The sequence below is a fragment of the Zootoca vivipara genome, chromosome 2, assembly GCF_965207765.1.
Source record: "Zootoca vivipara chromosome 2, rZooViv2.hap1.1, whole genome shotgun sequence".
Taxonomy (NCBI): Eukaryota; Metazoa; Chordata; class Lepidosauria; order Squamata; family Lacertidae; genus Zootoca; species Zootoca vivipara.
The window spans coordinates 108,862,648-109,004,615 of NC_142584.1; the positions used below are offsets into that span (position 1 = coordinate 108,862,648).

The following is a 141,968-nucleotide window of genomic DNA, read 5'->3' on the forward strand; positions in this document are numbered from 1 at the left end:
CAGAAATGTGAAGAACCGAATTTAAGATTGGAAAAATTATGAACGGAGGGAACAAAAACCAGTTGGTTCTTCCACCTAAACCCCTGAGCGTTGGCTGTGCAAATAAAACGTTTTACTCCAGCTATGCCAATCAATATCCCTCAGTCAAGGGATTTGCATTTCTGTGTCGCCTCCGCTTTTCATGGAATCATAGAATCATAGAGTTGGAAGAGACCACAAGGGCCATCCAGTCCAACCCCCTGCCAAGCAGGAAACACCATCAAAGCATTCCTGACAGATGGCTGTCAAGCCTCTGCTTAAAGACCTCCAAAGAAGGAGACTCCACCACACTCCTTGGCAGCAAATTCCACTGCCGAACAGCTCTTACTGTCAGGAAGTTCTTCCTAATGTTTAGGTGGAATTTTCTTTCTTGTAGTTTGAATCCGTTGCTCCGTGTCCGCTTCTCTGGAGCAGCAAAAAACAATCTTTCTCCCTCCTCTATATGACATCCTTTTATATATTTGAACCGGCAGTTCTGTCGAAGCTCCCTTGCTGAAATAGCTTTCTAAGCACATTCAAAGTGTTGGTGCTGACCTTTAAAGCCCTAAACGGTCTCGGTCCTGTATACCTGAAGCAGCGTCTCCACCCCCATTGTTCAGCCTGGACACTGAGGTCCAGCGCTGAGGGCCTTCTGGCGGTTCCCTCACTGCGAGAAGCAAAGCTTCAGGGAACCAGGCAGAGGGCCTTCTCGGTAGTGGCACCCGCCCTGTGGAACGCCCTTCCATCGGAGGTCAAGGAGATAAACAACTACCTGACATTTAGAAAACACCTAAAGGCAGCCCTGTTTAGGGAAGTTTTTAATCTGTGATATTTTAATGTATTTTGCTATTTGTTGGAAGCCGCCCAGAGTGGCGGGGGAAACCCAGCCAGATGGGCGGGGTAATAATAATAATAATAATAATAATAATAATAATAATAATAATGGCATCGTGCCAACCCAGTTTCTTAACAGAACTGATGGGGTGTACTTAGAAATGCCTAAGTGTCTAAGTATCTAATATCTCAATACCTACCTGCACCTTTGTAGTGATCCAGGGGTGGGGCTAGCTGGCCCACGGGGGCAGGGCTAGCTGCCCGCATGGCAAGTGTCCCTAGCTGCATGCCACCTGCACTGCGAGCGTTGGGAGGGGTGCTGCTAGCCACCTGTGTAACGAGCGTCGGGGGGGGGCACCACTAGCAGCCTGTGGCAGCATCAACCCTAGTGGCCTGCCGCCCATGCAGCGAGTGTCCGGGGGCGCCACTTGCACAACAAGCAAGGGGTGGTGGCACAGCGATGTCACCCGCCCTCGCTGCTGACACCCGGTGCGTACCGTATCCCCCGCACCCGCCTTTCTCTGCCAGGGCAGTTATCCATGGAAAAACAAAGGAAACCCTTTGTTTTCTTCCGGGGAGTTCCTACAGGCCTCTCCCTCCATTGAGACAACGATTCAGAAATGTGGAAGGATAACATCGTGCTGTTGCATTTCCACAGTTCTCTTAATCCATCCTGGACAGGGCTTTGCTTCTTTTTCTTTCTTTCTTTTTTGCAAGGCACTACTTTATGCAGTGGGTTAAACCACAGGGTGTAGGGCCTTACCTTCCAAGTCCCGGACTGCAGAATCCGGGACCGGCAGCTGTGTGACACCGGAAGTTGCGTCGACGTAACTTCCGGTGTCGCTTTGCCCTTCTATGCACACCAAAAATGGCAGCCGCCAGCTTCAAAAGTAGCTTCTACGCATGACCGGAAGTGCGTTGACGCAACTTCCGGTGCTGCCCCGCCCATCTATGGGCACCAAAAATGGCCGCCGCCAACACCGGAAGTCGCGTCTATGCACTTTTTTGTGCCCATAGAAGGGCAAATCAGGGGGGGAAATGGCCGCCAGAGAAAATAACGGAGAAAAACGGGAGACGGAGTGATACGGGGGACCACCGGGGAAAGGTAAGTAAAAACAGGGTTTCCCGGGGGAAACGGGGTACTTGGCAACTATGCGTAGGGCCTGCCAATCAGAAGGTCGACAGTTCGAATCCCCACGACGAGGTGAGCTCCCATTGCTCGGTCCCAGCTCCTGCCAACAGAGCAGTTCAAAAGCACTTCAAAGTGCAAGTAGATAAATAGGTACTGCTCCGGTGGGAAGGTAAACGGCATTTCCATGTGCTGCTCTGGTTTGCCAGACGCGGCTTAGTCATGCTGGCCACAGCTGTACGCCGGCTCCCTCGGCCAATAAAGCAAGATGAGCGCCGCAACCCCAGAGCCGTCCGCGACTGGACCTAATGGTCAGGGGTCCCTTTACCTTTTTACTTTATGCAGTTATAGATTAACACATCCAGTTTGTGGCCACAGTCTACATCTGAGATGTTGGTTAACTTCAGCTTCAAAGGGTCTTTCTTCCTCCTTTTCTTTTCAGAGTCTCTAAGGTCCACTGATGGGCTTTGAAATCACAATCTCCTGACACTTACTACCAATACTCTATTAAGCACACTTTGGCCACTTCCAGGCTGCTGCTATTTTGCAGGTGTGATTAAGGGCATGAGACAGGTGGTTCAAGGCCACAGGCCCATCTAGTCCAGCTGATTTCTTCCCACTGATTTCGTAGCAGTACAGGACATGTGACCTATGGCTAAGTCTGGCATGCGCCTATTATCAACAGAACAACAACTCCTACCTCTATAGACACAAGAAAAGCCTTCTGGAATAAGCCAAAGGCCCCTCTCCATTAGCACGTACTGTCCCCATGAGGACAAGGTGCATACTATAATTTTTTAAAATTGCTTTTATTATTTATATGCTGCCCATCTGACTGGGTTGCCTCAGCCACTCTGGGCAGCTTCCAGCAAAATTTAAAAACACCACAAAACATCAAACATTAATAATTTCCCAATTAGGGGACCGCCAAAAGACCCTTGGAGCTGGAGCTCAGTGTCTGGGTTGAATAACAGGGGTGGAGATGCTCTTCAAGTATACTGGGATGAGGCCATTTAAGGCTTTGAAAGTCAGGACCAACACTTTGAATCCTGCTCGGAAACATACTGGGAACTAGTGTTATGTGATTCCGGCAGTCGCTCCCAGCAGTCACTTGTCTGGCAGCCGCATTCTAGATTAATTGTAGTTTCCAAGTCACTTGGTAAATCTACCAAAGATAAAGAATGAAAAAGAAGGGATTAAGGGGTTTTCTCTGGATGACAAAGGGCATGTGTGCTGTGTCCCGTCGATGTGTTGGTGGTGGCACTCGCCATTCTTATGATAGGAAATGCTTTGCCAGGGACACACACACACACACACACACACACACACACACACACACACACTGGAAAGTTCAAGGAGGGTGAGTTCCCAGGGTGGGGAGGAATGTTGTAGGGTATGTTTGATGCAGATGGTGACAGCAGTCATGAAATTAAAAGACGCCTGCTTCTTGGGAGAAAAACAATGACAAACCTAGACAGCATCTTAAAAAGCAGAGACATCACCTTGCTGACAAAGGTCCGTATAGTTAAAGCTATGGTTTCCCCAGTAGTGATGTATGGAAGCGAGAGCTGGATCATAAGGAAGGCTGATTGCTGAGGAGTTGATGCTTTTGAATTATGGTGCCGAAGGAGACTCTTGAGAGTCCCATGGACTGCAAGAAGATCAAACCTATCCATTCTGAAGGAAATCAGCCCTGAGTGCTCACTGGAAGGACAGATCCTGAAGCTGAGGCCCCAATACTTTGGCCACCTCATGAGAAGAGAAGACTCCCTGGAAAAGACCCCGATGTTGGGAAAGATGGAGGGCACAAGGAGAAGGGGATGAGATGGTTGGGCAGTGTTCTCGAAGCTACGAACATGAGTTTGACCAAACTGCAGGAGGCAGTGTAAAACAGGAGTGCCTGGCGTGCTATGGTCCATGGAGTCACGAAGAGTCGGACACGACTGAACGACTAAACAACAACAGCAATGTTTGATGTGTAACTTCAAGTTTAGCTTTGCAAATACATACGGGGGGTTGCCCTCCAGTTTTAACTCACAGATTCTGGAGAGATCATTGTTCCAGATATTATCTCAGCTGTGGGTTGTCGCTGCTTGTTTTTGTTTGTGGTGTTGTTCCAGCAATGATGTAACCGAGCCCAGGTTGTCACAATTGCTCCCCTTGATGCAACTGGGTGAATGTTTCTAGAAACAATGCCTGCCCTCCGAAAGGCCTTTGTTCTGGCTGGGGAGTATCACCTGTGGCTAAGAGAAGTTTTTACAATGGCTTAACAGGTGACTCACCGGTGTTCCCCGCCTGCCTGCTGAAAGGCCTTGACAGGAACGACAGCACGGTAGGCCACCCCCTGAACAAGAATTATAATCTTCGTTATAATTTCAATGGCCGAATCCACTTCAGGAGTAGAGGTGTGTCGCTTGAGGCAAAGTGGAATATGGCACCCCCTTGCCATTGCCTGCCCTGTCTCCCTTGCCTTTTCCTGAGACAGGGTAGCCCCGACACTCTGGAGGGAGCAAAAAGGAGGCCAGAGAGGAGCAGGTGGTGGTGGTGATTGGCATGTTACGGGGGCCGCCGATTCTGCCATGGTTTCCAGCTGTCCCAGCCTGCCGCCTGAGGCAATTGTCTCACCAAGGCTAGGGGGCGGCGGGGGGAGGAGGCCATGAGGTCTCCAGACCATTGTGTTGTAGAAGGTGGGGGTATTTATCCTTCCTGTCAAGGAGCTGACAAGGCAAGCCGGCTGTTCGCAGGTCAGAGAAAGAGAGGGGAACACTTGGTTGACTTGCAGCTAGTTTCTTTATTAAGGGAATCAGGACAAAGAACACACAGGGACTTCTAAAGAGTAATCGTGCCTTAATGAAGCAGTTCTTTGGGCTGACGTGTAGCTCCTCTTCCACTCCCTAGCCCTTTGTGTCCGGCCCCTCCCTCTGTGCTCTTCTTCTAGACAGCAAGCTCCAAGGGATTCGCTCTGTGTCTGCCTGACCCTGGCAACATGCAATAAATGCCTCGTTCTTGGAGTAGAGGGGGCCAGCAAGCTGTCAGCGGAGAAGCTGTCAGAGTGGTTCTGCAGGCTTTCCCTCCTCAGTGCCTGCTGCATCCAAACTAGAAACCCCTTCATGCTGTCTTGTCTTTTCACTATCCCCCAAGAGCCCTGCTTCTACCACTTCCCAGCTCGTCCCCTCCTCTGAGGTGTGGCCAGTGTCCCATCACCAATCCCCAGGCTCGAAATCCTTCTCCTCTGCACCTTGGGGGGGGGGGGGCTTGGTTGGGCAGATTCCACCTCTCTTCCTCATCCAGCCAGTCCCTGACACTTCCAGGCTTGAAGTCTAAGTCTCTCAGCGGCTAAAAGGGCATGCAGAGTCCGCTTTCATTGTCCTCCCTCTAATCCCCGTACTACAGGAATATAAAAGCACATAAACACCTGCGAAGATCAAAGATTTCACCAACACAAAATTGATTCAGATAACAACACCAGACCAGAAAGTCATATATTGCACAAAGGTAAATAATAATAATAATAATAATAATAATAATAATAATAATAATAATAATAATAATTTATTATTTATACCCCGCTCATCTGGCCAGGTTCCCCCAGCCACTCTGGGCGGCTTCCAACAAAACAGTAAAATACAGAAATCCATCAAACATTAAAAGCTTCCCTAAACAGGGCTGCCTTGAGATGCCTTCTAACCCACACTTCTTGTTCTGCCTACTTTTGCCCCTGGTCCAGCCTACCGTGTGGCCTTTAGAAAAGTGCCCAGAAGCGAATGCATCTGAACAAGGGCTGAAAAAGGCTCCTCACCTCTACGAAATATACCTTTTTGCTCCCGAGAGTTGAGTTCTGAGTCAAAGAAACCTGGTTCTGCAAGCTTACTATGGGCACCTGCTGTGCACAGCACTGATTGTCCATTAACTGTGATGCCACCATGACCGTCTCTCCCTCACCACCACCCCCACTACGCTTGGAATGGGCTTGCACTTGGAAAAATTAAATGTACACCTGATGCTTTTAAAAACACAAACAGCCTGCCTGAAACAAAACAAAGGGGCCAAGACTGACAGGTGAACCAGTGTTTGATTCATATCTGCCGTTTCAGCTGTCAAGCCAGAACAGAAGAAGACTGCTCGGATCAGGAACTCACAAGGAATGTGCCCCAAGAATGCATTAGAGATGCCTTGGGAATGCAATTTTTTTTTGGGGGGGGGGGAAGCACAGAAACTGAATCACAGGTCTGCTCAATGGGAATAAACATTAGAACCTTAGGGTTCTTCTGAATCAGGCCAACAACCACCTCGTCCAAAAACCTGCTCTCACAGTGACCAAACAAAAGCACACACCCCACTTGTGATTCGCAGCAGAAAGAAATGGCAAGTCGTCGCTGGTGTTTCTCATTCCGTGTTCAATCCTTGCGGCTCCAAAAGGGGTGGGGTGGGGAGATCAGGGGCACGTCTAGACTGCCATTATTTTTTGGTGGTTTCAATCACGTATTTCAGGCTTCAGAGTTATAGTTAATCAGAAGGCCTCGCACAAGCCCTCTTGCCTCCAAAATTTTACCCCCTTTTTTTTGCAGACAGGTGGGGAAGTGTACTGGAAAGAGTTGGAACAAAATTCCTTCCAGTAGCACCTTAGAGACCAACTAAATTTGCCATTGGTATGAGCTTTCGTGTGCATACCCGAAAGCTCATACCAATGACAAACTTAGTTGGTCTCTAAGGTGCTACTGGAAGGAATTTTTTTTATTTTGTTTCAACTACGGCAGACCAACACGGCTAAAGGTAAAGGTAAAGGGGCCCCTGACCATCAGGTCCAGTCGTGTCCGACTCTGGGGTTGCGGCGCTCATGTCACTCTATAGGCCGAGGGAGCCGGCGTTTGTCCGCAGACAGCTTCCAGGTCATGTGGCCAGCATGAGAAAGCTGCTTCTGGCGAACCAGAGCAGCGCACGGAAATGCTGTTTACTTTCCTGCCGGAGCGGTCCCTATTTATCTACTTGCACTTTGATGTGCTTTCGAACTGCTAGGTGGGCAGGACTGGGACCGAGCAACGGGAGCTCACCCCGTTGCAGGGATTCGAACCACCGACCTTCTGATCAGCAAGCCCTAGACTCTGTGGTTTAACCCACAGCGCCACCTGGGTCTACCTACCTGTAACTGGAAAGAGTTGGATAACACTTGCCTTAAGAATATTTCAACAAAAACTGATGTTGATAGATTGGACTCCACAATGCTGAGACTGGATAATCCTTCACCAAGGCTAGAGAAATTGCTACTTTATTGAGGACGGAAAACACTCTGTGTAGCTCAACAATCTTATGGGCACACTATGGAGTTTGCTTTACAGATTTTCTGAAATGTATCTGAAGTACAGTACTCACTTTATGATAAAACTATCTTCTTCTGCCATCTAGTGGCAGATCGTAGGGTATGCTCAATTTCTTTATGCCTCAAGGCAGCGAACAACCTATTTCAGTACAGTCGTACCGTGGATCTTGAATGCTTTGCGACTCAAACGTTTCAGCTCCTGAACAATCAAAAACCGGAAGTGAGTGTTCCTGTTTTCGAACGATTTTCAGAAGCCGAACATCTGGCACGGCTTCTGATTGAGTGCAGGAAGCTCCTGCAGCCAATCGGAAGCCACACCTTGGTTGTCGAACTTTTTCAGAAGTCGAACAGATTTCCGGAATGGATTCCGTTCGACAGCCAAGGTATGACTGTACCGGCTTCAAGACACATCCACTTGGCTTTGACATGGGCCAGTCTATAGCACACCCTAAGCTATATCAGAGAGTGCATTCCATGTGTAACTTCACACTGGCAGTACCATAGAGATGTGTGCACAGAGTGCGAGCACTCCACTAACTACAAGAATTTTCAGTGCTATGTGAGTGGAGGTAGCAGTCATTCCAATGAGACTCTGTTAGGCACGATGCAGTCTTCTTCAAGTTTCACTTGGGACTGATGGCAAGAAGGAAATTGGAATGTGTGAAGCCTCTGTCTCTGGGAACATAAGTTCCAGTTGGGTTCCTTGGTAGGTGGAAAACAGAAATGCAGAGAAGTAGGCAGTTTTTACATTAACCTGGAGATTTGTTTTAAGTGGTGAACCTAGTTAGCATTTTTAGGGAATGGAACGGACCAAAGTTCAGTTCTCATCATGGACTGGTTGGACACGGTGGAGGAACCTGCTATCCGTTCTGCTCAGGCACCACCACCGCAAATTGCAGAAAGACAGCAGCGAGGGGTCCAGCCAGGATGAGAGCCAGTCTGAGATGTTTGGCTGCTGTAAGTGAATCATCCCAACACTGCCCCTGCCAAGCTGCCAATGCCCCTCTGCAGATCTGGGGCCCTGCCCCACCTCCTCCCTGCCCCCGTCATTGTGCCCACAATAAAACAATGGACAGGGCGGTGATGCAATGACCACTGTTTATATAGCGAACTCTTCTGCGTTTGCAATTGTTTAAGATAAAAACCAATTTGGGAAATAAACTACTTTTGATATTTTGATGGACCTTTATTGTTTGTTTACAGATAGTTGCCTTGGTGGCATTATCTTGTGTCAGCTACAGGATGGTGGCAGGAAAGGTGCTGTGGGCACAGCAGCGAGGGTAGGAGGGCTGTGTCAGCAATGGGAGAAGCCATGGTGGGGTCAGGAAGAGGGTGGGGGGTGGATCCAGAGGTGAATGGCTTCCCCTCGCCTCATGCACAGGCTGTCCCTTGGCCAGGATCATCAGGAGCCAAAGTTTGGCCTAACTCCTCAGCCCAAGCATATTGTCTTTTGCATAAATGCTGAAGTGTCATCAGCCAGCTACTGCCGCTTCTTTGCTTATCTGCTGCCGTGCCTCTTTAGCTTCCATGTTATCCTTGTTGGGTCTGCCAAGAGAATCTGCATGCTTTTGGCTTTATCTCCTTTTAGACGAAACAGAAGCCTCCCTGAACCACTTTCCTTTGTCGTATCTCTTTCTGTATGTCTGAGCCACTGAAGCCATACAGTTGGGGAATTAGCTCAAATGGTAGAGCGCTCGCTTAGCATGCGAGAGGTAGCGGGATCGATGCCCGCATTCTCCAGGCCAGCTTCTGCTCCTTTTTGCTTTTGCTGAACCTAGAGCAGCGCCTTTTCAGCTCACGTTCTCCACAGCATTTCAGGTCCCTGCTTCCTTTCTTGGGATATCGTGGGGTCTGGGCAGCCAGGGGATTTAACTCAAACCAAAGAGCAGTTGTACCTTGGGTCTCACCTGTACTCAGGATACTGTGAGGTGGTTCTCCTGGGCAGCTGTGGAATTAGCTCAAATGGTAGAGCGCTCGCTTAGCATGCGAGAGGTAGCGGGATCGATGCCCGCATTCTCCAGTCAAGACTCTTAATTTCTCCCTTTTGCCGTGCATAGAGCAAAGCATCTTCAGGTCATATTCTGTACAGCAGGGGTGGCCACCTCCCAAGAGACTCTGATCTACTCACAGAGTTTAAAACTGGGAGTGATCTACCCCCTTGTGGGGGGGGGGTTCAGGTCAAAGCTGTTGAGTTTTTTTAAGGAAGGGAAGCCCTGTTTTGGGGGGGTTAGGTCAAACTTGTTGAGCTTCTTTTAGGAGGGAGGGAGGCCCAATTTTGTTTAGGGCTTCAGGTCATAGTTCAACTTTTTTTAGGGAGGAGGAAAATTTTGGGTGACCTTTTTTTTAGGGGTGCCAGTGACCTACCAGTGATCTACCACAGACATCCAGTGATCTACTGGTAGATCACAATCTACCCATGGGCGTAGGCAGGGGGGCAGGAGGGGGCAGCTGCCCCCCCCTAGAAGCAAAAAAATTAATGTATTTTACAGACCATAACCAGCACTTTTCCCCTCCAAAAACTGAAGTGGAAAGGGCTTTGCTTTAGCAAGAGCAGCTAATTCTCCGCTTGCTGGGAGGGGGGGGACACAGCAGTAACAAAAATACATCAAATAAATAAAGCAAAGTGGCTACCAGTAGTTAAGCAGTTAAGACAATGGAGCATATATCCCCAGGCAAGATTCGATAGCTGACCATTTCACCCTATTGTTCTTAAGTGGGAGTTGTTAATGAGCATTCAGGAGCATTAAGAGTTCTATTGGCGATTTAATGAGGGTGCAGACTCAGAGGATTCAATTTGAATAAGGTGGCTCTGCAAGGCTAAAAAGAAGTGAATAAGAAAGGGGGGGCTGTAGCTTTGACAGACACAGTGATGTTTATAAAAAGCATTGGTGTTCCAGTCTGCCCCTCCTCCTGCATCTGTATACTGTAAATCAGGGGTGGCCACCTCCCAAGAGACTCTGATCTACTCATAGTTTAAAACTGGGGGTGATCTACCCCCTTTTGGGGGGTTCAGGTCAAAGCTGTTGAGTTTTTTTAAAAGGAAGGGAAGCCCTGTTTTGGGGGGTTTAGGTCAAACTTGTTGAGCTTCTTTTAGGAGGGAGGGAGGCCCATTTTTGTTTAGGGCTTCAGGTCATAGTTCAACTTTTTTGAGGGAGGAGGAAAATTTTGGGTGAGCTTTTTTTAGGGGTGCCAGTGACCTACCAGTGATCTACCACAGACATCCAGTGATCTACTGGTAGATCACAATCTACCTGTTGGACGTGCCTGCTGTAAATCAAGCAGAGAGAAAGCTGCTTACAAGGCTCCTGTACATGCAGCGTTCCAGCATCACAGCGTCACCCAGAGGCACCCACAAATATGAGTTATCCCTCTCTCTATTTCTTCCTTCCTTCCCTCCCTCTTCCATCCTTAAAAAAATACGGGGGGGGGGGGCAGATAAGCCCCACATAGAAAGCCCATCAACATGGGGGGATGACTCTTTCAAATACGGTATTTACCAGTAATTGGGGGGGGGGAGGCACCTAGGCCTCTAGGTGCTATGCCTAGGAGTAGGACAATTCAAGAAAGCAGAACGATGCATATGGTATGGTAATATATCAATAGAATCGTAGAATTGTAGTCGGAAGGGACCACAAGGGTCATCTAGTCCAACCCGCTGCAATGCAGGATTTTTTTCCTAAGGTGGGGCTTGAACCATGGTTCAAATATTATGCTGATATGCAGCAACGCCTCGGAGCCGTCGTGCCTGCGGCCATGCCTTGCCTCGCCCTCGCCCGCCCTGCCACCCCCTCTCGCCTGCCCGACCCTCCCGTCCTCTTGCTGCAGAGTTCCAGCATCACAGCGTCATCCAGAGACACCCACAAATATGAGTTATCTCTCTCTCTATTTCTTCCTTCCTTCCCTCCCTCTTCCATCCTTAATAAAATACGGGGGGGCAGATAAGCCCCACATAGAAAGCCCATCAACATGGGGGGATGACTCTTTCAAATACGGTATTTACCAGTAATTGGGGGGGGGAGGCACCTAGGCCTCTAGGAGTTGGCTGCTATGCCTAGGAGTAGGACAATTCAAGAAAGCAGAACGATGCATATGGTATGGTAATATATCAATAGAATCGTAGAATTGTAGTCGGAAGGGACCACAAGGGTCATCTAGTCCAACCCGCTGCAATGCAGGATTTTTTTCCTAAGGTGGGGCTTGAACCATGGTTCAAATATTATGCTGATATGCAGCAACGCCTCGGAGCCGTCGTGGCTGCGGCCGTGTCTTGCCTCGCCCTTGCCCGCCCTGCCACCCCCTCTCGCCTGCCCGACCCTCCTGTCCTCTCCAGCCAAGCAGGGTAGCCGCCAACGCTACCAGCCCCAGAAGCACAAGGTGGCCGCTGCTGCCACCGCCACGATGTCATCAGGCCTGTTGGCCCTTTAGCCACGCCCACTTTGTGGCCCCTCCCCTTCTGTGCCTTGGCCCCGCCCCTGAACGAGCATGGCTTGCCCCCCCCCCTAGTTTTGATCCTGGCTACGCCCCTGAATCTACCTGTTGGACGTGCCTGCTGTACAGAAACTGGCCTGTGCCCACTTTCAGGGATATTGCAAAGCTGGACAGCCAGGGAATTAGCTCAGACAGAAGAACAGCCTCATCTTGTATCTTGTGCTGTGGGCTGGCTCTGCTGGACAGCTGAGGAATTAGCCCAAGTGGTAGAGCACTCGCTTGGCATGCGAGAGGTAGGAGGATCGAATCCTGAATTCCCCAACTGAGCCTCGGCCCTGTTCCTTTTCCAGCCTCCTTTGGTTGTTTTCTGCATGCTTGCAGACGTGGCCGAATAAAACAAACTGCATCCGGGAAGGAAAAAAACTTGGCAAGCTTTATTGAGCCACAAGCAGATAAGGTGAACCCCACAGATCAGGCCAGACCCTGGCAGAAATGTAGAGCACAACTGCAGCTAACAAATAGTGGACCTGTTACTGTCTTTTATTCAGTTAAAAGGAAACCCGAGCTGGGGTGATCTTCTGTCGTTCTACCCAGTTGCTAAGCAGCTGAGCCCATTTTGCACCGGAGGCATCTAAATGCAACCAGAACTATTATTTAGTTCTGCACCCTGAGTGGCCGCTGTCATTGCACCCACAAACTGCTTAAAAATCAAGCCTTATCCTACACTTTGGGGTGCAGTCCTTGGCCACCACTACTCCAATGGCCAAAGATCACCGAAGAATTGATGCTTTTGAATTCTGGTGCTGGAGGAGACTCTTGGGAGTCCCACGGACTGCAAGAAGATCAAACCTATCCATCCTGAAGGAAATCAGCCCTGAGTGCTCACTGGAAGGACAGATCGTGAAGCTGAGGCTGCAATACTTTGGACACCTCATGAGAAGAGAAGAATCCTTGTAAAAGACCCTGATGTTGGGAAAGATGGAGGGCACAAGGAGAAGGGGACGACAGAGAACGAGATGGTTGGACAGTGTTCTCGAAGCTACGAACATGAGTTTGACCAAACTGCGGGAGGCAGTGGAAGACAGGAGTGCCTGGCGTGCTCTGGTCCATGGGGGTCACGAAGAGTCAGACATGACTAAACAACTAAACAACAGCAGCAACGTTTGATGTGTAACTTCCAAGTTTAGCTTTGCAAATGCATACGGGGGGTTGCCCTCCAGTTTTAACTCACAGATTCTGGAGAGATCATTGTTTCAGATATTATCTCAGCTGTGGGTTGTCACTGCTTGCTTTTGTTTGTTTGTGGTGTTGTTCCAGCATTGATGTAACCGAGCCCAGGTTGTCACAATTAGGGGCAGGGCATCTAAGTTCTGTCTCCTTCTTGGGGATACTTTTGGATGGTGTTCTGCTGGGCAATCAGCTCAAATGGTGAAGTGCTCGTTTTACATGCAAGAGGCAGCAGGAACCTATGTGTTCGTTTTCCAACCAATCTTCCACTCTTTTCCTTTTGCCTACAAAACCTCTCTGGGTCACTTTTCCTGGATCCATTTCTAAAGTCTGCTCCCTCCTATTTATTTATTTATTTATTTGCAGTGGTACCTCAGGTTAAGTACTTAATTGGGTCCAGAAGTCTGTACTTAACCTGAAGCGTTCTTAACCTGAAGTGAACTTTCCCGTTGAAAGTAATGGAAAGTGGATTAATCCGTTCCAGGCGATGAAAAACAGCCCCTAAAACAGCAATTTACCACGCATTTTACTGTCTAACGAGACCATTGATCCATATAATGAAGGCAATAATCAATGTACTGTACTATAAAATAAATAAGACAGTATTATAGATGAAAAAAATTAATATTCACAGTGGTACCTCGGGTTAAGTACTTAATTGGTTCCGGGGTGCCATTTGCACCCAGGAACCCAAGCGCCAATACCGCGCGTGTGCGAAGCGCCGATAGAGCACTTTTGTGCATGGGCGAAGCACGCAGATCGCTTCTGCGGATGCGTGTGTGGCGGAACCCGGAAGAATACACTTCCGGGTCCGCGGAGTACTTAACCTGAAAGTACTCAACCTGAAGCGTACTTAACCCGAGATATGACTGTATTTATTTCATATTACCTATTAGTTACTGTCAGGGTTGTTGTGACTACTCCTGAGTAACGACCTTCCACATGCTTGTCTTTCAGAAGTTTTTATTAGTGCACATTATTTACAGTGTAGCGAGCTGCTGGTTTCATGTCTCCTCATTCCGAATCAGAATCCGGCACTGCCCCCTTCCGCGATTTGGACCAACATAAAAGCCTCGGGAACCTCCTCCCTTTTCTCCTCCTCCTAAATTCCGGTGTCGGGGGGGGGGGGAAGGGTCATAGCTGCCAAGTTATCCCTTTTTTACAGGGATTTTCCCTTATGCTGAATAGGCTTCCTCGCGAGAAAAGCGAAAACTTGGCAGCTATGGGAAGGGTCTGCGGTCTGCCTGATTCCTGTCCTCTCTTTCCCTCTCCCTCTCTTCCTGCCTGTGGAGCAGGGGCTCTTGGATGTTGCCAGAGGTCTGGCACTCCCTTTCCGTCTCCTGACTTTCCCCATCCGACCCTTTGCTTTCCTGACTGCTGGGAGATGGGCTGCTTCTGATGAGGGGGGGGTGTTCTCTATAAGCCCTGCCCCTTACAGTTACCATACAATTTCAGCACTATACATAACATATATTTAGGTAAAGGTAAAGGGGCCCCTGACCATCTGGGGTTGCGGCGCTCATCTCGCTATATAGGCTGAGGGAGCCGGCGTTTGTCTGCAGACAGCTTCCGGGTCATGTGGCCAGCATGACAAAGCTGCTTCTGGCAAACCAGAGCAGCGCACAGAAACGCCGTTTACCTTCCCGCCGAAGCGGTACCTATTTATCTACTTGCACTTTGACATGCTTTCGAACTGCTAAGTTGGCAGGAGCTGGGACCGAGCAACGGGAGCTCACCCCGTTGCAGGGATTCGAACCGCCGACCTTCTGATCAGCAAGCCCTAGACTCTGTGGTTTAACCCACAGCGCCACCTGGGTCCCTGATAGCATATATTTATACAGCATTAAATATTTAAAAACTTCCCTTCAGATGGTGGGAGGGTGTTCCACAGGGTGGACGCCACTACCAAGAAGGCCCTCTGTCCGGTTCCCTGTAACCTCACTTCTTGCAGGGAGAGAACTGCTAGATCTCAGTGTCTGTGCTAAACAATGGGAGTGGAGACGCTCCTTCAGGTATACAGGACGGAGGCCATTTAGAGCTTTAAAGGTCAGCACCAACACTTAGAATTGTGCTCGGAAACGTACTGGGAGCCAATGCAGATCTCTCAGGACCGGTGTTATATGGTCCGGGCAGCCACTCCCAGTCAACGGTCTAGCTGCCACATTCTGGATTAATTGCAGTTTCCAGGTCTCCTTAAAGGTAGCCCCATGTAGACGTCACTGCAGTAGTCCAAGCGGGTAATAACTAGAGCATGAACCACACTGACGAGACAGACTGCGGGCAGGTAGGGTCTCAGCCTGCGTACCAGATGGCCGTCTCCTGTGCCCAGAGGGGGGGTGTTGCGAGGGGCAGCGGATTTGAGGGCTTGGTTCAAACCCAGTCCTGCTTGGGGATAGGGGCCCTCGTGGGGACCCCCTTTGCAGGCATAGAATCATATAATCATATAGTTGGGAGAGACCACAAGGGCCATCCAGTCCAACCCCCTGCCAAGCAGGAAACACCATCAAAGCATTCCTGACAGATGGCTGTCAAGCCTCCGCTTAAAGACCCCCCAAAAGGAGACTCCACCACTCTCCTTGGTAGCAAATTCCACTGTCGAACAGCTCTTACTGTCAGGAAGTTCTTCCTAATGGAAGCTTCTTTCTTGTAGTTTGAATCCATTGCTCCGGGTCCGCTTCTCTGGAGCAGCAGAAAACAACCTTTCTCCCTCCTCCATATGAAATCCTTGAATGCCGTTCCTCGTAAGGCATTGTTTCCAGGCCTTTGACCATTTTGGTTGCCCTCCTCTGGACACGTTCCAGCTTGTCAGTATCCTTCTTGAACTGAGGTGCCCAGAACTGGACACAGTATTTCAGGTGAGGTCTGACCAGAGCGGAATACAGTGGTACTATTACTTCCCTTGATCTAGATGCTATACAGAATTGCAGCCCAGAATTGCATTGGCTTTTTTAGCTGCTGCATCACACTGTTGACTCATGTCAAGTTTGTGGTCTACCAAGACTCCTAGATCCTTTTCACATGTACTGCTCTCAAGCCAGGTGTCACCCATCCTGTATTTGTGCCTTTCATTTTTTGTTTTGCCCAAGTGTAGTACTTTACATTTCTCCTTGTTAAAATTCATCTTGTTTGCTTTGGCCCAGTTGTCTAATCTGTTAAGGTCATTTTGAAGTGTGATCCTGTCCTCTGGGGTATTAGCCACCCCTCCCAATTTGGTGTCATCTGCAAACTTGCTCAGGATGCCCTCAAGCCCATCATCCAAGTCATTGATAAAGATGTTGAATAAGACTGGGCCCAAGACAGAACCCTGTGGCACCCCCACTAGTCACTTCTCTCCAGGATGAGGAGGAGCCATTGATGAGCACCTTGTGGGTTCAGTCAGTCAGCCAGTTACAAATCCACTGAATGGTAGCATTGTTTAGCTCGCATTTTACCAGTTTCTTTACAAGAATATCATGGGGCACCTTGTCAAAGGCCTTGCTGAAATCAAGATAGGCTATATCCACAGCATTCCCTTCATCTACCAGGCTTGTAATTCTGTCAAAAAATGAGATCAGATTAGTCTGACATGACCTATTTTTCAGAAACCCATGCTGACTTTTAGTGATCACAGCATTGCTTTCTAGGTGCTCACAGACCGTTTGCTTACTGGTCTGCTCTAGAATCTTCCCTGGTATTGATGTCAGCAGGGCCGGTGCGTGTATTTAAGCAACTAGGCGGTTGCCTAGGGCGCCGAAATGGAGCTGGTGTGTCTCCCCGCTCGCAAATGCTCTCTCTGCCGCCGCTTTTGCTCCTGCTGCTGTTTGCTGCTGCAGAGGCACTTCCCTGCAGGGCACAGTGAAGCACTGCCTTGCAGGGCAAAGAGAGCCGACGAGGCACTGGCTGCTGCTGCAACTCTGCTCCCGGTCCCCTTTTTGCCTCTTTAACCCCATCGGGGCTTCCCACTGGCTGGCTCCGAAATGGTGGATTTGCCAAGGCTGGAAGAGTTGGGTGGCGGAGGCACGGACAGCCCAGCCCTGATGGGGTTAAAGAGACGCGCTTGCTGGGAAAGAGAGAGGTGGGCGTGGCTGTGAGAAACTGCTGCTGCTGCCTCTCCTGCTTGAGAGGCGGAGGTGGGGACTGTTAGGATTTCATAGTAGATTCTGTTCCACCTTAAACAGGAACAGGCTTGGAAGAGGATGTTGAATATGTCACATGATGTATACTTCTGTTTGTTGTACTATTGTAATGTTAGTTCTCTTGCTTTTGCTTTGCTGATGGAGACAGACACGATTGGTCTATCTTCTGAGATGCTTTAGAATAAACGCTTGAAAATATGCAAGGACTTCTCTCCGAGTCTGCTTTCTTGCTGCTGCAAAATCACGCTGACCGCTGGAATGGACTCTGCAGATAACGTGTCCAGACTCCAAGGAGCCTGGATCATGTTACAGCTGGCTACCGGAGGCAGAAGACACCCGGCAGAGGCTTGGGGGGGGGGGGCTTGGTGGCCCAGGTCTTCTGCAGTTATGCTAACAGGGTCGAGCTGGAGAGGTGTGTAAGGGGTGGGGGCTCTTCTCTCACCCCAAGGAAAGAGGGGTAGGAGGGTGGTTGAGTGCTCTTGGTTTGCTTTATTTATGAGTCCTGTGTAGCAGAGGGGAGCTGGCACTGGAATTTTGTGAATCGGTTAAAATCTCAATTTTATATTAATTGTTAAAGTAAAGCCTCCTTGCTGGCTGCTTTTCGTTGATCACTCCATTGTAACACCAGCGGGTTTGGAATGCACACCTATTGTCTTATCTGATCTCCCCCAATTGAGAGTGTCAATTGAAAGTGTAAACCCAGATTAGCATAGCGCCTTTGAAGTCCGGAGCTGAATACAGTCTTAAGAGTCCCGTCTGTTATTCATAAAATGTATAAGGTCCTTTTCCCTGTCCCCTTTTGATGACAGGACGGAGGAAATAACAATTAAATGTTGGAGTGTTCTGACCTTTTGTTTGAATGATTTAAAAAGTGGTTTCCTTTAACAAGATCTACCATTTGAAGTGTATTCGACAGGATGCAAGGCTGTTTTCCAATCCAAACCTGATAGTGACTTTTCTCTTTTATTTTCTCCCCCCCCCCCTTTCCCCATGCTTCTCTCTCTTTCCCCACTCCTCCTCCCCCCAAATTCCTTTTAGGATTTTCAGTTTTCGCCTCACTCCCCCCCCCCTCACGGTGTTTCCCTCTCAAACTTGGTCCTCCTTTTCTTCTATCCCCCCCATCCTCATTGCATCCTTCTTCTCTCTGCCCCCCTTTGCCACTCTCTCTCTCTCTCACACACACACACACAGAGAGAGAGACTTTGCTTGTCCCCCTCCCCCCTCCATGTCAGAACTGGTGCTTGAATCAGTTCTTCTTTCTGCTCTGCTACAATATAAACCTACCCCTCACATTCTTGAGCACTGTTCTTTCATTCACCCTCCTTTTTTGCTTGCTTCTGTTCTATAGCTGCAATATCAGCTCTCTCCCCCTTCAATACATACTTCAATACAATAAATCTCTTGCTGGTTGGTGCTGATTCAAAGTCCCTTGGAGGGCACCAGGTTGACAAAGGCTGCTTTACACAGCTGTGACAGTATTAATGCAACAGGATTTTAAAAATAAAAGGGGGGAGGTTTACAACTCAGTGGTAGAACACATGCTTTGTACACAGAAAGTCCCAGGTTCAGTCAATGACACAGAATCATAGATGGCACGACTATAGAATCATAGAGTTGGAAGGGGCCCTGCAGACATCTAGTCCAACCCCCTGCAATGCAGGAATTCAGAGACCACTCAGATAACTTTTTTGGAAAATGTGGATCTTGAATTGAAGTTGTGCCCTGCAAAGTAACACTTACCGTACATCTTGCATTACTAGTCTTTCCAGTCTGAATTTGTAATACCGGTAGCACCCCTTATTTTGTTTTTTCTTATATCTGCCTCTCATAACAGCTTGCCATGCAGCTGATGAAATGGTTCATGAAAGCCACAGTCTTGTGGTACTTTAATGACTACCAGTGCATGTATAGATTTGCTTCTCTAAAATTTTTTGTTTATGATTTTTGTTTTAGGTAATTTATTTTTGTATAAGTACAGTAGTTCTTAACTTTTTTGTTTCTCACATTGAGGAGCTTGTTTTGAAGCTGAAAAGCAGGCTATAAAACAATTAAAAGTAAGAAAAACCTCAGGTGTGAAAATACCCAAAGTTGACACTGACAGTGCAGTACCAGTAGCTGCACTCAGGTCAGTAAGTTTTCCCAGTTTTTTGAGGTAAAATTAGGTGCCTCGGCTTATATTCGGGTCGGCTTATACTCACGTATATACGGTATGTATAAAGTATGTGGCGAATGTAAAGCCACCCCCTTTGCAGGTTTCCCTGTGCCTATTTTTATTCAGAACAACAGATACGTACATGGTATGCGGCGAATGTAATGCCACCCCTCACAAATAATTGCATTTTAGGATTATCATTTTTAAAAAAATAGCTTTTCTTTATATATACACTGCCTCCCTATTTAGGATGCATTTAAAGGAAGCTTCCCTTGGGGGAAAGCAAAGTATAAATATTTCTATATGAACATTATTAGTAATGTGTGTGTCTAATAATAATCACAGCAGACACACTTACATACATGATTGAAGGAAGCTTTACTCCCCTCAGGAGGGGGAAGATAGGTTTCTATTTAATATATTCCTATTTATTAGCTGCTCTTGTGTGCATCTGTAGTAATAATTATAACAGACACATACATGCTGTGTATTTAGGGCACATTTGAAGGAAGCTCATCTCATGAGAGGGGGAAACAGGCTTCTATTTTATATACTATATTTATTAGCCACTATTATTATTATTATTATTATTATTATTATTATTATTAGTCATAACTAACATACTGTCTCTCAATTCAGGACATATTTGAATGAAGTTTTTCCTCCCCTCAGGAGGGTGGAAAAGAGAGATGTCCAAGTTACATATTCCTATATTTTAAGCCATTATTATTATTAATTATAATATATGCTGCTAAAACTGTGTTCTGTTTGAGAAAATAAATCAGAAATTGTTTTATGACTTGTTTTCACAATTTTTAAAAAATAAACCAACAATTTCAAATTCTGTGCTTTTCATTCTGTGTTCAAACATCTGTGTTTGAAATATGATTGGCTTGGGGGGGGGGGCGCCAGAAGGTGATCTCGCCAAGGGTGCAAAAAACCCTAGCACCGGCCCTGCCCGTTCCTTCTTCTGATCAGAAGAGTGGGGAAAGGGCTGATGGGAGGGTGGGAACTCCTCCCAATGGTTGCATTGCAAGATACTTTTTGCAGGGCAGAGATGAAGCCAGCCTTGTGGGTTGGGGGAGCTGAAGGCAGCCTGTTCAGGAGCACTTTCGATGGGGGTAACATCCCTAGGGTGCTTGCTTGCTGCCCGGCCCGGAAAACAGAATTGTGGCACTCAAAACCAAAGTTATACACAGAACAGAGCACGTTCAACTTCTGAAGAAAGTTCCAAAACTGGAACACTCATTTCTGAGTTCGAAGTGTTCAGGTTCCAAGTACTAGGTACAGGTAGGTAGCCGTGTTGGTCTGACGTAGTCGAAACAAAATAAAGAAATTCCTTCCAGTAGCACCTTAGAGACCAACTAAGTTTGTCATTGGTATGAGCTTTCATGTGCATGCACACTTCTTCAGATACACTGAACATCCTGACATCAGGAATCACAAGACAGAGAAACCAGTAGGAGAGCACTTCAATCTCCCAGGACATTCTATACAAGATCTCAAAGTAGCTGTCTTATTACAAAAGAATTTCAGAAATAGACTGGAAAGAGAAGTTGCTGAATTGCAACTTATTACCAAACTTAAAACCACGGAGAGACCTGGTCTGAATAGAGATATTGGATTCTTATCTCATTCTAGCCATCTCACCCATTGCTTTTTCCTGTAATACCAACCGCAGACGTTAACAGTCATCAACAGGTTTACCACACCTATCAGCCAATCACCCATTCCCACCACCCTTCTGAGTAATACCCCTCCCCACCCTCTCACTATATATAAGGCTCTGGTGACTTCTGTTTCAGTGTATCTGAAGAAGTGTGCATGCACACGAAAGCTCAGACCAATGACAAACTTAGTTGGTCTCGAAAGTGCTACTGGAAGGAATTTTTTTATTTAGGTTCCAAGTAGTTTGAGAACTAAGCTGTTCGAAAACTGACATACCACTGTATTTATTTTTCCCAATTTGAACTGTATTGATCCCCTCCCCCGGTGGTGATTTTATTGAGTCAAAATTTGAGTACCCCCTAAACGTTTTTGTTTTTTTTTAAAGAAAAAAAAGCACTAAGTTATACCATAACATTACATATCAATGGAAAGATTAATGAAGAATGTAATGCAAGAACTTTTATGAAGGATTATTTATTAAAACAGTAGTCATAAAGAAGAAATGTGAAACAAACAAGGGAAAAATAGATATACAGGTAGAATTGCCGCGTTGGCGCTTTGTGATAAACAAGTGGGTTTTGCATTGCAGTTTGGGTACTTGGTCTCTAAAAGGTTCAGCACCACTACCCTAGGAGCATGTCCAGTTTCAAAGGTGGAGGGAGGCTTTCCATCCTGAGTGCCCAGAGGTGGCTCCTGCCTTGGGGCAACTGGTGGATATGGAGGAAATTGACCCCTAGCACTCTCGGTTTCAGACTTGCCTGAACCTCCTTCCACATTATACTCATCCATATTGTTTCTCCCCTGTGTCATTTTGGGGATAGCCTTCTACACGCACTTGTGTCACCGTGCCCCGGGGGACCGGCACATTTCTTTGAGATGCTCTCGTAGGGCCCCTTCTTCCCTGTGACCTCTTCCTTCCTCATGCAAGACATGCAGTTGGGAACAGAGCCTTTCCTCGTTATGCCACTAAATACCCATTTTATTTTTCCTATCACCAAATATATCTATGCACACTATATCTATAAATCAAAATAATAGATGAGGGTTTCAAGATTACCTTGGGCATATAAGTAGGTGCTTTCAGTCTTTCTGTGTCTTCATGGTTCCATTATTGCAATTATAACAGTGGGAGTTATGCTGCTGTTCCTATAATACTAATCTAACTCTGCTTCCAAAGCAACACCACCAGTCTCAGCTCCACTTTGTGCAACTCTCCATTCCCAGACACAAACATTTCCAACTCCCTCCACCAAACGCCAAAACCAGCTCACTCTCAGTTAATCCTCATTCAGAAGCAACACTCCAGACTCACACACTCCCCCCTATCAAAAAGTACATTAAATATTATATTATGCTTACTACTGTGAAATGTTACCATCATTACTTTAAAAACATGTCTAGACAATGTTACATACAAACAACAGAAGCTCAAATACACTGCATGCATTTAAGACTGATTTCCTGTTATTGATGTGAAAGAGTCAACTCAGAGAGAAAGAGGTTCTACACATTAAAAAGTGTTCCATAATAACCAAAGCAGAATCTACACTCCTTCTATTTAAACCATTTCTTAGCTTTGAGTTAATTCATGGCTTGTAGTTTCCACTCTAACAGCTCTTACCCCTCAGTCTTTGGATGGTTTGTAAGACTTCCACTTCAACTGAACCTCTGTCCACTTCCCTAGGACTTATACTGTTTCTCCACAGTATGATTTTGTTGATGTTTTGTAAGAACTCCACTCTGACTGAAGCTCTTTCCACACTCCATGCATTTAAATGGTTTCACCCCATGTGACTCCGTTGATGGATTCTAAGGTGTCCACTGTGACTGAAGCTCTTTCCACACTCCATGCATTTAAATGCTTTCTCCCCCGTGTGAGTCCGTTGATGTATTCTAAGGTGTCCACTCTGACTGAAGCTCTTTCCACACTCCATGCATTGAAATGGTTTCTCTCCCGTGTGAGTCCGTTGATGAATTCTAAGGTGTCCACTCTGACTGAAGCACTTTCCACAGTCCATGCATTTAAATGGTTTCTCCCCCGTGTGAGTCCGTTGATGAAATCTAAGGTGTCCACTCTCACTGTAGCTCTTTCCACACTCCATGCATTGAAATGCTTTCTCCCCCGTGTGAGTCCGTTGATGTATTCTAAGGTTTCCACTCTGACTGAAGCACTTTCCACAGTCCATGCATTTAAATGGTTTCTCCCCCGTGTGAGTCCGTTGATGAAATCTAAGGTTTCCACTCTGACTGAAGCTCTTTCCACACTCCATGCATTTAAATGGTTTCTCCCCCGTGTGAGTCCGTTGATGAATTCTAAGTTTTCCACTGTCAGTGAAGCTCTTTCCACACTCCATGCATTTAAATGGTTTCTCCCCCGTGTGAGTCCGTTGATGTTTTCTAAGATCTCCACTCTGACTGAAGCTCTTTCCACACTCCATGCATTTAAATGGTTTCTCCCCCATGTGAATCTGATGATGTAAATTCAGGTGTCCACTCTGACTGAAGCTCTTTCCACACTCCATGCATTTAAATGGTTTCTCCCCGGTGTGACTCCGTTGATGAATTCTAAGGTGTCCACTCTGATTGAAGCTCTTTCCACAATCCATGCATTCAAATGGTTTCTCCCCCGTGTGAGTCCGTTGATGAATTCTAAGTTTTCCACTGTCAGTGAAGTTCTTTCCCCACTCCATACTTTCAAGTGGTTTATCCTCTCTCCCTTCACACTCCATGTAATTAAATACTTCATCATTCCCATTGGACATGGCCCACCAGAATTTTGACAGCCTTCTCCAATTTTTTTTCCAACCAGGGGTGGCGGAGAGAAAATCCTATTTGTTTTCTAGGAAGAGAACAAAATAATATTACACATATCAATTAGCACCTGCTCTTATTTAAACATCTTGTACATTATCTCCTGCCCTCCCTATGTTGCAAATTTTTAGGAAAGGCAAATGAAATAATGTTAAATAATGGTAATGCATCATCAGCCTTTCCTAACCCTTAATCAACGTTAATGAAGCAGCATTATCTTAGAATACGGTTGAACTGTGGGGTTTACTTTTTATAAAAAGTGGTTTCCCACAGGAAAGGGAACCTGCCCACTATTTATCAGGGTCCTAAGTTCATCATGAACTTCTTCATCCTCTGCACAATAATCCTCCACCGCTGCTGAGTGTGGGCACATTGGATTTATAGCGTTAGGGTATAAAAAAAATTAAAATAAAATAGAAAACTTCCTTCCAGTAGCTCCTTAGAGACCAACTAAGTTTGTCATTGGTATGAGCTTCTGTGTGCATGCACACTTCTTCAGACACACTGAAACAGAAGTCACCAGACCCTGTTTAGGGAAGCTTTTAATGTTTGATGGATTTCTGTATTTTAGTGTTTTGTTGGAAGCCGCCCAGAGTGGCTGGGGGAACCCGGCCAGATGGGCGGGGTATAAATAATAAATTATTATTATATTATTATTATTACTAATATATAATGGGAGGGTGGGAAGGGGTATTACTCAGAAGGGTGGTGGGAATGGGTGATTGGCTGATAGGTGTCGTAAAGCTGTTGACAACCACAGATTGTTCTAGATACCAATCATAATCCCTGGGAAATTTCTCAAGAACCCTTAAGATCCAGTTTCACCAACTCCCAAATAACAGCCCTGGAGCAGCCTTTCTCAACCTTGGGTCCCCACATGTTGTGGGACTACAATTCCCATCATTCCTAGCCACCAGGGCCAGTGATCAGTGTTTATGGAAGTTGCAGTCCAAGAACATCTGGGGATCCAAGGTTGAGAAATGCTGCCCTAGAGGAACCTTCTGTTCTGAGGTGAGGCATCTCTGACCCTCCAGTTGTGGTTGGACACAAAGTAAAGGTAAAGGGACCCCTGACCATTAGGTCCAGTTGTGGACGACTCTGGGGTTGCACCGCTCATCTCGCTTTACTGGCCAAGGGAGCCAGCGTACAGCTTCCGGGTTATGTGGCCAGCATGACTTAGCCGCTTCTGGCACACCAGAGCAGCGCACATAAATGCCGTTTACCTTCCCACCGGAGTGGTACCTATTTATCTACTTAGAATCATAGAGTTGGAAGACACTTTCCCCTTCTTGCACTTTGCCCCTTGATGTGCTTTCGAGCTGCTACATTGGCAGGAGCAGAGACCGTGCAACGGGAGCTCACCCTGTTATGGGGATTCGAACTGCTGACCTTCTGATTGGCAACCCCTAGGCTCAGGGGTTTAACACACAGCGCCACCAGAGTCCCATTTTGCACATAAAGTAAAAGTAGAGGTAAAGGGATCCCTGACCATTGGTCCAGTCGCGGACGACTCTGGAGTTGTGCCGCTCATCTCGCTTTATTGGCCGGCGTACAGCTTCTGGGTCATGTGGCCAGCATGACAAAGCCACTTTTGGAGAACCAGAGCAGCACATGGAAACGCCGTTTACCTTCCCGTCGGAGCGTACCTATTTAACTACTTAGAATCATAGAATCATAGAGTTGGAAGAGACCACGAGGGCCATCCAGTCCAAACCCCTGCCAAGCAGGAAACACCATCAAAGCATTCCTGACAGATGGCTGTCAAGCCTCTTGCACTTCGTGCTTTCGAACTGCTCGGTTGGCAGGTTGCACACAAAGTACCATCTGCCAAAGCAAGGGTGGCCCATGGTCAGGGATGATGGGGCTCTTGTCTAGTTGGACACACTTTCCCCTTCTTCCCCCTCTTCTGAAAATGCTGAATATCTGTATTTCATGTCCTCCTTCTTCCATGATCTCCAAGATCTTCCTGATACAGTCCAACTGCACACATTCCCAAATCATCCAGCACCATTTACTTCGCAAGGCTGCTGCATTTTGTCTAGGACACTGGCAATGGGACAGCACCTTCCACTGGATGAAAAGATAGAGGGTTAAATCAGGGCAGGCCAAATGGGACTCAGCTCAGTCCCTTCCTTGCCCCTCTCTACATCTGCTGCCTGAGGGGGCTGCCTCAGTCTCCCTCATGGTGGAGCAGGCCCTGAGAACAACCTTCTCTCAAATACAGGAAACATAACAAAGAAGACATTGGAGTGTAACCATGGAAAACAACAACAGAGAAAGCAACTAACAGATTCAATTAAAAAAACAACTGTAATAATAATTACACAGGCTGGGGGGGAGAGAGAGGAACCCCACCCATTTCCATAACAATCTTCGAAATCCCTTAAATCCCACAGACATGAGAACTGATATAGTGTGAATAATGGAAACCAGGTGGAATGGAGAGGAGTGAGGAACAATTATCTCTGGGTAGGAACCCTTTCGATGTTTCTCCACAGAAACACAGCCATATGAGAGAGACTGTAGTTGACAAGACAGAAGCCTCAAAGGGTGGAAATACTAAAGTGGGCTTCCTCCCTTTCCTCTTCCCCCCAATGGTTGGACTCGCTATAACAGCCCCCAGCGCCCGATGCAGCAGCTGATCTGGGACTTACGGCAGGGCAAGGACTGAGCTTCAAGGGAGGAGAGGGTGGGTGGATCAGGCCTCCTGCGCAGGGATCTCTCCCTGGTCGACTTGAAGTCATGGCAAATTCCTAGGCAGAAGGGAGAAATCAAGGCAGGCAGCCCCCAAGTCTCTCTCTCTTTCTCCAAGGTGGCTTCGATTCCTCCCCCAGGGATGCTTCCCTTCCTCCCTCAGCCCCCTAACTTCCTCTGCCCTCCTCCCCTGAGGGTCCCCTTTGCCCAGAGGCCCCCCTGGCCGGCTCACCCTTCTTGCCATATTCCTCCCAAGCGCTCCCACCTCTCCATCCAGAGTGGCCTCGCCAGATGAGCAGGGAGGGAGGAGAGGAGGGAGACGGGGGGGGGGGTCTCTATCCAGGCCTCTCTGGCCTCCTTTAACTCTTTCATGGACTCCCTCTCTCTGATTCTCCACACAAAGGATCGTGGAGTCAAAAGCGCCCCAGGGATTCCTGCCAGGGAGAACTCGGAAAGAGGCGCGTAACTGGGGCCTCGGTTCAAGTCTCAGCCCTTGGTGGGCCTCCCATTTCATTCCCACAGAAGCGCCGGGGGGGGGGGGCGCTGCAAAGTCCTTCCCGCCTTCCTTGCTCGCTATTCTATTCCGATTTCCTTTCCTGTAATATAAAGGGATGGGTGCTCTCAACTGACGCGAGGCGCGTCCCTCGCCTGATCCACAGAAAGAAGGGGGAGGAGGAGCACTCCCATATATTCCTTCCACACACGCCCACCTCGCCCCAAATCCTGCCTTCCCGTCCCAGCTGCAGATTCAGGGGGAGAAAAAGGGCACCCTTCTCTCCCCCCACCCCCGGCAAACAATATATAGATATATTTTGGACCTCTTTTTCTTCCTCCTCTTCCGAGAATGTGAATGGCGGCCTCTTCCCTCCAACCTTGGCTCTCCCCTCCCCCCTCCAAACCTCCTTGCCTCTCTAGGAAGCAGAGCTCACTGACCCATGGGGAGGAATGAGTGACGCCTCCCTCCCAGAACACACAAATTCTCCTCCTTCCAATCCAGCTCCGTCATCCTGTTTCTTTCCTGAGAAGGTCCCAGGTTCGATCCCCGGGGACGGCAGAGGAAGAGGACCCCCCCCAAAAAACCTCCGAAAAAGTTCTATGGGGCACGAAGGTGGCGCAGTTTATATTCCCCCTTTACCTCTTTTAATCCCTTGCCGGGAGAGGGGGGTGCGTTCATTATCACACCCCTTACACAACGTGGGGGAGGTAGGGCTGTGGCATAGGGTGTCCCCGTTACAACAGCCCTTCAAAGTTGACCGGATTTGTGGGGCTTGGAACAGTAATTTAGGACAACCCTAATGGGTAGTCCAGTGTCGTCATTAAAGGTAAAGGGACCCCTGACCATTAGGTCTAGTCGCAAACAACTCTGGGGTTGCGGCGCTTATCTCGCTTTACTGGCCGAGGGAGCCGGCGTACAGCTTCTGGGTCATGTGGCCAGCATGAATAGGCCGCTTCTGGCAAACCAGAGCAGCGCACAGAAATGCTGTTTACCTTCCTGCTGGAGCGATACCTATTTATCTACTTGCACTTTGGTGTGCTTTCGAACTGCTAGGTTGGCAGGAGTTGGGCCCAAACAACGGGAGCTTTTTAAAAATAGGGACTGGTGTTTGAACTTGGGCTTTGCTAATGAGGGGGGAGGGGTGCAGCTCAGTGGCAGAGCAGTTGTACCCCTTATTCGGCTCCCCGCTGTGAGGGTGTGACCCCCTCCTGACTCGCACCAGGATCCTGCAATGCAGGTCAGGTAGACGCACCAGTTCTGCTTCCATTTCCCAGGCGAACACAGGAAGGTATGGCTACTCTCACAACGAATCCGTGGGGCGCTCCGGGTTTCCGGCAAGTGCACCTTTCGTATCTTTCGGTGGGGAGAGAAAGAGAGGGAGTCCATGGAAGGGTTAAAGGACGTGAGAGAGGCCTGGATAGAGACCCCGCCTCCCTGCTGATCTTGGGAGGCCCCTGCGCACTCGGGTGGATGGAGGTGGAAGTTGGGGGGCTGAAGGAGGAATGGAAGCAACGTGGGGGGAGGGAAGCCCAGCAGGACATTGACAGCGGGGGACCGAGAGAGAAGTGGCCTTTTGGAGAGTCCTCTCTATCCTGTGCACTGGCTGGGGAATGTGCGGAGGGGCTGCTCTGGCTTCTCCCTCCTGGTGAGGAATCTGCTACCTGAAAAGGGGGGTCCACTTCCACCCCCCCTACCTACAAGGTTCAGGTCAGCTGTTGCCTTGGAGATGCGGGGCGCTGCATTATACCAAATCAAACCATTGGACCACCTGGGAGGAGAGGCTCCCCTCTCTCAGGCTTCCGGTTTTAGCACTTATTTCCACTGCATGGTTGATCGAAGGGGATGATGATGTACAGGAGGCATCCCCAAACTACGGCCCGGGGGCCAGTTTTAGCTCTTATTTCCAGTGCTGTGGGCACCGGCCCGAAGCTGGGTATGTTTGGGGATCCCTGGTGTACAGCAATCCACAAATAGGGGTGGAGGATGCTATAGAAATGCATTCAGGGTTTATATATAGGTAAAAGGTGAAGGACCTCTGGATGGTTAAGTCCAGCCAAATTTAACTATGGCGTGTGGTGCTCATCTCCGCTTTGAGGCCAAGCGGAGGGAGCCAGATAGCCAGATAAAGAAACAATGAAGACACAAAACTGCTTGCTTAGCACGCTTGTCAGGCATCTATTTGCCTGCATCCAAGTCCAAGCTGCGTAGCAGATAACTGTCCAGTGCGCTCCCGTTGCGCAGTTTCTGCTTCTATCACGAAAGTCAAACCTCGTTTCTAAACGTCTCGGAATTCTTTCTTCTGAAGTTTAGATAACAGTTCAAACTGCAGCTTGTAGCAGCGGAAACTTTCCAGCTTTCAGTGCTCGTGAAATAAATCACTTTCACTCCCTTGTTCATTAAAACAAGTAAGATTTATTGACATTTTAAGATAGCTTCACCCAGGAGTATTTAACTCCATGATGCTGCAGCTCTGACGAACAGCATAGCAACAGACAGATTGCTTACAGACAGTGTCATATATTTCAGATACACAATAGCAACAGGTACTACTTCCTGTTTACATGACACGTCACAAGCCCCTCGTGATACAGGACGACTGCTGAGCTATAATCTCAGCTCACATCTTACATGCACAATGTACCCAGCAGCTAAAGCGACAGCAGGCCCAACGCCTCGAAGGGGCTGAAGCCCCTGAGGGGCAAAGGCCCCTTGAAAGCGAAGCGGGGAGGGAAAGGAAAGGAGGGGAAATTTAACGAAAACTAAAGGATTAAAAGGTTAAATCGCGAAAGATAAGTAAAATGAAACAGATCACCGTTAATGTCATAGAAAGATCGCTCTCTCTTTCGGCTCACAGCGGACACGATGCTGGTGTTCCGATGCACTGGCCCAAAAGAGGAAGCTCAGGGACACGTGCATGGGCTTAAATAGAGGTCCCTCGATAGCATTTAGCTGGCATGCCATTGATCAAATTGCACCCAGCATCGAGGGACCTCCAATAGGGAGTGGTGGCCATCCAAACGTTCCCACCCACAACACAGGGTCTGGTTGCCAGGCCACTCCACAAAACGTGCCCTCTTGCTAGGGGGGACTCGATTTGTCATTCTCCAGGCAAGCCTCCAATCTCTTCTTTTTGACATGCACACAACAGGGGCTCCAATACCAAGATGAAGGTCCACCAGTGTGCATGTTGAGCACACTGCCTTATGCAAGTGAGTCATGGGCAACTTATCACCCTCAGGAGTGATGCCTCAATAGCTTCCACGTCTGCCATGCCAGGAAGACTTTGGGTATCACTTGGCAGGACAGAGTTTCAAACAAAGGTGTGCTCTCCCAAGCCCACATTCCCAGCACGTCCACACTCCTGTTTTGACGATGTTCACAGAATAGAAGATGGCAGGCTCCCCAAGGATGTACTTCAAGCACCAGGCCCAGCGGCAGACCAACTCCACCTTACAAAGACGTCTGGAAATGGGGCATGAAGGCTGGCAACATCAACCGTGCCATGTGGGAATCCCTTGCAGATGACTGCAGTGCCTGGAGACAGACAGAACATTGTCTCCTGAGACAGATAGATGCCACCAACAACATACCTCAAAAAGTATAGAAAAGCATTAAAAATACTCAATTGACTGAGCTTCTGTTCCTCCCCAGCAGAAGCCTGCCCCCGTAATGTCCTCTTTGGGGAGGGATTTTTTACCTGTGATTTTTTTTACCTGTGATCTCCAAAAAAGGGCAACAACTTTTTGGGGCGATCTCCCCCCCCCAAAAAAGCTCCAAAACCTTTTGGGCTCCCTCCTATCATAAATTCTGGCCACACCCATGAACAACAAATCCTCCCTCGGTCCTTTTCTGGATCCCTTTCTGAGATCTGCTGCTTTTTCTGTATACTGGGGAAAACTGGGGAATTAGCTCAAATGGTAGAGCACTCGCTTAGCATTCGAGAGGTAGTGGGATCAATGCCCACATTCTCCAGATAAGCTCACAAGCTCTTCCTTTTGCGTGTGTAGACCTTTTAACCACCCCCAAATAAATCCAGACAAGACTCAAATTTTTGGTTTGGTTTTTGGCAGAATTTAGGCCACAACTTTATTGATTACAATCAAGTGAGTGGTTGCATAGGCTCTGGTTTGACTAGCTCCCTGCACTGTTGCAGGTAGCGCTGACTCAGGGCACACGATAGGTCAGTCTTGGGTGAAACACCCGGCACAGTGGAAAGCGGGGTCAAGCCATTCCACCAGCCAAATGTCCCCCTGGACACAACTCCTCTCAGGGTTGACCAACCAATGAGTCCCTGGATTCCTTTAACGGAATACCCATCGCATAGGGATGGCCAGACTGTTCTGCCACCCCTATCACCTTAACCAGAGCCTTTCCGCCACATGAGCGAGAGCCCTCCCTGCCAACCACTCACCCTTGTAACCAATCTCTTAATCCTGCTGACATGGAGGTCAGCCACAAATCATTCCCAGTCACAGACAGATGAACCCCATCAAGCCTGTAAAGGAACGCATTGCATGGGTGACGGATAATCGCTCCCCCCAAAGCCAAAAACTTCTTGGCCACTGCGCTCTGCACGCGCCTCCTGGCCCTCTTGGTGGCAGCTGGGCAACGACTCTCTCCATTCACATCGTGGCAGCAGTTGCGACCAAGAAGGAATGCATTTAGGAAATCCCGGAGGCAATAAAAAGAGAGCACTTCTATGCTAAGTATCTACCTAGCACTAAAATCTATCTAGAGCATACAAAGCTACATCAAATCTATCTTGTATCTTTATGGTAGGAAGCATGCCTTGAAAGGATGCTGCCTGGCAAATGGTCTGTGGTACAAGACTGCTTTGTACTGCTTTGTAGTGATTGTCATCCTACTCGCTGGATCATCACCTTGTCGTGGTGAGTGGGCTTGCATGTTCCTATCTCCTTTCTTGCAACTTGAAGCCATTGGTTCGAGTCATACCCTACAGGCTAGAATAGAGTTAATGTATGTTTTTTTGTTGCTGCATCACCCTGTGGACTCATGTTAAGCTATTGGTCCACCAAGACCCCTAGATCCTTTTCACACGTCCGGCTAGTAAGCCAGGTGTCCCCCATCCTCTATTTGTGTAGGTGCTTCTTCCTGCCTAAGTGCAGGGTCTCACATTTGTCCCTGTTGAAATTCATTTTGTTACTCATTTTGTTATCAAAGAACGTGCCCCAGCGGAGCTGCTATTCCTGTTACAGGAAATCTCAGGGGAGCATTAACAGCGCAAGTTGCACCCAAATTCTCGGTCCTCATCCTCTCGAGTGGTGGGTCTATGGCTGGGCAGGATCTGTCCTGCCTCAGACTGCAGGGCAGGCAGCTCACAACAGGCATCCCCAAACTTCGGCCCCCCAGGTGTTTTGGACTACAATTCCCATCATCCCTGACCATTGGTCCTGTTAGCTAGGGATCATGGGAGTTGTAGGCCAAAACATCTGGAGGGCTGCAGTTTGGGGGTGCCTGGCTCACAGGATGGACTGCTCTCCAGAGCACCCCTTCTCCCAAGGGAGGAGGGTCCAGTCTGGACACTGAGGCCCAGTGCCGAGGGCCTTCTGGCAGTTCCTTCACTGCGAGAAGCCAAGTTACAGGGAACCAGGCAGAAGGCCTTCTTGGTAATGGCGCCCGCCCTGTGGAACGCCCTCCCACCAGATGTCAAAGAGAAAAACAACTACCAGACTTTTGGAAGACATCTGAAGGCAGCCCTGTTTAGGGAAGCTTTTAATGTTTAATAGATTATTGTATTTTAATATTCTGTTGGAAGCCGCCCGGAGTGGCTGGGGAAACCCAGCCAGATGGGTGGGGCGGGGTATAAATAAATGATGATGATGATGATGATGATCTCCTCCCCGCTGACTTGTTTTGCTTCCCCCAAATGCTGGAATCAATGTGTCCCAGAAAACAGGGTCTTCCTTGCAGGCTGAAGTGGTGCAGTCCAGATACACGGTAAAGCCCTAGGGGTGTGGAGGAGGCAGAGACTTTGGGACTCTCCCTCCCTCCCCCACCCCTTTGAGAGCAAACCAGGCCTCACTTGTGAATGATGGGTTCAACCGTTCCTGGAAAGAGCCCTGAAAAGTGGCCACACCAGGTCCATGTGCTCCTATGACGTTCAAAGGAAGATTCCTGTTGGCTGCCTCAATGCTCAGAGGTGACTCCAGGTAGCTGGTGGATTTGTAGAAAGTAGACCCTTAAGTTTCCGACCTGCCAAACACACACTATAGATATCCATAGGGTTTCTGCCCTATGAGTGTAATTTTGGGGATAATTTAATATGTGCTTACAGTGAAGCATTTAACACACACTTAGGCCACCTCCCCATTGCATTGAGGTCTCTCTGGCACTGCCCACTCTCTGCTCTGCCACCTTCCCTCTGCATGAAAGATGTGCAACTAGGAGGAGAGTCCTTCCTGGTTATGCTGCTAAACAGCCCATTTATTCCTGATGCCCCCAGAGATAATGTTTTATTTGAACACTTCCCCCTTCACATAGCCAAGAATGAGGAGGTGTTGCGACACAATTAATTTATAAAATATAAACAATAGCACTTCCAGTCCGGAGCTGCCATGGTGAACAGCAGATCCCATAATGCAGATAATTCAGAAGGATTTGAGAGTAATTATCCTTGCAAGCCCCCGCTGGGGTCGAGGGGGTGAGCTCTCACTCACAGATCCTCCAATACCTGTTGCTCGCTTCTAAGACGCGGGGCGGGGAACGCTGAGTGCATAGCACTGCACTGCACGTATTGTAATAATAATAATAATTTATTATTTATACCCCGCGCATCTGGCTGAGTTTCCCCAGCCACTCTGGGCGGTTCCCAATCGATTGTTAAAAACAATACATCATTAAATATTAAAAACTTCCCTAAACAGGGCTGTCTTCAGATGTCTTTTAAAAATAGGATTGCTGCTTATTTCCTTGACATTTGGTGTGAGGGCGTTCCACAGGGTGGGCGCCACTACCAAGAAGGCCCTTTGTCTGGTTCCCTGTAACCTCACTTCTCGTAGGGAGGGAACCGCTGGATCTCAGTGTCCGGGCTAAACGATGGGAGTGGGGACGCTCCTTCAGGTATACAGGACGGAGGCCGTTTAGGGCTTTAAAGGTCAGCACCAACACTTTGAATTGTGTTCGGAAGCGTACTGGGAACCAATGCAGATCTCTCAGGACCGGTGTTATATGGTCCGGGCAGCCACGCCCAGTCAACGGTCTAGCTGCCGCATTCTGGATTATTTGCAGTTTCCGGGTCACCTTAAAGGTAGCCCCACATACAGCGCATTGCAGTAGTCCTAGCGGGAGATAACTAGAGCATGCACCCCTCTGGCGAGACAGACCGCGGGCAGGTAGGGTCTCAGCCTGCATACCAGATGGCCGTCTCCTGTGCTGGGGGGGGGGGGTGTTGTGAGGGGCAGCGGATTTGGGGGCTTGGCTCAAACCCAGTCCTGCTTGGGGATGGGGACCCTCGTGGGGACTCCCTTCACAGGCACCCCATTTCCATTCTGCCAAAGGCATCCAAGGGGGTGTATGGCAGCTGAGCATCTCTCAGCCCCCCCCCCCCAGGAAAGAGAAATGGGAGTTTCGTAAAGCTGCTGCCAAGGAGATGGTGCAATGCAGACCCTGCATGTGTTTTGCATTGATCTGGGCCCCTTTCGAGGGGTCCGAGGACAGGAGTCTCTGCCCCTTTCCCTCCACGCCTTCTCCTCCTTCCCCCACTTGGCCTCTTCTTTACCTCTGTGTCCTCTCTTGCCCTCCGCATCCATTGCTGATATCACTCCAATTTCCTTTTCTGCAATATAAAGGGGGGGTGTTGCCCACTGTCGCCCCTCCTCCCCTTCCCAAAACTTCCCGCCTCTCCTCCCTCCAGCCTGGAAACACTTTTCGTGCCTATAGAGCTATGGCCTTAGAGCAGCCCCCCCCCCGCCTGTACGAAGCAGACGTAACTTGAGCTGCCTTTTGCTTCTTGCTCTTTGGGGTTCCATTGGGGCATCCCCCCATTTACTGGGGGGAGTCGCTGGAGGAGGAGATTTGCGCATTACTTGCATTGCGGGATCCTGGTGCGAGTTCTGAGTTGGTCTGCACCCCATAGAGGAGAGCTGAAATGAAAGCAGTAGTGGGGTTACTCCAGAGGGGTGTGTGTGTCAAGCTGTGAGACTTTCATGCCCCGAGGGAGAGTCTTTTCAGAGATGGGGGGGTCTTTTCCATGCCACTGCTGGGGATGGAACCTGAGACCTTTTCAGGAAAGAAATGGAATTATATAGCTTGCTTGGAGGGAAGGAAAATTATGTTTTCTGGGAGGGAGGTTGGAGGAAGAATCCCTTTTTGCCACTCATTCCTCCCCCTGGGTCAATGAGCTCCGCTTCCTAGAGAGGAAATAAGTTGTGGGGGTTTTTTTAAGGGAGAGGCACAGTTAATGGGAAGGGCCCCGTCCTCATTTTCGGAAGAGAGAAGGCCTGGAGAGGAGGAGGAAGAGGGGCCACTTAATTAGGAGGTTTGGGGGAGAGAAAGAAGAGTGTGCTTCTCCTCCCCTCCCATCTACAAACAGGGCAGATGGGGGGCTGGAGAGTGAGAGGAAGGTAGAGAAGGGCTCCCCTCCATAGCTGTCAAGTTCTCCCTTTTTTAAAGGTCAATTCCATTATGTCAAATAGGATTCCTGGCAAGAAAAGGGAAAACTTGACAGCTATGCTCCCCTCCCCGTTCCTTCTTCTGATCAGAAGAGTGGGAGAAGGGCTGATGGGGGCGGGGACTCCTCCCAATGTTTGCATTGCAAGATCCTTTTTGCAGGGCAGAGATGAAGCCAGCCTTGTGGTTTGGGGGAGCTGAAGGCAGCCATGTTCAGGAGCAGGGCGGGGATCTCTCAGACGTCTCACACCGAGAGATCCCCGCCTCCACTCCTGCTGGCAGGCTGAGCGCCTGGTTGCCTTCAGGTGGTGCAGGAGCTCTCAGGTGCAGCTTCCGGGCTGCTTCCACCTTCCCCAACCCCAGCAACTATTCAGCCTGGCTGCCTTCATGGGGTTGCAAAGGATCTGATGCGGAGGTGGGGGCCCCCATTAAACTTGTCCTTTGAGGGGAGTACAGCCGCGAACCCCTCAATGGAAAGTGTGACGGAGCCTGCATCTCCCCAGCTGAGCAGCCCCGATCCAGCTCCTGTTCCCATGCAAGCAGCAACGCTGCCAAGAGGAGCAGCCCAATACCACTCCTACTTGCCTGCAAGCAGGGGCAGGCTGGGGGTGGGGGTAACATCCCTAGGGTGCTTGCTTGCTGCCCGGCCCGGAAAAAAGAATTGTGGCACTCAAAACCACAGTTATACACAGAACAGAGCACGTTCGACTTCTGAAGAAAGTTCCAAAATTGGAACACTCATTTCTGAGTTTGAAGTGTTCAGGTTCCAAGTACTAGTTACAGGTAGGTAGCCGTGTTGGTCTGACATAGTCGAAACAAAGTTAAAAAATTCCTTCCAGTAGCACCTTAGAGACCAACTAAGTTTGTCATTGGTATGAGCTTTCGTGTGCATGCACACTTCTTCAGATTCACTGAACATCCTGACATCAGGAATGATAAGACAGAGAAACCAGTAGGAGAACACTTCAATCTCCCAGGACATTCTATACAAGATCTCAAAGTAGCTGTCTTATTACAAAAAAAATTCAGAAATAGACTGGAAAGAGAAGTTGCTGAATTGCAACTTATTACCAAACTTAAAACCATGGAGAGACCTGGTCTGAATTAGATTCTTATCTCATTATACTGTACATGATAAAGCTATTTTTAGCCATCTCACCCCTTGCTTTTTCCTGTAAGACCAACTGCAGTCGTTAACAGTCATCAACAGGTTTACCACACCTATCAGCCAATCACCCATTCCCACCACCCTTCTGAGTAATACCCCTCCCCAATCTCTCACTATATATAAGGGTCTGGTGACTTCTGTTTCAGTGTATCTGAAGAAGTGTGCATGCACATGAAAGCTCATACCAATGACAAACTTAGCTGGTCTCTACAGTGTTACTGGAAGGAATTTTTTTATTTAGGTTCCAAGTAGTTTGAGAACTAAGCTGTTCGAAAACTGAGGTGCCCGGCCCCCTCCCCCAGTGGTGATTTTCTTGAGTCAAAATTAGAGTACCCCCTAAACGTTTTTTTAAGAAAAAAAGCACTGAGTTATACCATAATATTGCATATCAAAGGAAAGATTAATGAAGAATGTAATGCAAGAACTTTTATGAAGGCTTATTTATTAAAAAAGTAGTAATAAAGAAGAAATGTGAAACAAACAGGGAAAAAATAAATATACAGGTAGAATTGCCGCGTTGGCGTTTTGTGATAAACAAGTGGGTTTTGCATTGAGGTTGGGTATTCAGTCTCTAAAAGGTTTCCCACCACTGCCCTAGGGGCATCTCCAGTTTCAAAGGTGGAGGGAGGCTTTCCACCCTAAGTGCCCAGAGGTGGCTCCTGCCTTGGGGCAACTGGTGGATATGGAGGAAACCCTAAGCACTCTCGGTTTGGGACTTGCCTAAACCTCCTTCCACATTATACTCATCCATATTGTTTCTCCCCTGTGTCATTTTAGGGATAGCATTCTACACACACTTGTGCCACTGTGCCACACCCCCCAGCACATTTCTTTGAGATGCTCTGGTACGGCCCGTTCTTCCCTGTGACCCCTTCCTTCCTCATGGAAGACGTGCAGCTAGGAACAGAGCCTTTCCTCGTTATGCCACTAAATACCCATTTTATTATTCCTATCACCAAATATATCTATGCACACTATATCTATAAATCAAAAGATTATTTATTATTTATTTATTTATTGATACTCTGCCCATCTGGCTGGGTTTCCCTAACCACTCTGGGCGGCTTCCAACAGAAATATTAAAATACACTAATTTCTTAAAGATTAAAAGCTTCCAACAGGGCTGCCTTCAGATGTCCTCTAAAAGTCTGGTAGTTATTTTTCTTTTTGACATCTGGTGGGAGGGCGTTCCAAAGGGCAGGTGCCACTATCGAGAAGGCCCTCTGCCTGGTTCCCTGTAACTTCACTTCTTGCAGGGAGGGAACCGCCGGAAGGCCCTCAGAGCTGCACCTCAGTGTCCGGACAGAGCGAGGGAGGTGGAGACGCTCCTTCAGGTGTACTGGACCGAGGCCGTTTAGGGCTTTAAAGGTCAGCACCAACACTTTGAATTGTGCTCGGAAACGTACTGGGAGCCAATGCAGGTCTTTCAGGACCGGTGTTATGTGCTCTTGGCGGGTAGATGAGGGTTTCAAGATTACCTTGGGCATATAAGTAGGTGCTTTCAGTCTTTCTGTGTCTTCATGGTTCCATCATTGCAATTATAACAGTGGGAGTTATGCTGCTGTTCCTATAATATTAATCTAACTCTACTTCCAAATCAACACCACCAGACTCAGCTCCACTTTGTGCAACTCTCCATTCCCAGATACAAATATTTCCAACTCCCTCCACCAAACACCAAACACTCTCAGTCCATCCTCATTCAGAAGCAACACTCCAGACTCACACACTCCCCCTCCCTATCTAAAACTACATTAAATATTATATTATGCTTACTATTGTGAAATATTACCATCATTACTTTAAAAACATGTCTAGACAATGTTACATACAAACAACAGAAGCTCAAATACACTGCATGCATTTAAGACTGATTTCCTGTTATTGATGTGAAAGAAATAGTCAACTCGGAGATAAAGCGGTTCTACACTTTAAAAAGTGTATAAGAAAGCATAATAAAGAAAGCAGAATCCACACTCCTTCTATTTAAACCATTTCTCATATTTGCGTTAATTCATGGCTTGTAGTGTTTCCACTCTTACAGCTCTTACCCCTCAGAGTCTTTTGATGGTTTTAAAGACTTGCACTTCTCTGAACCTCTGTCCAGTTCCCTAGGAAATGTATGGTTTCTCCACTGTATGAGTTTGTTGATGTTTTCGAAGTGGTCCACTCTGATTGAAGCTCTTTCCACACTCCATGCATTTGAAAGGTTCACCCCCATGTGAATCCGTTGATGTTTTCTAAGGTCTCCCCTCTGACTGAAGCTCTTTCCACACTCCATGCATTTAAATGGTTTCTCCCCCGTGTGAGTCCGTTGATGAATTCTAAGGTCTCCACTCTGACTGAAGCTCTTTCCACACTCAATGCATTTAAATGGTTTCTCCCCCGTGTGACTCCGTTGATGTTTTCTAAGGTCTCCCCTCTGACTGAAGCTCTTTCCACACTCCATGCATTTAAATGGTTTCTCCCCCGTGTGAGTCCGTTGATGAATTCTAAGGTCTCCACTCTGACTGAAGCTCTTTCCACACTCCATGCATTTAAATGGTTTCTCCCCCGTGTGAGTCCGATGATGTTTTCTAAGGTCTCCACTCTTAGTGAAGCTCTTTCCACACTCCATGCATTTAAATGGTGTCTCCCCTGTGTGACTCAGTTGATGACTTGTAAGGTGTCCACTCTGACTGAAGCTCTTTCCACACTCCATGCATTTAAATGGTTTCTCCCCGGTGTGAGTCCGTTGATGTTTTCTAAGGTCTCCACTCTTAGTGAAGCTCTTTCCACACTCCATGCATTTAAATGGTGTCTCCCCGTGTGACTCAGTTGATGACTTGTAAGGTGTCCACTCTGACTGAAGCTCTTTCCACACTCCATGCATTTAAATGGTGTCTCCCCTGTGTGACTCAGTTGATGACTTGTAAGGTGTCCACTCCGACTGAAGCTCTTTCCACACTCCATACTTTCAAGTGGTTTATCCTCTCTCTCTTCACACTCCATGTAATTAAATTCTTTGTTATTCCCATTGGACATGGCCCACCAGAATTTTGACAGCCTTCTCCATTTTTTTTTCTAACCGAGGGTGGCGGAGAGAAAATCCTATTTGTTTTCTAGGAAGAAAACAAAAGAATATTACACACATCAATTAGCACCTGCTCTTATTTTAACATCTTGTACATTATCTCCTGCCCTCCCTATGTTCCAAATTTTTAGGAAAGGCAAATGAAATAATGTTAAATAATGGTAATGCATCACCAGCCTTTCCTAACCCTTAATAAACACTAATGAAGCAGCATTTTCTTAGAGTACGGTTGAACTGTGGGGTTTACTTTTTATAAAAAGTGGTTTCTCACAGGAAAGGGAGCTGCTCTTTGTCCGTGAACCTGCCCAATATTCATCAGCGTCCTAAGTTCATCATGAACTTCTTCATCCTCTGCACAATAATCCTCCACCCCTGCCGAGGGTGGGGAACATTGGATTTATAGTGTTAGGGTCTATATAAAAAATAAAAATTAGATAGAAAAATTTCTTCCAGTAGTTCCTTAGAGACCAACTAAGTTTGTCAATGGTATGAGCTTCTGTGTGCATGCACACTTCTTCAGACACACTGAAACAGGTATCACCAGACCCTGATATATAATGGGAAGGGGTATTACTCAGAAGGGTGGTGGGAATGGGTGATTGGCTGATAGGTGTGGTAAACCTGTTGACGACCACAAATTGGTCTAGATACCAATCATAATCCCTGGGAAATTTCTCAAGAACCCTTAAGATACAGTTTCACCAACTCCCAAATAACAGAGCCCTGGAGCAGCCTTTCTCGACCTTGGGTCCCCACATGTTGTAAGACTACAATTCCCATCATTCCTAGCCATCAGGGCCAGTGTTCAGTGTTTATGGAAGTTGCAGTCCAAGAACATCTGGGGATCCAAGGTTGAGAAATGCTGCCCTAGAGGCACCTTCTATGCTGAGTTGAGGCATCTCTGACCCTCCAGTTGTGGTTGGACACAAAGTAAAAGTAAAGGTAAAGGACCCCTGACCATTAGGACCAGTCGCGGATGACTCTGGGGTTGCGGCGCTCATCTCGCTTTACTGGCCGAGGGAGCCGGTGTACAACTTCCGGATCATGTGGCCAGCATGACTAAGCCGCTTCTGGCGAAGCCAGTGCAGCGCATGGAAACGTCGTTTACCTTCCCACTGGAGCAGCACCTATTTATCTACTTGCACTCTGATGTGCTTTCAAATTGCTGGGTTGGCAGGAGCAGGGACCGAGCAATGAGAGATCACCCCATTGCGGGGATTCAAACCACTGACCTTCTGATCGGCAAGCCCTAGGCTCAGTGGTTTAACCCACAGCGCCACCTGAGTCCCATTTTGGACACAAAGTACCATCTGCCAAAGCAAGGATGGTCCATGGCGAGGGATGATGGGAGTCTTATCTAGCTGGACACACTTTCCCCTTCTTCCCCCTCTTCTGAAAATGCTGAATATCTGTATTTCATGTCCTCCTCCTTCCATTATATCCAAGATCTTCCTGATACAGTCCAACTGCACACATTCCCAAATCATCCAGCACCATTTACTTCCTCAGGCTGCTGCATTTTGTCTAGGACACTGGCAATGGGACAGCACCTTCCACTGGATGAGAAGATGGTTAAATCAGGGCAGGCCATATGGGACTCAGCTCTGTCCCCTCCTTGCCCCTCTCTGCATCTGCTGCCTGAGGGGGCTGCCTCAGTTTCCCTCATGGTGGTGCAGGCCCTGAGAACAGCCTTCTCTCTGTCCCCCAAAATCATGGGCGTAGGCAGGGGGGCAGGAGGGGGCAGCTGCCCCCCCCCTAGAAGCAAAAAAATTAATGTATTTTACAGACCATAACCAGCACTTTTCCCCTCCAAAAACTGAAGTGGAAAGGGCTTTGCTTTAGCAAGAGCAGCTAAGTCTCCGCTTGCTGGGGGGGGGGGGGACACACAGCAGTAACAAAAACACATCAAATAAATAAAGCAAAGTGGCTACCAGTAGTTAAGCAGTTAAGACAATGGAGCAGATATCCCCAGGCAAGATTCGATAGCTGACCATTTCACCCTATTGTTCTTAAGTGGGAGCTGTTAATGAGCATTCAGGAGCATTAAGAGTTCTATTGGCGATTTAATGAGGGTGCAGACTCAGAGGATTCAATTTGACTAAGGTGGCTCTGCAAGGCTAAAAAGAAGTGAATAAGAAAGGGGGGGGCTGTAGCTTTGACAGACACAGTGATGTTTATAAAAAGCATTGGTGTTCCAGTCTGCCCCTCCTAATGCATCTGTATACTGTAAATCAGGGGTGGCCACCTCCCTAGAGACTCTGATCTACTCAGAGTTTAAAACTGGGGGTGATCTACCCCCTTTTGGGGGGTTCAGGTCAAAGCTGTTGAGTTTTTTTAAAGGAAGGGAAGCCCTGTTTTTTGGGGTTTAGGTCAAACTTGTTGAGCTTCTTTTAGGAGGGAGGGAGGTCCATTTTTGTTTAGGGCTTCAGGTCATAGTTCAACTTTTTTTAGGGAGGAGGAAAATTTTGGGTGAGCTTTTTTTAGGGGTGCCAGTGACCTACCAGTGATCTACCACAGACATCCAGTGATCTACTGGTAGATCACAATCTACCTGTTGGACGTGCCTGCTGTAAATCAAGCCGAGAGAAAGCTGCTTACAAGGCTCCTGTACATGCAGAGTTCCAGCATCACAGCGTCACCCAGAGGCACCCACAAATATGAGTTATCCCTCTCTCTATTTCTTCCTTCCTTCCCTCCCTCTTCCATCCTTAATAAAATACGGGGGGGACAGATAAGCCCCACATAGAAAGCCCATCAACATGGGGGGATGACTCTTTCAAATACGGTATTTACCAGTATTTGGGGGGGGGGAGAGGCGCCTAGGCCTCTAGGAGTAGGGCAATTCAAGAAAGCAGAACGATGCATATGGTATGGTAATATATCAATAGAATCGTAGAATTGTAGTCGGAAGGGACCACAAGGGCCATCTAGTCCAACCCGCTGCAATGCAGGATTTTTTTCCTAAGGTGGGGCTTGAACCATGGTTGAAATATTATGCTGATATGCAGCAACGCCTCGGAGCTGTCGTGGCTGCGGCCATGCCTTGCCCCGCCCTCGCCCGCCCTTCCACCCCCTCTCGCCTGCCCGACCCTCCTGTCCTCTTGCTGCAGAGTTCCAGCATCACAGCGTCATCCAGAGACACCCACAAATATGAGTTATCTCTCTCTCTATTTCTTCCTTCCTTCCCTCCCTCTTCCATCCTTAATAAAATACGGGGGGGGCAGATAAGCCCCACATAGAAAGCCCATCAACATGGGGGGATGACTCTTTCAAATACGGTATTTACCAGTAATTGGGGGGGCACCTAGGCCTCTAGGAGTTGGATGCTATGCCTAGGAGTAGGACAATTCAAGAAAGCAGAATGATGCATATGCTATGGTAATATATCAATAGAATCATAGAATTGTAGTCGGAAGGGACCACAAGGGTCATCTAGTCCAACCCCCTGCAATGCAGGATTTTTTCCTAAGGTGGGGCTTGAACCATGGTTGAAATATTATGCTGATATGCAGCAACGCCTCGGAGCCGTCGTGGCTGTGGCCGTGTCTTGCCTTGCCCTTGCCCGCCCTGCCACCCCCTCTCGCCTGCCCGACCCTCCCGTCCTCACCAGCCAAGCAGGGTAGCCGCCAATGCTACCAGCCCCAGAAGCACAAGGTGGCCGCTGCTGCCACCGCCACGATGTCATCAGGCCCGTTGGCCCTTTAGCCCCGCCCACTTTGTGGCCCCTCCCCTTCTGTGCCTTGGCCCTGCCCCTGAACGACCATGGCTTGCCCCCCCCCCTAGTTTTGATCCTGGCTACGCCCCTGCCCAAAATACAGGAAACATGACAAAGAAGACCTTGGAGTGTAACCATGGAAAACAACAACAACAACAAGAACAGAGAAAGCAACTAACAGATTCAATAAAAAAACAACTGTAGTAATAATTACGCAGGCTGGGGGGGGAGGAACCCCACCATAGCTGCCAAGTTATCCCTTTTTTAAAGGGATTTTCCCTTATGCTGAATAGGCTTCCTCGTGAGAAAAGGGAAAACTTGGCAGCTATGAACTCCACCCATTTCCATAACAATATTTCCAATCCCTTAAATCCCACAGACATGAGAACTGATATAGTGTGAATAATGGAAACCAGGTGGAATGGAGAGAAAGAGTTGGGCACACTTATCTCTGGGTAGGAACCCTTTCGATGTTTCTCCACAGAAACAGGCATATGGGAGAGACTGCAGTTGACAAGGGGTGGAAATAATAAAGTGGGCTTCCTCCCTTTCCTCTTTCCCCCAATGGTTGGACTCGCTATAACAGCCCCCAGCGCCCCATGAAGCTGCTGATCTGGGACTTATGGCACGGCAAGGACTCTTTCTAAAAGATGGCTTCGATTCCTCCCCGAGGGATGCTTCCCTCCCTCCCAGAGTCTGTGTAATTTCTCTGCCCTCCTCCCTCCGCCCCTGAGGGTCCCCTTTGCCCAGAGGCCCTCCTGGCCGGCTCACCCTTCTTTCCAAATTGCTCCCAAGTGCTCCCACCTCTCCATCCGGAGGATACTCGCAAGAAGAGCAGGGAGGGGGGAAAGGAGGGAGGAGGGTCTCTATCCAGGCCTCTCTCGCCTCCTTTAACCCTTCCATGGACTTCCTCTCTCTGATTCTCCACACAAAAGGAAGCCAGAATCGTGCAGTCAAAACCGCAATAGGGATTCCTGCCAGGGAGAACCCGGAACTCGCAGAGAGGCGCGTAACTGGGGCCTCAGTTCAAGTCTCAGCCCTTGGTGGGCCTCCCATTTCATTCCCATAGAAGCGCCCGCGGAGGGGGGGGGCAGGGCAGCATTTCTAGACTCTCAAGCGGATGGGTCGCTGCAAAGTCCTCCCCGCCTCCCTTGCTCGCTTTTCTATTCCGCTTTCCTTTCCTGTAATATAAAGGGCTGGGTGCTGTCCACTGACACGAGGCGCCCCCGCTCGCCTGATCCACAGTAAGAAGGGGAGGGGAGCACTCCCCTACTTTGTTTCAACCCCCCACCTCGCCCAAATCCTGCCCTCCCTTCCCAGCTGCCCTGTTTGCAGATTCAGGGGGAGAAAAGGCGCATCCTTCTCTCCCCGCCCCCCAAATATATAGATATATACAGTATTGCACCTTTTTCCCTCCTCCTCTGCAGAGCAGCTCCTCTTCCGGGAATGTGGATGGAGGCCCCTCCCCCTCCAAACCTTCCTCCCTCTCTAGGAAGCGGAGCTCACTGACCCATGGGGAGGAATGAGCGACGCCTCCCTTCCAAAACACACAAATTCTCCTCCTTCCCAACCAGCTCCGTTATCCTGTTTCTTTTCTGAGAAGGTCCCAGGTTTGATCCCCGGAGACGGCAAGGAAAGAGGACACCCCCCCCAACCTCCGAAATAGTCCTCGGGGGAACGAAGATGGCACAGTTTACATTCCCCCTTTTCCTCTTATAATCCCTTGCCGGGAGGAAGGGGGATTTGTTCATTTTCACACCCCTTACACAACGTGGGGGAGGCAGGGCCGCGAGGGAGGGTTCCCCGTTACAACAGCCCTGCAAAGTAGACCGGATTTGTGGGGGTGGGAACAGTAATTTCCCAGGCGAACACAGGCAGGTCTGGCTCCCCTCGGGACGGATTCCCCGGCAGGAATCCGTGGGGCGCTCCGGGCTTCCAGCCTTTCGTTTCTTTCGGTAGAAGGGTTGAAGGACGCGAGAGAGGCCTGGATAGAGACCCCCCCTCCCTCTCTCCCTTCCCTGCTCCTCTTGGGAGGTCCCTGCGCGGATGGAGGAGGAAGTTGGGAGGCTGAGGGAGGAATGGAAGCAACGTGGGGGGGGGGGGAAGCCCAGCAGGACACACACACACACACAGAGAGAGAGAGACGTGGCCTTTTGGAGTCCTCCCCATACTGGGCGCTGGCGGGGGAATAGCGAGGAATCTGCTACTCCTCCAAGTTCTTCGACAGAGGGATCCCTGAAAAGGGGGGTCCACTTCCCCCACCCCCTACACGGTTCAGGTCAGCTGTTGCCTCAGGGACGCAGGGCGCTGCATTGTACCAAATCAAACTATTGAACCACCTGGGAGGAGAGGCTGCCCTTTTTCAGGCTTCTGGTTTTAGCTCTTATTTCCACTGCACATGGTTGATCGTAGGTGATGATGATGTACAGCAACTGAAAAATAGGGGTGGAGGATGCTATAGAAATGCCGTCAGGCTTTATATATAGGTAAAAGCTCAAGGACCCCTGTACAGTTAAGTCCAGCCGAATTCGACTATGGCGTGTGGTGCTCATCTCCGCTTTGAGGCCGAGGGAGCCAGATAGCTTTCCAGCTCATGTGGACAAGTTCTCATGAGCTGATACAAATTCCAGAAGAACTACACAAAATCTACAAGGAGACTCACAGAAGTGTGGAACGAGCTTCAGTCAGAGTTCACACTTTACTGTACATCAACAGACTAGTGTGAGACTGGTGGTGGTGCTTTGGAAGCAGAGTTGGTCAGATTATGTCTGGATACTGTCAGCAACTCCCGGCTGTTGCGCAGGAAAGTATAAAGACAAGGGAAGATTTCCTATTGTGCTTTTTTAATTCAGTATTTATAGAGAGGGGCTATAGAACCCAGCCTCTTGGAGAATGGCATTGTCTCCACCCCCATCTCTCTCACTTCATTTGCCACTTCTACAGATGCTGCTACGTGCCCTCTGTCTCTGAGCTCTTTGCTCTTCTACTTTCAAGGCTCACCGGGTTCTGGGAGATGGTGTATCAGGGACGCTTTCTAGTGACGACGTGTCAGCCAGCTGTTGTTCTGGCTCTCCCATGATTTCCCATCTTTTCCCCTCACCTGCCTCTGAGCTGAGACCTCCCTCAAACCCCTGTTGTAAATCTATACTGTATTTCTCTTCCTCCTCCCTGGAAGGGTCAGGCTGGGGAGGCAGTCTCCACCTTTGCTCCTCTGCCCTGACAGATTAGTATTATAGGAGCAGCACCATAACCACTCCCATTGTTGTAAAGAAACAATGAAGAAAGAAAAGACTATCTTCTTACATGCACGATAATAATAATAATAATAATAATAATAATAATAATAATAATAATAATAATACGATGTAGGGATAGTCTTCAAACAATGACTAAACCTGCCTCCTTGGTATTGACATGGTCTGGCGCTAGCGTAACTCCTCCTCCTACCGTGTTTCTCCTAAAATAAGACATGCCTATAAAATAAGCCATGGCACGATTTCCATGCGTTGAAAAAATATAAGACATACCCCGAAAATAAGCCGTAGTGCTACCGTATGTGAGCTCTACTTGGTGAAGAGGACAAAAGTGGCATTTGCGGTGGAGAGGAGAGGAAGGCACGAAGAAGAAAAGAGGAGCGATTAAAGACGCCTCATGAATGACCTCCGTGCGCGTCTCTTTCTCTCCCCCTGTGCGCGTCTCTTTCTCTCCCCCCCCTCTCTCTCACTCACACACACACAGCCCACCTCTCGCTTCCCCCCACCTTTTCCCCCTTCCATTCTACCGGTATGTGCCCAGCCATGAGTTGCTTGTTGATTTCCTCTTGATGGCCGAGACAGAGAGCGAGGCAGGCAAACTGCAGCTACGGTAGGAAAGTAGCGAGCTCTCGCAGACACGCGGGTGGTTTTTTAAAAACTGACATCCCCTCCCGTCTCGTTTTGCCGAGAGACCCAGACAACTTGCATTCCTAGGCTTCAAAGGTTATGCATATGAAAGAGGAGATTAAGGAGATAGATAAAGACAACTTCCTATTATCACCTTGCCTTTGTCCTGAAAGGTAGAAACCTTATGGTAGCCATGAGATCTGGGCATCAAAGGAAAGTACTTAACAGCTATTTGGTAAAGCCAATTGTGATCTCAGGCAGCATCTGGCTAATCAGTCCTGAGAGAGAGAAACGTGATTTCTGTTGTACAGCATGTGTAAAATTCATATAAAAAATCAGTTCCCTGTTATGATCCAGCCCCCGAATAAGACATCCCTTGAAAATAAGCCATGGTGGTTTTTTTTGAGGAAAAAAATAAATATAAGACGTGTCTTATTTTAGGAGAAACATGGTAGTATGAAGCCTATGTTAAAAGGGGCACGACTGCCCTTACTTAAAACGGCTGCCGGAGCCTCGCATGTGACACAACGCCCGCTAAATTAAAAAGCAAAAATCCCTCGACGTGCCCTTAAGTGCGTGTTGGGGGAAATGATGAATGACTGTCTAATGCTGCCAGGCGTTTATTAAACAGAAGGTGCGTTCTGAAGCGCCCGAGCTGTTCGGTTCCATAAAAAACCTGCGGTGGCTCAGTTTGTTAAATGGAGCCTCAGAGTCCCACTTCAGACTTCCCTCACCTTCAGAGTCCCCCTGCTTTTCGTGTGTCATGTTTACATAGGCCCATCCCTGTGTCTCCCCCCACCCTGTTATGACCCATTACCTATCCCTGCCCCCTATTTGCCCCCCCCATCACCCCCAGGCAGGCCCCTACCTCCACTCGGCCTAGTCTGGAAAGCTGCAGCCTATTCAGTCTGCTGGGCAACGTTGGGCCTTGTTGCTGCAAATTTACTGGGGGAGTCGCTGGAGGAGGAAATTTGCGCATTACTTGCATTGTGGGATCCTGGTGCGAGTTCTGCGTTGGTCTGCACCCCATAGTGGAGAGTTGAAATGAAGGCAGTAGTGGGGTTACTCCAGAGGGGTGTGTGTGTCAAGCTGTGCGACTTTCATGCCCCGAGGGAGAGTCTTTTCCATGCCACTGCTGGGGATGGAACCTGAGACCTTTTCAGGAAAGAAATGGAATTATCTAGCTTGCTTGGAGGGAAGGGAAATTATGTTTTCTGGGAGGGGGGGTTGGAGGAAGAATCCCTTTTTGCCACTCATTCCTCCCCCTGGGTCAATGAGCTCCGCTTCCTAGAGAGGAAATAAGTTGTGGGTTTTTTTTAAGGGAGAGGCAGGGTTAGATGGGAAGGGTCTCCATCCTCATTTTCGGAAGAGAGAAGGCCTGGAGAGGAGGAGGAAGAGGGGCCACTTAATTAGGAGGTTTGGGGGAGAGAAGAGTGTGCTTCTCCTCCACTCCCATCTACAAACAGGGCAGGGGGGGGGACTGGGGAGTGAAAGGAAGGTAGAGAAGGGCTCCCCTCCATAGCTGCCAAGTTCTCCCATTTTTAAAGGGAAATTCCATTATGGCGAATAGGATTCCTCGCAAGAAAAGGGAAAACTTGACAGCTATGCTCCCCTCCCCGTACCTTCTTCTGATCAGAAGAGTGGGAGAAGGGCTGATGGGGGGAGGAACTCCTCCCAATGTTTGCATTGCAAGATCCATTTTGCAGGGCAGAGATGAAGCCAGCCTTCAATTTGAACTGTATTGATCCCCTCCCCTGGTGGTGATTTTCTTGAGTCAAAATTTGAGTATCCCCTAAACGTGTTTTTTTTAAAGAAAAAAAGCACTGAGTTATACCATAATATTACATACCAATGAAAAGATTAATGAAGAATGTAATGCAAGAACTTTTATGAAGGCTTATTTATTAAAACAGTAGTCATAAAGAAGAAATGTGAAACAAACAGGAAAAAGTTACAGGTTGGTCGGAGTCGAAACAAAATAAAAAATTCCTTCAGTAGCACCTTAAAGACCAACTAAGTTTTTATTTTGGTATGAGCTTTCGTGTGCATGCACACTTCATCAGATACCTCAGAAACAGGAAAAAAATAGATATGCAGGTAGAATTGTCGTGCTGGCACTTTGTGATAAACAAGTGGGTTTTGCATTGCAGTTTGGGTACTCAGTCTCTAAAAGGTTCGCCATCACTGCCCTAGGAGCATGTCCAGTTTCAAACGTGGAGGGAGGCTTCCCACCCTGAATCCCCAGAGGCGGCCCCTGCCTTGGGGCAGCTGGTGGATATGGAGGAAATTGACCCTTAGCACTCTGGGTTTGGGACCTGCCTGAACCTCCTTCCACATTATACTCATCCATATTGTTTCTCCCCTGTGTCATTTTGGGGATAGCATTCTACACACACTTGTGTCACCATGCCCCCGGGGACCGACACATTTCTTTGAGATGCTCTCGTACGGACCCTTCTTCCCTGTGACTCCTTCCTTCCTCATGCAAGACATGCAGCTAGGAACAGAGCCTTTCCTCGTTATGCCACTAAATACCCATTTTATTTTTCCTATCACCAAATATATCTATGCACACTATATCTATGAATCAAAATAATAGATGAGGGTTTCAAGATTACCTTGGGCATATAAGTAGGTGCTTTCAGTCTTTCTGTGTCTTCATGGTTCCATTATTGCAATTATAACAGTGGGAGTTATGCTGCTGTTCCTATACTATTAATCTAACTCTGCTTCCAAAGCAACACCAGCAATCTCAGCTCCACTTTGTGCAACTCTCCATTCCCAAGTACAAACATTTCCAACTCCCTCCACTAAACACCAAAACCATCTCATCCTCATTCAGAAGCAAGACTGCAGACCCACACACTCCCACTCCCTATCTAAAACTACATTAAATATTATATTATGCTTACTATTGTGAAATGTTACCATCATTACGTTAAAAACATGTCTAGACAATGTTACATGCAAAAAACAGAAGCTCAAATACACTGCATGCATGTAAGACTGATGGCAACTCAGAGAGAAAGAGGTTCTACACTCTAAAAAGTGTTCCATAATAACCAAAGCAGAATCCACACTCCTTCTATTTAAACCATTTCTTATCTTTGAGTTAATTCATGGCTTGTAGTTTCCACTCTTACAGCTCTTACCCCTCAGTCTTTTGACGGTTTGTAAGACTTCCACTTCAACTGAACTTCTGTCCACTTCCCTAGCACTTATACCGTGTATGAGTTTGTTGATGTTTTCTAAGATTACCACTCTCACTGAAGCTCTTTCCACACTCCATGCATTTAAATGGTTTGTCCCCCGTGTGACTCCGTTGATGTTTTCTAAGGGCTCCACTCTGATTGAAGCTTTTTCCACACTCCATGCATTTAAATGGTTTGTCCCCCGTGTGAGTCCGTTGATGAATTCTAAGGTGTCCACTCTGACTGAAGCTCTTTCCACACTCCATGCATTTAAATGGTTTCTCCCCCGTGTGACTCCGTTGATGAATTCTAAGGTGTCCACTCTGACTGAAGCTCTTTCCACACTCCATACATTTAAATGGTTTCTCCCCCGTGTGAGTCCGTTGATGAATTCTAAGTTCTCCACACTGACTGAAGCTCTTTCCACATTCCATGCATTTAAATGGTTTCTCCCCCGTGTGAGTCCATTGATGAATTCTAAGGTCTCCATTCTGACTGAAACTCTTTCCACACTCCATGCATTTAAATGGTTTGTCCCCCGTGTGAGTCCGTTGATGAATTCTAAGGTGTCCACTCTGACTGAAGCTCTTTCCACACTCCATGCATTGAAATGGTTTCTCTCCCGTGTGAGTCCGTTGATGTTTTCTAAGGGGTCCACTCAGACTGAAGCTCTTTCCACACTCCATGCATTTAAATGGTTTCTCCCCCGTGTGAGTCCGTTGATGAATTCTAAGGTTTCCACTCAGACTGAAGCTCTTTCCACACTCCATGCATTGAAATGGTTTCTCTCCCGTGTGAGTCCGTTGATGTTTTCTAAGGGGTCCACTCAGACTGAAGCTCTTTCCACACTCCATGCATTTAAATGGTTTCTCCCCCGTGTGACTCCGTTGATGAATTCTAAGGTCTCCACTCTGACTGAAGCTCTTTCCACACTCTATACATTGAAAGGGTTTCTCCCCCGTGTGACTCCGTTGATGTTTTCTAAGTGTTCCACTCTGATTGAAGCTCTTTCCACACTCCATGCATTTAAATGGTTTCTCCCCCGTGTGAGTCCGTTGATGAATTCTAAGTTTTCCACTGTCAGTGAAGCTCTTTCCCCACTCCATACTTTCAAGTGGTTTATCCTCTTCTCTTCACACTCCATGTAATTAAATTCTTTGTTATTCCCATTGGACATGGCCCACCAGAATTTTGACAGCCTTCTCCATTTTTTTTTCTAACCGAGGGTGGCGGAGAGAAAATCCTATTTGTTTTCTAGGAAGAAAACAAAAGAATATTACACACATCAATTAGCACCTGCTCTTATTTTAACATCTTGTACATTATCTCCTGCCCTCCCTATGTTCCAAATTTTTAGGAAAGGCAAATGAAATAATGTTAAATAATGGTAATGCATCATCAGCCTTTCCTAACCCTTAATAAACGCTAATGAAGCAGCATTTTCTTAGAATACGGTTGAACTGTGGGGTTTACTTTTTATAAAAAGTGGTTTCTCACAGGAAAGGGAGCTGCTCTTTGTCCGTGAACCTGCCCAATATTCATCAGCGTCCTAAGTTCATCATGAACTTCTTCATCCTCTGCACAATAATCCTCCACCCCTGCCGAGTGTGGGAACATTGGATTTATAGTGTTAGGGTCTATATAAAAAATAAAAATTAGATAGAAAAATTTCTTCCAGTAGTTCCTTAGAGACCAACTAAGTTTGTCAATGGTACGAGCTTCTGTGTGCATGCACACTTCTTCAGACACACTGAAACAGAAGTCACCAGACCCTTACCTGTTTCTCATATTTTAAGACATACCCATAAAATAAGCCATAGCAGGATTTTTAAGCATTCAAGGAATAGAAGCCATACCCCGAAAATAAGACATAGTGATAGGCGCAGCAGCAATGCCGGCCGCGGCAGGAGGAGGAGGAAAAAAATAAGACATCCCTTGAAAATAAGCCATAGTGTGTTTTTTTTGAGGAAAAAATAAATATAAGACATGTCTTATAATATGAGAAACACGGTATATATAATGGGAGGGTGGGAAGGGGTATTACTCAGAAGGGTGGTGGGAATGGGTGATTGGCTGATAGGCGTGGTAAACCTGTTGACGACCACAGATTGGTCTAGATACCAAACACAATCCCTGGGAAATTTCTCAAGAACCCTTAAGATACAGTTTCACCAACTCCCAAATAACATCCCTGGAGCAGCCTTCCTTGACCTTGGGTCCCCACATGTTGTAAGACTACAATTCCCATCATTCCTAGCCATCAGGACCAGTGGTCAGTGTTAATAGAAGTTGCATTCCAAGAACATCTGGGGATCCAAAGTTGATAAATGCTGCCCTAGAGGCACCTTCTATGCTGAGGTGAGGCAAGTCTGACCCTCCAGTTGTGGTTGGACACAAAGTAAAGGTAAAGGTACCCCTGACCATTAGGTCCAGTCGCAGACGACTCTGGGGTTGTGGCGCTCATCTCGCTTTACTGGCCAAGGGAGCCAGCATACAGCTTCCGGGTCATGTGGCCAGCATGACTCTGGCACACCAGAACAGCACACAGAAACACCGTTTATCTTCCCGCCAGAGTGGTACCTATTTATCTACTTAGAATCATAGAGTTGGAAGAGACCACAAGGGCCATCCAGTCCAACCGCCTGCCAAGCAGGAAACACCATCAAAGCATTCCTGACAGATGGCTGTCAAGCCTCTTGCACTTCGTGCTTTCGAACTGCTCGGTTGGCAGGTTGCACACAAAGTACAATCTGCCAAAGCAAGGGTGGCCCATGGCCAGGGATGATGGGGCTCTTATCTAGTTGGACACACTTTCCCCTTCTTCCCCCTCTTCTGAAAATGCTGGATATCTATATTTCATGTCCTGCTTCTTCCATGATCTCCAAGATCTTCCTGATACAGTCCAACTGCACACATTCCCAAATCATCCAGCACCATTTACTTCCCGAGGCTGCTGTATTGTGTCTAGGACACTGGCAATTGAACAGCACCTTCCACTGGATGAGAAGATAGAGGGTTAAATCAGGGCAGGCCAAATGGCACTCAGCTCAGTCCCCTCCTTGCCCCTCTCTGCATCTGCTGCCTGAGGGGGCTGCCTCAGTCTCCCTCACAGTGGAGCAGGCCCTGAGAACACCCTTCTCTTGCCCCCCCCCAAAATACAGAAAACATATCAAAGACGTCACTGGAGTGCAACCATGGAAAACAACAACAACAACAGAGAAAGCAACTAACAGATTCAATTAAAAAAACAACTGTAATAATAATTACACAGGCTGGGGGGGAGAGAGAGGAACCCCACCCGTTTCCATAACAATCTTCCAAATCCCTTAAATCCCACAGACATGAGAACTGATATAGTGTGAATAATGGAAACCAGGTGGAATGGAGAGGAGTGAGGAACAATTATCTCTGGGTAGGGACCCTTTCGATGTTTCTCCACAGAAACACAGCCATATGAGAGAGACTGTAGTTGACAAGACAGAAGCCTCAAAGGGTGGAAATATTACAGTGGGCTTCCTCCCTTTCCTCTTTCCCCCAATGGTTGGACTCGCTATAACAGCCCCCAGCGCCCCATGAAGCTGCTGATCTGGGACTGATGGCAGGGCAAGGACTGAGCTTCAAGGGAGGAGAGGGTGGGTGGATCAGGCCTCCTGCGCAGGGATCTCTCATTGGTTGACTTGAAGTCATGGCAAATTCCTAGGCAGAAGGGAGAAATCAAGGCAGGCAGCCCCCCAAGTATCTCTCTCTTTCTCCAAGATGGCTTCGATTCCTCCCCCAGGGATTCTTCCCTCCCTCCCTCAGCCCCCTAACTTTCTCTGCCCTCCTCCCTCCGCCCCTGAGAGTCCCCTTTGCCCAGAGGCCCCCCTGGCAGGCTCACCCTTCTTGCCATATTCCTCCCAAGCGCTCCCACCTCTCCATCCAGAGGGGCCTCGCCAGATGAGCAAGGAGTGGGGAGAGGAGGGAGACGGGGGGGGGTCTCTATCCAGGCCTCTCTCGCCTCCTTTAACCCTTCCATGGACTTCCTCTCTCTGATTCTCCACACAAAGGATCGTGGAGTCAAAAGCGCCCCAGGGAGAACTCGGAAAGAGGCGCGTAACTGGGGCCTCGGTTCAAGTCTCAGCCCTTGGTGGGCCTCCCATTTCATTCCCACAGAAGCGCCGGGGGGGGGGGGGCGCTGCAAAGTCCTTCCCGCCTTCCTTGCTCGCTATTCTATTCCGATTTCCTTTCCTGTAATATAAAGGGATGGGTGCTCTCAACTGACGCGAGGCGCGTCCCTCGCCTGATCCACAGAAAGAAGGGGGAGGAGGAGCACTCCCATATATTCCTTCCACACACGCCCACCTCGCCCCAAATCCTGCCTTCCCGTCCCAGCTGCAGATTCAGGGGGAGAAAAAGGGCACCTTTCTCTCCCCCCACCCCCGGCAAACAATATATAGATATATTTTGGACCTCTTTTTCTTCCTCCTCTTCCGAGAATGTGAATGGCGGCCTCTTCCCTCCAACCTTGGCTCTCCCCTCCCCCCTCCAAACCTCCTTGCCTCTCTAGGAAGCAGAGCTCACTGACCCATGGGGAGGAATGAGTGACGCCTCCCTCCCAGAACACACAAATTCTCCTCCTTCCAATCCAGCTCCGTCATCCTGTTTCTTTCCTGAGAAGGTCCCAGGTTCGATCCCCGGGGACGGCAGAGGACCCCCCAAAAAAAACTCCGAAAAAGTTCTATGGGGCACGAAGGTGGCGCAGTTTATATTCCCCCTTTACCTCTTTTAATCCCTTGCCGGGAGAGGGGGGTGCGTTCATTATCACACCCCTTACACAACGTGGGGGAGGTAGGGCTGTGGCATAGGGTGTCCCCGTTACAACAGCCCTTCAAAGTTGACCGGATTTGTGGGGCTTGGAACAGTAATTTAGGACAACCCTAATGGGTAGTCCAGTGTCGTCATTAAAGGTAAAGGGACCCCTGACCATTAGGTCTAGTCGCAAACAACTCTGGGGTTGCGGCGCTTATCTCGCTTTACTGGCCGAGGGAGCCGGCGTACAGCTTCTGGGTCATGTGGCCAGCATGAATAGGCCGCTTCTGGCAAACCAGAGCAGCGCACAGAAATGCTGTTTACCTTCCTGCTGGAGCGATACCTATTTATCTACTTGCACTTTGGTGTGCTTTCGAACTGCTAGGTTGGCAGGAGTTGGGACCAAACAACGGGAGCTTTTTAAAAATAGGGACTGGTGTTTGAATTTGGGCTTTGCTAATGAGGGGGGAGGGGTGCAGCTCAGTGGCAGAGCAGTTGTACCCCTTATTCGGCTCCCCGCTATGCGGGCGACACCCCCTCCTGACTCGCACCAGGATCCTGCAATGCAGGTCAGGTAGAAGCACCAGTTCTGCTTCCATTTCCCAGGTGAACACAGGAAGGTATGGCTACCCTCACGACGAATCCGTGGGGCGCTCCGGGTTTCCGGCAAGTGCACCTTTCGTATCTTTCGGTGGGGAGAGAAAGAGAGGGAGTCCATGGAAGGGTTAAAGGACGTGAGAGAGGCCTGGATAGAGACCCCCCTCCCCTCCCTGCTGATCTTGGGAGGCCCCTGCGCACTCGGGTGGATGGAGGTGGAAGTTGGGGGGCTGAAGGAGGAATGGAAGCAATGTGGGGGGAGGGAAGCCCAGCAGGACATTGACAGCGGGGGACCGAGAGAGAAGTGGCCTTTTGGAGAGTCCTCTCTATCCTGTGCACTGGCTGGGGAATGTGCGGAGGGGCTGCTCTGGCTTCTCCCTCCTGGTGAGGAATCTGCTACCTGAAAAGGGGGGTTCACTTCCACCCCCCCTACCTACAAGGTTCAGGTCAGCTGTTGCCTTGGAGATGCGGGGCGCTGCATTATACCAAATCAAACCATGGGAGGAGAGGCTCCCCTCTCTCAGGCTTCCGGTTTTAGCACTTATTTCCACTGCATGGTTGATCGGAAGGGGATGATGATGTACAGGAGGCATCCCCAAACTACGGCCCGGGGGCCAGTTTTAGCTCTTATTTCCACTGCTGTGGGCACCGGCCCAAAGCTGGGTATGTTTGGGGATCCCTGGTGTACAGCAATCCAGAAATAGGGGTGGAGGATGCTATAGAAATGCATTCAGGGTTTATATATAGGTAAAAGGTGAAGGACCTCTGGATGGTTAAGTCCAGCCAAATTTAACTATGGCGTGTGGTGCTCATCTCCGCTTTGAGGCCAAGCGGAGGGAGCCAGATAGCCAGATAAAGAAACAATGAAGACACAAAAGACTGTATCTTCTTACATGCACAATGTACCCAGCAGCTAAAGCGACAGCAGGCCCAACGCCTCGAAGGGGCTGAAGCCCTTGAGGGGCAAAGGCCCCTTGAAAGCGAAGCGGGGAGGGAAAGGAAAGGAGGGGAAATTTAACAAAAACTAAAGGATTAAAAGGTTAAATCGCGAAAGATAAGTAAAATGAAACAGATCACCGTTAATGTCATAGAAAGATCGCTCTCTCTTTCGGCTCACAGCGGACACGATGCTGGTGTTCTGATGCACTGGCCCAAAAGAGGAAGCTCAGGGACACGTGCATGGGCTTAAATAGAGGTCCCTCGATAGCATTTAGCTGGCATGCCATTGATCAAATTGCACCCAGCATTGAGGGACCTCCAATAGGGAGTGGTGGCCATCCAAACGTTCCCACCCACAACACAGGGTCTGGTTGCCAGGCCACTCCACAAAACGTGCCCTCTTGCTAGGGGGGGACTCGATTTGTCATTCTCCAGGCAAGCCTCCAATCTCTTCTTTTTGACATGCACACAACAGGGGCTCCAATACCAAGATGAAGGTCCACCAGTGTGCATGTTGAGCACACTGCCTTATGCAAGTGAGTCATGGGCAACTTATCACCCTCAGGAGTGATGCCTCAATAGCTTCCACGTCTGCCATGTCAGGAAGACTTTGGGTATCACTTGGCAGGACAGAGTTTCAAACAAAGGTGTGCTCTCTCAAGCCCACATTCCCAGCACGTCCACACTCCTGTTTTGACGATGTTCACAGAATAGAAGATGGCAGGCTCCCCAAGGATGTACTTCAAGCACCAGGCCCATCGGCCGACCAACTTCGTCTTACAAAGACGTCTGCAAATGGGGCATGAAGGCTTGCAACATCAGCCGTGCCATGTGGGAATCCCTTGCAGATGACTGCAGTGCCTGGAGACAGACAGAACATTGTCTCCTGAGACAGATAGATGCCGCCAACAACATACCTCAAAAAGTATAGAAAAGCATTAAAAATACTCAATTGACTGAGCTTCTGTTCCTCCCCAGCAGAAGCCTGCCCCCGTAATGTCCTCTTTGGGGAGGGATTTTTTACCTGTGATTTTTTTTTACCTGTGATCTCCAAAAAAGGGCAACAACTTTTTTTTTTAACATACTTTTTATTAATTTTACAAAATACAAAAAAACAAAAAAAACGGTACATACATAAACACCTTTTCCACCTCCTTCCTACCCACCCACATGGGTCCTCCCCTGCCACAGAAGTATCCCATGTATGTGAACAGTCAGAGATGGTCCATTTTATGCTTGGATTTCTGTCCTCCTCCCCCTCCCCTGACCCCAAAGCCCCCCCCTGCCACCAGGGAGCTCCAGCAAACCAGGGCAGTACGCAGGAGGCCATCCATCCAACCATCTATTGTCATACCAAAAAAGAGAAAAATAGAAATAGGAAAAAAGGGAAAAAAGAAAGGGCAAAAAAAGAGAAAAAAACAATACAAAACAGAAAATTTTTTCTTACATTCATAGTTGTAAAACCATATTTTGTGGGCTTCCCCTCCCCCCCCTTCCCCGGTTTTCATCCCTTTTTTATCATCTGCAACAGTTTCTTACTTTATAAAAATACACCTTTGTATCTTATACAACTTATAAATCAATTGTTAACATTTTCATCTAATATTCAAATCACTGAAAAATCAAACTCCCATTTTCTCTTCCCGTGCCTAATTTTTTCTCCCTCTATAAGCCTCCATATTTTCACATTTTCCAAAATCCATTCACTTTTAAAACTATAACTATTCTCAATTTAACCTTACATCCCCGATTAGCGGCTCCACCCCCCCAATCCAGCAAATTCCAAAATCAGCAGACCAGTTATAAACCTGTTAATCCATCCTTATAATCACAACATCACTTTCCCTTCACCCCACCCCCTGTTTACAGTCTTTTGCCATCCAGGCCACCATACAGGACCCCTGAATTTCTTCTCTTCTCTGCATATTTTTTCCTTCTTCCCTGTGGGCGTTCTGGAGTTCCAATAATACCAATCGTGCCCCCCTCAAAAGCAGGGCACTCCACCCAACTTTTTGTAGAGTAAAGTCATCATTTTTTTCGTGGTGTGCTTCATTTTGTGTTGAATCATCACAGTCCTCATCTTCATCTTTTCCTTCCAAATCACTGTCACCATCATTGTCATTCTCACATTCATCTTTTTCAGTGTCAAAAGCTTCATCTCCTAAAAAATCATATTCTGCCATCACCATCTGAAATTTTTGCTGTAACTCTTGCCGTCGTGTCTCCTCTTGACATAGCTCTATTCTTGTTTCCCACATTAAGGTCAAAACAGACCGCTGGAACTCAGGGGAACACTTTTTTGTTGACATAATTCAATCCTGCCAAGGTCAAAACTTGTCACGTGGGGTGGAATATGATCACAGTTTATTTTCTCGACTCCATTTTAACAAGCTGGCTGCATTCTTCAAGTCTTATTGACAATAAAGTTCGAACTCACATTTCACAAACACTTAAACCAAAAAAGAAATTCCACAAAGTCCAGAAATACAAAGTGAAATAAAAATTGACTTATAAATCCTGATCAACTCACTGGGTTGTCTGGGCTGCCGGCTCCCGAGGAAAAGAAAGGTTTTTCTTAGCCTTTACCTCTTGCTGCAGGGCAGTCATAAACCACAGTCTCTCTCCCCTTTTCACCCTGCATCAAAGGGGAGATTCTCTTTGATGCCTTTGAGGGATCCTTTTGAATTACAAATCTTCTGTTTACGGCTTCGGGTTTCTATTTACTGTCTCTTTTGTTGCCGTGGGGGGGGTGGCTTCCTCTTTTCTCCCCTCTCTCCCAGATCCAAATTGTTTTATAATCCAAATCGTGAGGTTACTTACAGTCTTTTCCAATCGTTTTATTTTCGGAAGAATCCAGCGCTCTCCGCCTTCGGCTTGAAGCTTCTCCCTGCTAGAATAACGTTGCCGCTCAAAATGGCCCCCGCGACTTCTACCCTCCTCGCTCCGGAGCTCTTATTAGAGCTAACCGAAGAGTTGGGGAGTCCGGATTGGGGCTGTGCCGAGCAAATTGCCCCCGGGACGCCCTTCCCGAGGTTCTAAGGGGCGCAGCGTCGCTCTCGCTGCCCTCCCCACTCCTAGCAGGGACGGGCCGTCTCGGAGACGAGACGAAACCCCGCCGATCGGCGCTGGCGCTGAACCCGGAAGCCCCAAGGGCAACAACTTTTTGGGGCGATCTCCCCCCCCCAAAAAGCTCCAAAACCTTTTGGGCTCCCTCCTATCATAAATTCTGGCCACACCCATGAACAACAACAAATCCTCCCTCGGTCCTTTTCTGGATCCCTTTCTGAGATCTGCTGCTTTTTCTGTATACTGGAGAAAACTGGGGAATTAGCTCAAATGGTAGAGCACTCGCTTAGCATTCGAGAGGTAGTGGGATCAATGCCCACATTCTCCAGATAAGCTCACAAGCTCTTCCTTTTGCGTGTGTAGGCCTTTTAACCACCCCCAAATAAATCCAGACAAGACTCAAATTTTTGGTTTGGTTTTTGGCAGAATTTAGGCCACAACTTTATTGATTACAATCAAGTGAGTGGTTGCATAGGCTCTGGTTTGACTAGCTCCCTGCACTGTTGCAGGTAGCGCTGACTCAGGGCACACGATAGGTCAGTCTTGGGTGAAACACCCGGCACAGTGGAAAGCGGGGTCAAGCCATTCCACCAGCCAAATGTCCCCCTGGACACAACTCCTCTCAGGGTTGACCAACCAATGAGTCCCTGGATTCCTTTAACGAAATACCCATCGCATAGGGATGGCCAGACTGTTCTGCCACCCCTATCACCTTAACCAAAGCCTATCCGCCACATGAGCGAGAGCCCTCCCTGCCAACCACTCACCCTTGTAACCAACCTCTTAATCCTGCTGACATGGAGGTCAGCCACAAATCATTCCCAGTCACAGACAGATGAACCCCATCAAGCCTGTAAAGGGACACATTGCGTGAGTTAATGCCCGGGTGACGGATAATCGCTCCCCCCAAAGCCAAAAACTTCTTGGCCACTGCGCTCTGCACGCGCCTCCTGGCCCTCTTGGTGGCAGCTGGGCAACGACTCTCTCCATTCACATCGTGGCAGCAGTTACGACCAAGAAGGAATGCATTTAGGAAATCCCGGAGGCAATAAAAAGAGAGCACTTCTATGCTAAGTATCTACCTGGCACTAAAATCTATCTAGAGCATACAAAGCTACATCAAAGCTATCTTGTATCTTTATGGTAGGAAGCATGCCTTGAAAGGATGCCTGGCAAATGGTCTGTGGTACATGACAGCTTTGTACTGCTTTGTAGTGATTGTCATCCTACTCACTGGATCATCACCTTGTCGTGGTGAGTGGGCTTGCATGTTCCTATCTCCTTTCTTGCAACTTGAAGCCATTGGTTCGAGTCATACCCTACAGCCTAGAATAGAGTTACTGTATGTTTTTTTGTTGCTGCATCACCCTGTGGACTCATGTTAAGCTATTGGTCCACCAAGACCCCTAGATTCTTTTCACATGTCCGGCTAGTAAGCCAGGTGTCCCCCATCCTCTATTTGTGTAGGTGCTTCTTGATGCCTAAGTGTAGGATCTCACATTTGTCCCTGTTGAAATTCATTTTGTTACTCATTTTGTTATCAAAGAACGTGCCCCAGCGGAGCTGCTATTCCTGTTACAGGAAATCTCAGGAGAGCATTAATAGTGCAAGTTGTACCCAAATTCTCGGTCCTCATCCTCTCGAGTGGTGGGTCTATGGCTGGGCAGGATCTGTCCTGCCTCAGACTACAGGGCAGGCAGCTCACAGCAGGCATCCCCAAACCTCGGCCCTCCAGATGTTTTGGACTACAATTCCAACAATCTCTGACCACTGATCCTGTTAGCTAGGGATCATGAGAGTTGTAAGCCAAAACATCTGGAGGGCCGCAGTTTGGGGATGCCTGGCTCACAGGATGGACTGCTCTCCAGTGCACCCCTTCTCCCAAGGGAGGAGGGTCCAGTCTGGACCCTGAGGCCCAGTGCCGAGGGCCTTCTGGCGGTTCCTTCGCTGCGGGATGCCAAGTTACAAGCAACCAGGCAGAAGGCCTTCTTGGTAGTGGCACCCGCCCTGTGGAACGCCCTCCCACCAGATGTCAAAGAGAAAAACAACTACCAGACTTTTAGTAGACATCTGAAGGCAGCCCTGTTTAGGGAAGCTTTTAATGTTTAATAGATTATTGGATTTTAATATTCTGTTGGAAGCCGTGGGGTGGGGTATAAATAAATGATGATGATGATGATGATGATGATGATCTCCTCTCCGCTGACTTGTTTTGCTTCCCCCAAATGGTGGAATCAATGTGTCCCAGAAAACAGGGTCTTCCTTGCAGGCTGAAGTGGTGCAGTCCAGATACAGGCTAAACCCCTGGGGGTGTGGAGGAGGCAGAGACTTTGGGACTCTCCCTCCCTTCCCCACCCCTTTGAGAGCAAACCAGGCCTCACTTGTGAATGATGGGTTCAACCGTTCCTGGAAAGAGCCCTGAAAAGTGGCCACACCAGGTCCATGTGCCCCTATGACGTTCAAAGGAAGCTTCCTGTTGGCTGCCTCAATGCTCAGAGGTGACTCCTGCCTCCAGGTAGCTTGTGGACTTGTAGAAAGTTGACCCTTAAGTTTCCACACTATAGATATCCATAGGGTTTCTGTCGTATGAGCGTTATCTTGGGGATAATTTAATATGTGCTTACAGTGAAGCCTTTTACACACACTTACATTGAGGTCTCTCTGCATTGAGGTCTCTCTGGCACTGCCCAGTCTCTGCTCTGCCACCTTCCCTCCTCATGCAGGATGTGCAACTAGGAGGTGAGTCCTTCCTGGTTATGCTGCTAAACAGCCCTGGTGCCCCAGAGATAATGTTTTATCTGAACACTTCCCCCTTCACATAGCCAAGAATGTGGAGGTGTTGTGACACAATTAATTTATAAAATATAAACAATAGCACTTCCAGTCCGGAGCTGCCATGGTGAACAGCAGATCCCATGATAGCAGACGCTGGGCATGCAGATAATTCAGAAGGATTTGAGAGTAATTATCCTTGCAAACCCCCCCCCCCCGGTTTAGGCAGTGAGCTCTCACTCACAGATCTAGGATGAGGGGCGGGGAACACTGAGTGCATAGCACTGGACGTATTGTAATAATAACAATTTATTATTTATACCCCGCCCATCTGGCAGTTCCCTCACATTTACAGGATACCAGGGCCTTCTCGGTAGTGGCACCCTCCTTGTGGAACCCCCCCCTCAGTATCAGATGTCAAAGAGAGAAAGGATTACATAACTTTTGGAAGACCTCTGAAGGCAGCCTTGTTCAGGAGCAGGGTGGGGATCTCTCAGATGTGGAGGCTTCATGCAGAGAGATCCCCGCCTCCACTCCTGCTGGCACACTGAGCGCCTGGTTGCCTTCAGGTGATGCAGGGGCTCTCAGATGCAGCTTCCGGGCTGCCTCCACCTTCCCCAACCCCAGCAACTATTCAGCCTGGCTGCCTTCATGGGGTTGCAGGGGATCTGATGCGGAGGTGGGGCCCCCCTTAAACTTGTCCTTTGAGGGGAGTACAGCCGGGAACCCCTCAATGGAAAGTGTGACAGAGCCTGCACCTCCCCAGCTGAGCAGCCCCGATCCAGCTCCTGTTCCCATGCAAGCAGCAACGCTGCCAAGAGGAGCAGCCCAATCCCACTCCTACTTGCCTGCAAGGAGGGGCAGGCTGGGGGTGGGGGTAACATCCCTAGGGTGCTTGCTTGCTGCCCGGCCCGGAAAAAAGAATTGTGGCACTCAAAACCAAAAGTTATCCTCAGAACAGAGCACGTTCAACTTCTGAAGAAAGTTCCAAAACTGGAACACTCATTTCTGAGTTTGAAGTGTTCAGGTTCCAAGTACTAGTTATAGGTAGGTAGCCGTGTTGGTCTGACATAGTCGAAACAAAATTAAAAGACACCAACTAAGTTTGTCATTGCTATGAGCTTTCATGTGCATGCACACTTCTTTAGATACACTGAACATCCTGACATCAGGAATGACAAGACAGAGAAACCAGTAGGAGAACACTTCAATCTCCCAAGACATTCTATACAAGATCTCAAAGTTGCTGTCTTATTACAAAAGAATTTCAGGAATAGACTGGAAATTGCAACTTATTACCAAACTTAAAACCATGGAGAGACCATGGAGAGTCTAAATAGAGACATTGGATTCTTATCTCATTCTACACGATAAAGCTATTTTTAGCCATCTCACCCCTTGCTTTTTCCTGCAAGACCAACTGCAGTCGTTTAACAGTCATCAACAGGTTTACCACACCTATCAACCAATCACCCATTCCCACCACCCTTCTGAGTCATACCCCTCCCCACCCTCTCACTACATATAAGGGTCTGGTGACTTCTCTTTCAGTGTATCTGAAGAAGTGTGCATGCACACGAAAGCTCATACCAATGACAAACTTTTGGTCTCTAAAGTACTACTGGAATGAATTTTTTTATTTAAGTTCCAAGTGGTTTGAGAACTAAGCTGTTCAAAAACTGAGGTACCACTGTATTTATTTTTCCCAATTTGAACTGTATTGATCCCCTCCCCCAGTGGTGATTTTCTTGAGTCAAAATTTGAGTACCCCTAAACGTTTTTTAAGACAAAAAGCACTGCGTTATATTACATACCAATGGAAAGATTAATGAAGCATGTAATGCAAGAACTTTTATGAAGGCTTATTTATTAAAACAGTAGTCATAAAGAAGAAATGTGAAACAAACAGGAAAAAAATAGATATACAGGTAGAATAGCCTTGTTGGCGCTTTGTGATAAAGAAGTGGGTTTTGCATTGCAGTTTGGGGACTCGGTCTCTAAAAGATTTGCCGCCCAGTTTCAAATGTGGAGGGAGGCTTTCCACCCTGAGTGCCCAGAGGTGGCTCCTGCCTTGGGGCAGCTGGTGGATATGGAGGAAATTAACCCTAAGCACTCTCGGTTTGGGACCGGCCTGAACATACTTCCACATTATACTCATCCATTTTGTTTCTCCCGTGTCATTTTGGGGATACCATTCTACACACACTTGTGCCACTGTGCCCCCCACCAGCACATTTCTTTGAGATGCTCTCGTACAGCCCCTTCTTCCCTGTGACCTCTTCCTTCCTCATGCAAGACATGCAGCTAGGAACAGAGCCTTTCCTCGTTATGCCACTAAATACACATTTTATTTTTCCTATCACCAAATATATCTATGCACACTATATCTATAAATCAAAAGAATAGATGAGGGTTTCAAGATGGGTAGATGGGTATATAAGCAGGTGCTTACAATCTGTCTGTGTCTTCATGGTTCCATCATTGCAATTATAACATTGGGAGTTATGCCGCTGTTCCTATAATATTAATCTAACTCTGCTTCCAAAGCAACACCACCAATCTCAGCTCCTCTTTCTGCAACTCTCCATTCCCAGATACAAACATTTCCAACTCCCTCCACCAAACACCAAAACCATCTCACTCTCAGTCCATCCTCATTCAGAAGCAACACTCCAGACTCACACACTCCCCTCCCTATCTAACAGTATATTAAATATTAAATATTAAATTATATATATGCTTACTATTGTGAAATGTTACCCTCATTACTTTTAAAACATGTCTAGACAATGTTACATACAAACAACAGAAGTTCAAATACGCTGCATGCATTTAAGACTGATTTCCTGTTATTGATGTGAAAGAAATAGTCAACTCGGAGATAAAGCGGTTCTACACATTAAAAAGTGGTTCCATAATAACCAAAGCAGAATCCACACTCCTTCTATTTAAACCATTTCTCATCTTTGAGTTAATTCATGGCTTGTAGTGTTTCCACTCTTACAGCTCTTACCCCTCAGAGTCTTTTTATGGTTTTTAAGACTTGCACTTCATCTGAACCTCTGTCCACTTCCCTAGGACATATATGGTTTCTCCACTGTATGAGTTTGTTGATGTTTTCGAAGTGCTCCACTCTGATTGAAGCTCTTTCCACACTCCATGCATTGAAAGGGTTTCTCCCCCGTGTGAGTCCATTGATGTTTTCTAAGTGTTCCACTGTCAGTGAAGCTCTTTCCACACTCCAGGCATTTAAATGGTTTCTCCCCCGTGTGACTCCGTTGATGAATTCTAAGTGGTCCACTCTGACTGAAGCTTTTCCCACACTCCATACATTTAAATGGTTTCTCCCCCGTGTGAGTCCGTTGATGAATTCTACGGTTTCCTATAGTAGTGAAGCTCTTTCCACACTCCATGCATTGAAAGGGTTTCTCCCCCGTGTGAGTCCGTTGATGAATTCTACAGGTTCCTATAGTAGTGAAGCTCTTTCCACACTCCATGCATTGAAATGGTTTCTCCCCCGTGTGAGTCCGTTGATGTTTTCTTAGTGTTCCACTCTCACTGAAGCTCTTTCCACACTCCGGGCATTTAAATGGTTTCTCCCCCGTGTGACTCCGTTGATGAATTCTAAGGTCTCCACTCTGACTGAAGCTCTTTCCACACTCCATGCATTGAAAGGGTTTCTCCCCCGTGTGAGTCCGATGATGAATTCTACAGGTTCCTATAGTAGTGAAGCTCTTTCCACACTCCATGCATTGAAATGGTTTCTCCCCCATGTGAGTCCGTTGATGTTTTCTTAGTGTTCCACTCTCACTGAAGCTCTTTCCACACTCCGGGCATTTAAATGGTTTCTCCCCCGTGTGACTCCGTTGATGAATTCTAAGGTTTCCACTCTGACTGAAGCTCTTTCCACACTCCATGCATTGAAATGGTTTCTCCCCCGTGTGAGTCTGATGATGTAAATTCAGGTGTCCACTCTCACTGAAGCACTTTCCACACTCTCCACACTCCATGCATTTAAATGGTTTCTCCCCCGTGTGAGTCCGTTGATGTTTTCTAAGATTTCCACTGTCAGTGAAGCTCTTTCTACACTCCATTCTTTCAAATTGTTTATCCTCTCTCTTTTCACACTCCATGTATTTAAATGGTTTCTTCGTTATTCCCATTGGACATGGCCCACCAGAATTTTGACTGCCTGTTCCATTGTCTATTTTCGACGGGGGTGGGGGGAGAGAAAATCCTATTTGTTTTCTAGGAAGGGAACAAAGGAATATTAGACACATCAATTAGCACCTGCTCGTAATTTAACATCTCATACATTATCTCCTGTCCTCCATGTGTTCCAAATTTTTAGGAAAGACAAATGAAATAATGTCAAATAATGGTAATGCATCATCAGCCTTCTCTAACCCTCTATTAACGTTAATGAAGCAGCATTATCTTAGAATACGGTTGAACTGTGGGGTTTACTTTTTATAAAAAGTGGTTTCTCACAGGAAAGGGAGCTGCTGTATGTCCATGAACCTGCCCACTATTCATCAGGGTCCTAAATTCATCATGAAGTTCTTCATCCTCTGCACAATAATCCTCCACCCCTGCCGAGTGTGGTAACATTGGATTTATAGCGTTATGGTCTATATAAAAAATAAAAATAAAATAGAAAAATTCCTTCCAGTAGCTCCTTAGAGATCAATTAAGTTTGTCACTTGTATGAGCTTCTGTGTGCATGCACACTTCTTCAGATACACTGAAACAGAAGTCACCAGACCCTTATATATAGTGGGCGGGGTATTACTCAGAAGGGTGGTGGAATGGGTGATTGACTGATAGGTATGGCAAACCTGTTGACGACCACAGATTGGTCTAGATACCTATCATAATCCCTGGGATTAAGAACCCTTAAGATCCAGTTTCAGGCACAAGGCAAGGCTGTCCACTCTCCCCATTGCTATACATTCTGGTATTGGAGGTGTTGTTAAATAAAATTAGAAGTGAAAATGGAATAAAAGGAATAAAGATAGGGAAAAGAGAATACAAAGTTCGTGCCTTCGCGGACGATATAGTGGTGACAACTCAAGATCCAAAAGAAAGCATCCCAAAAGTAACAGAAACTATAAAGGAATATGGGAAGGTGGCAGGACTTAAAATAAATTATAAAAAAACAACATTACTAACCAGAAATATGGATAAAAAAGAAAGGGAAGAGCTGAAGCAGATAACAGGACTAGAACTTAAAAAGAAAGTTAAATATTTAGGTATTTGGATGACAGCAAAAACTCTAAATCTATATGAAAACAACTATAAAAAAACTTGGAGCGAAATCAAAAAAGGAATGGAACAATGGAGTAAATTAAAACTCTCCCTCTGGGGCAGAATATCTGTAGTGAAAATGAACATACTCCCAAAGTTGATGTATTTGTTTCAAACAATACCAATTTTGGGAGGAATAAAATGCTTTGCTGAGTGGAGGAAAGATTTAACAAAGTTCGTATGGAACAACAAAAAGCCAAGAATTAAATACCAGCTGCTAACAGATAAAAAAGAGAGGGGGGGATTTTCTCTCCCTAATTTGGAATTATACCACGCAGCAGCTGGATTGGTGTGGCTGAAAGAATGGATAACTTTAGAAAAACCAGAGATTCTAGACCTAGAGGGAGTAGAAAATAGATTTGGCTGGCATTCATATTTGATTTATGGGAAAGTTAAAGCACACAGGGGTTTTTAAATCATTTAATTAGGAAATCGTTGTATTTAATTTGGGCAAAATATAAAAGTATATTAGAACCTAAGATACCCCTGTGGACATCCCTAATAAATGTGATTACGGTTAAAAAATTAAATATGGAAGAAAAGATTGCCACCTACCATGAGTTATTGGAGACTACACAGAATGAACCTAAATTAAAAAGCTATGAGGAGACCAAAAAATATTTTACGAGCTGGCTGCAATATTTTCAAGTAAACCAGAAATTCATGGAGGACAAAAAATTGGGAATTGCAAAAGAGAAGTCTAAATTTGAAAAAGAATTGATAGAAAATGATCAAAAATTGATTTCACGTTCCTACGATTTGTTACTGGAATGGGAGTTAAAGGAAGAACAAACTAAGCCATCTATGATAAAGTGGGCCCAAGATTTGGGCCACAATATATTTGTAGACCAGTGGGAAAGGCTATGGAAAAAAGATATAAAATTTACCGCGTGCTACAATTTGCGAGAAAATATCTTTAAAATGATATATAGGTGGTACCAGACATCTGAAAAACTAGCAAAAATGTATAAAAATAAATCACCTAATTGCTGGAGATGTGAGAAAGAAACAGGAACTCAAATGCACATGTGGTGGAAATGTGCAGAGATAAGGATATATTGGGAGAACATCTATGAAGAGTTAAAGAGAATGCTGAAATGTAAGATTACGAAAAAACCAGAAATGTTCCTACTAAATATAATACCGGAAGATATAGGAGATGTAAATAGAAAACTATTAATGTATGGTATTGTAGCCGCGAGGGTGCTGATCACTAGAAACTGGAAAAGTAGAAACATCCCTAGTATAACAGATTGGCAAATACTAATGAAAGAATATTTACAGCTAGCCAGGACCACTGGGAGAATTAGAGGACAAACAAGACAAAAAATAAAAAAGGAATGGAGGATTTTTGATGAATATATAAAAACAATTAAGTAATTAATACTCAAAGCAGACAAAAACTGAACCAAGTTGAAGGGTCAAAAGATAGACAATAAAGAATTTATTTTGTGGATGATGAAGAGGAATAGTATTAGCTACAAAGATATGATTGGAAGTTGTTGGTATTTTAGGTATTGTTTGTAATTTTTGTAAATTTTCTTCTGCTTCTTTTTTACTTCTCACCCCTTCCCCCCCTACCTCCCCTTTTTTTTCTCTCCTGTGCCCTTTGTTTTTTGTCCTTTTTATTTTTGATTTTCGAGATGGAAAACATATAATATATTGTATTCTTGGTGTTTCTTTTTGTCTTGATTTGTATGTAAATATATGTATGTTTCTAATAACGGAAATAAATAAAAAACATTTAAAAAAAAGATCCAGTTTCACCAACTCCCAAATAACAGAGCCCTAGAGCAGCCTTTCTTGACATTGGGTCCCCAGATGTTGTGGGACTACAATTCCCATGATTCCTAGCCATCAGGGCCAGTGGTCAGTGTTTATGGAAGTCGCAGTCCAAGAACATCTGGGGATCAAAGGTTGAGAAATGCTGCCCTAGAGGCACCTTCTATGCTGAGGTGAGGTATCTCTGACCCTCCAGTTGTGGTTGGACACAAAGTAAAGGTAAAGGTAAAGGGACCCCTGACCATTAGGTCCAGTCGTGGACGACTCTGGGGTTGCGGCGCTCATCTCGCTTTTCTGGCCGAGGGAGTCGGTGTATAGCTTCTGGGTCATGTGGCCAGCATGACTAAGCTGATTCTGGAGAAGGCAGAGCAGCGCACGGAAACGCCGTTTACCTTCCCGCTGGAGCGGCACCTATTTATCTACTTGCACTTTGATGTGCTTTCGAACTGCTAGGTTGGCAGGAGCAGGGACCAAGCAACGGGAGCTCACCCCGTCGCAGGGATTCGAACAACCAACCTTATGATCGGCAAGCCCTAGGCTCTGTAGTTTAACCCACAGTGCCACCTGAGTCCCATTTTGGACACCAAGTACCATCTGTCAAAGCAAGGATGGCCCATGGCCAGGGATGGTGGGAGTGCGACACACTTTCCCCTTCTTCCCGCTCTTCTGAAAATGCTGAATATCTGTATTTCATGTCCTCCTCCTTCCATGATCTCCAAGATCTTCCTGATACAGTCCAACTGCACACATTCCCAAATCATCCAGCACCATTTACTTCCCGAGGCTGCTGTATTGTGTCTAGGACACTGGCAATGGGACAGCACCTTCCACTGGATGAGAAGATAGAGGGTTAAATCAGGGCAGGCCAAATGGGACTCAGCTCTGTCCCCTCCTTCCCCCTCTCTGCATCTGCTGCCTGAGGGGGCTGCCTCAGTCTCCCTCACAGTGGAGCAGGCCCTGAGAACAGCCTTCTCTCTGCCCTCCAAAATACAGGAAAGAAGACCTTGGAGTGTCACCATCGCCCATCGCACCCTCCCCCCCCCCCCCGCAGCTCTACCTCGTTGTCCTCTCTGCTCCCCATCCCGATTTCCTTTCCCGCCGCAAGATAAAGGGCGGGAGGCTCTGGGGGAGGGGCTCCTTTATCCCAACCGGGCCTAAATCAGCCACTCCCCCGCTCGACTGATCCACAGAAAGAAGGGGGAGGGGGAGCACTCCCCTACTTTCCTTTCATCCCCCCACCTCGCCCCAAATCCTGCCCTCCCTTCCCAGCTGCCCTGTTTGCAGATTCAGGGGGAGAAAAAGCGCATCCTTCTCTCTCTCCCCCAAACAATATATAGATATATTTTGCACCTTTTTTTCTTCCTCCTCTGCAGACCTGCTCCTCTTCCGATAATGTGAATGGCGGCCCCTCTCCTCCAACCTTGTTCCCCCCTCCCCCCTCCAAACCTTCCTGCCTCTCTAGGAAGCGGAGCTCACTGACCCATGGGGAGGAATGAGCGACGCCTCCCTCGCAGAACACACAAATTCTCCTCCTTCCATACAAGCTCCGTTCTGTTTCTTTGATGAGAAGGTCCCAGGTTCGATCCCCGGAAACGGCCGGGAAAGAGACCCTCCCCCAACCTCTGAAAAAGTCCTCGGGGGAACGAAGGTGGCACAGCTTACATTCCCTCTTTTCCTCTTTTAATCCCTTGCCGGGAGATGGGGGAACGTCTGTTCATTTTCACACCCCTTACACAACGTGGGGAAAGCAGGGCCGTGGCGTGGGGTGCCCCCGTTACAACAGCCCTGCAAAGTAGACCGGATTTGTGGGGCTTGGAACAGTAATTTACGACAACCCTAAAGGGTGGTCCAACGTCGTCATTACGGGTGCCTTTTAAAAATAGGGGATGGTGTTTGAACAACTCCTTCCTTTACCTCAGCCCAAGATTTCCCGTAACAATCCTTTTCAGGCTTCAGGCTTGCCTGCCTTGGCAGCCACGGAACCACCTCCTGAGTCGGTAAAGTCTCAGAAGGAAAGACTTTCAGCTGTCCACCTAACTGGAGAGGAGCTTGCAGACCTGACTATAGATGGTCTGGTCACACACACAACAGATGCCCAGGAAAATCAGGCTAGCCATTGGGACCCTTTGCCTAAAGTACTGTAGTCAGTAACAAAGGGTGCTGACAAATTTGGCTTGTCCAGCACTTATGTGAGAGCGCTCATAGAAGGCTTATCTGCAGGCTATGCCCTAATTCCTGATGATTGGAAATTCCTGATGAAAATGCTCCTCAATCCTGGTCAATATGTGATTTGGCTTAATGAATTTCACCAGGCTGCAGGACATCATGCCCAGCTACACGCTGTGCGTGGGGTACTCTTTGACCAGTTGGTAGGGCAAGGGCAGTAGAGTACTGTGGGTATGCAATGTCAGCCTGCCCCGTGAGTGCTTTCCCATAATTTCTGCATGCGCACTGCAAGCGTTTAACAAAATGCCGGAATCTGAAAAACCCATCAAAGACTCTGCCACTATCAGACAAAAAGCCTCTGACTGCTTTCTTGACTTCACTAACTGTTTGCAAGAAAAAGTAACGCTGGCACAGTCTGAAACCCCTGATGCTACAAATGAATGCTGTAAGAGAGTTGTACCAGCAGCACAAGCCCCTAAGATCTCAAATCCTTCAAATACGCCGTGTGCTTACCAAGATATAGGTTCCCAAATTCATAAGGCAAATGTCCTGGCAGCTGCTTTGTGGCAGCCAGATAAGGCCAGTCAATGCAGGAGACTCCTTAGCAGGCTTCCCTCTAGCCAAGGGTCAAAGGAGGATGTTTCCTGTGCAGACAGTCTCACAGCCAACAGCGGCCAGCAGCCAGCAATGCCTTTAGAGGCTGCTGCTCAAGGCAGTGCGGAACTGAATTTGTTTATGCACTTAGATGCCACTTTCCGTCTGCCAGGAGAAATTCCCATCATGCCCACTCAAGACCAAGGACCTCTTCTTCCTGCTGGAAAAGTAGGTGTGGGGCTTCCGGTTCAGCGCCAGCGCCGATCGGCGGGGTCCCGTCTCGTCTCCGAGACGGCCCGTCTCTGCTGGGAGTGGGGAGGGCAGCGAGAGCGACGCTGCGCCCCTTAGAACCTCGGGAAGAGCGTCCCGGGGGCGAATTTTGCTCGGCAGAGCCCCAATCCGGACTCCCCAACTCTCCGGCAAGCTCTAATAAGAGCTCTGGAGCGAGGAGGGTAGAAGTCGCGGGGGCCATCTTGAGCGGTAACGTTATCCTAGCGGAGAGAAGCTTCAAGCCGAAGGCGGAGAGCGCTGGATTCTTTTGAAAATAAAACGATTGGAAATAAGACTGTAAGTAACCACACGATTTGGATTATAAAATAATTTGGAACTGGGAGAGAGGGGGGGAAAGAGGAAGCCACCCCCCCACGGCAACTTAAGAGACAGTAAACAGAAACCCGAAGCCGTAAATAGAAGATTTCAATTTAAAAGGTTCCCTCAAAGGCATCAAAGAGAATCTCCCCTAGATGCAGGGTAAAAGGGGAGAAAGACTGCGGTTGTGAATGCCCTGCAGAAAGAGGTTAAGATCAAGAAAGACCTTTCTTTTCCTCGGGAGCCGGCAGCCCAGACAACCCAGTGAGCTGATCAGGATCTACAAGTCGAATTGTATTTTTATTTTTATTTCTGGACTTTTTGGGAATTTTTTTTTTGTTTATATGCTTTTGAAATGTGAGTTTGAACTTTATTTCTAATAAGACTTGGAGAATGCAGCCAGCTTGTTAAAATGGAGTCGAGAAAATAAACTGTGACCATTTTCCACCCCATGTGACAAGTTTTGACCTTGACAGGATTGAACTATGTCAACAAAAAGGTACTCGCCTGAGTTCCAGCGGACTGTTTTGACCTTAATGTGGGAAGTAAGAATAGAGCTATGTCAAGAGGAGACACAACAGCAAGAGTTACAGCAACAATTCCAGATGGTGATGGCAGAATATGACTTTTTAGAGGATGAAGCGATTGAAGCTGAAGAAGACGAGTGTGAGAATGACAATGACAGTGACAGGGATTTGGAGGTTTTTGACAATGATGGGGACTGTGATTTGGAAGGAAAAGATGAAGATGAGGACTGTGATAATATAATACAAAATGAAGCTCACCACGAAAAAAATGATGATTTTACTCTACAAAAAGCCAGATGGAGTGCCCCTCCTTCGAGGGGGGCACGATCGGATTTACTGGAACTCCAGAATGCCCACAGGGAAGAGGGAAAAAATAAGCAGAGAAGAGAAGAAACTCAGGGGTGCTGTATGGAGGCCTGGATGGCAAAAGGCTGTAAACAGGGGGTGGGGTGAAGGGAAAGTGAAGTTGTGATTATCAGGATGGATTAACAGGATTAAAACTGGACTGCTGACTACGGAACTTGCTGGATTGGGGGGTTGGAGCCGGAAATCGGTAAAAATTAGGCACGGGATGAAAAAATGGGAGTTTGATTTTTCAGTGATTTGGATATTAGGTGAAAATGATAATAACCAATTTAAAAGTAGTATAAAGTATAAAGGTAATTATTTCATAGAATAAGAAACTGTTGAAGAGGATAAAAAAAGGGATGAAAACTGGGGAAGGGGGGAGGTTGGGGAAGCCCACAAAATATGGTTTATCAATTATGAATGGAAAAAAAAGATTTTTTTTTTGTGTATTGTTTTTTTCTTTTTTGCTATTTTTTTCTTTTCTTTTTCTTCTCTTTTCTCTTCTTTTTATTCTTTTTTTGGTATGACAATAGATGGTTGGATGGATGACTTCCTGCGTACTGCCCTGGTTTCCTGGAACTCTCTGGTGGCAGGGGGGGGGGGCTTTGGGGGCAGGGGAGGGGGAGGAGGACAGAAACCCAATCATAAAATGGACCATCGCTGACTGTTCACCTGCGTGGGATACTTCTGTGGCAGGGGAGGACCCATGGAGGGGGGTGGGAAGAAGGTGGAAAAGGTGTTCATGTATGTACCGTTTTTTGTAATCTGTAAAATTAATAAAAATTATGTTTTTTTTTAAAAAAAGCAAAAGTAGGTGTGGACCTGCCTAGGTCTAGCACTGGACAAAAGGGGGTTCTTATAATCCCTGTGTGCTATGGTCCATGGGGTCACAAAGAGTCGGACACAACTAAATCGGACACAACTAAACGACTAAACAACAACAAGAATCCCTGTGGTTGATGCTGATTGTAAGATGCCAGTTTGGTCCCAGCTTTCAAAGGCTCTACTAGAGAGACGATCCAAAGCACTGGTGATCTGATTCCCCCCCCCCCCCCCGTCCCTGCCGCGGCAAGGTGCCCGGCGGGGAGGGGGGGTTAAATTCTTCTCATGCTGTCAAAAAACAGTCTGTGATGCAGCTAGTAGCTTCCTGTAACTATGCGACCTGCAGCAAACATTTGCTGGCTTGAGGAAGCGCTGAACTCTATCCTCCCTGATTTCTCCATTCTGCATTCACATTTCCCACCAAAAAGGAAAGTTGCAGTTGATATTGCCCCTGCTTAATTGTGTTTTTGTTGGTGCAAGTATCGTTGCGTATGCCAACTGGTACAGCCCTTCACTAGCCAACAATTGTTTACAGCCCTTGGTTTTAGTTGCAAAGAAATAAAAGCCCCTCTGGAACAAAAGCCCCTTTGATTTTAGTTCCATAATTGACAAACATCACATGTACTGTATTTTGCTGGTCTAAGTATCCCTTTAGCCCGGCAAGTTCTGGGTTGCCTTGGATTGGGTAGACCTTTGTGTTGAATTCCAACACCGCACACACACACACACACACACACACACACACACACACACACACAGAGAGAGAGAGCCGCATTTTGCTTTCCGTGATCAAAAAATATGATTCATTTCATAGACTAAATGTCTTTTGCTTCCATTCCTTCCAAAAATGCATATCTCGGTGTGGAAGCCACAGCAGACCTCCTTAAAGATGTATGGTCTTGCACATTGTAGCTTATATGCTCTAAATTAGCCTTTATTGATTTGTCCTTAACAATGGAGGTCTCCTGACCTCACTGCAGATTCCCCTTATTTGGCACATTGTATTTTTGAAACAGAGGACGAGATGGTTGGACAGTGTTCTTGAAGCTACGAACATGAATTTGACCAAACTGCGGGAGGCAGTGCAAGACAGGAGTGCCTGGCGTGCTCTGGTCCATGGGGTCACGAAGAGTCGGACACGACTAAACGACTAAACGACAACAAATTTTTGGAATTGGGACCCAGGTGGCGCTCTGGGTTAAACCACAGAGTCTAGGGCTTGCTGATCAGAAGGTCAGCGGTTCCAATCCCTGCAACGGGGTGAGCTCTCGTTGCTCGGTCCCAGCTCCTGCCCACCTAGCAGTTTGAAAGCACATCAAAGTGCAAGTAGATAAATAGGGACCGCTCTGGCGGGAAGGTAAACGGCGTTTCCGTGCGCTGCTCTGGTTCGCCAGAAGCAGCTTTGTCATGCTGGCCACATGACCCGGAAGCTGCCTGCGGACAAACGCCGGCTCCCTCGGCCTATAGAGCGAGATGAGCGCCGCAACCCCAGAGTCGGGCACGACTGGACCTGATGGTCAGGGGCGGCCCTTTACCCTTTTTATTTTTGAAATTGGGTTATCACTTACCCAAAGACCCTTGATGGATGGCGACCCCGCATTTTCCTCTTTTCATCCATCGGCTCTGCCAGCCAATACTTGTTTTTCATGCTGCAACAACAAGTGTCAGTGATGGCTGTTCTTGCAGCCAGGAAGTGGTGACATGTTAACTTCCCGAGCAGTTGCGGTTTGGAGTGTAAAAAGCAGCGCAAACAGCAAAGAGCTATGAATTTGGCTTTTCAGCTCTTTACAGATGCTCGATTTAATTTGTGAGAAGTCATTATGTGCTTCGGTATTGCTCATAGCTGCTTTTCCTTATCAATTGGGATAAATCTATTAAGCTTGCTCCTCTTTTTGTAAGCATCAATTGTATCGAAAGTTCATTATGTGGAACTTTCTGCTTTACTTGGTCTCAGCAACAGGAAGCTCAAGCAGAAGCTCTTGCCTGGGTTGACTTTTGATACGGCTCACCCCCAGTGTGCAAGAGCTATCAAAAAAGAAGAACTTCACCTGCCTGTTATCTCTCAAAGCTGGTCAGAGCCTAGCCACAATGCTCCAAAAAAGCTCATTGAGTCTCTTGGGCTTTTAATCCTAGGCAAAGAAATCCTGCCAATTACAACAGATGATGGTTTGCATCACTGTTCTGCAGGCCCGTACTAGCCATAGAGGCTAGTGGCGCGGAGAACCACGGCGCCAGGCGCTGGAGGGCGCCGGAAGGGCGCCAAATGAGCGCAGGGTTCCGGCGATCTGGCCAGGACTGCGCTCCTTCTCCGAGGACTCCGTGCTGTGCCTCCTTCTCGTTTCCCCAGCGCTGGGTTCCGCTCAGTCGAGCTTCACCACCAGCACGCGCACAGCGCCCAAGCAGCTCTTGCTGGTCCCGCGGTGTGTGCGCTGGTGGCAAAGCTTGACTGAGCGGAACCCAGCGCTGGGGAAATGAGAAGGAGGCGCAGCGCGGAGTCCTCGGAGGTGGCCTCCCGCTACTGCCGCGGTCCGCTTGACACTCCCGGGCCCTTGGAGAGGCTCTGGAGGGGGGCGCTGGAGGGACCTAGCCCCAGGGCACTGGATGGGCTTAAGACAGCCCTGCTGTTCTGGTCCAACATTCCCAAAGCTTATATATAGCTAGCACCCCCTCCTATTGCTTTAATCTGTTCCTTCATATTGCTCACTTGCTCAACTTCCTGACTCGTGTTTTCCTTCAGAAAGCATTTGTAAAAATTAAAAGAAAAATAAAATAAAATATAATATGTTGCATTGCTGAAATAAATGCACTTTTTGACGATATTCTAATTTTCCGAGTTTCACCTGTATTTCTGGGCCAGTGGAGCAAGGCAACTGGGGAATTAGCTCAAATGGTAGAGCGCTCGCTTAGCATGTGAGAGGTAGCGGGATCGATGCCTGCATTCTCCAGCAAACCTCACGACCTCTTCTTTTTGCCAGACATTCAACAAAGCTTTCCTGAAACCTTTTCTGGATCCCTATTTGAGATCTGTCTCTTTTTTCTGTATTTCTGGGCCAACGGAGCCAGGCAACTGGGGAATTAGCTCAAATGGTAGAGCGCTCGCTTTGCATGCGAGAGGTAGTGGGATCGATGCCTGCATTCTCCAGCAAACCTCACGACCTCTTCCTTTTGCCAGGCATTCAACAAAGCCTCTGGGAATCCCATTCTGGATCCTTTTCTGAGATCTTCCTCTTTTTCAGTATATCTGGGCCAGTGAAGCCAGGCAACTGGGGAATTAGCTCAAATGGTAGAGCGCTCGCTTAGCATGCGAGAGGTAGCGGGATCGATGCCCGCATTCTCCAATCCTGCCCCCCCTCTCTTGCTTTTGCTATTTATACCACAGAGGCTTCTTAACTCCCTTTTTCTTGTATGGAAGAAAAACATATATTTCCCTATCCAAAGTTGTGGTTCCTCTCCCCACAGGTACAGGCAACAGCCATTTTACACGGGGGTCACATTCTGAGGCAGCGCACATTTAAGTGAAATCACATATATTGGGAACACCCATTGAAAAGTCCTGCAAACACCCTCTAAACCTAGAATCATAGAATCATACAGTTGGAAGAGACCACAAGGGCCATCCAGTCCAACCCCCTGCCAAGCAGGCAACACCATCGAAGTATTCCTGGCAGATGGCTGTCAAGCCTCCGCTTAAAGACCTCCAAAGAAGGAGACTCCTTGGCAGCAAGTTCCACTGTTGAACAGCTCTTACTGTCAGGAAGTTCTTCCTAATGTTTAGGTGGAATCTTCTTTCTTGTAGCTTGAATCCATTGCTCCGTGTCTGCTTCTCTGGAGCAGCAGAAAACAACCTTTCACCCTCTTCTATATGACGTCCTTTTGTATATTTGAACATGGCTATCATACCTCTGCAAACCCTTTTTAAAAAGCCCTTTAAAAAACCCAGCAGTGCTTACAAGACTGGCAGGAATGGTGGTAATCGCTCCCTCCAAACCTCCTTGCTCAAACTCTAACTCTCCACAGGCCTCAACCATCAGTGTAATGGCTCCTGGGATTGCACTTGCAATGGCTCATGATTGTTTTCATGCTATTTTTTGCCCTTTCTGCACTCCTTTAAGACTGCTTTTGCCCTTTTTCTAGTCACTTCCAGGTTTGTGGCGATAAGCGCATGGCTGCGTGCCTATTGAACATGTGCTGTGCTTTGTTTTCTGGGCGTACTCAAGTGTACACAGTACACATACTGTATTTTTCGCTCCATAAGACACACCTGACCATGGGACGCACCTAGTTTTTTAGAGGAGGAAAACAAGAATTATTATTATTATTTGCTTTCTTGAATTGTCCTAGGCATAGCAGCCAACTCCTAGAGGCCTAGGTGCCTTTGCCCCCCCCCCAATTAAATATTTGAGGAAGTCATTCCCCCCTATGTTGATGGGCTTTGTCATTCATATAGTGTGCATGCACTTGAGATCAGTTGCAGCGTTCTCAACCTATCATCCCTCAACTCCCATCATCCCTGAGCTCTGGTCTTGCTAGCTAGGGGCGATGGGAGTTGTAGTTCAACAACATCTGGGGACCCACAGGTTGAGAAAGGCTGATACGGTATGTGAGGTGGGGCTTACCTGCCCCCCCCATATTTTATTAAAGTTGGAAGAGGGAGGGAGGGAGGGAAGAAAGGGGTGAGAGAGAGAGAGAGAGAGAGAGAGAAAGAGAAAGAGAGACAAGGAAGGAAGGGGTGTGTGAGAGAGAGAGGAAGAGAGAGGGAAGCAGCCCTCTCTGCTGTCACGGTAGCAGCCCGAGGCTCTGGCTCTGGCTCTGGCTCTGGCTCTGGTGCCAGAGCCAGAGCCTTCACTCCATAGGACGCACGGACTTCCCCCCTTCCTTTTTGGGAGGGAAAAAGTGTGTCTTATGGAGTGAAAAATACTGTATCTCCCCCCCCCAAAAAATGTTAAAAGCGTGGCACTTACTGCAACAACTTCACGGTGAGTACCGGCACCATTTTTCCCTATTAAAAGATGCAGTGTGCATGCAGAGTGCCCTTTGCTAGGAAACAGCTTCGCCTCTACAAATGAGGGCAGAAGCTTAGCCATAACTGGTGCTTTTTTTCTGGGGTGTGTGTGTGCAAGGGTACCCATACCCCTAAACACTTTGTGAATCTACGTCTGGCCTCATTGAGGGGCAGTATTTCAATATGAGTAGGAAAATGAGAGTTCCCCTGAACATTTTAGTAGGGGGGGGGGAGAAAGCACCGGCCATGACCATGTGCAAAGTGCGACCTCACCGAAAAAAAGGCGCCATCTTTCTCTTTCTTTGTTGAAAGGCATCGAATGAAAAGTAGAGAAATAGCAATGGCCATATTTAGTAACGTCTTTTGTGTGGGACACCCACCCCCACCCCCCCACCCAGCACTACCAGTGGCTTTTTCCCTGTAAGGGTCGTAGCATGAGCATGATGTGTCCCCCGCCAGAGGAACTAGCCCCCCCCCAACACCCTATACAGCTAGTAGCTGTGCACAGTTGTGAGCGAAGGAAATGGCACGAGGTCTGTGTGAGTTGTAGACTGGCAATGGCCTTAATTCCTCAATATGATTGACTTTCACCCCACTTCTTTGCTGCTGCTGCTGCTGCTGCTGCTGCTGCTGCTGCTGCTGCTCCTCCCTCTCCCTCTCCCTCTCCCTCTCCCTCTCCCTTTGTCTGTTTCTCTCCCCACCTCTTGCTCTGCACATTCCCTTACTGGTAGACTGCCAGAGGCTCTTGTGGATGTTTCGCAACGTCATTTTGGGGAATTCGAAACTTAGACCATGCTCAGGGAAGGGGCCAAAGGGGTTTTTATTATCGCTGTCTTTAGAGCCAGAGAAGCAGTAAGGACAGAGCTTAATCTTCCCATCCTGGGCTTCGGTCGCATCTGTCTGATCCTCCTTCCCACTCAGAGGAGATACTCAAAGGTATCTTGCAAAGGGCTTCTTGTGTGTGTTGGGGGGGAACGGAGCCATTTGGGGTACTAATAGGGAAGCTGTCAGTTATTTCTATGAATGAAATTATTTTACTCTACAAATAAAACTAAAATTAATTTCTATAAATTAAATAAAATCAGTTCATTATTTTAAGAGTAAGAACCCAATTGGCAGGGAAAACAGAATCTAACCTTTTGTTATCCCCAAGACGCATCACACCTCTCCCTTTCCTTCATTCCCCTCCACTCCAAATCATTCCTATACTTCGATGTGACAGATATAGATTCTATAGCGAGGTCTAGTGGTGGGAAATCTGTCCTGTTTGTTCTTTCTTGGTCCGGTCCATTCCACTCCTCAGTTCTTCACATCAGTTTGCAATTCTTGAAAATAGACCTCCTCAAACTCCACCCGCATTTTAGTGCAAATTGCTTCTAATACGCACATTTATCTATGCAGTTTTGCCTAATATACACACTTTTTGCACAGCGTTATTTTCTGTAATGCATTTCCCCCAAAAGTTATGCATTTCTAGGCACACCATATATTCCGGCGTATAGGACGACTGGGCGTATAAGACGACCCCCAACTTTTCCAGTTAAAATATAGAGTTTGGGATATACTCGCCGTATAAGAAATACGACCCGGCGTATAAGACGACCCCCGACTTTTGAGAAGATTTTCCTGGGTTAAAAAGTAGTCTTATACACAGGAATATGCTGTGTTTTGGTTCGTGTATTGTTTCAGAAAGTGCAAATCAGGGAGGTCACATGATAACTGAATCCACTTTGCCCTCTCCCATCCCTACCTTGAGCCAGGCAAAACCATATTTCTTCTCCCATGTCTTTGATGGAGTCGTATAATCTTACTGTCATTTGTTTCTACTCTGCTGCTGAAGTTTTTTGCAGTTTTTTTTAAAAAAGGTTATTGTGTGGATTTTTATTGTAATGTATTGTGCTTTTTCTGATTTTATATTGTGATTTATGCTTTTGAAGTTTTCAAAGTTTTGTAAGTCACTTGCAGATTCCTCATGTGGCAAGTGGCTAACACATTGGAGGAGGAGGGAGGAGGAGGAGGAAAAGAAGAGGGGGAAGAATAAGAAGAGGAGGAGGGAGGAGGAGGAGGAGGGGAAAGGAGGGGGGAAAGGAGAAGAAAAAGGCAGAGAAGAAAAAGGAGGAGGAGGGAGAGAAAAAGAAGAGGGGGAAGAAAAGAGGAGGAGGAGGGGAAAGGAGGGGGGAAAGGAGAAGAAAAAGGAAGAGAAGAAAAAGGAGGAGGAGGAGGAGGAGGAGGAGAGGAAGGGAGAGGAGGAGGAAGAGAAGAAGAAGCAAAATAAGGAGGCAAATAATAATAACCCAGTGATTGTTATATAAAGAGCCAAAATATAAAGATAAAGTGTCAGGGACCTCCCTGCCATGAGCGACAGAGAAGGCTCCGAAGAAGAAAGAGGGCTAGATGGGGGGAGGAGAGGTTTGATGGGGGGGAGGAGAGGTTTCTGTCTGGGGGACACAAGCTGTGTATTCACAAGAGCCAGCAGAGGCTGATGCAGAGCAGCGACCAGGGTTAGATTCAACTCCAGAAGTGGGGGAGGCACATGAATCTCCCCCTTCCAGAAGACTTGGCAGACTGCAGGAAAGGCGTCAGCCGCACAGGAAGAGGGGGAGCATTGCAAAATCCTGACATACAGGTGAAACTTGGGAAATTAGAATATCGTCGAAAAGTGCATTTATTTCAGTAATGCAACTTATTATTTTTTCTTTTTCTTTTAATTTTTACAAATGCTTTCTCTTGGAAATTCCACAGCAATAAAACAAATAGTTTCAATAACACAAAAATAAACAAAAATAAAAACCGCTGTTACATTTCATTAATTACATTCCATTTATAATTGACCCGCCAAACGACAAATAATTACAATTACAACAAATAAAGGCTTTGAATGTCATGCATCTATCTCATATATTGGTTTCACCTTTTAAGTTGCATTACTGAAATAAATGCACTTTTCGGCGATACTCTAATTTTCCAAGTTTCACCTGTAAAGTAAGTCAGGGTTGGGAACCTGTGGTCTTATATTCCAACTCCTATCAGCCCTAGCAAGCATGACCAATGGTCAGGGATGATGGGAATTGTTGTCCTGCAACATCAGGAAGGACACAGGTTCCCCACCCCTGAAACAAGGTAAGTAAATCCCCTACCCGCTCCCCTGGCCTCAAAAGCAGTAGTCTGTAGTCCCACAAAAATAAGGGCCGGGTTTCAGCACACCAATATGACAAACTATTTTGCTTGTCAGCCAAATGGCAACCATGGTTGCGGCTGCTGGCCAGCTGGCTGGCGGTCATGATTTCTTTGCCCCAAAGAAGCTTGCCCTCAACCCTCTCTGCTGATGGGGAACCTCAGGCCGAAAGTGGCCTTTGAGATTTACCAGGCCACACCCCTCAAGCGCTTCTGCCTAACTGGAAGATATCATCGAAATGTGAAAATGGCTTTTGCTCATCTGGCTGCAGGGTGTGTGAGTGCAGAAAGAACCTCTGGCCTTTTGCAAGACTAAAATTTAATTTACTGTGCAAAGAGTCTCAGCTGTTCCTTAACCTAACCTGCTTTTTATTCTGGGCCTGGCCCAGGAGACATTTATTTGGAGTAATTATAACCCACTTATATAAGACAAAGACGTTTAGGATGAAGGAGTTGTAGCTCCTTGCAGGATCTGGATACGACGTCAAAAAAGTGCTAGCACTTTGATTAAGCTACAAAGGCGAGGAATGAGATCGGCTTTACCATCTATATACCTCTCAAATCTTCACACACTTGACAATAAAATGGATGATCTGCAACTTATTAATCAAGAAAACTCAAAGAAACTCGGATATGCTGAAGAGGAGGGTACGAGGAAAGGAGACAGAAATTTGTACAACCAAGCTAGGAGCGCACTGACAAAGGAGATTATAGTGGCAAAATGAACCTATAATTCGGACTCAATTCTCAAACATGTCTCGGCTACTCTTTGGAAGAATTTACAGAACATTTCTGAATATAAGAGAACATCTTCTTTTACTGAATATAAGAGAACATATTCTTCTGCTCCGGAGTCAAAAATTGGCAAATGACCTGAATCAGTTTTATAGCAAAGTCAAGCATTATCAACTAGAGCAAGTCACTCTGCGCCAGAGGCACCAACAACCACCTCAACCTGTTCTGAAGTCACTACAGGGACAGAAGGCAAAAGCTTCAGGCGCAGTCCGAATGGCTCCTCTTTGCTTGAAATAGTATTTTGCACATTCCGATCCTCACACAGATATTTAACAGATATTTTGTATAAAGTACGTTTGCATTGTAAAATTAGCCAAAGCAAATTCCAAGTATGTAAGTACTTGGTGAATAAATTTCTATTCTATTCTATTCTATTCTATTCTATTCTATTCACTGGATGTTTTCAACTCCAGAGGAGGAACAGAATACACACACACACACACATACACCAAGATCCATTAGAAAGGCAGGCCAAATAACAAACCACAGCTCTACCGTATTAACATGGTTCACAGTCAGTCTTCACCTCATCCAGAACTCCCACCTTGAGCAGCATGAATTGTAGCCCACAAGCCTCCACCTCACGAACCTCCCTCCCTTTTCTATACTAGCAACAGTTAAACCAAAAGGCGAAAGAGAAAGAGGATGGCAATAAGCCACAGCTCCTATCTGGCTGCACCGAGTGTATCCGATACTAACTTGTTTGGTTAGTTATATACACAAAATCTGCACCTATCCTGCAGTTTCTTGTGAAACACTGCACTTTGGTGCATTCCTCTCCCCCCCCCAAACCACCCCAATTTGGATCCAAATTAGGGTGAAGAAAAGTGAACCCTCTGGTGTGGACATAAAGCAGGTGACTTAGGCTCTGCTCACACTCCTGTTTAACGTCCACTCACTGTGTTTCCAGTGCGGGGGGAGTGTTAATCCATGTTCACACAACGTCATTCCAAATGCATATGTATCCTGTACTTTGTTACGACCAGGGCTGTCTTAAGCATATGCGGCACCGGGGCGCAAAGATCCACACTGCGCACCCCCCTGAGGTTGCCCAGTCCCAGGTGCGCAGGAGGGCGGAGCCGGCCGGCTGCCTCAGCATCTCGCTGGCTCAGTTGCCCCTGAAAAAGCAGCGTGGGTCTGGCCTCCGCCTGCTGCCTCCCCCTCAGCCGCCCTCCAATGTTATTGTCATCTGCATGGTGCTGAAATTCATTTGAAAAAAATATTTTTTTAAAAAGATTGCTGCCCTGAAGGATGACTATATGAATTCGGGGGGGGGGGGGGCGACGACAATGGGACAAGGTGGGAGCGAGGGAGAGGCAATGGATAAATGTCAGCATAATTCAGGCTGAGAAGTATTCTTTGCAGAATAAAAGCAACAACAAAAACCCTTGTCTATTTTACAAGAAACGTTGCTTGACTCATGGGCGTAGGCAGGGGGGGCAGGAGGGGGCAATTGCCCCCCCTAGAAGCAGGGCCGCTGGCCAGCCTGCCCCGCTGCCCGCCCGGTGCCGTCTCCCTTCTCCTTGGCTGGCTGTGGAGCGGGCGGAGGGGAAGCCAGGCAACCACTTTGCGCGGCTCTGGGGCTTTCCCTCCACCTGCCCCGGCGATTTCGGGCTGATCCTGGCTCCCCCTCGCCCCTGCCGATCGTGGAGGGGGAGGAGGGAGTCGGAGCAGCCCGATTTCGGGCTGATCCTGGCGCCCCCTCGCCCCTGCCGATCGCGGAGGGGGAGGAGGAGAGAAAGCTGGCAAAGGAGAAGGGAGCTTTCCTTGCCCCGCTGTGGCCCCTCCCCCTCCCCTTGCCCCCCCTGATTTTCATTCTGGCTACGCCCCTGGCTTGACTCCTGCTCTTCTTAATATAATTGCATTTTTCAGCCCAAAGGCCGCATTATTCCCTTCTGGGCAAATGTTTGAGGTAGGCCAGGCCAAATGCGGGAAGATCAGCGAGTGCTCATTTTTACCTTTGCATGCTCGGCTCATTTCTACACATACCTGCGAACCGCTCTCTGTCCCCCAACTCAGGCAGGCAAAAAACACCATCAGAGTTCAAGGACTCATTCAAGGACCAGGGAAAAGCATTCAGGGAAGGGTGCAAAGCAGGCTGAGGTGCGTGGCCTGGGGACAGTGGGTGTGGCTGAGGAGCGAGTGTGGCCTGAGAGAGTCCCAAAGAGGGGGGGGGAGAAACACAGGAAGTAGCCTTACAGTGAGTCAACTGTCACGGACTGTTAGGTCACAGTGGAATGTTGGGTGGCACCAGCTGAATGGTCAGAGGAAGAAGAGGGAGCAGACTGGGAGGGAGGAGGTGCCAGAAGCTGAAGAAGAGGCAACAGGACTTAGTGAGCAGGAAGAGCCTGTGGTAGAGAGGAGTCCAGAATCAGAGGCAGAAGTGGGAGCAGGAGAGTGGGATGAGGGTGGCCAAGAGGCAGAGATGAGTCAGGCTGGTGAAGAAGCACTGGAGAGATCTACCCCCTCCTGCTGTTGCGGTAGTGGCCCAAAGGGCCACAATAAATGTGATAACGTGTACCCTTGTAAATCCTTGAGTGTGCTTCTAATACAGAAGTTATGGTAGCCTGTTCCTTTATGAAACTGATGATTTTGCAAGTTGCCGTCCCCCATTGGGGGGAGAAATACAGCTAATATGTGAATCACAAAGATACAGCTCAAACCGAGAACATAAGTTGCTACGCGGTGCAAATGGCTACACGTAACACAGGTTCCCAACATGCACACTAACACAATGTAACAGAACGCGATGGGAATCAGAACTTACAGTAATCAGCAGAAATTGACAGTGCATGTGTATTAAACATTAAATGAGGTAATGATGTATATGATTGGTTAAAACTGAAATGTTTTGTTTGGAATTTTAGAAATACAGTGGTACCTTGGGTTACACACACTTCAGGTTACAAACTCCGCTAACCCAGAAATAGTACCTCAGGTTAAGAACTTTGCTTCAGGATGAGAACAGAAATCATGGGCGTAGGCAGGGGGGCCGGCACAGCCCTGCCTCTCGCCTCTGCATGGCAGCCTCAGGCTCGGGAAAAACTCAAAAGAAAGCTGCAGGCGCCGAGCGATGTTTTGGTCGCCGCGGGTGCCTGCTGGAGGGGGGGTAGGGGTGGTACTCGGGGCCGCGCCCACGCTCCGCAATCGGCGCCTCAAAAGCTGGGACCGAAATTTCGCTCGGCAGGCCGGTGTGCCTGCTGCTTTCTTCTGTACAGTATTTTTTTTTCTGAGCTGGGGACTGGGCCGGGCCCCTGGGAGGAGGTAGGGGCGGGCTAGGCTAGCGAGGAGCCACGTTAGTGGCTGGCTGACGTGACGCCCCTCCCTCCTAACTGGCCCGTCCCTCGCCTCCAGCCGTGGAGAACTTTCCAAAGCGAAGAAATTGATAGAAAAAACCTACAGCTAAGAATCAATGTGGAGGTGGGGGGGTGCATGCCCACCGCTTTTTTTTTTGGCATGGTGTGTGGTTTGTTTGGCGTTTCTACGTTTGTTTTTTTGGCCGGGGGTGGGGTGGGGGCTGCATGGCCGCCAGTTGTTTGGGTTTTTTTTTGCATGGTGTGTGTGTGTGTTTATTGCAAGAGAGCTTTTCGGCAGCTGAGGCCCGAGTGGAGGAGGAAATAAAGAGAGCTAAAAATTAATGTGGAGGTGGGGGCTGCATGCCCGCCGATTTTGTTTGTTTGTTTGTAGAGAACTTTCCAAAGCACGTGCTCTCAGTTTGGAGAGCCGAAGAAATTGATAGAAAAAACCTAGAGCTAAGAATCAATTGGGGGGGGGGTGCATGCCCGCTGTTTTTTGTTTTTTAATGGTGTGTATGTAGCAATGAGGGGAGCAGGATTTATTTATTGCAAAGAGAGCTCAGCTTACTAAGAATCCATGTGTGCCTGGGGTGTGTGTGTGTGTGAACAAAACAGCCCCTGAAACCATTTTTCAAATGTTTACTAAAGAGTTCTCTGCAAGGAAGGAGGGGGTGGGGAGGGGAAGTTTCCCATTGTCCCAGAATTTAAAGTGATTAATGATTACCATCCCCTTCATGGATCAATGCCTTGTCGTGGCGAAGGGGCTTGAATAACTCAGAGAAGCTATGAGCTATGCCATGCAGGGCCACCCAAGATGGACAGGTCATAGTGGAGAGTTTTGACTAAACGTGATCCACCTGGAGAAGGAACTGGCAAGCCACTCCAGTATCCCTGCCAAGAAAACTCCATGGACAAAGACAACAGGCATATAAAAGTTATGACGCTGGAAGATGAGCCCCTCAGGTCGGAAGGCGTCCAACATGCTACTGAGGAAGAGCGGAGGACAAGTACAAGTAGATTCAGAGCTGATGAAGCGGCTGGGCCAAAGCCGAAAGGACGCTCAGTTGCGGATATGCCTGGAAGCGAAAGGAAAGTCCGATGCTGTAAAGAAAAATATTGCATAGGAACCTGGAATGTAAGAACCATGAGTGGAGGTAAGCTGGATGTGGTCAAAAATGAGATGACAAGAATAAATATCGACATCCTGGGCATCAGTGAACTAAAATGGAAGGGAATGGGCGAATTCCGTTCGGGTGACTATCATATCTACTACTGTGGGCAAGAATCCTGTAGTAGAAATGGAGTGGCCCTCATAGTCAACAAAAGAGTGGCAAAAGCTGTAATGGGATGCAATCTCAAAAATGACAGAATGATCTCGATACGAATCCAAGGCAGACCTTTTAACATCACAGTAATCCAAGTTTATGCACCAACTACTGGAGCTGAAGAAAGTGAAATTGACCAATTCTATGAAGACCTACAACACCTTCTAGAAATGACACCAAAGAAGGATGTTCTTCTCATTACAGGGGATTGGAATGCTAAAGTAGGGAATCAAGAGATAAAAGGAACAACTGGCAAGTTTGGCCTTGGAGTTCAAAATGAAGCAGGGCAAAGGCTAATAGAGTTCTGTCAAGAGAACAAGCTGGTCATCACAAACACTCTCTTCCAACAACACAAGAGACGACTCTACACATGGATATCACCAAATGGGCAGCATCGAAATCAGATTGATTATATTCTCTGCAGCCAAAGATGGAGAAGCTCTATACAATCAGCAAAAACAAGACCTGGAGCTGACTGTAACTCAGATCATCAGCTTCTTATAGCAAAATTCCAGCTTAAACTGAAGAAAGTAGGAAAAACCACTGGGCCAGTAAGATACAATCTGAATCAAATCCCTTATGAATACACAGTGGAAGTGAGGAACAGGTTTAAGGATTTAGATTTGGTGGACAGAGTGCCTGAAGAACTATGGATGGAGGCTCGTAACATTATACAGGAGGCAGCAACGAAAACCATCCCAAGGAAAAGGAAATGCAAGAAAGCAAAATGGCTGTCCAACGAGGCCTTACAAATAGCGGAGGAGAGGAGGCAAGCAAAATGCAAGGGAGATAGGGAAAGATACAGGAAACTGAATGCAGATTTCCAAAAAACAGCAAGGAGAGACAAGAGGGTCTTCTTAAATGAGCAATGCAAAGAAATAGAGGAAAACAATAGAATGGGGAAAACCAGAGATCTGTTCAAGAAAATTGGAGATATGAAAGGAACATTTCGTACAAAGATTACCATAATCAAGGACAAAACTGGTAAGGACCTAACAGAAGCAGAAGACATCAAGAAGAGGTGGCAAGAATACACAGAGGAATTATACCAGAAAGACATGGAGATTTCGTACACCCCAGGTAGTGTGGTTGCTGACCTTGAGCCAGACATCTTGGAGAGTGAAGTCAAATGGGCCTTAGAAAGCACTGCTAATAACAAGGCCAGTGGAAGTGATGATATTCCAGCTGAACTATTTAAAATTTTAAAAGATGATGCTGTTAAGGTGCTACACCCAATATGCCAGCAAGTTTGGAAAACTCAGCAATGGCCAGAGGATTGGAGAAGATCAGTCTACATCCCAATTCCAAAGAAGGGCAGTGCCAAAGAATGCTCCAACTACCGCACTATTGCGCTCATTTCACACGCTAGCAAGGTTATGCTTAAAATTCTACAAGGCAGGCTTAGGCAGTATGTGGACCGAGAACTCCCAGAAGTGCAAGCTGGATTTCGAAAGGGCAGAGGAACCAGAGACCAAATAGCAAACATGCGCTGGATTATGGAGAAAGCTAGAGAGTTCCAGAAAAACATCTACTTCTGCTTCATTGACTATGCAAAAGCCTTTGACTGTGTCGACCACAGCAAACTATGGCAAGTTCTTAAAGAAATGGGAGTGCCTGATCACCTCATCTGTCTCCTGAGAAATCTCTATGTGGGACAAGAAGCTACAGTTAGAACTGGATATGGAACAACTGATTGGTTCAAAATTGGGAAAGGAGTACGACAAGGTTGTATATTGTCTCCCTGCTTATTTAACTTATATGCAGAATTCATCATGCGAAAGGCTGGACTAGATGAATCCCAAGCCGGAATTAAAATTGCCGGAAGAAATATCAACAACCTCAGATATGCAGATGACACAACCTTGATGGCAGAAAGCGAGGAGGAATTAAAGAACCTTTTAATGAGGGTGAAAGAGGAGAGCGCAAAATATGGTCTGAAGCTCAACATCAAAAAAACCAAGATCATGGCCACTGGTCCCATCACCTCCTGGCAAATAGAAGGGGAAGAAATGGAGGCAGTGAGAGATTTTACTTTCTTGGGCTCCTTGATTACTGCAGATGGTGACAGCAGTCACGAAATTAAAAGACGCCTGCTTCTTGGGAGAAAAGCAATGACAAACCTAGACAGCATCTTAAAAAGCAGAGACATCACCTTGCCGACAAAGGTCCGTATAGTTAAAGCTATGGTTTTCCCAGTAGTGATGTATGGAAGTGAGAGCTGGACCATAAAGAAGGCTGATCGCCGAAGAATTGATGCTTTTGAATTATGGTGCTGGAGGAGACTCTTGAGAGTCCCATGGACTGCAAGAAGATCAAACCTATCCATTCTTAAGGAAATCAGCCCTGAGTGCTCCCTGGAAGGACAGATCGTGAAGCTGAGGCTCCAATACTTTGGCCACCTCATGAGAAGAGAAGAATCCTTGGAAAAGACCCTGATGTTGGGAAAGATGGAGGGCACTAGGAGAAGGGGACGTCAGAGGACAAGATGGTTGGACAGTGTTCTCGAAGCTACGAACATGAGTTTGACCAAACTGCGGGAGGCAGTGCAAGACAGGAGTGCCTGGCGTGCTATGGTCCATGGGGTCACGAAGAGTCGGACACGACTAAACGACTAAACAACAACAACAACAACAATGATTACCATTTCAAAGGAATGGCCAGGAGGGATCCTGGAAAGGCAATCAGATCTTATCATATAAACTGGTCTGGCAGGCAGGGAGATTTATGCAAGTAAAAATGCTCAAAACAAATTGCTCTGAGTATTAGTTTTGTGGCTAAGGCTGAAACTTGGACATACGGTAGCTCTGTTGGTTAGAACACTGTGCTGATAATGCCAAGGTTGCAGGTTCCATTCGGCTGCATATTCCTGCATTACAGGGGGTTAAACTAGATGAACCTAGAGGTCCCCTCCAACTCTGCGATTCTATCTAGTGCAGACAAACTTTCAAATCTCATTAATGGGTCCTACTTGCACATGAATTGTTGTGAACACTTGGTACATTGCAATAATTATTAATCATGAAATATTACTTACTCCTGGGAACTGCATTAAGGATTGTGAATTTGCAACATAATCCTGCGCAGGTCTACTCAGAATTAATTCCTGTTGATTACAGTGAGGATTCCCCAGCCACTCTGGGCAGCTCCCAACAGAATATTAAAAGCACGATAAAGCATCAAACATAAAAAACTTCCCTAAACAGGGCTGCCTTCAGATGTCTTCTGAAAGTCAGATACCGGTAGTTGTCTATTTCCTTGACATCTGATGGGAGGGTGTTCCACAGGGTGGGTGTCACTACCGTGAAGGCCCTCTGCCTGCTTCCCTAGTAACCTTGTTTCTTGCAGTGAGGGAACCGCCAGAAGGCCCTCGGAGCTGGACTTCAGTGTCCAGGCTGAACGATGGGGGTGGAGGCGTTGGCCCTTTCTCCAGGATGGTGTGTGTCTTATTTACCCTTCAGGCCATGTTTGTTGGAAAGCCTGTTTATCCAGGTCAAATGGAGAGCAAAGGAACCAACTAGGGGTGTGTGTGTGGGCGTGATAAGTACCTTTTCATTTCTATAAAAGCTTGAATGATACATTTAAGTGTCCTATAATTATTATTATTTAATTGTCCTGGTGCAGTGATCTGAACGATGATGGCTTCATTTGACGAAATCCCAACCTCTCTCTCAGCGGACCTCCTCTTCAGGAACATGCTGTTGGCCAAGACCAAGGAAGAGTCCAACAGCAAAATGTTCTCCTGTTTGAGCTGCGCACTGGAGAACCTCCAGAGGGAGCCACCGTGTGTGAGAAGCAATGCCCACCTCACCGTTTCTGATGGGCGCGCTCTGATGGAGTTCACCTCGGGCAACGCTTCGTGCGCAATCACAGTCTTCCACAATCAAGGCAAAGTGCAGTACAATGTCTTTGTACCCAACTGGGACCTCTACTTTTCTCGTCTCTGCTCTAATCCGCAGCCTCTCAGCCTTAGTAGTATTCTTAGCATCCGTAGTCATCTACATAACTGGGGGTCCTTTAGGAAAGGCTTTTCTCCTTTGGCCTGCTTTGACCTTGTTGTTGTTTAGTCGTTTAGTCGTGTCCGACTCTTCGTGACCCCATGGACCATAGCACGCCAGGCACTCCTGTCTTGCACTGCCTCCCGTAGTTTGGTCAAACTCATGTTCGTAGCTTCGAGAACACTGTCCAACCATCTTGTCCTCTGTCGTCCCCTTCTCCTAGTGCCCTCAATCTTTCCCAACATCAGGGTCTTTTCCAAGGATTCTTCTCTTCTCATGAGGTGGCCAAAGTATTGGAGCCTCAGCTTCACGATCTGTCCTTCCAGGGAGCACTCAGGGCTGATTTCCTTCAGAATGGATAGGTTTGATCTTCTAGCAGTCCATGGGACTCTCAAGAGTCTCCTCCAGCACCATAATTCAAAAGCATCAATTCTTCGGCGATCAGCCTTCTTTATGGTCCAGCTCTCACTTCCATACATCACTACTGGGAAAACCATAGCTTTAACTATACGGACCTTTGTCGGCAAGGTGATGTCTCTGCTTTTTAAGATGCTGTCTAGGTTTGTCATTGCTTTTCTCCCAAGAAGCAGGCGTCTTTTAATTTCGTGACTGCTGTCACCATCTGCAGTGATCAAGGAGCCCAAGAAAGTAAAATCTCTCACTGCCTCCATTTCTTCCCCTTCTATTTGCCAGGAGGTGATGGGACCAGTGGCCATGATCTTGGTTTTTTTGATGTTCAGCTTCAGACCATATTTTGCGCTCTCCTCTTTCACCCTCATTAAAAGGTTCTTTAATTCCTCCTCACTTTCTGCCATCAAGATTGTGTCATCTGCATATCTGAGGTTGTTGATATTTCTTCCGGCAATCTTAATTCCTGCTTGGGATTCATCTAGTCCAGCCTTTCGCATGATGAATTCTGCATATAAGTTAAATAAGCAGGGAGACAATATACAACCTTGTCGTAATCCTTTCCCAATTTTGAACCAATCAGTTGTTCCATATCCAGTTCTAACTGTAGCTTCTTGTCCCACATAGAGATTTCTCAGGAGACAGATGAGGTGATCAGGCACTCCCATTTCTTTAAGAACTTGCCATAGTTTGCTGTGGTTGACACAGTCAAAGGCTTTTGCATAGTCAATGAAGCAGAAGTAGACGTTTTTCTGGAACTCTCTAGCTTTCTCCATAATCCAGCGCATGTTTGCTATTTGGTCTCTGGTTCCTCTGCCCTTTCGAAATCCAGCTTGCACTTCTGGGAGTTCTCGGTCCACATACTGCCTAAGCCTGCCTTGTAGAATTTTAAGCATAACCTTGCTAGCGTGTGAAATGAGCGCAATTGTGCGGTAGTTGGAGCATTCTTTGGCACTGCCCTTCTTTGGAATTGGGATGTAGACTGATCTTCTCCAATCCTCTGGCCATTGCTGAGTTTTCCAAACTTGCTGGCATATTGGGTGTAGCACCTTAACAGCATCATCTTTTAAAATTTTAAATAGTTCAGCTGGAATATCATCACTTCCACTGGCTTTGTTATTAGCAGTGCTTTCTAAGGCCCATTTGACTTCACTCTCCAAGATGTCTGGCTCAAGGTCAGCAACCACACTACCTGGGGTGTACGAGACCTCCATATCTTTCTGGTATAATTCCTCTGTGTATTCTTGCCACCTCTTCTTGATGTCTTCTGCTTCTGTTAGGTCCTTACCACTTTTGTCCTTGATTATGGTAATCTTTGTACGAAATGTTCCTTTCATATCTCCAATTTTCTTGAACAGATCTCTGGTTTTCCCCATTCTATTGTTTTCCTCTATTTCTTTGCATTGCTCATTTAAGAAGACCCTCTTATCTCTCCTTGCTGTTTTTTGGAAATCTGCATTCAGTTTCCTGTATCTTTCCCTATCTCCCTTGCATTTTGCTTGCCTCCTCTCCTCCGCTATTTGTAAGGCCTCGTTGGACAGCCATTTTGCTTTCTTGCATTTCCTTTTCCTTGGGATGGTTTTCGTTGCTGCCTCCTGTATAATGTTACGAGCCTCCATCCATAGTTCTTCAGGCACTCTGTCCACCAAATCTAAATCCTTAAACCTGTTCCTCACTTCCACTGTGTATTCATAAGGGATTTGATTCAGATTGTATCTTACTGGCCCAGTGGTTTTTCCTACTTTCTTCAGTTTAAGCTGGAATTTTGCTATAAGAAGCTGATGATCTGAGTTACAGTCAGCTCCAGGTCTTGTTTTTGCTGACTGTATAGAGCTTCTCCATCTTTGGCTGCAGAGAATATAATCAATCTGATTTCGATGCTGCCCATTTGGTGATATCCATGTGTAGAGTCGTCTCTTGTGTTGTTGGAAGAGAGTGTTTGTGATGACCAGCTTGTTCTCTTGACAGAACTCTATTAGCCTTTGCCCTGCTTCATTTTGAACTCCAAGGCCAAACTTGCCAGTTGTTCCTTTTATCTCTTGATTCCCTACTTTAGCATTCCAATCCCCTGTAATGAGAAGAACATCCTTCTTTGGTGTCATTTCTAGAAGGTGTTGTAGGTCTTCATAGAATTGGTCAATTTCACTTTCTTCAGCACCGGTAGTTGGTGCATAAACTTGGATTACTGTGATGTTAAAAGGTCTGCCTTGGATTCGTATCGAGATCATTCTGTCATTTTTGAGATTGCATCCCATTACAGCTTTTGCCACTCTTTTGTTGACTATGAGGGCCACTCCATTTCTTCTACAGGATTCTTGCCCACAGTAGTAGATATGATAGTCACCCGAACTGAATTCACCCATTCCCTTCCATTTTAGTTCACTGATGCCCAGGATGTCGATATTTATTCTTGTCATCTCATTTTTGACCACATCCAGCTTACCTCTATTCATGGTTCTTACATTCCAGGTTCCTATGCAATATTTTTCTTTACAGCATCGGACTTTCCTTTCGCTTCCAGGCATATCCGCAACTGAGCGTCCTTTCGGCTTTGGCCCAGCCGCTTCATCAGCTCTGAATCTACTTGTACTTGTCCTCTGCTCTTCCTCAGTAGCATGTTGGACGCCTTCCGACCTGAGGGGCTCATCTTCCAGCGTCATAACTTTTATATGCCTGTTGTCTTTGTCCATGGAGTTTTCTTGGCAGGGATACTGGAGTGGCTTGCCAGTTCCTTCTCCAGGTGGATCACGTTTAGTCAAAACTCTCCACTATGACCTGTCCATCTTGGGTGGCCCTGCATGGCATAGCTCATAGCTTCTCTGAGTTATTCAAGCCCCTTCGCCACGACAAGGCATTGATCCATGAAGGGGCTGCTTTGACCTAGCAGGGGAAAAGTTTTGCATGGAACCCGATACCATCCAGAAGGATGCTGAGATGTTGGTGGAATGCGGTGGGAGGGTGGTGAGGTTTGTCTCTGGCCAGGAAATCCATAAGATTTCAGTCTTCTTTAAACAAGGCGAGGCCAAATATGAAGTCCAGGTAGACAACTGGGATGCGGTCATGGAGCGTTTGCAGACTGGGGTGGAGGCGCTAAGCTTGGAGAACTTGTTGCGTGTGAAGAATAGGCTCAAGTTCCAGAAATGGCAGGAGCTAAGGTCTTGCCTGGATGAGGCCGTTCGTCGGTTCTCCAAGGAACCCCGTTGCGTTCAGGATAATGCCAAAATGTTGATTATGACCAGTAATGAGGAAATTGTGCTGATCTCTGGGAAAGGGGAGAACCTCATCACAGTAACATTTGCATATGGAAGGGTTGACTACAGGTTGGTAGAACGAGGCTGGTGGGAGGTGGCTGCCAGGGTCCTCCAAAAGAAAGAGACAGTTGAGAGAGAGCTTTCTTGAAAGAGTGGCTACACCAAAAACTTCCTAAAAAAAAAACATGGAGGGCAGCAGCATGGTGGTAAGCTTTGGCCCTGACTTGGGTTTATTCATTAGCATGACTGTGGAAAAGCTGCAGTCATATCACTTTACAATCGTACCTTCGTTTCCAAACACCTTGGGAGTCAAACATTTTGGCTACTAAACATTCAAAACTCAGAAGTGATTGTTCCGGTTTTCAAAAGTTCTTTGGAACCCAGACATCTGACGCGACTTCCACAGCTTCCGATTGGCTGCAGGAACTTCCTGCAGCCAATCGGAAGCTGTGCCTTGGTTTCCAAATGTTTTGGAAGTCGAACAGACTTCTGGAACGGATTTTCTTTGACTGTATATATAAGGGCAGGGTTCCTTCAAGACCAGCAAGGTCTCCAACCTCTCATGGGTCCTTGTGCAGGGGTGTAGGAAGAGGGGGGGCGATGGGAGCATGCCGCCCCTGGCGGCATGATCCCAGTGGGGTGCCATCGTGGCTGCTCCCCCCGCCCGCGCTCGGTACCCCCCCGCAGGCGGTGTTCCCTGACCCCAGAGCGTATGCCACGCCCCTGCAGGTGACGTACCACGCCCCAGAATGCGTACCACGCCCTTGCGGGCGGCGCGTCACGCCCCCAGAGCGCGCGCCCTGACCCCAGAATGTATGCCACGCCCCTGCAGGTGGCATACCACGCCCCCAGAGCGTGCGCCCTGCCCCAGGACACGCACCAGCCCCACCCCTGCCTGCTCTCCGCCCCCAGTGCCGGAGCATGAAGCTCCGCCACTGCCCTTGTGACGGGCAGGTGGAGCCACCCACCTGTCAGTCACCCAATGTCATTAAGATATCACGTGACAACTTCAAAGGAGCTCACTGAAAGTGATAGGGCATGCCGATGGGGAACTCCCTACTGTGGCCAATCACAGTGGGGCTTTCTGGCAGTGCCGATCAGCTGATCAGTGCCGTCAGCGAGCCCCGCCTTCAAAGGAACATTCGAGATCTTGTTTTCAGCACTCATTCATTCATTCGCAGTGGTGTGTGAGCATGCACACACATACACACACACGCCTCTTGTCAAGGGTGCTTCCCAGCCAAAGGAACATACATGGCAGTTATCATTTATTGTGAACACAGTCGCTTCTGCATCCCTGTATACCTGCGCACAGCAATCTAGCGTCGAGGCAGCTCTTCCCAGGTCCACACTCTATGGAGCAGTTGCAGAAACGGGGTCACTCTCCTTCCATCAGTGCCTTTGCCCGACGGGCTGTGAACATGCACCCGGAGACTGCGCCTGCGTGGCAACGTCCTTTGCTTATCCCTTTTCATTCCCCTCTTGGTTCTGGGACACAGTGGCTCAGGAGATGGTGGGGAATCGCCCAGCCTTCCGCTTGCCTTGCTTCTTCCTCCCCTTGTTCTGACCCATTCTGTGCTCCACTCTCTGTCTCTGAAGCCTCCCCTGCCTCTGCCTCTTGCCTCCTGGATTGGTACACTTCCCTGGAAATCACCAACCCCATCTTCTGAGTCAGACTCCAGCCCTCTTCCCCCAGTGCAGTCATCAGCATCCTGTCAGTCCCTGACGCCTCTCAATTCCTCATCTAGGCAAGCAACAAGCCGAGTTCAAGGGCACATTTCAGAAAGGCAGAAACACTCAAAATAGTTTGCAATGGAAGGCTGGCAAGATGCTGGACCTGGGGAGAGGAGGGCTTGCTGGGCAGTGGGTGTGACCTGATGAGAGTCCCAAGGGCCAGCTAAAGAGGTCTGGGGGCCCATATTCCACCCCCCCCCAGACATGTGGTTCTCAATCCATTGTGTACCCTTGGGCACGTGATTGTTTACTATATGTAATTCGCTATGGCTATTTTTTCCCTCCTGTGAAAAAGCGTTCGGGAATATAATGCCCCCTGCCTGCCATGGAAAAGCAGATCAAATTAGTGCTGTTTGTGGAACCTGATCTTTGCAAATCCTGACATGAATTGACCAGGGGCACCACATGCACCCCCGGACCAAAATGTGTATAGGAGCTTGATTATCTATATCCAATTTCACTTTCCAAATCTTCAGATGCTGTTTCTTGGTTCAAAAATTGTATTCAAAATGGTTTAGAAATGCATATATTGAAAGGCGCATACATTTTCTAGGAAAAGCGTATTAATTAAATGCAAATTTCTATGAGGATTGGGCTTGTTTATTCTTTATTGCCTTGCCTTTATATCCCACTTTTCTTCCGCCGTTGAACCCGAGGCCGTATTCTCAGGCAATCTCCCAATTACTAAGCAGACTCAGATCGACCCAGCTTTCAGAGTGTACCCTGGCATTAAAAATAGTAGATAGATAGATAGATAGATAGATAGATAGAGTCGTGCTGTGGACTTATGGGTGAACACATGCAAAAGTTCAGATCTGCTAAAATTTTACATCCTCTGGCACTGTTTGGTTAGAGTGTCTGGCCAGTATTTCTTCCCAAAAGAAAACATTTACCAAACCTTTGTCCTGTGTACATCACTGGCTGTCCCCAGAGGCTTGGAGCGTGGAACGCAGAAAGTAAGCAAAAGAGCTCCCAATCGGCTTAGGATTCTGCAGCCCTGGTTTATAGAATAGAATCATAGAGTTGGAAGAGACCACAAGGGCCATCCAGTCCAACCCCCTGCCAAGCAGGAAACACCGCCAAAGCATTCCTGACATATGCCTGTCAAGCCTCTGCTTAAAGACCTCCAAAGAAGGAGACTCCACCACACTCCTTGGCAGCAAATTCCACTGCCGAACAGCTCTTACTGTCAGGAAGTTCTTCCTAATGTTTAGGTGGAATCTTCTTTCTTGAAGTTTGAATCCATTGCTCCGTGTCCGCTTCTCTGGAGCAGCAGAAAACAATCTTTCTCCCTCCTCCATATGACATCCTTTCATATATTTGAACATGGCTATCATATTACCCCTTAACCTTCTCTTCTCCAGGCTAAACATACCCAGCCCCCTAAGCCGTTCCTCATAAGGCATCGTTTCCAGGCCCTTGACCATTTTGGTTGCCCTCCTCTGGACACTTTCCAGCTTGTCAGTATCCTTCTTGAATTGTGGTGCCCAGAACTGGACACAGTACTCCAGGTGAGGTCTGACCAGAGCAGAATACAGTGGTACTATTACTTCCCTTGATCTAGATGCTATATTCCTATTGATGCAGCCCAGAATTGCATTGACTTTTTTAGCTGCTGCATCCCACTGTTGACTCATGTCAAGTTTGTGGTCTACCAAGACTCCTAGATCCTTTTCACATGTACTGCTCTCAAGCCAGGTGTCTCCCATCCTGTATTTGTGCCTTTCATTTTTTTTTGCCCAAGTGTAGTACTTTACATTTCTCCTTGTTAAAATTCATCTTGTTTGTTTTGGCCCAGTTGTCTAATCTGTTAAGGTCATTTTGAAGTGTGATCCTGGGGTATTGACCACCCCTCCCAATTTGGTGTCGTCTGCAAACTTGCTCAGGATGCCCTCAAGCCCATCATTTATCTATATATATAAAAATGTGAAAATCCAGGTTCCACTTTTCTCCGTAACCACTTGACCGATCGTCCTGAAATTGTGACACAACGATCCAGGCCACTCCCCGCGCGTTGTTGGGGGCAAAAATCCCTCAAATAGCACACCTGCGCAGGTACAGACCTGGTTTTCCACCAACTCAAACAGCGCCGTCAAGTGGAATTCCTCCCACAGTACACCCCCTCCCTTCCTGTGAAATCTAAGCCACACCCACAAACCAAATGACATCATCATCAACCAAGCAACTGAAACCACACAGGCGGCCATTATCAGACAGACTAGGCCGCTTTCCAGACTAGGCCAAGTGGAGGTAAGGGGGGGGCAATAGAGGGCAGGGATGCGTAATGGGTCAGAACAGGATGGGGGGGAACACAGGGATGAAACCTGCCCTCTCCACAATATCTCCCCTCGGCTTTGCAGACTAGGCCACTTTCCAGACTAGGCCAAGTGGAGGTGGGGGGGTGAATAGAGGGCAGGGATACGTAATGGGTCAGAACGGGGGGGGGAGACACAGGGATGAAACCTGCCCTCTCCACAGTGTCTCGCCTCGACTCAGGGGGACTCTGAGGCTCAGGGGGATCTGAAGGGGGGCTATTACCCTCCATTTCACAGACTAACGCACAGCAACGTGTGAAGGGCCAGCTAGTTCTTAATATTTGCTTGGGAGAATGTTTACATTATTGAGGATGAATCAGATTCTCCTTGGGGTCTCCATGCTGCTTTCCTGGTGAATGAAAATGTTTGTGAGAGTGTGTGCTCAAGTGTTCAGGGGACTACAGAGAGAACGGGCTACAGTTCCTTATGAGAAACAGTTGAGGGAGTTGTGTATTATTACAGGTTTGCAGGTGCTGAACACCTGGGCTCTGCAAAAGCTAGAATTTAATTGGTGCTTGTGTGTTAGAGCCATGTGTGTATTTGACCTGCCGTTTCTAATTCCTCTGGAATTCCCATGTGATAAGCGCTAATCAAGGCAGGCTGGTGCTTAGAAACTTGGACTAATTTCATTGGAGGTGTTAGCCTGGGGTTATGGGTTGTTAACACAACCAGAGGGTCAGAGGTCGGGTTGCCCTAGGTCTGGTATTCAGCCCTTGTAAACAGCGTCCGGGCGGAAATCACTGAAATGTCTGGGGAAATCTGGACATTGGGCAGCCCATGTTGGTAGTGTAGATTTTGCCGAATGTAATTAAAAATGTAATTAATAAGGTATCCAGGTGGCGCTGTGGTTAAACCACTGAGTCTAGGGCTTGCTGATCAGAAGGTCGGCGGTTCGAATCCCTGTGACGGGGTGAGCTCCCGTTGCCCGGTCCCAGCTCCTGCCAACCTAGCAGTTCGAAGGCATGTCAAAATGCAAGTAGATAAATAGGAACCGCTACAGCGGGAAGGTAAACGGTGTTTCCATGTGCTGCTCTGGTTTGCCAGAAGCGGCTTTGTCATGCTGGCCACATGACCTGGAAGCTATACGCCGGCTCCCTCGGCCAATAATGCAAGATGAGCGCGCAACCCCAGAGTCGGTCACGACAGGGCCTAATGGTCAGGGGTCCCTTTACCTTTACCTAATTAAAAATAGTTCAGAAACTCAGAGCTCAACAATTTGGGGCCAAACTTTAAAAAGCTCAACAACTTTGGCCCCCTGCCCCCCCCCAAAAGCTAAACAATTTTGGTCAAAAAATGAAGTAGCTCAAAAACATTGTTTTTTTTTAAAACATACTTTTTATTAATTTTACAAAATACAAAAAAAACAAAAAAAAACGGTACATACATAAACACCTTTTCCACCTCCTTCCTACCCACCCACATGGGTCCTCCCCTGCCACAGAAGTATCCCATGTATGTGAACAGTCAGAGATGGTCCATTTTATGCTTGGATTTCTGTCCTCCTCCCCCTCCCCTGACCCCAAAGCCCCCCCTGCCACCAGGGAGCTCCAGCAAACCAGGGCAGTACGCAGGAGGCCATCCATCCAACCATCTATTGTCATACCAAAAAAAGAGAAAAATAGAAATAGGAAAAAAGGGAAAAAAGAAAGGGCAAAAAAAGAGAAAAAAACAATACAAAACAGAAAATTTTTTCTTACATTCATAATTGTAAAACCATATTTTGTGGGCTTCCCCTCCCCCCCTTCCCCGGTTTTCATCCCTTTTTTATCATCTGCAACAGTTTCTTACTTTATAAAAATACACCTTTGTATCTTATACAACTTATAAATCAATTGTTAACATTTTCATCTAATATTCAAATCACTGAAAAATCAAACTCCCATTTTATCTTCCCGTGCCTAATTTTTACTCCCTCTATAAGCCTCCATTTTTTCACATTTTTCCAAAATCCATTCACTTTTAAAACTATAACTATTCTCAATTTAACCTTACATCCCCGATTATCGGCTCCACCCCCCCAATCCAGCAAATTCCATAATCAGCAGACCAGTTATAAACCTGTTAATCCATCCTTATAATCACAACATCACTTTCCCTTCACCCCACCCCCTGTTTACAGTCTTTTGCCATCCAGGCCACCATACAGGACCCCTGAATTTCTTCTCTTCTCTGCATATTTTTTCCTTCTTCCCTGTGGGCGTTCTGGAGTTCCAGTAATACCAATCGTGCCCCCCTCAAAGGCAGGGCACTCCATCCAACTTTTTGTAGAGTAAAGTCATCATTTTTTTCGTGGTGTGCTTCATTTTGTGTTGAATCATCACAGTCCTCATCTTCATCTTTTCCTTCCAAATCACAGTCACCATCATTGTCATTCTCACATTCATCTTTTTCAGTGTCAAAAGCTTCATCTTCTAAAAAATCATATTCTGCCATCACCATCTGAAATTGTTGCTGTAACTCTTGCCGTCGTGTCTCCTCTTGACATAGTTCTATTCTTGTTTCCCACATTAAGGTCAAAACAGACCGCTGGAACTCAGGGGAACACTTTTTTGTTGACATAGTTCAATCCTGCCAAGGTCAAAACTTGTCACGTGGGGTGGAATATGATCACAGTTTATTTTCTCGACTCCATTTTAACAAACTGGCTGCATTCTTCAAGTCTTATTAACAATAAAGTTCGAACTCACATTTCACAAACATTTAAACCAAAAAAGAAATTCCACAAAGTCCAGAAATACAAAGTGAAATAAAAATTGACTTATAAATCCTGATCAACTCACTGGGTTGTCTGGGCTGCCGGCTCCCGAGGAAAAGAAAGGTTTTTCTTAGTCTTTACCTCTTGCTGCAGGGCACTCACAACCACAGTCTCTCTCCCCTTTCACCCTGCATCAAAGGGGAGATTCTCTTTGATGCCTTTGAGGGATCCTTTTGAATTGCAAATCTTCTGTTTACGGCTTCGGGTTTCTATTTACTGTCTCTTTTGTTGCCGTGGGGGGGGGGGTGGCTTCCTCTTTTCTCCCCTCTCTCCCAGATCCAAATTGTTTTATAATCCAAATCGTGAGGTTACTTACAGTCTTGTTTCCAATCGTTTTATTTTCGGAAGAATCCAGCGCTCTCCGCCTTCGGCTTGAAGCTTCTCCCTGCTAGAATAACGTTGCCGCTCAAAATGGCCCCCGCGACTTCTACCCTCCTCGCTCCGGAGCTCTTATTAGAGCTAGCCGAAGGGTTGGGGAGTCCGGATTGGGGCTGTGCCGAGCAAATTTGCCCCCGGGACGCCCTTCCCGAGGTTCTAAGGGGCGCAGCGTCGCTCTCGCTGCCCTCCCCACTCCTAGCAGGGACGGGCTGTCTCGGAGACGAGACGAAACCCCGCCGATCGGCGCTGGCGCTGAACCCGGAAGCCCGCTCAAAAACATTGTTGCCCCCCCCCCAAAGCTGAATAACTTTGGGAAGAAGAAGAAGAAGAAGAAGAAGAAGAAGAAGAAGAAGCTCAACCACTTTGCCAAAAAAGCTCAACAACTTTTGTGTCCAGATTTTTGCTTTTTGTGGGCAGAAGCTTAGTGCAGAGTGTTAGAAGTTAAGTAACAGGGTTAGGAAGCGGTGGGCTGGAGAGAGGAGGAGAGAGCAATGTCTGAGAGCCCAATGGGCAGGGTCTGTTTAGGTCAATGGCTGCTGTGGCTATAGGAGAAGCCAGAACCTCTTGGAGTATGGATGCTGAGGACCCTTGTGTAAATAAACAAACCATATATCATAAAGACACCACAGTCTCTGCTGTGCCTCGTTTCCCCAAGGAAACAGAGACCCTTGGTGTGTAAAGTGCGGCTGCAACTCCTGGAATCTTGTACTGCTGTGGAGACTGGAGAATCATGGAATCATACAATTGTAGAGTTGGAAGGGGCCTGGCGGTCATCTAGTCCAACCCCCTGCAATGCAGGAGGAGGTGTGTAAAATCTTGTTTTGCCTGGAGAAGAGAAGACTGAGAGGTGATATGATATCTGAAGAGCCGTCCCATGGGAAATGGAGCATGGAGCAAGCTTGTTTTCTGCTGCTCCAGAGAGTAGGATAGAGATAGATGGATACACATTTTGCAGATTAATGCAGATACAGGACAGAATGTACTTAGGCAAAGTTGATACAGGTGGAAACTTTGTCCCCGACTTCATTCAGACCTGTTAACTGGCACCGTTTAGCAGCAGTGTCTGCCAGCATTTCTTCCCCAAAGAAAACATTTGCACAGCACACCTTTGCCCCGGACCTCACTGGCTGTTCCCAGAGGCTCAGAGAGCACAAACTGGTAAGCCAAAGAGCTCCAGACCTTCCTAATATTCCACGGCTCCGTTTTCATTCTTGATATTCACTTGGGAGACTGTGTACGTTATTCAGGATGAATCGGATTCTTCTCCTTGGGGTCTCTATGCTGCTCTTCTGCTCTCCTGGTGAGTGAGTGAGTGTGTGTGTGTGTGTGTGTGTGTGTGAGAGAGAGAGAGAGAGAGAGAGAGAGAGAGAGCGCAAGCACAGAGGTCTATAGAGAAAAGAAGCAGAGGCATGCATGAGTTTCCAAGTGCTTTGTGAGCCTTTTCCCCTTGAAGGTACAGAATTGGAAAAAAAGTTCCATATTTCTGTACATACGTATGTTTTATAGTTATCTCCCGCTTGGACTACTGCAATGTGCTCTACGTGGGGCTACCTTTGAAGGTGACCCGGAAACTACAACTAATCCAGAATGTGGCAGCTAGAGTGGTGACTGGGAGTGGCCGCCGAGACCATATAACACCGGTCTTGAAAGATCTACATTGGCTCCCAGTACGTTTCCGAGCACAGTTCAAAGTGTTGGTGCTGACCTTTAAAGCCCTAAACGGCCTCGGTCCAGTATACCTAAAGGAGCGTCTCCACCCCCATCGTTCTGCCCGGACACTGAGGTCCAGCTCCGAGGGCCTTCTTGCGGTTCCCTCATTGCGAGAAGCCAAGTTGCAGGGAACCAGGCAGAGGGCCTTCTCGGTGGTGGCGCCTGCCCTGTGGAACGCCCTCCCATCAGATGTCAAAAAGGAAAACAGCTACCAGATTTTTAGAAGACATCTGAATGCAGCCCTGTTTAGGGAGGCTTTTAATGTTTAAGAAATTAGTGTATTTTAATGTTTCTGTTGGAAGCCGCCCAGAGTGGCTGGGGAAACCCAGCCAGATGGGCGGGGTATAAATAATATATTATTATTATTATTATTATTATTATTATTATTATTATTATTATTATGTCTGACCTATACCTCTGAAAAAGTGACCTGCTTTGCTCTTAGAGCAGCCATTTTAAGGATAAAAATTGGTGGGGATGGTAAGTTAAATTCTTCAGGGGAGCAAAGTCTTGTCTGACAAGATGTCTTATCTAAACTGTGCAATAAGATTTTATTCTGCTTGAGGTGTTTTTGTCTTTCCTAATGGCTGTCAGCCAAACAAACACATACTATTTGTATTCGTATGCATTATATGTCCCGTAAACGGAACGGATGGGGTTCAGGGCATGAACAAATTCATTCCATTGAGAGCACAGAGCAGGTTTCCCCCTTCCTCTCCTCCCCCTTGCAGCCCCCTGTGCTGCTAGCTCTCATCTGCTTTGGGGTGTCCTCCAAGCATCTGGGCCAGACTTGGGACTATGTGGCAGCAGGTGCCACGAAGGGCAAGGAAAGTCAAGCCTTGTTGAGTGAGTCAAAATCCACTCCACTTGTGTGCAACTGGCACTTCCACTTTGGTGATCCAGAAGTACCAGCTTCAGGCAGAAGGTGGCGCTTGTTTCTTAAGCATCCCTGGTTACAAGAATCCGTCCTTAACGCTCCCAAAGGGTGGGGAACCATGAACTCATCCTAATTTTCAAAGAGGGAGGATGGCAGGCGGTTCCTTGGCTTACGGTGCTCAGAGCCACACACAGCTGCTCCCAGATTATCCCTGTCCACCCCCTCTCCTGTTTTTCACCCTCGCTCCCCCACGAGAAAAGACTGTCTCCAAGCCCTCACTTTCGACAACTTCTTTCCAACCTCAGCCCAAGGCCTCGTGTGTAAGCTCTGCCGTTCCGGAAATGGCAAGGTCTGCTATTTGACAGAAGAAACATGCAAGACTCGCTTCGGAAAGTGTTACACGTATACCGGCTACCTTGGTAAGACCTGGCGATACGCCGCAGCTCAGTGCTAGGGCGCCTTGTTCCCAGCATCTCCAGACAGGGGTGGAAACGGACTCAGCCAGGAATCCCAGAGGGTCGCTGCTAGTCGGGGTTAGCGGCCCTGAGGCGGATAGGCCCACAGTCCGACTTGGCCTAAGGCAGCTTCTTAAAGCTGGGGATTCAAACCAGAAGCTGCTGGAACCCGGTCGGATTGTTGGGTGATGGTGGCTTACAAATAATAAAGGGCCTGGACGTGGCTGGCGCTGTGGTCTAAACCACTGAGCCTCTTGGTATTGCCGATCAGAAAGTTGGCGGTTTGAATCCCCATGACAGTGTGAGCTCCCGTTGCCTGTTGTTTTACAAGCCCGTGTACTGCATAGAGCAGGCACCCCCAAACTGCGGCCCTCCAGATGTTTTGGCCTACAACTCCCATGATCCCTAGCTAACAGGACCAGTGGTCAGGGATGATGGGAATTGTAGGCCAAAACATTTGGAGGGCTGAAGTTTGGGGATGCTTGGCATAGAGGGATGCAGGTGGCACTGTGGTCTAAACCACTGAGGCTCTTGGGCTTGCCGATCGGAAGGTCAGCGGTTCGAATCTGCTTGACAGGGTGAGCTCCCGTTGCCTGTCCCAGCTCCTGCTAACCTAGCAGTTCAAAAGCACACCAGTGCAAGTAGATAAATAGGTACCGCTGCGGAGGGAAGGTAAACAGCGTTTCCGTGCGCTCTGGTTTCTGTCACGGTGTTCTGTTGTGCCAGAAGCAGTTTAGTCATGCTAGCCACATGACCCAGAAAGCTTTCTGTGGACAAACGCTGGCATCCTCGGCCTGAAAGCGAGATGAGCGCCACAACCCCATAGTTTCCTTTGACTGGACTTAACCATCCAGGGGTCCTTTACCATTACCTTACAATTATTATTATTATTATTATTATTATTATTATTATTATTATTATTTCTGGGAGTATCCAAAAAAGGGGGGTGGCGATGGCCTCCCAGATGATGTCATCCTGGTTTTTCTTTTTGACATGTTGGAGGGCATGGAAGTGTATGTTGGCCTTAAGCTGTCCTATGACATCACCCATTTTACCGAAAGGTGAATTCCTTGGTCATATTATTGTCTTTCCCCTCACAGATGACGAGCTCTATTACATGAGTTATGGCTGTATAAGTGATGAATATTCGGATTACTGCACCACAGTGGAAAAGGAGGGAAAATACACACACATTTATTCTTGTTGTGACACCGACAAGTGTAATGGGAAAGCCCTACCTCTGCCTCGTGGCGGAAATTAAACTGTGGAGAGGATTGCCAATGGCTGCAGTTGTCTTTATTCCACCCTGCTGTGTGTCTCCTGGGGAAAAAACGGGATTCTTCGCTCTTACGTACCCAATGCCATTGTCTTACTCACACATTGCTACCTTTGGTCTACACAATACCATTCTCCTTCCCACACATACATACCATCATATATATTTATCACTATTATATATTTTGGAAAGCAGTTTGCCAATCTGTCCGTCTGCTGCCTATAGGTCCAGGCACCTCTGGAGATATTGTTATCAAACTTGGTGTGAAGGTTCCAGAGCTTAGGGGTGGTGTTTGCGGTGGCTGTTTGGATGCTGGCTGCCATTTTGAATCAAGATGGCGGAGGCTAGGTACACCTCTGCTCTTAAGAAAGCTTAACCAAATTTTGCAGCGTGACTCCAGAGATCACACTCTACGTTTTGGACACAGTCAGATGCTGTTTTGAGTCAAGATGGTGGACTGGGCTGTTCAGAACTGTGCCAATTTCAGCCAAATTTTGCATGGTGGTTCCTGAGACCAAGGAGCAGGTTCCTTGTTTTACCCATCACTTTCCAAACTGCACTGATTTGGGGGTTTCTTAGAATTCCTGAGCAATGACTGCTAAGAGGCCGCTGTCCCTGTCTTCTTTGGCATGTAGGCCATGTGTTACGGACGCGAGCTGAATTATCGCTCGTTTTATTTACCTGGCACCACCAGTCTACAACATGATTTCCGGAGCACAAAACCCGCCCTGCTCCTAAGGAGCTCACAATTAAAAAAAAAATCTGATGAAGAGGAAACAAAGGGTGTGGAGGAGGGGGGAGGCAAGGGTGAATAAGGAAGCCACATCCTTCGGTCTGCATTGCACCTGCTTAGGCTTAATGAACCCATGGAGCAAGGCATGCAGCCTCTTCTGCTTGGCTTCACTTTCATCATCAGTTTGAACAAAGCAGAGAAGAATTCATGGGCGCAGCCTAAATCACCTGGTTGTGGATTTTCAAAAGCTGCTTGGTAGGTGGATGATGGATGGGAAATTACAAAATAGGCCTTGATACGCATCAGGGATGGGGATGTCTTAACACATGGGGTCAAATGTGTCCCTCCAGGCTTCTCAGACGGGTCCTACAAGATCTCTCTAGGCCACCCCCCTCTTCCTAGACCACGCCCCTTTCCCTAGGCCACACCCCTTTCCCTAGGCCACACCCCATCTCCACCACCCCTGTCTTCCTTTTGGGCAAGCAAGTGTGTGAGGGCACATTCCGGTCAGCAGAGGGTGTGTAAGGGTGTGTGAGTGTGCCCATAAAAGATCCTACTGTACAAAGGAGGGGGGGATTGCACTCATCACTCCTCCCACTTTTTTGCCTCTGGCCCCGCCCACCACTGCCATGTGGCCCCCCAAAAGGGAATATGGTGCCCGGTCTGGACAAAAGTTTCCCCACCCCTGATACACAGAGCAGGCAAGGCCTAACATTCCTGTGACCCAACAAGCCAAACACAACCCATACGCTTGTCACAGCTTCCCAGGCAGAGTAGAGGGAAGAGGAGACTGAGCCTCTGGTGGACCATTGCAGATGGCAGGCAGGTTGCATTGGGCTCGGAGGGTCCACAGGTTGACCAAGCCTACAGGAGAGGCAGTGAATGAGGTGGGAAGCTTTGAAATCCGCACATGTGAGGGAAATTTTGGCACACGGGCACGCACCGCAGGCTCAAAGGAGGTCGAGGCGATGCAGAGGGTCAAGGTTCTGTTAGTGGGAAGAGCATCACTGCTAGTCCTCAATCTTAGTGGGCCAGCCACCACCCCAGGGCCAAGCTGAGGCCGGCGAAGAACGGGAGACTGGGATTGGTGCTGGCTGCCCCGTTGCACAAGTCATAGTTGCAGCACGTGCGGTTGTAGCTCATGTCAAAGACGTTGTCCCTCTGCTCGGTCTTGTTGCAGAGCTCTGTGTACTTGCTACAGCCGTGTTTGGTGAAGAGCTTCAAGCTGCCTGTTGGGAGAGGAGGAGGAGGAGGAGGTGTGTGAGATGTGAATGAAGGGAACCTCCTTTCAAGAGGCACTTTCAGCACCAAACAGCTGATCGCTACTGGAAGGGCGCCTTCAAACGGACTTGCCATAACTGCCGATCAGCCGATTGGCGGCTGCAGCAGCCTCCTCTGGACTTTGATTGGCAGTTGCAGGGAGTCCCTTTGAAGTCCATTCAGAGGGAACTGTTGGAATCCACGGCGCTTTTTCTGAAGGGGGGGGAATGCTCCATTTGGAGGGAGCAGATTGAATGCAAGAGACTTCTGCAAAAGGAAGAATACTCAGAATACAACATGCCTCTGAATTATCACAAGCAGGAGCTTGCTACTGCAATCATCTCCTACTTGTGGGGGGGGGGTCAAGAGTGGCACGTGGTTAGCTATTGTGAGAATCAAATGGTTGGCTCGATGGGCCTTTGGTTTGGTCCGGCAGGTCTCTGCTGACATTCAAATGATTTGGGTTTATTTTTTATATTAAAAAAAATGCAGAAGTGGCCACGGAGCAATGGATTCAAACTACAAGAATGAAGATTCCACCTAAACATTAGGAAGAACTTCCTGACAGTAAGAGCTGTTCGGCAGTGGAATTTGCTACCAAGGAGTGTGGTGGAGTCTCCTTCTTTGGAGGTCTTTAAGCAGAGGCTTGACAGGCATATGTCAAGAATGCTTTGATGGTGTTTCCTGCTTGGCAGGGGGTTGGACTGGATGGCCCTTGTGGTCTCTTCCAACTCTATGATTCTATGATTCTATGTACCGTACAGCATGAGACTCTTAATCTCAGGGTTCAATCCCCACGTTGGGCGAAAGATTCCTGCATTGCAGGGGGTTGGACTAGATGACCCTCATGGTCCCTTCCAACTCTACAAGGCTTTGATTTTGGGAGATCCCATCCTGCATTAGAGAGGTGCTTGGAGAGACCTGAGTGCTGCACCGTTTCCTTTGGGGGGGGGGTCATTACTCATTACTCACCACTGAACAACTGATATATCCCAGCACTGCCTTGACCAGAAGTTTTGGACTACAACTCCCATGAGCCCCAGCCACCATAAGGTTGGCCTGGACCGTTCCAGGTTGTATAAGGAGGATGGGAGGCTGGGATTAGCTGGGATGGCTGCATTGCGGGGGGGGGGTTGGATTAGATGACCTTTGGGGATCCCTTCTAACTACAATGCTATGTATTGTATGTTCAAACACCAGAGGAATCGCTCTTTCCCAGTCTCACCTGAATACACTTTGGTTGTTTCGCAGTATTGGCCCTCATTGGCTTTGCAGGGATCTTCGGATTTGAAGCAGAGGTCGCCGACTTTGAATTTGCAAACTTTGCACACCAGACCTTGTGCTGAAAAAAGAAGAAGAGATAGACATGCCGTGGTTTTGTTTTTATGGGGGAGGGGGGACGATGACCTCAGGAAGCTCATAAATCTTTGCTGCAAAAGGATGCCTGTTTGCCCTGTGTTGATACCACAGCTGTGATTATAGTGAGGTGGTTTGTTTTTTTTAAATAAAAAAAAGCCACAATAAAGACTCTTAAAATGCACTGGGTGATATTTTAACATCATTCATGTTCGGGGCAGATCCGTTAAAATCCATGCACCTAAATAATTCACGTTCATTCATTTTGGTGTTTCTGCTCTTGAGTATGATGTAGCTGGATAACCCTCATACTTTCCTTCACCCACCCCTGCAATGCATTCCTGAATCTCTGAGTGGGAATTTGAACCTTGTTCACCCTCCTAGCAGAAAAGGACAGCTACATATTCCTGCATTGCAGGGGGTTGGACTAGATGATCCTCAAGGTCCCTTCCAACTCTACAATTCTATGATCTCTATGAGCATAAGGAGGGTTCGGTGTAATGCCTACAGCTTTGACCAACTTGGAAGAAAGGTGGCTTTAAAAATCTCGTAAACAAACAAATTCATTTACAAGTGTTCTGCAGTCTCTGTCTCTGTCTCTGTCTCTGTCTCTGTCTCTCTCTCTCTCTCTGTGTGTGTGTCTTTTGATTAAAATAAAAGTTACCTGAAATAAAAAAAAATCAATACAAAATATTTAAAAAACTAAATGGAAAGTTGATTTTCTAAATATTTCTATTATTTTCTGTTAACCTAAGACAAGTCAAAGGCAAAATGCTAAGCGCCTAACATAAATAAAAAAGTTAAATGCTGAGACCGCCCCCTCCCTAAACAATAAGAATAATAAAGTTTAAAAAGAAAGAGGTAGACCAGGACATCCCAAAAGAATAGTCACATGTTTGTGAGAGAGTTTAGTAAACACCACTGAGAATGCCCTAGGATAGCACAGCACATGAATCATTGCTGGGATTAACACACATGGCAGAAATAACAGCAAGCTGGCACTGGGACAAGAACACTCTTGTGAGACGCATATTTTGCTAATTTGTTCTCGCCAGCTTTGAGGCAGCTCCTGTGAAAACATTGTGCTCTCTTTCCCAACAGAATATTAATTAAAAGAAGCAGCAACCGCCCCCTTCACTGTGAGAGGCACTATACGTCAAAATGCCAGTCACTGGGAATGGCAAGTGACATGTGTGCTGTTGCGCTCGAGTCCTGCTTGCAAGACTTTCCATGGGCATCTGGTTGGAGATCGTGAGAGCAGGATGCTAGACTAGATGGGCTTTGGGCCTTATCCAGTTCTTCTGTTCCTAAAGCAGAAGGCTTCGTTTCCCCTCCCAGTTTGGAGAGTGGATGCTTCCCATCGCAGTAACATGTATCAGAAGCCTGTCAAACATTCACATCACGCAGTGAAACATGAAATGGGGAACCAAGAGGCAGATAGGGCAGATCCACAAAAAGTCCTCATCTATCAATCAGCAGCACGCCTATAGTAATCCACCCTGGGTCAATTCCTGGTAGGTATTATGTTCTGGAAAAAGGGGGGTTCCCTCTAGCCGTTGTTGGGCTAGAACTCCCATAATCCGTGGCCATTGGCCATGCTGGAGCCGATATGAATTTTAGGTCTGACAACAGCTGAAGAATACCATATTGACCACTCATGAAAATACATAAAATGGAGCTGAGCAGGCCAGATCGTGACGGCTTCCTGATTTGGGTAGTTTCACTCACTGAACTGCAATATTTTGATTACTGAAAAAGAGAGGTACTCTTGGGTTTTCAAAAAATAAAGTCTACTGTGCCAAAATGTGTCTAATCATCCTCCTATCCTGCGCTTCATTCCACAATATGTAGATCTTTTGTCAAGTGGTTAAGACCTTTTAAAATTACCTTTTAAAATTACAAGTCAATACATAAAATAAAATAAAAAGAGGATGCAAGTTATCATAGGCACTGGCCAATAGGGACTGCATCATTTCTGTGCAGGGGTGGAAAGGGCTAAATAGGCTGTTTTAGGCAGATTATTCCGTGGTGAAGTGTTATTACAACTAGCATCTTCTTTCATTCTAAATACCCAGCTCTATAGTTCTCGATCGCATCCATGTAATACACTGAAAACACTTTTAAAGTGGCTTCCTCCAAAGGATCCTGTAAACCACAGTTTACCCCTCACAGAACTACAATCCCCCACATCCTTAGCAAACCACAGTTTCCAGGAACATGTGGGGAAACCCGAGTGTCTTTGATGTATGGTATGGATACGGCCTGGAGAGCTGGACCATAAAGAAGGCTGATCGCCGAAGAATTGATGCTTTTGAATTATGGTGCTGGAGGAGACTCTTGAGAGTCCCATGGACTGCAAGAAGATCAAACCTATCCATTCTTAAGGAAATCAGCCCTGAGTGCTCACTGGAAGGACAGATCCTGAAGCTGAGGCTCCAATACTTTGGCCACCTCATGAGAAGAGAAGAATCCTTGGAAAAGACCCTGATGTTGGGAAAGATTGAGGGCACTAGGAGAAGGGGACGACAGAGGACAAGATGTTTGGACAGTGTTCTCGAAGCTACGAACATGAGTTTGACCAAACTGTGGGAGGCAGTGCAAGACAGGAGTGCCTGGCGTGCTCTGGTCCATGGGGTCACGAAGAGTCGGACACGACTAAACGACTAAACAACAACAACATGGATACGGCCTATGTTTTATGCAAGCAGCTTCAAACGGGGTGGGGAAACTTTTTCAGTTTTTTGAGGACCATAGGTCAGCGGTGGGCAGTTTGAGGAGTGGCTGCAACCATAGTTTCGAGACGGCAGGAATTTTGATTGGCTTTCATGCTCCTCATCCTTTCTCCTCCAGACTAGGCTTCCTTCTTTTACGGAGGGCAAGGCACTCGTGAGAGACCTTTTTATAAGGCTCTGTTTCAATGGCTGAGTCATTCACCCCTCCCTAGCACAATTGCCAACACTCCTCTTTCCTAAATGAATGATACACCCGTGGTTAAATGGATTGTTTTCTGAGTTCTTCAAAGCTTCAAAGCAATGAAGCTCCCACACCCAAACAGATTTCTCCAGCAAGCAGCACTGAGTATTGTGGTTAGTGCATTTATTTCCCATTATGGGATATTGTAGATGGGTGGGTTAATGTTAGGATGAAGGGCGATAACTGTTGTCCCTGGAGCTGAAATGCGAGCGCTGTGAAAATCCTAGCTCCTCCATTTTGGGCTGGGTGTGCCGAGCTGAGAAATAGATGGAAAGATGGCAGGAGGGGCGGAGAGTAATGGAACGTGTGGAGATGCAAGCAGCTTGGAGCAAGGTAGGCAACGCTTTCTCGCCGAGAGATTTCCGAGATTGTTAGTGGTGCCTGGATATGTTGAGGCGGAGCGACGCCTTGAAACAGGCACACCTGTACAGAGTCCTGCTCCTCTCCCAAGAAGCCCAGGCAGTCCTTTAAAAATGTAGTGGGCCCATAAGACATTCATGAAGGTGTTAAAGTCCATCAGGTTTCTCTTATGCACAGCAACCCAGGCCATCTGGGCGGGGAGGGGGGGTTGCAGTGATTTTTAGGAAGTCATTAGTTTGCACCAGGCGTCCTATTGGGAAGACCCAGTTCTCTGAGTGCATGTTCTGGAAGTTGGGCAATAGAGGCAGTACAGGATTCCTTTTGGTGTACCGACCTCCCCGCTGCACCAAGGATTCCCTGCCCGAGCTGCTTCAGGTCGTGTCGGATGTGCTCCTGGAGACACCTAGCTTGGTTGTCTTAGGGGATTTTAACATCCATGCCGACACGACCTTACAAGGAGCCGCTCGGGACTTCGTGGAAAGCATGGCCACCATGGGGCTGTCCCTGAATAAGTCTGGCCCAACTCATAGCCGCGGACATGCCTTGGACTTGGTGTTTACCTCTATGGATGTTGGTGATCTGACATTAAGTAAAAGCGAAACAAAAGAAGTGCCATGGTCAGATCACTTTCTGGTGCAACTGGACTTCTCCGCAACCCTTTCCCTCTGCAGGGAGGTGGGACCGATTCGGATGGTCCGCCCCCGCTACTTAATGGATCCAATTGGCTTCCAAAGAGTGGTAGGGGATGTTTTATCCCATGTCGATGGCCTTTCAGCTGATTCCCTGGTGGCCCGCTGGAATGCGGAGTTAACCAGCGCTATTGACTGTCTGGCTCCGAAGCGCCCTCTCAGATTGCATGGAGCCCGGACAGCCCCGTGGTTTTCCCCGGCGCTGAGGGCAATGAAACAGTCGTTGAGACGGCTAGAGCGCCGGTGGCGGAAAACTCATTTTGAATCAGACCGGACACGGGCTAGAGCTCAACTTCGAGCCTACCAAGTGGCAATGGCGACGGCGAAGAGGACCTTCTTCACCGTCTCCATCGCATCTGCAGAAAACAGCAGCAGGAGACTCTTCCAGGTGGTTCGCAATTTAGCGGAACCACCTGCTCCATCCGGGCCCAGTACGGGCCACATGATCTCCTGCAATGATTTTGCAAAGTTTTTTGCAGATAAAGTCGCTCAGATTCGGGAAGAGGTAGACTCCACCGTGGGAGCAGGGCCGGGGCGGGGGAGTGCTAGAGTCCTGTCTAGTCAAGTTTTGTGGGATCAATTTCAATCTGTTACCTCCGAGGATGTGGACAGGCTGCTTAGACGAATGAAACCAACCACCTGTCTCCTTGATCCATGCCCATCCTGGCTTATAAAAGCTAGCCAGGAAGGGCTGGGCGATGGGCTTCGTGGGTTGGTAAATGCTTCTCTCCATGAGGGAGCCTTCCCAGACCCGCTGAAAGAGGCGGTTATTAAACCGCTTCTTAAAAAACCATCTTTAGATCCGGCCAATATGGCCAACTATCGCCCAGTCTCAAATCTTCCATTCTTGGGCAAGGTGATTGAGCGAGTGGTTGCGGAACAACTCCAGGCACGCCTGGAAGAAGCGGACCATTTGGATCCCTTCCAGTCAGGATTCAGGCCTCATCATGGGACTGAAACTGCCTTGGTCGCACTGGTCGATGATCTCCGGCGGGCTAGGGACAAAGGTAAGAGCTGTTTCCTTGTTCTGCTGGATCTCTCAGCGGCTTTTGACACCATCGACCATAACATCCTTCTGGACCGTCTAGAGGGCTTGGGAGCTGGGGGCACTGTCATGCAGTGGTTCCGCTTCTTCCTCCTGGGCCGTGTTCAGAAAGTGGTGGTGGGGGATGAGTGTTCAGACCCCTGGGCGCTCACTTGTGGGGTGCCTCAGGGTTCTGTCCTCTCCCCCATGCTTTTTAACATCTATATGCAGCCACTGGGAGAGATCATCAGGGGGTTTGGGCTGGGTGTCCATCAGTATGCTGATGATACCCAGCTCTACCTCTCTTTTAAATCAGAACCAGTGAAGGCGGTGAAGGTCCTGTGTGAGTGCTTGGAGGCGGTTGGAGGATGGATGGCGGCTAACAGATTGAGATTGAATCCTGACAAGACAGAAGTACTGTTTGTGGGGGACAGGAGGCGGGCGGGTGTGGAGGACTCCCTGGTCCTGAATGGGGTAACTGTGCCCCTGAAAGACCAGGTGCGCAGCCTGGGAGTCATTTTAGACTCACAGCTGTCCATGGAGGCACAGGTCAACTCCGTGTCCAGGGCAGCTGTTTATCAGCTCCATCTGGTACGCAGGCTGAGTCCCTACCTGCCCACTGACTGTCTCTCCAGAGTGGTGCATGCTCTAGTTATCTCTCGCTTGGACTACTGCAATGCGCTCTACGTGGGGCTACCTTTGAAGGTGACCCGGAGACTACAACTAATCCAGAATGCGGCAGCTAGACTGGTGACTGGGAGCGGCCGCCGAGATCACATAACACCGGTCCTAAAAGACCTACATTGGCTCCCAGTACGTTTCCGAGCACAATTCAAAGTGTTGGTGTTGACCTTTAAAGCCCTAAACGGCCTCGGTCCGGTATACCTGAAGGAGCGTCTCCACCCCCATCGTTCTGCCCGGACACTGAGGTCCAGCTCCGAGGGCCTTCTGGCGGTTCCCTCATTACGAGAAGCCAAGTTACAGGGAACCAGGCAGAGGGCCTTCTCGGTAGTGGCACCCACCCTGTGGAATGCCCTCCCACTAGAGGTCAAAGAGAACAATTACCAGACCTTTAGAAGGCATCTCAAGGCAGCCCTGTTTAGGGAAGCTTTTAATGTTTGATGGATTTCTGTATTTTAGAATTTCTGTTTTTTTTGGAAGCCGCCCAGAGTGGCTGGGGGAACCCGGCCAGATGGGCGGGGTATAAATAATAAATTATTATTATTATTATTATTATTGATTTATTAAAACTATATGTCACTTCTCATAAAATATCGTGGCCCTTTACAGCTCTCGCTCTCTGTGTGCGCTCGCTCATGTATATAGATATATATACACACACACAATAAATAACAAAACACTGTTAAAAACAATGCAGAATAATCATTAAGATGATTGCCTTAAAGGTAAAGGGGCCCCTGACCATCAGGTCCAGTCGTGTCCGACTCTGGGGTTGCGGCGCTCATCTCGCTCTATAGGCCGAGGGAGCCGGCGTTTGTCCGCAGACAGCTTCCGGGTTATGTGGCCAGAATGACAAAGCTGCTTCTGGCGAACCAGAGCAGCGCACAGAAACGCCGTTTACCTTCCCGCCGGAGCGGTCCCTATTTATCTACTTGCACTTTGACGTGCTTTTGAACTGCTAGGTGGGCAGGAGCTGGGACCAAGCAACGGGAGCTCACCCCGTTGCAGGGATTCGAACCGCCGACCTTCTGATCAGCAAGCCCTAGACTCTTAACCCACAGTGCCACCTGGGTTATCAAACGTTAATCATGGACATAACTCCTGCCTTGCTAAGCAGACATATGCGGTCCAAGGAGAAGTAGTAACAGTTTTTGTTTGCTTGCTGGCTTGCTTGACTCAAGAGAGCCTCCACTAGACCTGTCGTAAACAGAAAACTATAAGCCTCCTGCAACACTCACAAGCAGGGGCGTAGCCAGGATCAAAACTAGGGGGGGGGCAAGCCATGGTCGTTCAGGGGCGGGGCCAAGGCACAGGAGGGGAGGGGCCACGAAGTGGGAATGTGGGCGGGGCTACAGGCCAGCGGGCCTGATGACATCGTGGCAGTGGCGGAGGCAGCGGCTACCTTGTGCTTCTGGGGCTGGCAGCGTTGGCGGCTACCCTGCTTGGCTGGAGAGGACGGGAGGGTCGGGCAGGCGAGAGGGGGTGGCAGGGCGGGCGAGGGCGAGGCAAGGCATGGCATGGCCGCAGCCACGACGGCTCCGAGGCGTTGCTGCATATCAGCATAATATTTCAACCATGGTTCAAGCCCCACCTTATGAAAAAATTCCTGCATTGCATGGGGTTGGACTAGATGACCCTTGTGGTCCCTTCCAACTACAATTCTATGATTCTATTGATATATTACCATAGCATATTCATCATTCTGCTTTCTTGAATTGTCCTACTCCTAGGCAGAGCAGCCAACTCCTAGAGGCCTAGGTGCCTCCCCCCCCCAAATTACTGGTAAATACCGTATTTGAAAGAGTCATCCCCCCATGTTGATGGGCTTTCTATGTGGGGCTTATCTGCCCCCCCCGTATTTTATTAAGGATGGAAGAGGGATGGAAGGAAGGAAGAAATAGAGAGAGGGATAACTCATATTTGTGGGTGCCTCTGGGTGAAGCTGTGATGCTGGAACTCTGCATGTACAGGAGCCTTGTAAGCAGCTTTCTCTCTGCTTGATTTACAGCAGGCACGTCCAACAGGTAGATTGTGATCTACCAGTAGATCACTGGATGTCTCTGGTAGATCACTGGTAGGTCACTGGCACCCCTAAAAAAAGCTCACCCAAAATTTTCCTCCTCCCTAAAAAAAGTTGAACTATGACCTGAAGCCCTAAACAAAAATGGGCCTCCCTCCCTCCTAAAAGAAGCTCAACAAGTTTGACCTAAACCCCCAAAACAGGGCTTCCCTTCCTTAAAAAAACTCAACAGCTTTGACCTGAACCCCCCCTGATTTACAGTATACAGATGCAGGAGGAGGGGCAGACTGGAACACCACTGCTTTTTATAAACATCACTGTGTCTGTCAAAGCTACAGCCCCCCCCTTTCTTATTCACTTCCTTTTAGACTTGCAGAGCCACCTTAGTCAAATTGAATCCTCTGAGTCTCCACCCTCATTAAATCGCCAATAGAACTCTTAATGCTCCTGAATGCTCATTAACAACTCCCACTTAAGAACAATAGGGTAAAATGGTCAGCTATCGAATCTTGCCTGGGGATATATGCTCCATTGTCTTAACTGCGTAACTACTGGTAGCCACTTTGCTTTATTTATTTGATGTGTTTTTGTTACAGCTGTGTCCCCCCCCCCCCAGCAAGCGGAGACTTAGCTGCTCTTGCTAAAGCAAAGCCCTTTCCACTTCAGTTTTTGGAGGGGAAAAGTGCTGGTTATGGTCTGTAAAATACATTAATTTTTTGCTTCTAGGGGGGGGGGCAGCTGCCCCCTCCTGCCCCCCTTGCCTACGCCCATGCTCACAAGGGGGCGGAAAAGTATCCTTATTCAAAATTTCAAACTTAACATGAACATAAGTTAACGCCTGGCTCACCTTTCCATTCACAATCCTTTAGATTCACTTTTTTTTTTAAGGTAAGCAGTCAGTGTTAGTCTTACCCAGAGTAGACACATTGAAATTAATGGACACCACTAACTTATATCTAATCGAGGGTCTCCTCTGAATATGATTTAGTTGGATCCACCCCAATGTACTCCCACTAGTAAAAGGTGAATCGATTGATTACAGTGCTGCCTCAACTTACGAATTTAATCCGTTCCGAAGGCACCTTCGTAGGTCGAAAAATTCGTAAGTCAAAAAGCGCCACTGGAAACGCGATTTCCCATAGGAATGCATTAGAAACAGAAAAATTCGTAAGTCGAAGCAACCCCATCTAAAAATTCGTAAGTCGAAAAATCCCTATCTAAAACCGCCGCGGTTTCCTTTCGGATGTCGAGACATTCGTAAGTGCGCGGCCATTTGCCCCATTCGTAAGTCGAAAAATTCGGTTGTCGAGTCATTTGCAAGTCGAGGTACCAATGTAGATTCAGCTAAACACATTTCCACTTTAGCATTTTTAAAAGTGTCCTCACAAAAACATTCCCGCAGGTCACTCCCGCTAGTACAATGTGTTTCTCTGTGTTATTTGCACAAATAGGCGTATGTTGTGCACACATTACCATAATGCCCACATTGTTGTATGCATTGCTTGCTTGGAGAGCTGCATTGCAAAATTCACACAAGTGAGTTGTTTTAGAAGGTGCAAATTAAATAGTTTTGCATTTAAATGCTCTCCGAGATAACCTTCTCTCCTTTCCCTAACCCCTGCACACACTATATAACTGTCAGAGCTTGTGCTGCTGAACCACCACCAACACCACATGGACCAGAATGGCAAACCTGAGCCAGCTACAGAGAGATTATTCTCTTCAGGTGAACTCCTGGAGTGTAGATGAAATAAAGGAGATAGAATGCCACTCATTCTCCCTCTTTTCTTAAAACTTAATTGATTAGTTACAGGTAGGTAGCCGTGTTGGTCTGAGTCGAAGCAAAATAAAAAAATTCCTTCAGTAGCACCTTAAAGACCAACTAAGTTTTTATTTTGGTATGAGCTTTCGTGTGCATGCAGGTATCTGAAGAAGTGTGCATGCACACGAAAGCTCATACCAAAATAAAAACTTTGTTGGTCTTTAAGGTGCTACTGAAGGAATTTTTTTATCTTAATTGATTAGTCTGTTCGCTATTATTCGCACAAATATTTCAGGGGGAAAACAAACAAACAAACAAACACACACACACACACACACACACACACACACACACACACACACACTGCTCTCCTTTCTTATAAAAGCTGGCACTTACCAACTGTGCAGAAGATCAGAACAGAAAAGCCCAGGAGAAGGTACTTGTTCATCTTGATAAATGTCACAAGAGGGAAAGAGAGAGGAGGAGATGGTGGAGGAATGTGCCTATGGAAATGGCGAGGAGGCTAAAAGGAGAAAAGCGCCCAGCTCAGCTCTTCTGCAACAAGGACTCTTTCAAGTAGGGCTTCAGAGAAGAGAGGCGTTCTAGAATGAAGCCTTTATTCTTGTCGAGGTTTTGAGGAGCATCCAATGGAAGTGGCAGGGGAGGAGAGACACACCTTTGGGAGATGAAGCAGAGGGTGGGTGGTTGCATGGAATTAAAGATGCAGGTGCGATTGACGGCAAATTTCCAGGATCGGGAGACACAAATGACGAGTCCACACCCACAGCAAAGCCCTACAACCACATTTTGCAATCCCTGCTATTCTCTTTGCCATGGCTTGTTCATAGGCAAGGAGCCTGGTATCTGGGCTGGTGCAGGAATTGAATATAAGACGAGACCTGATGGAGCAGACCAAAGTCCCATCTAGTCCAACACTCTGTTCTCATGGTGGTCCGCCAGATGCCTAAGGGGAGGCCAAAATAAGGGCATGAGCGCAATAGCATCCTCCCCAGTTTGGATTCCCAGAAAGTGGCCTCCAACTATGGAGGTGGGACATAGTCACTTCGGCCAGCAGCTATGGATAGACTAGAAAGCAAGGACACACCATGATTTTCCACCTTTGTACACCAGACAGGGCATAGGTGACCACCTGCCATGAATCCAAAGCCCCCCTCTTGTATCCTGGACCCCCCCATCGCAACTTGCTTGTTCAACCGCATCAATGTCAGGCTTCAGGGAATCTGTTCTCCCTCCCTCACAGCAGGCTGCCAGTAAAGGAAAGACAAGAAGCTCTTACCAAGGTCTTTTATTCAATATTCACAGAGAGAAACGTAGAAATGCCGTCTCTTGGATAATGGCGCTGCTCTGAGTAATCTCCTCAGTGCCCCCCCTCACTTCTTGGTTGCCCACAGTCCCACCTTCCTTACGGTGTCTGCTTAGGGCCAGGGCCAGATTTAGGTTTGATGAGGCCCTAAGCTACTGAAGGTAATGGGGCCCTTTATATCTCCAGCTCTACTTTGTCAACAACAAATTGTCGCTGTGTTTTTGTGTTGAATATATGCTATATGGTCATTTATGGACCTCATAGGTATCTAAAGCCATTTGCACATAACAAAATACAGTGGTACCTGCGGGAGGCAGTGGAAGACAGGAGTGCCTGGCGTGCTATGGTCCATGGGGTCACGAAGAGTCGGACACGACTAAACAACTAAACAACAACAACACCTTGGGTTACAAACACCTCAGATTCCAAACACTTCAGGTTACAGACTCCGCTAACCCGGAAGTAGTACCTTGGGTTAAAAACTTTGCCCCAGGATGAGAACAGAACTCGCGTGGCAGGGGTGTGTGTGGCAGCAGGAGGCCCCATTAGCTAAAGTGGCAGTGTTTCCCAACCTTGTGCCTCCAGCTGTTTTCGGACTACAATTCCCATCATTCCTGACCACTGGTCTTGCTAGTTAGGGATGATGGGAATTGTAGTCTCAAAACATCTGGAGGCACAAGGTTGGGAAACACTGCTAAAGTGGTACCTCAGTTTAAGAATGGTTTCAGGTTAAGAACGGACTTCCAGAACGAATTAAGTTCGTAACCAGAGGTACCACTGTAATCAGTCCATGCAGAATGTAGGCACCCTATATATAGAAATGAGCAAACCAGTGATATTTTAGGGAGCAGGCAAGCAGGCGGGGCCCATTACTTACATCATAGGAGCCTACACAACACAAAACACTGTTGTTGTGTGTAGGTTTTATTTTATTTGTTTTTTATCTTATATTTTGGAAATGTACATCCAGGTTTTTTTCCTTTAATTTTTTTGGGGGGCCCCCAAGAGAGTGGGGCCCTAAGCTATAGCTTGTTTAGTTTATACATAAATCCGGCACTGCTTAGGGAGAATTGTCTTGGGGCTCTCTGCTCTCCTACTTTCATTGCTTGCCGTGTTCTGGGAGACGGGGGGTGGGGGTCTGGAATGCTCTCTAGTGATAGTGTGTCAGCCAGCTGTTCCTGCTCTGCTTCTCCCATTATTTCCCAGCTTTGCCCCTCTTCTGTCTCTCAGCTTTGACCCTCTGCACACCACCGTTGTAAATCTATACTGTCCTCCTCTTCTCAGGAAGGTTCAGGAGAAGTGAGAGGCGGTCTCCACCATTCCTTCTTAGTCCAGTCCTTGACACACAATGATGATGAGGAGGAGTAGGAGTGGGTGCCACTTCCTGCTTGCTCATTGGCTCTCTGCGTGGCAAGCCAGCCAATAGGAGCAATGATGAGGAAGCAGCTGGCGATAATAGTGGCAGAGTGGGACCAGGGACTGTGTCTGGTCCAAAGGCCCTAAGAAACATGGAGTCAGTACTAACCAGGGATGGGGGAGAAGCTCAATTTAGTTCACATTTAAAGGCACATCTAGCTCATCCCCGTTTTCTGAACCACAGCCACCTTTAAAAATTTACACCCCGTCTGGATTTTGCAATGTGCTTCTGCAAACGCTAATCCGCGCTGTCTTTCAGGACGTAGAGGATAAAGTCTGTCACCTCCTTCGGCCTGTGTTATTACCGGAGAATAATAACTGTTGATCTCCTGCGGAAGGGTGTTGCTCGAAATGGGATGGGATGATTGCATCTTACATATGCCACATTTTCTCAGGCCTTTTTTTCCTTGGTAGCATTAAAAGATTAACTGTGCACCCGTGGGGCTTTCCACAGTTCTTCCCCCCACCCCCCGCTGTCTTTTCTGGGGAGCTGTAGTCAAACGACACATGGAGGGCACATTGTTGTCTAGCTACCCCTCTTCGAAGAGATGCCTCTTGTTTACCTTCCAAGTCCCGGACTGCAGAATCCGGGACTGGCAGCCGTGCGACACCGGAAGTTGCATTGACGTAACTTCCGGTGTCGCTTTGCCCTTCTATGGGCACCCAAAATGGCCGCCGCCACGTCGCATCTACGCACTTCTGGTCATGCGTAGATGCGACTTTTGAAGCTGCCGGCGACCATTTTTTGTGCCCATAGAAGGGCAAATCAGAAAAAAATGGCCGCCGGCAGGAGAAAATAACAGAGAAAAATGGGAGACAAAGTGATACGGGGGACCACCGGGAAAAGGTAAGTAAAAACAGGGGTTTCCCGGGGAAAACGGGGTACTTGGCAGCTATGCTCTTGTCACCCAGTGAGCATGAATAAATGCACTTCACAAACCCTGGGCTGTATCACGGTACTTGGGGTAGACCTATTGAAATGGACCGAATCTGGCACATTCATTCCGTTGGGTCTACTATGAGGAAAACTGAGATGAAGATCACCTCCAAAGCCCTAGGTCACTTTTTTTTAGTCAGCCCTTTCGCACAGTTAGGGAGGTTTGCTGTGAATCATCTAGCCTGCTAATAATGCATGATAAACCAAGTTTTCCTAGCTTATCTTTAACTTTGACAGCAACACCCTGCCAAGTGAAAGAGGGAAAGATTTTATTTGCATGTCCCTTTTTCGGGTTGAATAATTTATCTTCTCCTTCCCTATGGAATCTGTACCTGTCCCTTCCTCCTCCCCTCCTCCCCACAACCCCCTTTCCCAGAGCTCAGGGGGGCAAGCAGACGATACACAATTTGAAACAGGGCAAAACAAGAAACATTATTCGTTCGTTCGTTATACGTCTAAGATTGGTTACAGTTAAAAACATCCAGAAAAACAACATACTTCCATGTTTTATATGGTTATAAAATGAATAAATTTTTTTTGGGGGGGGAATAAAATAAAATATAAAATAAAACATGCTTCCATTCACTGGCCAGGAACAGGATTCTTTAGCTAGCAAGTGCCTGAGTAAACGGGAAATGGTAACTAAACAGAGTAAATGGTCACTTCATCCACACCATGAGCTGACAGCGGTCTACTGTTATTAGTGCTAGCATTAATTAAATTTGTATACCACTTTACATCTTATTATATTTGTACACTACTTTTTATTGTTCTCTGTTATTCTTTAATTTTTTAAACATATTTTTCTTGCTTTTCTACCTTGTGAAATTAGCAAATGAAAATTATTATCATTGTTGTTGTTGTTTAGTCGTGTCCGACTCTTCGTGACCCCATGGACCAGAGCACGCCAGGCACTCCTGTCTTCCACTGCCTCCCGCAGTTTGGTCAAACTCATGTTCGTAGCTTCGAGAACACTGTCCAACCATCTCGTCCTCTGTCGTCCCCTTCTCCTAGTGCCCTCAATCTTTCCCAACATCAGGGTCTTTTCCAGGGAATTATCATTATCATTGTTTATTTATTAAACTTGTACAAACACACACACCCTACACCCCCGTTTAGCTGTAGATCTCCGGGCAGTTCACAACATAAAAAACACAAAATAAAACACAAAAGATGTAATTAAAAAAAAATAACAAAAACAAACCAATATAACCCCCTCTCCCACAGCACATCAGATGTTAATCAAGATTATTTGTAATTATTCATAAATAAAATAAATTTATTATATTATCATTATTAATAGGAAGGGATTTGCATGGAATCCCCGATGAACTGAGCAGGTTTTAGTCTGGCATCACCACCTGGAATGTGCCCTTCCTTACCTTGGATAGAAAACGAGTGCAAAGGCATGCAGAGGCAAGAAGCACATCTCTTACAGGCACACATGCCGCTGCCATGTGGATCCTGTAAGGTTGACCTCGAGGGACTGCAGCTCCCAGGCTGCAAAAGATTTCCCGCTTCAAAGAGCTGGTGTGGTTTACTGGTTTAGAATCATAGAATTGTAGAGTCCGAAGGGACTCCGAGGATCATCTAGTCCAACCCCTTGCAATGCAGGAATCTCAACTAAACCACCCATGGCAGATGGCCATCCAGCCTCTGCTTAAAAAACCTCCAGTCCCAAGGGAGTCCGTTCCACTGCCGAACAGCTCTTACCTTCAGAAAGTTCTGCCTGATATTTAGTTGGAATCTCCTTTTCTTATAACTTGAAGCCATTGGTTCGAGTCCTACCCTCCGGAGCAGGAGAAAGCAAGCTTGTTGCCTCTTCCATGTGACAGCTCTTGAGATATGGCTATCATATCTCCGTCTCCTCTTTTCCAGGCTAAACATACCCATCTCCTTCAACCATTCCTCATAAGGCTTGGTTTCCAGACCCTTGATCATCTTGCACACATTCCAGCTTGTCGACATCCTTCTTAAATTGTGGTGCCCAGAACTGGACACGGTATTCCAGGTATGGTATGTCCAAGGCAGAATAGAGTGGTACTATTACTTCCCTGAAGACAGGAGTGCCTGGCGTGCTATGATCCATGGGGTCACGAAGAGTCGGACACGACTAAACAACTAAACAACAACATTACTTCCCTTGATCTGGACACTATACTTCTGTTGTTCCATCCTAGAATAGCACTAGCTTTTTTTTTTTTTTTTTGCTATTGCATCACACTGTTGACTCATGTTAAGCTTGTGGTCCACTAAGATTCCAATGTCCCCTTTCACATATACTGCCAGTAAGCCGGGTGTCCCCCATCCTATATTTGTGCATCTGGTTCTTCCTGCCTAAGTGCATAACCTTACATTAGTCCCTATTGAAATTCATTTTGCTAGCTTGCGCCCATTTCTCCAATCTGTCAAGTTCATTTTGAATCCTGATTCTGTCTCCTGAGGCATTAGCTACCCCTCCCAGTTTGGTGTCATCTGCAAATTTGAGAAGCACCCCCTCAATTCCTTCATCCAAGTCATTTATAAAGTTGTTGGACAACAACGGCTCAGGACAGAACTCTGAGGCACCCCAATTGTCACTTTTTCCAGGATGACAAGGAACCATTAGTGAGCACTCTTGGGGTTCGGTCAGTCAACCAGCTACAATTCCACCAAACAGTTGCCTTGTCCAGCCCACATTTTACAGGCTTCTCCTATCCTGGGGGACTTTGTCAAAAGCCTTACTGAAATCAAGATACACTACATCCACAGTATTCCCCTGATCTACCAAGCTTGTAACTATCAATAAAAGAAATGAGATTCGTCCGGCATGACTTGTTTTTGAGAAACACCCTTGCAGGGTCTTAGTAATCGCAGCATGCCAGTAATAACTGGAATACAACTCCCATAATCCTTGACAGTTGGCTATGCTGGTTTTGCTCCGTGTCCGCTTCTCTGGAGCAGCAGAAAACAACCTTTCTCCCTCCTCTATATGGCATCCTTTTATATATTTGAACATGGCTATCATACCACCCCTTAACCTTCTCTTCTCCAGGCTTAACAGCAGCAGCAGCAGCAGCAGCAGCAGCAGCAGCAGCAGCAGCAGCAGCAGCAGCAGCAATTTATTATTTATACCCTGCCCATCTGGCTGGGTTTCCCAGGCCACTCTGGGTGGCTTCCAACAAAATTTTAAAATACAATAGTCCGCCAAACTTAAAAGCTTCCCTAAACAGGGAAATCATCTACTACCTCATCTACTTCTGGTGTTTCCCTCACTGCGAGAAGCAAAGCTACAGGGAACCAGGCATATGGCCTTCTCGGTAGTGGCACCCGCCCTGTGGAACGCCCTCCCATCGGAGGTCAAGGAGATAAACAACTACCTGACATTTAGAAAACACCTAAAGGCAGCCCTGTTTAGGGAAGTTTTAAATCTGTGATATTTTAATGTATTTTGGTATTTGTTGAAAGCCGCCCAGAGTGGCTGGGGAAACCCAGCCAGATGGGCGGGGTATAAATAATAATAAATTAATAATAATACCTCACACGTGTGGTCATCTATGCTGATACACGGAGTATTTCTCCTAACGCAATGCATTTTTGCATGCCATTTTCATGAGTATATTCCTCACGATGCACATTTATATCTTAGATTCATTTTTGTAAACACTGGTTGTTGGCGAACGCCATTGCAAAATTGAGATTTCTATGGATGGCTGCATTCCGGTTCTTGTGTTGTTTTGGAATACCAGGCTGTGAATTTGCTGAATTCGGCTTTAAATGCAAATTTAATTTAATTTGTCCCCGATCCCTAGTAAGGGAACCTGGAGAAGGGGCTCTGATGATCTCAAGGATTGAGCTGGTACATATGGAAGAAGGTGATCTTTCAGGCCACCTCGTAACGTGATCCCAAACGATTTCTTTTCCTCTGCAACCAACTCCAAAATCGGGATACTGAGGAAAGACTGATCCCATCGGCATCCGGTGCGTATGCAAGGTGCCAGTTGTCCCTGAAATATATTCTGGCCTGGGAAACAAATTGGTATGAAGACACCCACGAAATGCAAGGTGTGCTCTGAAATACGCCCAGAATGGAAAACGGGTTTTCCTGTTTTCCTGTGTGAAATTCCTCTGAGGGAATGATGTTCCAAAGATACAGATGCACGGGTTCAATGAACAAACACATGAAGTATAATTCCTCCATCATTGAGCAGGATTTTCCATGATCTTCAGGTGATAACTGAGGTCGCCTCTCCAGAAAAAGTCTCTCTTGCACACAGAGGCACACCAGTAAACACAGAAAGTCCCCAGTATGAGGGTAGCAACTGGCATTTATGCACAGGGTGTGGGAGATGCGGTATGTAACACCTAGTCCCTGTGAGACATTATGTTTCTTGAGGTGGGGATGTCGCTAAGGGAGGTTGTCAGGGAGGAAACATGTGCAAGTTTGGACTGGCCTTTTTTAATCGCATGTTTGGGTGTGTTTATGCCAATATGAAATGCCAAAGGAAAACCGGCTGGATTTTCACAAGCAGAATTACCACGAAATATTTGTGTGGAGCAGATTAAAAATGTGGTGTGGGTGTTTGGGCCTGTTATCCTGTCAGCAACCACACTGTGCTTTCTGATAGAAGCCTGTCTGGTTGCAAATTCTGATTCTGAGAGGGGGGGGGGGCATTTTGTTTTGTGTTTTTTTTTAAAAAAAAAACCCTCTGTGGGGTAAAAGTTCTGCAGAGGAAGGACCATAGCACATGATGCTCTGCAGGCCTGACCTGTGGCCTAAATTTGCACTGAAATGCTGAATCGTTTTCATAAGTTTTTTTTTTAATGCAAATCCCCTCAGAAATGTGGAGAACTGAGTTTAAGTTTGGAAAAATGAGAAACAAAGGGGAGATCTTCCACCTCCAGGAACTATGTATAAGCAAAGCCTCGGATTCGCACCACAACAATTTCTGCTCTTGGGGTAATTTTTTTCCTCCATCTGATAACTTAACAATCAGTTTCTACACGGAGAAGCCCTGTGTAAAGGTTGCGACATCTTTGGTTTTCCCAGGAGATGATGGGGTTGACTGAAATAAGATAACATCTGACGGAAAGGTACAGTTATTATGTGGGTCCGCGTTCAGACATCATACTCTGTGACCCCAGAAAAGCAATGAGCAATGAGGGGGAAATTTGAGCTTCCCAATACTGCAGTGGCTTGTGTCATCTCCTCACTCAGCAGTGCCGGATTTAGGTAAAGGTAAAGGTAAAGGTGAAGGGACCCCTGACCATTAGGTCCAGTCGTGACCGACTCTGGGGTTGCGCGCTCATCTCGCATTATTGGCCGAGGGAGCCGGCGTATAGCTTCCAGGTCATGTGGCCAGCATGACAAAGCCGCTTCTGGCAAACCAGAGCAGCACATGGAAACGCCGTTTACCTTCCCGCTGTAGCGGTTCCTATTCATCTACTTGCATTTTGACGTGCTTTCGAACTGCTAGGTTGGCAGGAGCTGGGACCAAGCAACGGGAGCTCACCCCGTCACAGGGATTCGAACCGCCGACCTTCTGATCAGCAAGCTCTAGGCTCAGCGGTTTAACCACAGCGCCACCTGGGTTATATGTACTATAAGCTAAACAAGCTATAGCTTAGGGCCCCACTCTCTTGGCCCCCGCCCAATTTTTTTTAAAGGAAAACAAAACTGGATGTACATTTCCAAAATATAAGATAAATAAAATAAAACCTACATACAGCAACAGTGTTTTGTGTTGTGTAGGCTCCTATGATGTAAGTAATGGGCCCCGCCTGCTAGCCTGCTCCCTAAAACATCACTGGTTTGCTCATTTCTATATATAGGGTGCCTACATTCTGCATGTGCAAATGCCTTTAGATACCTATTAGGCCCATAAGGTACTATATAGCATATATTCAACACACAAAAAATCAGCGACAATTTGTTGTTGACAAAGGACAGCTGGATATATAAAGGGCCCCATTACCTTCCGTAGCTAAGGGCCTCATCAAACCTAAATCCAGCCCCGGTCCTTATCCATTCTTCCCAGGGCCGTCTTAAGGAAATCTAGCGCCGAGACGCAAAGGTCCCTCTGGCGCCACTTCCCTTTCCCCAAGCTGCTCTCTCTTGCCCGGGCTCAGGGTCCCCAGGGCCACCAACCCAGGCTTCCCGCCGATCCTCACCTGCTGCGCAGTGTCCCACTGCCAGGTCATGCCGCCGACCCCTCTCTGCCCCAGCCAGGGCGCGGGCAGCTCCCCACCTCCCGCCACCTCCCTGGCCCGGAGGCCGCGTGGCCCAGCGGCCGCCATCCGCACTGGAGGAAACAAGCGTGAGCAGTGAATTCCGGGTCCTGCAGTGCCCCGCTTGTTCCCCGGCCGGCTGACCGGTCCACTGCTGCCTCCACCTGCGCTCTCTCACTGCGCTCCCAGTGGCCCGAGGAGCAGGAGGCAGTTGCCATGCCGCCGTCTGTGCCCCGGGAGTGGGGGTGGTTGGGTGGTGTGCACCAGATGTGGAGGAGGCCCCTTGGGAGCTGCTCCTGCAGGCGACAGTGGCTTGGCGGGCAGCGGCTGAGGGGATTCCCACGGCCAAAGGAGAGGCGGCGGCGGAGCCATAGGGCTCAGGCATCAGCTGTCTGGTGGGTGCAGCAGCGCCCCTGGTGGCCAGGTGCCCTGGCGCATTGCGCCACCCAGCCCGGGCCTAGAGACGGCCCTGATTCTTCCCTTCGCTGCTCAAAAGTGCCTTGGCTCAGAGCAGGTGCTTTTAATTCTCACAGGGAAAATTTTCAATTGTACTTAGAAACCATTGTAAACAGTTAAAGTCGTTAGTAGGATCTGAATAACACTTGAAGTTTATTGGTGAATTTTGGATATAACTGAGATGTAAAAGATTTGGATTATTATAAAAGGTGCAGGAGGAAATGATTAATAATAGGACCCACAGACATAGCTGCCAAGTTTTCCCTTTTCTTGCGAGGAAGCCTATTCAGCATAAGGGAAAATCCCTTAAAAAAAGGGATAACTTGGCAGCTATGCCCACAAAGGGGGGGGGGGAGAAGTCTAGGAAATTCTTTGGAATCTTGTTTATATGTTGTATGTTTGTGATTGTAAAATTTTAACTTGAAAAACCAAATAAATAAATTTATTAACTGTAAAATGTAAACTGGAAGGACAGATCATGAAGCTGAGGCTCCAATACTTTGGCCACCTCATGAGAAGAGAAGACTCCCTGGAAAAGACCCTGATGTTGGGAAAGATGGAGGGCACTAGGAGAAGGGGACGACAGAGGACGAGATGGTTGGACAGTGTTCTCGAAGCTACGAACATGAGTTTGACCAAACTGCGGGAGGCAGTGCAAGACAGGAGTGCTTGGCGTGCTCTGGTCCATGGGGTCACGAAGAGTCGGACACGACTAAACGACTAAACAACAACAACAACCTTCACCACTCTTCACAAACTACAGCTCCCAAGATCCTTTGGGGGAAGCCATGGTAATTTAAAGCGGTATGATACTGCTTTACATGTGCAGTGCATACGGGGCCTAAGAGACAACTGTTCGAAGTGGATTTACCGGCGGTAGCTGGCATAACCCGGATGAGGAGACAAACGTTGGAAGTCTGGGTCCTCAAATGCAGATACGAGGCATGTTTGGTGGTCCTGCCCATTAATAAAGAAATATTGGGAAGAAATGATTAGCTTAATTATGCTCGCAGCCTTTCAATCCTCTGTCAGGTGATCCAGGTGGCCAAATGAGATACAAAGAGTTTGTGCAAAATGTACTAGTCGCTTGTCTGTATGTTAGTGGTGCGCAGGAAGGGGAGAGAACAACCACCAAAAAACCAAAACTCTTTGCGTGCTTTGGAATTGGCAGTCAGGACTGGCCCAGGACATTTTGCCACTTGAGGCAAAACAGAAAATGTTGTCTGTTCTCCCACATCTCCTCCCCCACCACCCTGGTGCCCCCACCACCACCACAGCAGGGGCTTTGTAGGAGCAGAAAGCACTAGCAGGGGATATTGGAGGCGGCGGAGGTGGGCAAACGAGCAGGTGGCCGCCAGTGGCACATACCCTAGTGCCCAAATATAGTGCCCCTACCAACTGTCCCCTGTCTGCCACCTGAGGAAACTTCTTCACCAAGCACCGCCTCATGTGGTGTAGAGCCAGTGTGGTGTAGTGGTTAAGAGCGGTAGACTCGTAATCTGGGGAACCGGGTTCGCGTCTCCGCACCTCCACATGCAGCTGCTGGGTGACCTTGGGCTAGTCACACTTCTCTGAAGTCTCTCAGCCTCACTCACCTCACAGAGTGTTTGTTGTGGGGGAGGAAGGGAAAGGAGAATGTTAGCCGCTTTGAGACTCCTTCGGGTAGTGATAAAGCGGAATATCAAATCCAAACTCTTCTTCCTCTCCTTCTCCTTCTCCTTCTTCATGGGTATTTGTATTTGGCTTTTCTATATGTTTCCCAGTACAGTGGTACCTCTACTTACGAATTTAATGCGTTCTGAACGCACATTAGTAAGTAAAAAAAAATTGTAAGTCGAATCCCATTGGAATGCATTGGGAGAAAAAATTTGTAAGTCAAAGCAGCCCTATCTAAAAATTCGTAAGTAGAAAAAATCCTATCTAGCCCTCATCCAAGATGGCGGATGGAGCTCCGTTCGTAAGTAGAAACATTCATAAGTAGAGTTCTTCGTAAGTAGAGGTACCACTGTAGTTTTCCCGCTGTCAGTGTACCCATACAATTCAACATCCCACTCCAGCGCTGTGAATGGGTTCCAAACAGGCCCTGTCCCATAGATTTCAGTTCTCTTGCTCAATGCCCAACTGTTAATCTGGCCCGCTTTCCAGGTAGCCAAAGCGGTTTGCTGCCCAGGAAGCCGTCTGCAAGATGCGCCACGATCCAAAAACATTTGGCTGGCTGACCCTGAATGAGGCTCGCTTGCTAGCTGACAGACAGGTGACTCCAGATTAAGAACTTCTTTCATAAACAGATTTAAGGTATGTGTGTGAGAGATGAGGGAGAGGGAGAGGGAGACAGTTCAAGGAGTGATATTCATATCGAAATTGCATCTGTCTACATCTGAAAGATGTCATTTTGGAATTGAGATCAGCAGCTACTGCTGAAACTTAGCTCTGGGCAATTTGCAGCTGTGTCCTTGGCAGCCAGAATATTATTTCAAAACACTGCTTTGTTTCACTCATTGTTGCGTGAAGTTTCCATACACACCCCAATTCCTACCCCCTCCAGTTTTCCAGAATTCCAGATCAGATTTCCTTTCCTTTTTTTAAAAAAATCTTTCAAGAGTTACTAGTCATGCAACATTACATCTGGAAGGCCACAGGCTCCCCATTCCTTCCCTCCATGGAAGGCACTACAACTCCCATCATCCTTAACTACTGACCATCCTGCCTCAGGCTATTGAGAATTGTAACCCAAAAGCGTCTGAATGGCATCATGTTGGCTTCCACCCTTAGACTCTGCCTTGATATTATGCAGACACAATTTATGTGTGCTAGGAAATGATGACTCACTGTTGCTTTTCGGCATAAGCCTAGTTACTGGGCTAGCTAGTCTCTTCACTCCTTCAAGATGTAGAGCAGGCATCCCCAAACTTCGGCCCTCCAGATGTTTTGGACTACAATTCCCATCATCCCTGACCACTGGTCCTGTTAGCTAGGGATCATGGGAGTTGTAGCCCAAAACATCTGGAGGGCCGCAGTTTGGGGATCCCTGATGTAGAGGAATATGCTCACGGGAGCTGTGAAGTGGAACAGCTTCTGTGGCACTCTGGTGTTTGAAGATTCTTAAGTCCATCAATTATGGAATGGTGTTTTAATTGGACTGAAACTCCATTTCCATGCCACCTCCAACACACCTCCTTTCCATTCTCTAAGTATCAGGTGTGCCTATTGTTCCCATCCCTTCATCCCATTGGTTGGCTCCAAATGGAAATCAGTTCTTGACCCTAATACCTCCCATCTCAAGACCTTTTAAGAGGAGTCTTCCTTCAGAGTCAAAGTTAGATTCTTCTGTCTTCTTGTCATTGCCACACACACATTCCTCCTCCTCTCTCTCTCTCTCGTGAAATTTCTCAAGATGAACAAGTGTCTTCTCCTGGGCTTTTCCCTTCTGCTCTTCTGCACAGTTGGTAAGTACCGGGCTTTCAAAGGAAAATAGGGGGGTGTTGTTTTGCAAAACACTTGCATGGGAATTTAGCCAGGCAGAGGGCCTTCTCGGTAGTGGCACCCACCCTGTGGAACGCCCTCCCATTAGATGTCAAGGAAATAAACAACCATCTGAAGGCAGCCCTGTTTAGGGAAGTTTTTAATGTTTGATGTTTTATTGTGTAAATCTTTTGGGAGCTGCCCAGAGTGGCTGGGGAAACCCAGTCAGATGGGAGGGGTATAAATAAGAAATTACTACTGTTGTTGTTGTTGTTGTTTTGTTGTTGTTGTTAATTAGCTAGTGCAAATGTGTAAGAAAATGGATGGGTCCATCTTTTTGAGCAGCTCAGGTGTTGCATTGCCACCCCAATCTGTGCACAGTGTGAGATTTCAGCGGTTCTAGGTGTCCATACCCAGCTTGGAATGAGGCACAGCAGAGACAGTGGTGTCATTAGGTTTATTTACACATATATACAACATGAGTCTATGATGGAGGGGTTCTCAGCATAATCACCCCAAGAGGGTCTTGCTTGGATCCAAATAGATGTGCTGCTGCTTTGTGTCTCGGTCACATAACTCCTAACTCTAATCTCTCTACTCTAAAATCTGGCTTTATCTGTTGAGGGAGGGGCCCCACTCATTTGTCCTCCCACACCAGGTCCCTTTGTATCTTTTGTTGTGTTAATGGGCCATCCCCTAGGCCAGGGATAGGCAAACTCAGCCCTCCAGATGTTTTGGGACTACAACTCCCATCATCCCTAGCTAACAGAACCAGTGGTCGGGGATGATGGGAATTGTAGTCTCAAAACATCTGGAGGGCCAAGTTTGCCTATGTCTGCCTGAGGCTATCATCTGAACCCAGGAAGCTAGCCTGGTTATTAAATTCCCCTGCTTATTAAATTATTGCTTTGAAAGCTTGCTGATTGCAGCCTAATACACATGGACCCTGAGCCTTAATTGTTATATATTCCTGCGTATAAGACTACTTTTTAACCCAGGAAAATCTTCTCAAAAGTTGGGGGTCGTCTTATACGCCAGGTCATATTTCTTATACAGCGAGTATATCCCAAACTCTATATTTTAACTGGAAAAGTTGGGGGTCGTCTTATATGTCCAGTCGTCTTATACGCCGGGATATATGGTAAATTCTAATACTAACTTGATCTGGAGATAATAAATAGTGGTCTGGCACTCACAAATTCATAACTATAAGGATTTTGAAATGGTGGGTCCTTTTGGGTCGTACCCAACTATTTTTTCCTCAGAGTACGGAAATCAATAGGTCTAAGTCGTGTCCACTCATTTCAATGTGTCTGCTCTGAGTAGGACTAACATTGTACACTTTGTTGTCTGCTGGAGGGACCTAAGCAGACTGGACAGCCATATTCCAGGGGTGCTGCAACCACAAGATTTCTGCATTGCAGATCCTGAATTGAATGGGGGATTGAACGAGATCAGCCTTGGCCAACTTGGTGCCCTCCAAATGTTGCTCCTATCAGCCCCAACTGGCACAGCAAGGAGACACCAGGTTGGTCGAAAGCTGGAGTAGATGACCTCCAAATTTCTTTCCAACTCGATGGGTTGTGCCCAATGCTAGTCCTAATTGGAGCAGATCCATTGAACTTAAGAGACATGAATATTTTGGGTTCTTTTTTTTCAGTGGATCTAGTGTGAGTGGAAGTTAGTTGGAGGCAACCCTGCGATTCTGGAACCTTTGTCCCTCCAGATGTTGTTGGGCTACAACTCCTATCAGCTTTGACTATTGGTCTTGCTGGCTGGGGCTGATGTGGGTCGTAGTTCAGCAACATCCGGAGGGACAAAGGTTTGCCATACTGGATCTACAACCTTTTGCCATTTATGTGTGAGGGTTAGGAAGTGAAATCCAAAAGATTGTTGATGAAAAGAAAGCACTAAGTCCAGAGGAGGGCAGCCAAGATGATCAAGGGTCTGGAAACTAAGCCTTATGAGGAATGCTTGAAGGAGCTGGGTATGTTTAGCCTGAGAGGTGATACGATAGCCAACTTCAAATATTTTAATGGCTGCTACATGGAAGAGGGAGCATGCTTGCTTTCTCCTGCTCTTCAAGTACAATGGCTTCAAGTACAAAAAAAGGAGATTCCGACTAAACATTTGTAAAAGGTTTCTGACAGTAAAAGCTGTTCAGCAGTGGAACAGACTCCCACGAGAGGTGGTGGACTCTCCTTCCTTGGAGGTTTTCAAGCAGAGATTGGATGCCCATCTGTCCTGGATGCTTTAGCTGAGATTCCTGCATTGCAGGGGGTTGGACTAGATGACCCTTGGGTCCCTTCCAACTCTAAGATTCTATGATTCTAATTACAGAAAGGCTTGTTTTCTCTTGAGTTCACTTATTTCTATTACTTTACAGTATTTGGGGTTGTCTTTGTTTCTCCACCTCGGCAGGACTAATCAGGTCCCTGAGCATAAATTCTAAAATTCAACCACCACGGGTTTGAATTTCCCTTTGGTGCGTGTAATTCAGTAGAATTAAACTAAGCAACAAAAAACAAGCTGAGAAAACAAAGTGGAGGAGGGAGGGAGAAAGGAATATTTGCAACAACAACAACAACCCAAGCTAATCCCATGGAGGCAACAGTTTTCTTCCCCTGTGAAAAAAGGCTTCAGTTTTTCTGTCCCATTCTCAGGGCAACTGAGAATTTCGGTGCATGAGAGGTTTTGAGCTTATTTTATTCTTGCAAAACGGCTGAGGGTGGGATGTGTATTCTTTCCAGCAAACATTTCTCAGGCACTAGTCAGCCTCTCCCAATGTGCTTCACCATCTGAAAAAGGCAGATGGAGACATTTTCTAATGATGTCCTCCACTGGGGTTTGATTTAAGGGTGAGCAGCTGGGGGATTATTGCTCTGTGAGATGTAAACCACCGTTTCCAAGTTTCTTTTTTTGGGGGGGGGGTGGGAACCATAATAGAGTTATGAGTTTGTGGGTGCCAGACACCCTAAATTTCTGGGTCCGGTAGCTGTTAGAATTCAACCAATGCTTGGAGTGTTAAAACTGGGGGGTCAGACTCATGTGTATTAAACTGTGGGCTAGGCAATGCTAATCTCCAGCAATCAGCAAGTGTTAACAGCTAATTAAGCAAGTTTAACTTCCTCATGAGGTGATAGCCTGGGGATGGACCATTATGAAGATCAAAGGATCAAGGGACTCTGTCTGGGATGGCAAATGAATGGGCCCCTCCCTCCCTCAACAGACAAATCCACAGATCTTAGAGAAGTTAGAAACTATGTGACAGAGAAGCAGATGAGCAGCAGGCAGAGCTACGGCTGATGTCTGTTTGAATCCTAAGCGGCAGCTATGGGAGAAACAAGAACCTCTTGGTGTGGTAATGATGTGAAACCCTTCCATCATTGGCTTAGTTTATATATGTGTGTAAATAACCCACATATCATAAAGACACCACAATCTCCACTGTGCCTCACAGACTCTGGATAAGCATGCCTTAAAACCCTGAATCTCGCACCGCTCAGAGGTTCGGGTGGTGTGCCGCATTGCTTTAAATGTGTAGGAGTAGTAGTAGTTACAATTTATTACCTGCCCTTTACCCTAAGGCCCCAGGGCGGATTACAACAAGTTAAACACAACATTAATATTAAAATACAATGTTACACAATATTAAAAACAGATTCAAACCATTTTAAATTACAAAAAAAGGTTGAATGTGCCCCTGGTCTATCCACACATCATTCTGTGTTTTCTTTGTTGTTCTGCATGTTATTGCTGTCTGAAGGGGCACACTTGCCTTGAAGGTAAAGGGGCCCCTGACCATCAGGTCCAGTCGTGTCCGACTCTAGGGTTGCGGCACTCATCTCGCTCTATAGGCCGAGGGAGCCAGCATTTGTCCGCAGACAGCTTCCGGGTCATGTGGCCAGCATGACAAAGCTGCTTCTGGCGAACCAGAGCAGCGCACGGAAACGCCGTTTACCTTCCCACCGGAGCGGTCCCTATTTATCTACTTGCACTTTGATGTGCTTTCGAACTGCTAGGTGGGCAGGAGCTGGGACCGAGCAACGGGAGCTCACCCCGTTGCAGGGATTCGAACCGCCGACCTTCTGATCAGCAAGCCCTAGACTCTGTGGTTTAACCCACAGTGCCACCTGGGTCCATAGCTGCCAAGTTATCCCCTTTTTTAAAGGGATTTTCCCTTATGCTGAATAGGCTTCCTCGCGAGAAAAGGGAAAACTTGGCAGCTATGCCTGGGTCCCTTACTCTTGCCTTACAGCGCAACTAAAGCAGGGAAAATAAAATAAACCAGAACGTTTGTGCTGTAAAAAGTTACAGGGTTCCCGCAAGAAATTACAGGATGTGCACTTGACTGGAAAAAGGAAGCAGTGTGCCCGCCCCAAAACTTTCGTAGGCGCAAACAGAATGGAAACTGGGGTCATGTGGAACCGCCCAGATACCACCTTGAGCATCTATAATCAGGAATGCACACTACAATGCTGCCCACTTTACATTCTGGGTGCTCCCTGGATTACGAAAGGCGCCTTGGCAGCCTCGGCAGAGATCATCAGCCACCCATTCTTGTTCCCGTTCCAGCATTCCTTGGCACAAAAATCTGTTTACAACAGAAGCCTGGCTGGCATCCAGCTGGGAGGGATTCCCTCCACCCTGAATCGGTTCAGGTTTCGGAAGAAGCTTGTGCCAGCTTAAAGAAGCTAACATTTCCCCGTTTGAACTTGCCTGCTGATTAAGATTTTCTGCTGAGGCTCTTCTCTGGGTAACCTCCCCAGCTTCTGAAGCCAGGCAAGCGGTGACCCAGAGGCTGACGTCCCCTGGTGTGGAGATTCCCCAACTGTTGGAAATCCAACCTCTAGACCAGTTGGCCTAGTCACGTGCCATCGCTGCTACAGGATGGAACAGACTAAAAGCATGTGAAACTAATCTGGAATGGAAATAAGCTGATTCCTACATTCTTACAAAACAGTTTTGCTTTGACATCTGCTACAAATGGGGAGTGTGGTATAGTGGTTAGAATGTCGGAATAGGTCTGCAGGAAGCTGGTTTCAAATCTCCACCAAAACATGAAGCTCACATGAAGGGGCCTTTGGCCAGCCACTTCCTCTCAGTCTGACCTACCACACACATGGCTGCAAAGGATTATTATTATTATTATTATTATTATTATTATTATTATTATTATTATATACCCCACCTATCTGGCTGGGTTTCCCCAGCCACTCTGGGCGGCTTCCAACAGAAATATTAGAATACACTAATTTCTTAAAGATTAAAAGCTTCCCTAAACAGGGCTGCCTTTAGATGTCCTCTAAAAGTTTGGTAGTTATTTTTCTTTTTGACATCTGGCGGGAGGGCTTTTCACAAGGTGGGTGCCACTACCGAGAAGGCCCTCTGCCTGGTTCCCTGTAATTTGGCTTCTCACAGCGAGGGAACCGCCAGAAGGCCCTCGGCACTGGACCTCAGTGTCCGAGCAGAATGATGGGGGTGGAGACACTCCTTCAGGTATACTGGACCGAGGCCGTTTAGGAGTTTAAAGGTCAGCACCAACACTTTGAACTGTGCTCGGAAACGTACTGGGAGCCAATGCAGGTCTTTCAAGACCGGTGTTATGTGGTCTTGGCGGCCACTCCCAGTCACCAGTCTAGCTGCCGCGTTCTAGATTAACTGTAGTTTCCGGGTCACCTTCAAAGGTAGCCCCACGTAGAGCGCATTGCAGTAGTCCAAGTGGGAGATAACTAGAGCATGCACCACTCTGGTGAGACAGTCTGCGGGCAGGTAGGGTCTCAGCCTGCGTACCAGATGGAGCTGGTAGACAGCCGCCCTGGACACAGAATTGACCTGTGCCTCCATGGACAGCTGTGAGTCCAAAATGACTCCCAGGCTGCGCACCTGGTCCTTCAGGGCCACAGTTACCCCATTCAGGACCAGGGAGCCCCCCAAACCTGCCCGCCCCCTGTCCCCCACAAACAGTACTTCTGTCTTGTCAGGATTCAACCTCAATCTGTTAGGATAAAATGTGGTGGGGGGAAACCACGGGCACCATCAAGCACACAGGAGGAAAGCTGGCATGCAGTTTTTGGTTGTTGTTGTTTTTTTAAGCACTTTTGTGGCCCATTTATAATTTCTGATGAAAACCATGCCTGTCTTTGTGCTTCTCTCCTGCAGCTGAAGGTCTCGTGTGCAGAGTCTGCCAGTACAAAGTTGGCAAGCTCTGCCTGAAGACCGACGAACCCTGCAAAGCGAGCGAAGGGCAGTTCTGTGAGGCAACCAAAGTTTATGCTGGTAAGAACAATGACTGGAAATCCGCTAGTGCTGTATAATCTCCATCAGTTGCGCAGCGTGAGAACTAGTGCCTTCGGGGAATGGTGTGAGGTGTCAGTATCAACAGGCACCTGACCAGGCGCTCTCCCGACAGAAAGGGGTCCCCTGCTGACCCCCAGTATTTCCTGGCCTTGCTCTTGTTCCTCCTTGCGCTTGCTGCCTATTCATTTGCCTTATCTCCTGCTGTGGAGGGCAGGACTCGAACCCAGGGCTTCAAGTTACAACTCCCTAGGGAGGTGGTGCACTCTCCTTGATTGGTTTTTTTTTTTAAAAAAAATAAAATTTAACTTTATTGGAATTTAAATTAAAATACATTCTCACACCGCCCCCCCAAAAAACCCATATAGAAATAGGTAAAGGTAAAGGGACCCCTGACCATTAGGTCCAGTCGTGACCGACTCTGGGGTTGCGGCGCTCATCTCGCATTATTGGCCGAGGGAGCCGGCGTACAGCTTCCAGGTCATGTGGCCAGCATGACAAAGGCGCTTCTGGCAAACCAGAGCAGCACACGGAAACGCCGTTTACCTTCCCGCTGTAGCGGTACCTATTTATCTACTTGCACTTTGACGTGCTTTCAAACTGCTAGGTAGTAGGAGCTGGGACCGAGCAACGGGAGCTCACCCCGTCGCGGGGATTCGAACCACCGACCTTCTGATCAGCAAGCTCTAGGCTCTGTGGTTTAACCCACAGCGCCACCTGCGTCCCATCATATAGAAATAATGACATACAAAAAAAGCAAAACAATAATATAGAAATCATAATGTACAAAAACATATATAATTAATAACCATAATAAAACATATAAAATAATACCGTATAACTTCTACTACAAATAATATAATGTAAATGATAATAATTTTAATAATCATAAACATAATAAAGACAATACAATCAACAAACAAAAATAAACACTCATTCAATTATTCAATCCGAAATCACGAAATCAGCATACGCTTCAACTATATTCCTAATTCCTTATTTACCTTGTTTTTTTAATCCTTCTCCTATATCTCCTCCTCCCATATTAGACTTGATTGGGGTTTTTAAAGCAGAGGTTGGATGTCCATCTGCCATGGATGCTTTAGCTGAGATTCCTGCATTTCAACCCCAGCTCCCAGAACTCCCTGGGAGAAGCCGTGATTGTTTAAAATGACACCGTAGTGTTTTAAGCGTATGGTGCGGGTCTTCTCTGGCTCCGTGCTCCAAACACCTAGATTTTCAGGGTTATCTGCTTTGTGGAGCGACTCACCCTCGGTACAGGAAAGGAGTTAAATTAATGCATATCTCGTTCCTCTCCCACCAGGTGAATTATTCCTCTTCAAACGCTATGGGTGTGGCACATACGCCGAGCTCTGCAACAAGACCGAGCGGAGGGAGGATGCCTTCAACATGGCCTACGAACG

The 141,968-nt window shown here is 47.4% G+C and overlaps 6 protein-coding genes and 2 non-coding genes across 10 annotated transcripts in view; 5 read left to right on the plus strand and 3 right to left on the minus strand.

The window, feature by feature from the left end:
• Window positions 1-8,965: 8,965 nt before the first annotated feature.
• TRNAA-AGC (transfer RNA alanine (anticodon AGC)) lies at window positions 8,966-9,038 on the plus strand. The gene has a single exon. It is a non-coding gene; the product is annotated as a tRNA-Ala (tRNA).
• A 12,308-nt stretch (window positions 9,039-21,346) lies between these two features.
• Window positions 21,347-55,106, minus strand: LOC132591585 (uncharacterized). Its single transcript, XM_088662755.1, is given in 7 exon segments — window positions 21,347-22,672; window positions 22,675-23,549; window positions 30,603-30,609; window positions 38,945-39,443; window positions 48,229-48,233; window positions 50,622-51,799; window positions 54,995-55,106. Coding segments are annotated over 6 exon segments (2,520 nt in total). The 5' UTR covers window positions 51,652-51,799; window positions 54,995-55,106; the 3' UTR covers window positions 21,347-22,568.
• Window positions 55,107-64,557: 9,451 nt separating this feature from the next.
• On the minus strand, window positions 64,558-84,333 carry LOC132591638 (uncharacterized). Of its 3 annotated transcripts, none has more exons than XM_088662748.1 (2): window positions 84,308-84,333; window positions 64,558-66,955 (listed from the first exon to the last, which is right to left on the minus strand). In XM_088662748.1, the coding sequence occupies exons 1-2, from the start codon at window positions 84,316-84,318 to the stop codon at window positions 65,782-65,784; spliced, it is 1,185 nt and encodes a 394-aa protein (XP_088518874.1). In that variant the 5' UTR covers window positions 84,319-84,333; the 3' UTR covers window positions 64,558-65,781. The 3 variants fall into 3 exon arrangements, with proteins under 3 accessions (XP_088518874.1, XP_088518872.1, XP_088518873.1); XM_088662746.1 differs by lacking the exon at window positions 84,308-84,333 and adding an exon at window positions 76,410-76,540; XM_088662747.1 differs by lacking the exon at window positions 84,308-84,333 and adding an exon at window positions 71,277-73,821.
• On the plus strand, window positions 78,107-78,179 carry TRNAA-AGC (transfer RNA alanine (anticodon AGC)). The gene has a single exon. It is a non-coding gene; the product is annotated as a tRNA-Ala (tRNA).
• Window positions 80,641-96,235, plus strand: LOC148687045 (uncharacterized). The gene is made up of 4 exons (XM_088662756.1): window positions 80,641-80,779; window positions 92,055-92,485; window position 92,677; window positions 95,721-96,235. Exons 2-4 carry the CDS (start codon window positions 92,066-92,068, stop codon window positions 96,233-96,235), a joined length of 936 nt encoding a protein of 311 aa, XP_088518882.1. The 5' UTR covers window positions 80,641-80,779; window positions 92,055-92,065.
• Window positions 96,236-104,433: 8,198 nt separating this feature from the next.
• Window positions 104,434-107,594, plus strand: LOC118081021 (uncharacterized). Its single transcript, XM_060270821.2, has 3 exons — window positions 104,434-104,569; window positions 106,162-106,275; window positions 107,412-107,594. The coding sequence occupies exons 1-3, from the start codon at window positions 104,518-104,520 to the stop codon at window positions 107,570-107,572; spliced, it is 327 nt and encodes a 108-aa protein (XP_060126804.1). The 5' UTR covers window positions 104,434-104,517; the 3' UTR covers window positions 107,573-107,594.
• Window positions 107,595-108,244: 650 nt separating this feature from the next.
• LOC118081017 (lymphocyte antigen 6 complex locus protein G6c) lies at window positions 108,245-121,019 on the minus strand. The gene is made up of 3 exons (XM_035107114.3): window positions 120,842-121,019; window positions 110,806-110,922; window positions 108,245-109,549 (listed from the first exon to the last, which is right to left on the minus strand). Exons 1-3 carry the CDS (start codon window positions 120,891-120,893, stop codon window positions 109,344-109,346), a joined length of 375 nt encoding a protein of 124 aa, XP_034963005.1. The 5' UTR covers window positions 120,894-121,019; the 3' UTR covers window positions 108,245-109,343.
• Window positions 121,020-134,069: 13,050 nt separating this feature from the next.
• Window positions 134,070-141,968, plus strand: part of LOC118081019 (lymphocyte antigen 6 complex locus protein G6c) — a 9,614-nt gene continuing 1,715 nt past the window's right edge. The window contains exons 1-3 of the mRNA XM_035107115.3: window positions 134,070-134,231; window positions 140,410-140,526; window positions 141,869-141,968. The exon at window positions 141,869-141,968 is cut by the window's right edge and continues 1,715 nt beyond it. Coding sequence (XP_034963006.2) covers window positions 134,180-134,231; window positions 140,410-140,526; window positions 141,869-141,968 — 269 coding nt within the window. The 5' untranslated portion in view covers window positions 134,070-134,179. The remainder of the gene's footprint in view (window positions 134,232-140,409; window positions 140,527-141,868) is intronic.

Bases quoted from the DNA above. Each gene is read 5' to 3' on its own strand.
- LOC132591638 (XM_088662746.1), bottom strand. From the start codon at position 76,489: ATGAAAAACAAGTATTGGCTGGCAGAGCCGATGGATGAAAAGAGGAAA. The intron at 66,956-76,409 runs GTAAGTGATAAC...TTCCCTTCCTAG, and splicing joins CATCCATCAAGGGTCTTTGG to AAAACAAATAGGATTTTCTC.
- LOC148687045 (XM_088662756.1), top strand. From the start codon at position 92,066: ATGATGGCTTCATTTGACGAAATCCCAACCTCTCTCTCAGCGGACCTC.
- LOC118081021 (XM_060270821.2), top strand. From the start codon at position 104,518: ATGAATCGGATTCTTCTCCTTGGGGTCTCTATGCTGCTCTTCTGCTCT. The intron at 104,570-106,161 runs GTGAGTGAGTGA...TTCCAACCTCAG, and splicing joins GCTGCTCTTCTGCTCTCCTG to CCCAAGGCCTCGTGTGTAAG. The intron at 106,276-107,411 runs GTAAGACCTGGC...TTCCCCTCACAG, and splicing joins CACGTATACCGGCTACCTTG to ATGACGAGCTCTATTACATG.
- LOC118081017 (XM_035107114.3), bottom strand. From the start codon at position 120,893: ATGAACAAGTACCTTCTCCTGGGCTTTTCTGTTCTGATCTTCTGCACA. The intron at 110,923-120,841 runs GTAAGTGCCAGC...TTCTTTTTTCAG, and splicing joins TCTGATCTTCTGCACAGTTG to CACAAGGTCTGGTGTGCAAA. The intron at 109,550-110,805 runs GTGAGACTGGGA...CTCTCCCAACAG, and splicing joins AACAACCAAAGTGTATTCAG to GCAGCTTGAAGCTCTTCACC.